Source organism: Centropristis striata, chromosome 18 (genome assembly GCF_030273125.1).
Source record: "Centropristis striata isolate RG_2023a ecotype Rhode Island chromosome 18, C.striata_1.0, whole genome shotgun sequence".
NCBI lineage: Eukaryota > Metazoa > Chordata > Actinopteri > Perciformes > Serranidae > Centropristis > Centropristis striata.
In genome coordinates, this window is record NC_081534.1 from 10,888,785 (window position 1) to 11,027,508 (window position 138,724).

At 39.9% G+C, this 138,724-nt stretch overlaps 4 protein-coding genes across 5 annotated transcripts; 1 reads left to right on the plus strand and 3 right to left on the minus strand.

Moving 5' to 3' along the window:
- Positions 1-396: 396 nt before the first annotated feature.
- On the plus strand, positions 397-110,076 carry disp1 (dispatched homolog 1 (Drosophila)). 2 transcript variants are annotated; one of them, XM_059355786.1, is made up of 12 exons: positions 397-544; positions 3,431-3,502; positions 30,751-30,828; positions 73,187-73,907; positions 94,598-94,627; positions 96,238-96,361; positions 96,899-97,026; positions 100,459-100,553; positions 102,001-102,098; positions 102,693-104,282; positions 105,331-105,594; positions 107,113-110,076. In XM_059355786.1, exons 4-12 carry the CDS (start codon positions 73,228-73,230, stop codon positions 108,937-108,939), a joined length of 4,836 nt encoding a protein of 1,611 aa, XP_059211769.1. In that variant the 5' UTR covers positions 397-544; positions 3,431-3,502; positions 30,751-30,828; positions 73,187-73,227; the 3' UTR covers positions 108,940-110,076. The 2 variants fall into 2 exon arrangements, with proteins under 2 accessions (XP_059211769.1, XP_059211770.1); XM_059355787.1 differs by lacking the exons at positions 397-544; positions 3,431-3,502; positions 30,751-30,828 and adding an exon at positions 64,428-64,714.
- Positions 110,077-116,863: 6,787 nt separating this feature from the next.
- Positions 116,864-125,570, minus strand: LOC131990599 (toll-like receptor 5). Its single transcript, XM_059355670.1, has 5 exons — positions 125,506-125,570; positions 124,037-124,096; positions 120,837-123,108; positions 120,386-120,474; positions 116,864-118,616 (listed from the first exon to the last, which is right to left on the minus strand). The coding sequence occupies exons 2-5, from the start codon at positions 124,082-124,084 to the stop codon at positions 118,365-118,367; spliced, it is 2,661 nt and encodes an 886-aa protein (XP_059211653.1). The 5' UTR covers positions 124,085-124,096; positions 125,506-125,570; the 3' UTR covers positions 116,864-118,364.
- A 3,117-nt stretch (positions 125,571-128,687) lies between these two features.
- On the minus strand, positions 128,688-130,777 carry thbd (thrombomodulin). Its single transcript, XM_059356560.1, has one exon. It carries the CDS (start codon positions 130,631-130,633, stop codon positions 128,999-129,001), a length of 1,635 nt encoding a protein of 544 aa, XP_059212543.1. The 5' UTR covers positions 130,634-130,777; the 3' UTR covers positions 128,688-128,998.
- Positions 130,778-131,329: 552 nt separating this feature from the next.
- Positions 131,330-134,676, minus strand: LOC131991050 (thrombomodulin-like). Its single transcript, XM_059356337.1, has one exon. It carries the CDS (start codon positions 134,621-134,623, stop codon positions 133,160-133,162), a length of 1,464 nt encoding a protein of 487 aa, XP_059212320.1. The 5' UTR covers positions 134,624-134,676; the 3' UTR covers positions 131,330-133,159.
- Between the last annotated feature and the right edge of the window lie 4,048 nt (positions 134,677-138,724).

A 138,724-nucleotide genomic window follows, 5' to 3' on the forward strand; every position in this document is an offset into this window, starting at 1 on the left:
TAGTCTTTTGGCAAATAGCCTACACAATTAACTGCAAAAAGTGACATTTAGAGGTTTTCTTTAAATCGACATTACTGTCAAAATGGAAAACTGTTTCAGTTGTTTCTCTCTCTTCAATAAACTTTGAGTTTTTTATGATTTATTTCACTGCAATGCATTTCCACACCTATGAACAAATGTATTCCTTTGCCCTTATGTTTACTGATTTATATAGACTACAGAAGGATAGGATACTAATTTAATTACCAAACCCTACTTGAATAATAATACATTACCGTTACACAGACTTCGAGGAGGTAAGAGGCTAGGGCACATTGTTTCCTCCTAGTGCCCTTCGAAGTTCCCTACATTTCCAGAAACCTCCCAGTGGCTTTGGAGTGCAAACAAGAGCTCAGTGCGCAGCTGCCCACCCAACATGGTTTGATGCTTGGATAGTGGATTCATCAGCATCCGGCAAAAACTAAAGTAGAACACCAGGAATACTTTTCTTATCGCCTTTTAGTGCTCAGTGTGTGCTTTGCTCTCACACCCAGTGGGTGCCCATGTGAGTATGCATCTTGGCTGTGAAAGAAACCACAGAGAAACCGCTGTTAGCCAGCTGTTTTGGTCAGCGAGGTTAGCTGGCAGCGGCTAGTAGCGTCAGTCAGCTAACATGAACTTCAGCTAGCTAGCTTTGAGAGAGGAAACGTCAGCTTTGCATTGGTTTGGTGGTAAAATTAAGATAAATAACAAGAGTTTGTATTACTCTGTCATGGTGAAACAACATGTTTGAATATGAACGTGAAGCCTTGGTGTTGTAGGTTAGTGCTAGCTTGGCTCATAGGCTCCACTGTGATTGGACATAACGTTTATAATGATAACGTCATCTTAATTGACACGAGCAGGTTCTAGCCTAAAACTAGCTAACGTTAAAAACTGAAAAGCAACTATTTTAATTGAGTAGTATACTAATCTGAGCGTCTGTTTAGTTTAGCTGTTGATACGTTAAATGGTTTAGATAAAAAGTGTAACATTTAATGTACATTTATGTGTCATTTGCGCAATATTACTTCGCTAAAACATGTATAAAACAGCATATTATTGCAACCGTATCAGAGATGTTCTACTTTCCAGACGGAAATGTCGAAACTACTATTGTGCAAAACATTCCTGTGCCCTGCTCTCCTGCTGTGTTTTGGTTGTATTGTTGCAGAAAACGTTAGCTCACTTAGCTGACTGGAAATAGAGGTTGGTCTAGCTCGCTGTTTTTGATGAGTAGTTGCTCAACTCATTTATTTGAACAGCTGCTTGAGTTTGAAGGGGATGAAGTTCAATACCAGTGTTACTCAACCCTGTAAATCGTCAAACTGTTAATATAATCGCCTAAGTCATTTTTTGTCAATTATTTTTTTTTGCCTAAATCATCTCCTCATCCTCAAATCATCTCCTCATCTCCCCACCTATGGTAAAATCGCCTACATCCTCAGTTGATCAGATCATGTGATTTTACCCCTTTAAGATCATCACTTCTTTGACAATTTGCCACATTCATAGGTATCAGATAAGAACCCAGCAAAGAAGAGCTAGAGGGAGATTGTTTAGTAATCAGTTTAGTTTATCAGTGTTTTATTGTTGACAATAATATTGGTAACACATTACTCTAAGGTGTCTACATAAGAGTGACATGAGCGTGTCATAAACATGACATGGGATGTGTCATGAACATTAATGACACTTTGAAGTAAAATTAATGCTCATGATACTTGTCATGTCATGTTTCTGACAGGCTTGTGTGACTCTTATGTAGACACCTTCAAAATAAAGTGTTACCATATCTTGCTTAAGTCACAAAGGCATGTTCAAAAAATTGCCAAGTCATTTATTTCTCTTAAGTTACATAATTTACACACAGTGTTATTACTATGCCAATAGCCATTCTTTGTAACTTCCTTTTTGAGTGAAATGATCAATCATATGTTACACTTTTGGTGAAGTTTTTTGTGTTTCCTGCAAAACTTGAAAATATGAGTTAGGCGATTATTTTAACAGGGTGACGAAATGGAATTATCTGTTAGATTTGATTAGATTATCAAACACCTTCGCTGCTCCATCTATAACAGCGTAATTAAACCGATATTATTTAAATCAGCTTTCTTATTTTCGGGAAAATATCTGCATTGATTTATTATTTTTCATTCTTGGTTTGGTGTAGTCACATCCCTAAAAGCAGTCTTTGAATATTAACAGATCTAGCTGTGATCTAAACAGTAAGCTCTTTAAATATGACCTTTGTCAAGTGGAAAATAACTATTTACTCTAACATTGTAATGAAATAATATATCAAATAAATCCCTGTCTTATTCGAATATTTAGTTTGAATAAGACAGGGGTGATTTACTTATTAAAATAGTAAGAAGATGTTTAATACTCAGGCTGAATGATTTTGAAAAATATCTTATTGCTATTATTTTGACTGATATTGCAGTAAATATGTGACTCATGATATTGGATGAATTTTTTTTCCATTGTTAATCTCATTTTTATTGAAAAATATGATCATTTTAAAAATGATCATGCGTGATTTGTGAGGATCTGTACCACAGATATATTTTTCCAATTTTGAAGAATATGGTCTATACATCTCTCCAGCATCACAATACATTCAGAAGAAAACATATTTTGCAAATATTCCACATCCTGGAAATTGGATATTGCACTAGTCCATATTGTGATTTTGATAAAAGTTCAGTTTTCTTTGCAGCCCTTTTCGATCGTGCATGCATATGGACTGGCTCCTAAGCTCTGCGTCACTAGTTTGTTGTGAGTGTTTCTCTCACGAGAATTAGCAGAGTAATCCTCTTCTCACAGCTTCTCAACATCATATGAACGTGACCAGCAGCTCCTGAGCTGCATAACTGTTTAGAAACATGAGTGGAAAATTAAGGGCAAAGAGCACTGGGTTAGTAGGTTGGACTGATGGAATTTTTTTGGCTTCAGCACAGCATTAGTGCTGAAACTTTAGGAGTGTGACTGCAGCTTTCTTCTGCCTCGTCTTAACCACAACGACAACCATAATTAATTACATAATTACATAATGATAGCTTTTATTTGCTGTATAGAGAGATACAGAAGTGGTCAGATGTTTGTTTTTGTAAACCAACATCAGTATTTCTCTCATGTTTGGACTTTGCCAGATGGTATTACCGTACTATACAGAATATCAGTATATGCATTGGGCAGGAAATAGCTGATTTTACATTAACCAGACAGTAAGATAAGTATGAAAGTGAAGAAGAATTAGTCAGCCCATGTGTTGGTGCCTTGTTCCTAAAACAAATGTGATAAATGTCCGTTTCTATTGATCTACAGTTTCATGGGAGAGATATAGCATCTGCTGGGAAATTTTGCTCTGTGTTTTTCAGTGATTTGTAATTGTTTTTTCTCATATCAGAGTTTCTCGGAGGCTGCCAGGTGAGGTCAACGCACTTCTGTCAGAAACAAGGAAACACAAACACAGAGCTCAGTAAGTATCTGGAACATGTTCAACACCATCTTTCAAACCTGCACCCTAATCTTAAAATGCTGTACACACACACACACACACACACACACACACACACACACACACACACACACACACACACACTATTTTCTTTCATTTCTTTTCAAAATGACATCATTAGAATAACAAACATTAGCAAACTGCTGAATGCATTACTCAGTCTAGGCACAAGTAAATTACAGCCATATACTTTAATTTACTTAAATTATACAGTTGATTTTTATTTATTATTTTTTAGAAATTTGTAGTGACAAATGTTTACCCTTAAAACCGGCCAGTCTTTCTTCTTTGTGATCCTCTTGTATTGCCATGTATGATTCAGAAAAGGCCACTAGAGGGCAGTCTTACACTTACTGTTCACCAACATCAGCCCAGTAGTCACACTGATCGGAGGCCTCACTCTTGATGTGATGTTGGATGCACAGAAAAAGTGTGTGGACTTATAATTGCTTTCATCAACACGTGTTAGCCACCATCTTAAAATGTAGACAAATCTGCTTTGGAAATTCATTTACTTTCTAAGTTGTGTGCGAGAGCCATTTAAACTACATATATATTTTGTGTTTAACAAACTGTATTACTGTAATAATAATCTCCATGCTGTTTCAAGGAAATGGAAATCTCTGTATTATGGATCTGTTGCTTTTTTTATTCTCTGTAAAGGAACTGGTTCTGGTTCCTAGAGCTGTTATCTTCTCAGTTCCTGCAATTTAAACTTTTTCTGCAGTTGAGAACAGAGCCAAGTCTGGCCTACTGATTTCTACTGATAAATGTGGCCCGTTACTACTTTGAGTGTGATATAGTGAACACATTCATTAACTCTTTTCACTTTCCTCTCTCCCTGTCAAACCCCTTCACTGTCTCTGTCTGCTTGTTATATCTATACCCATCCACCCCTCCACCAATCCCTCCATCCTGGTCTCCCAGCCCTTATGAACAACTGGTCTGGACAGCTGGCTTTAACAGCTGCTTGCCATCTCATTTTTGGCCTATCTCCATCTGGGCAGCTTTTTCCATAGCGCTGTCTTTTTGTAAGCCGGCCTTTATGTTTCTAAATCAGTCAGTATGCTATCTTTGTGCCATCCGGCCAAAATTACACTGAAAGCAAAATCCAGAGTTTTATATGGCGTTGATGTTGGAAGCATTTATGATACCATCATTTGCTCATGTGCTCTGGTACCTCCCCCCCTCAAACAATTAACAAAATTCTCAAAATCCATCATCAGTGGGGTTTTTTTTTTCTCCATTTACCACCACTACCTTCTGCTGGTGACACCAGTATCCATCTCTATTTCCTCAGAATGAATCCCATGTGTCGTTTGCGCTGTAATAGTCTGGATCGTCTTTTGTCCATCTGCTGATAATATGCTGTAATCTTTGCCGATTGCAAGCGTTGGCATTTAGTTGAGGGAAATATTCCCTGAGCAATGGCAGTAAAGGAAAGTGAGCTAATGCACTTGGAACATTTTTTATTTATTTTTGTTGGAAAAAGAGGTAATAAATGGAAGATCTGTCTGAAAAGTTGAACCTGTTTGCACCTGCCTACTCTCAGGACCTCAGATAGTGATATTATCAGCCTCACAGATGAAAAATGAAACAGGTGTAATGCCACAGTAAGTCATGTCTTACTATCGTGCAGAAGACAGAGAGATTGGGAGACGGGTGGAAAGATACTGTAAAACGCATGTAGTTCCATTGGCAGAGGTTAAACCTACTGTAACTTTCACTATAAATTGCCACAAACTGGAAAACTGAAATGACCCGCTGATCTGAGTGAGCTTTTGTCCTGATGCTGATGTGCAGTTGTTGGTATTGTAATTTATTCAGCCTGGCTATGAGCTGTATCTGGTGCTTTTTCTCCACGGGGTGGCACGGGTTAATCGGGCCGGGAGTTGGTTGTCACCGGAGACATGACTGCACACTTGCTGTCTATAATTCAAACTGTTGCACTGTGTTCTTTGATGTTGTCGTTGAAGGATGGAGACATTGGTGGACCCCGTGGCACCAGCATGCCTAATCTCTGTCTGTCTTTGTAGAGACTTCAAACTGCTACACAGTACGGATTTGTGTCTTTTGGTGCTGACAGGCCGGCTGGCCCGATCCACTGAAGATTTCTGAGAGAGAGATGTTCTCCCAGCTCTTGGGAGCCAAAGCCTTTCACTATCTGTCCTCACAGGGACATGGATTTAGATTAGCCTGAGATACATTTCTGCTTTCAGTGGGGATGAAATCCAACCTGGGACTCAAATATCAAAGTTTTTCTCTTTCCATGGGACCACTCTGGGAGAAGATCCTTTGGGAATAGATTATCAACATTTTTGGGGTTCAAAGTCCAGATTTAAACTGGTGTTTGTTTGTTGTTGTTCTTTTTTTACCACATGGCAGCAGCAGAAACAAGTTGTGTACACAACACTGACACCTCGTTACTTTCAAGTTTTTATTATAGACTGCATATAAGAAGTGGAATGAGCCACCTTGACATCAACCACTGGTTTGTGGAGTACTGTTTTAAAGTCTAGAATTAAGTATTTTGGCTGTCACCATTTTGGTTTTTGGAGCAAGAAGAGAACATATTTGGATGAGAAAGTGGTGCTAAGTAATCGGCTAGCTAGCTTGGTTAGCACAATGACACACAGTGAAAGGGTCAAAGATGGAAACAAAGACAGCACTCAAACTGGACAATACTTTTTTATACAGTCTATGGTTTACATGCGTTTACATGCGTTTACATGCACAGTTTAAATGTGCTATGGTTAAAATTATATTTTGGCATCTAATCATACTTCTGTCCTTGTCCCAGTTTACATGCAACTGAGAAAATTGAATAACTGACAGGAACGTGTCCTCCTCCTCAACACTAGGTGGCGATATACGTCAATTTAGCAGGTTAATAGGGCCTCCTTTCCAGTTGACTATCACGTCATAATAAGTGGAGAAAGGGAGGAAACCATCATTTTCGAACAGGAACAACAAGATGGATGGTGATGTCTTACATGCTGGCAAAAATCGATCTTCAATCGCATTATCTGGATGTCTTAATCAGAGTTGGAGAACTTGGACATTAGACAGACTAACACGTTAACATGCACTTCAGTTGTCCAGTTATAGTTGGATTAAGGTAATATTTGTTTTTTTCAAATGACATGTAAACGTACTGACTGTGGCAGCCACAACTTAGCAGCCCGTTGCTGCATTGCCTGCTTTGGTATGAATGCAGCCTCAAGTATACCCCGCTTTATCATCTATTTTACTCTAAATGGAACCATAATTATCAAAATGAACATTGTGCTGTGTTCAAGATGACTTGAAACTAACAATTGAGACCAGAAACCCACTAGGAAAATGTTGACAGAAGTAATGAGTCAAGTGAGAAGTAGGGTCATTTTCTCATAGACTTATACACAATCTGATACAAGTTGTCCCCTGCTGGCCACGAAAAAGTCTGCTGGTGTAAGGCTTCACTTTATAGGCCCCAAGTTGTTTGATATGGCAGTAGGGATGCACCAATCTATTGATCGCACATCGGTTTCGGCCGATATCCGCCCTGTTAATGCCATTGGCCTATCGGCAAATAACATGGCATTCGCCGATTGCGGTAGCCGATGTTTATCTGTTTGTTCGTGTCATTTTTGAGCCGGCAAAATGTTGTGTCGACTTGCAGTCTGACTCCTATAGCCGTGGAGAAGAAGCCTCATTATCTGGGACTCTGGCATGACATAAGGGGGCTACGGGTTCGCGCACAGGCTTGTGCATGTGTAGTTTGTTTTGAAAGACAAGTAAAACAGTTTGTAAGAAATGCTCCTGTGACATTTCAAGAGGAGGTAAGACAACCAGGAATCTTATGGATTTTAGGATTTTATTTTTGAAAGTTGGCATTTTAAACATCTTATCGGTATCGGCAATCAGTCCATCGGCAATTGGTGCATCCCTATATGGCAGACTTATTAGTAAACAGTTGTTAGTAGATTTGTGTTTCTAGCCAGGTGGCTCTTTTAGCTCTGTTTTTGGTTTCTTCCAACTCCTGAGGAAATCTAGCTTTTTAGCTGCTTAATGTTCCACTTTGTTCATGATGTAGTCTCTAACTGTGTCTGTCTGCTGTTTTTAGTTTTTGTTCTGGAGCTTTTGATTATATCTGGAATCCTTTCTGCCTCAGCCTCATCTACAATTCAGTAAAGGATGCATAGTGACTTCGAACCAAAACGCTTGCAAAATTAATTCTGAAATCTCATTCAACTTTTTAAGTTGCATACAGTATAAAGCTTGTGAACCTGCACCTTTGGACTTTGGACTGTATTTAATCATAGTTGTAGATATTCACTGAACTACATTTTTAAAAGTGATTTCTTTGTTAAAAATGCAAGCTGTAAATGATTTGGATTATGATACAATACAGGTAGTTTAATGACCAGTAAACTGAAACGTAATTTAAAGAGAAATAAGACATCATAACTCAAAATGTTATGGTACTGAAATTCAAATTTGGCCAAGCTCGTCCCGTTTTGAATGAAATCCTCCAGTCATAACTGAAGGATAAACAAGCAGAATTCAGACGAAGATGCCAACAGTGAATAAAATAGGAAGGGTGTTGCAAGGCACATTTTAAAAATAGCATTACATTGTGTGCTCTTTTATGTCACATTTCTCAAACACAGGAGGTGGAGAGGACAGATAAAAGAATGACTAAGAAAAAAAACATGCTATATAAGAGAGTTTCATGTTGACTGTAAACTGAAAATAGATTTTTTTTAGCCAAGTGTCTGAATCACCAGATGACTTTCTCAGGTTGTTTTGACTCCTGACTGCTGATGCTAGATTTATCTACCAACTTCCCCAATTACACACACACACACACTTTTTATTAGAGGAAATGTAAAGCAAATACAGCATGTAGGCTTCAACTGACAAACTTTTTAATCTCATAGATTATAGATTATTTCACTATGACCATAAAGAGCCAAGGGGTTTCTATAGTCCGTTCCGTCTTTTCCTTTATATATATATATATATATATATATATATATATATATATATATATAATTCACTGTAATTTAACATTCAAGACAGACCATTAAGCAATTGAATAATACTGTAAAAAATCTATAATGTGCCACGGTTAATATTTTAGTACAAATATTAACCGTGGTGCATTATAGTAAAATGTATGTATTTACTTTTTTTTTTAATGGAAACATATATATATATAGAATTATTTTTAAAATAGTGCATCTGAATTCTCACGATACTTTGTGTTTAGAGCTAATTAGCAAATATTGGCAAGCAAACAATGTGAAATTAAATGAACTGGTGAACATGGTAGACATTGTATCTGCTTATCATCAGCATGTTCTCTGATGTTCACATTCATTCAAGTCTCACCAAGCTGCCAGGCTGTAGACTCTTGTCTTGAATTCTTTTGGTAGTCGTTCTTCCTGTCCCTTCAGAGATTGTAAATCAGTTATGATGCCACCCAGGTATGAAAAGGAAAATATAGGCAAATACTTATTTTTCAAGTCAGATCCTTCTAATAACTCCTTGATTACACTTCCTTTGATTTTAGCTACTTAAGTCTAACTTGGTGTCTTTGGCATGTTGATGATCCCACCAGGCAAACTTGAGCCTCAGCAGACGGAGGCATTGATCCTATCATGGCATACCATCCGTCACATCAACTCCTATCTCAGTGTCTTTATGGACATCGTAATTGAAAGCAGGCTGCCTGATAGGCCCTTTTCCTTTTGCTTCCCGGGCTTTAGATTAAAGACATCGATAGTGCCTGGTGCTCCTCAAAAAGCATATGTGAAATATTACAGGCTTTGGCCACTACACTCTACATGCTTTCAGCTATTTGACCTGGAGAGGGCCCTGTGTGGGAAGAAGTGCTCCAAGAAACAACCCCTGTCTCTGTCTGTTGCATCACGCGGGCCCAGAGCCTCACCATCTCACTGCCTGCACCACAGCTGTCACTGTTTGTATATTTGATATAGTGACGGATGCCGAAAAGGAACAGGTGTTGCGTATTAGTGCCACTATTTTACCCCCCCCCCTTTGAAAAGAAGGAGACTGTGGTCAATAGAGTTGTCAGAGTGTATCATTGTAATATATGGCAATCTGACTTTTAAACTAAGCTTTGCTACATAGCATTACCCTCACAGTTGTCCTGAGGAAAAGGAAGAGGCACAGAAAGGGAAAATGAATTAATGCGGTTCAGGTGGACTGACCCCAAAGACAGATCAGAAACATGGGAATGTCTTTGAACACCGACCTTTTTCCGTCCTGCCGTCTTTTCTCAGAAAATTCTATTGGTCTGTATTGAATTTGGAATATCAACCACAGATGGAAACTTTCATATTTGGCTTTGACATTTATGTCAATTTTTTTTTTGTCAGAAATTATATTATTCCACAACCCTATCTTATAATTGTTTTTTTTAAATGATCCTTGCACTGATTTTCTTTCTTTTTTCTTTTCTTTTTTCTTTTTACAAAGCAATGGTTAGCCAGGTTGTTGTCGCAGCAGTAAAATTCCACTTATTTGAACTGCACATAAACCTTAACTGCCCAAACCGCAGTCCTACCTTGTGCATGACCTGACTTTTTGAGCGGACTTGTGCTTTCCTAACCTACTGCCAGTAGCTTAAACAAACAGATATTTTGTCATGGCCTATCACTCACACATCAGGCTGTATTTTCTGGTTAGTATTTTATACCTTGTCCTTCTGGTTGGACACATTTCTAATCCTTTGCCATGCCTCGGCCTGCAGAACAACATTTGGCTTCCTTCACCTCATCAGTCTAGGTTTGTGTGTGTGAGACAGAGAGCGAGGGTGTAAGCGAGTAAGTTGCTTCACTGAATCTTTCCTCGGTTGTTTAGCTCTTCAGACAAATCCCCACAGACAGGGACTTGGTTCCCCCCACAGAGAGCAGCCTCATTAGGATTTGTTGCACAAACTGGAGAATTCTGACTGGCTGAGGGAGCAACAAGGCATTCCCTCCTAGGGCCACATGTTCCTTGCTGTGGCCTGACCCTGGAGCTCTGGGCCTTGTCGAATCATATTTGGCTCATATGGCTCCCAGTCAGGGGCTCAGTTACCCCTGAATCAACCTTATTCTTCGTCGCTGAGGCCTGTATGCAAAACGGACCTCAAGGTTTTAATAAATGGACAGCTTGTTGGGGAAACATAGAGGGCTGATGTTGCCATCACGAGGTTAGAGCTTAGTGAATATCACACCCTGTACTGTTACTCTTAGGGGGCATTCACACCTGAGCTGTTTCTCAGATAGTCCTTTTGGTTTTTGCTGGTGTGAATGCTCAACCGAACTCTGGTCCGCTAAAAAATGGGGGTCTCGGTTTGCTTCAGTGCACCAGAGTTCAGTTCTCTGCAGGTGAGAACACAGTCCGAACCAAAGGAAGGAAGGGAGTCAAAACAGAGGGCATTCTGGGTTGAATTTGGGATGAAATTTGAGATTCAACATCAGGCAGGGTAGTAGCAGGCTTGAAAAATGTCTTGTGGACAGACGTGGTGTAATGATGAAGTAAGGCCCTTATCGGAATATGGTCAAACAATCACATAACACAGTTGCTTATGGCTACACACAAAAACAAAGTCTTCAAATGATTTAGCTAACTGTAAGCTCTTTCCCTCACATATTCTGTCCAACAGACGAAGGACATTTGTTTACAATGCTTGGTGTGCTTGATAAGGCAGCTTGGAAGCAAACCAAACCAAATTAAAAATGTCCACCAGACTTTATATGTGAAAGTGACCTTGGGCTGCTAATTTAATGATCAAGGCTCAGAGAGCAAACTCTACTCAAGTGCACTATGCATTGTGTGCAGAGTCAAGTGGCACACTAAGTAATTTGGCTGTGACACACTGTGCACCTGGGATGCACATCGAAACAGGGAGACATTACAGGGTTCAACGTTAATGTTTCACATACCTGATTAGCCAAGTGATTGTGATTGTGTTAATCGGCTTTGTCAACACTTTCATCCAGACTGAAATTGTTTTTGTCCTGATGAAGGTTTTCATTCATCCTGTGAAATATCCCGACATCTATGTGAAAAAACTAGATCTTTTCTCAAACATTAATGGCTCCCAGGTGATGAATCCTGATGACATCAGTGATCCTTTGACTTTTGACGACCATCCGATTTGGTGACCTTAGAATTGCATCCCTGCTTTTTGCAGATGATGTGGTTCTTTTGGCTTCATCAGACCGGGACCTCGAGCACTCATTGGGGCCGTTTGCAGCTGAGTGCGAAGTGGTTGAGATGAGAGTCAGCTCCTCCAAGTCTGAGGCCATGGTCTGCTGGAAAACGGTGGATTGCCCCCTCTGGGTGGGGAGAGAGGTACTGCCTCAAGCGAAGGAGTTCAAGTATCTCGGGGTCTTGTTCACGAGTGAGGGTAGAACGGAGCGTGAGATGGACAGGCGGTTTGGTGTCAGCAGTGATGCAGGTGTTGTACCGGGCCGCCGTGGTGAAGAAGGAGCTGAGCCAGAAGGCAAAGCTCTCGATTTACCGCTCCATCTATGTTCCAACCCTCACCTATGGTCATGAGCTTTGGGTAGTGACCGAAAGAACAAGATTGCGGATACAAGCGGCTGAAATGAGCTTCCTCCGTTGGGTGGCTGGGCTCAGCCTTAGAGATAGGGTGAAGAGCTCAGACATCCGGAGGGAGCTCGGAGTAGAGCCGCTGCGCCCACGTCGAAAGGAGCCAGCTGAGGTGGTTTGGGCATCTGATAAGGATGCCTCTCGGGTGCCTCCCGTTAGGGGTGTTCCGTGCACGTCCAACTGGTAGGAGGCCCCGGGGAAGACCCAGAACACGGTGGAGGGATTATATCTCACGCCCGGCCTGGGAACGCCTCGGGGTCCCCCAGGAGGAGCTGGATGTTGTGGCTGGAGAGAGGGACGTCCTGCTGCCCCCGTGACCCGGCCCCGGAGAATCAGAGGAAAATGAATGGATGGATAGATGGATGGACCATGAGGTTGACATGTCTCATCAACTATCAGATCAGTTGCTATGTAATTTGGTATACATTCATGTTGCCCTAAGGATGAATTATAATTAACTTTGGTGATTTTTCTTTTTTACTTTTTATCTAGCACCATCAAAATGTATACTAATGGCATTCACAACTGCTTATCCTGGCTCTATTTTTGTAAGTGTTGTGCACTTGCTCCAGCTGCAACTTATTGTCATTGGTCCAAATTGATGCTGAAACTGTCCTTCAACTACATAAAAGGTAACTTACCATAGCAATGTTAGCTGCTTGGCAGTGTAGACCTTTCTCAGGGATTTTACACGTCATGATGTTCCATTGTAAAATGGAGACAAAAGCTATTCAATTACTCAGACAAGCCACCCAATTTTCTTAATAGAGGGTGTTGTGTTTACCGCTTCCTCTCTCAGCCATCTCAGCTTGATGTAATATCATTGTCATTCATGTTTGGCATTGACAGTCAGGCATCTGATTAAAAGGGGTGGATAGTTAATGAACTGGCAGAGTGTAGTTCCTCTGGCCAGTGTAGATTGTCTGTGTCACCTTCACCTTGGATTAGCAAATGGACAAAAACAATAAGGTGACGGGGGCAGTTACCATAAACAACAATATCATGAAAAAAAACAACTACTGAGAAATACTGACAGGATATAGTAGAGGTGTGTTCTCTCTGTCAGCTCATTAGTGTTGAATGGTTGCAAAGGTCGCCCCCGTAGGAAGCAGTGTGAGCCAACGTTGAGTAATGCTGGACATATGGAATATGTAACTCGCCACTGAGTCTCGGGGGCTCTCAACACCTAGCCTCTAATTTCCAGCAGACGACTTCTTCTTTATCATTCAAAAAACAATCAAGTTAACAAACATTTAACGAGACATGTTTAACCGATCTTATTACCTTCTTTTGTCTCTTTTGATTTTATTCGAGAAGGAACTCATTTCCTGATGGATTTTATACAGTTTTACATCACAGGAAAACAATGGACAAAAAAAAGACAACATGCAAATCAATAACCTTGAAACTCCAGTTGGCGGTTCAGAAAGAGCCGAGAGGAAATAAAAGGAGAAAGAGAGCAAAAGTAACGACATGTTTTTACTTGTTGCATTGAGAATTGAGTTGACTGAGGCAAACAAAGTTGGATTCATATCTTGTCAGTCAGAGTATGACTATAGCCATGGACTTGTATGGTTCTTAGCAAAGGGTATAGCTTTTGGAATGTATTAACAACCCACCAGCTAATTTCTGGTCAGCCTTGACTGTCCCTGGTAAGATTGCCCACACTGACAACAAATGGTTTCCACAAAATGACACTTTGACAATCCTTGGAAAAGTCCTGAAATTACTTGAAAATCTCCACTTCTGCTTGAGAAAGTGGGCTCTACGGCAGGTCAAGGGAATCCCCGATCATGTCATTTTGATCAGGAATGTTGGTTGGATTTATTTATCTTCACTCATTTGTGTTGAGTTTTTTTTTCTCCTGAATTAGTGGCCCAAGGAGCAAATTGCACAGTTGGGGTGCACTAGGTATGGTGACTAATTTCTTCTTATTCTGGGGCAAGAAAAATGCCCAGCATATGTGGTTCCAAGAGTTGGAAGATTGATTAAAAATATCAGTGGGTGTTGAAGGGGATGGCATTTAGGCTTGGGTGGTTAAATTAATTTAATTTAATTTTCTGTTATGATTTTGGCTTTATTCTGCTGTTTTCCATTTTACAATGATGCTCTTGTTTTGTCTTGTGAAATAAACACAGTAAACCTCTTTACTTCACAGCAGTGTGCTTTTCCCCCTCCTGTTAGCGCAATTGTTCTATCGTTTTTTTTTGTTTTTTGTTTTTTTTTACCATGTTTACAGTTAATAATGCATAATCTATTTATGAGTGGTGATCCACAGCTGCAGTTTAACCATTTTGTTTGCCAGAAACCGTATATTGGTATATTGTCAACACAGCCTCTGAGGACTCAGATAGGTTGCGCGAGCATACCTAATAAAATGGTGGTGTGCTCTTTATCTGCTTCAAGGCTGGGCGTGTTGTGGTTCAGAGATGGTCTTCTACGTACCTTGGTTGTAACCAGTGCTTATTTGACTTATTGTTGAACCACTCTGGCCATTCTCCTCTGACCTCTGGCATCAAGGCTCACTGGATATTTTCTCTTTTCCAGACCATTCTCTGTAAACTCTATAGGTGGTTGTGTGTGAAAATCCCAGTAGATCAGCAGTTTGCGAAGTACTCAGATCAGCCCCTTAGATATCAGTTTCTCCCCTTAAATCAGTTACTTAAATCCCCTTTCTTCTGAATTTCAGCAGCTTGTCTTCACCATGTCTACACTGCATTGAGTTGCTGCCATGTGATTGGCTGATATAGATAGATATTTGCGTACAGACAGTTTGGTACTAAATGGCAAACGTCAACATACATGTGTCTCGGCGATTTATAAAGGAAAATGTGAAATCTTACTTTTCATATTATATAAAATACATGAGATTAATTTTTTTACTTGGTAAAGTTGTGAAAATGGCAGAAAACACAGCTGCTGCTCACACCGCGCACCATTGACCTTTTTCTAAGCTGATGGACAGGATAAGTCCAAATTCCCTCAATATTTTACACCAAATTAGACCACACTGCTTAATCATTAGTGACACGCCCCTAACTGTGCCAGTCTGCTTGCTTAATAGATGCAGTTCACCTCATGGCAGGTCATCAAGATAGTAAACTGGTGCATGTGAAGGAAAGAAAAAGTGTGTGTGACTAATCTTTATATCATACTGTGGTACCACCCATATTGGCAAATGCTGAAGGAAAGAAATGTGTAAAATCAGGAATTTAAAAGATCAGACAGTCCCCTGTGCCCTTTCAATTTGTTGGGGTAGATGCAGTATGACAAAGTGTTTTGGAGAACTGCAGAACTGACATTTTTATTCTGGTGAAGTCTTTCTGTACTGAAAACGTCACGTCCTGACTGACCTTCTCTATGAAACTTTTGTTATTGCTCAATCTCCTCAAACAATGTCTGCATTATTTGACTGAACCCTTTACTCTGAGTCCCTTAATTCAGTTTTCTAACACTGCAGAGACCCATAATACCTGAGAATGTGCCCTGCGACAGAGCTAAGAGCGAGGCAGCGTGGATGGAAAACTGGACCTTAATGATCACAGATGGAGAACTGGCTTATCCAAACCCCTACAGAGCAAAACTTTTTCCTCCTCTGGCTTCTTTCATTGCTGCCAGATCTTTGGTATACTCAACAAGTGGTTTGCCATGAGACTTTGCTTTACCTCATGCTTCCTATGCTACTTCTCCAGGAACAATGATTTTCAGAGGGGCACCTAGCAGCTATGGACATTTTATTATGCAAAGCATCAAGTTACTGTATCTTACTATTCTTCAGTGTGTAAACCTGGAGTGTAAATCAGAGTTTTCGCTGCGGGCGAGATCGAACAAATGGTGTACTTCGAGCCAGGGGAACAGGGTTCATGTCCCGCATGAAAACAAAAGTAAATTACTTATTATGTAACTTATCTTTTTTATGCAACTTACGTAACTTCCGTGGCTCACGGTTGGTGAATAATGTTTTTTTTAAACTTAACTTACATTTTCTACGTAACTTCCTTACGGTTCGTGAATCACGTTTTTAAAAAAAATGTAAATTACGTTTATTACGTGGCTCACATCACCCTTGTAACTACTTCACTTCTGGCATAGTACATTTCTCTACTGTTTTAAACTGTCTTTTTACCTTAGCAGGAAGTTTTTTGCCCTAAACCTAGGTCAGTGGTTTTGTAGCCTAAATTCTTAGAAACTGCAGCCTTTTTTACAACCATGAACCGTATGTCTATGTGTGTGCTGTTTTTAAAATGATCCACGGCACTGTGAAAACATAACCTCCTTCGCAGAAATGAGGTGGAAACCTAGTATATGGCTGGAATGTGTTTCGTCAGTGTAAAATTGTTACAGGCTTTATCAGTAATACTTCTCTATAATACAAATGCCTGGATATTCAGTTTTCATCTGTAGTGGTTCCAGTAGTAATTGTTCTTGCAGTGTACTGAAGGAGCAAATCACATGACGTGGGAAGCTGAGGCTACATCTATCTATCTATCAATCTACTATCTATCAAAGTGAAATAATTGAGGACTGCTTTAATTAAACAAATTTAACAATATTATGATATAATTTTATCATGTATTGCCCACAGCGGAAGGTATTTTCCTTGTTTAGAGAAGTAAAGTTCTGGCATGGAAGCAAAGCAATGTACTGCTGTGGACGCTATTTAGATGGCTAGCTTAGATCCGAGACACAAACAAACTAACAGAATGAGTTTAAGTGTATGCTATATCAAAATAAATAGCTTCTCTTCTTTACCTTGCAGTACTTTTTACAGCAGTACAATGAAGCTATTATCTTTAGTTTTTTAGCCACCAGACTCCATTGATAATAACAGCAGTTTTGTTGCTGGTTTAATGTTACCGCCCCCATGTTGGTAGTTTGTTTGTTTTATTATGTGTTTTGTGGATCTGAACTAACTATGTGTCTGCAGCAGTACATTCAGTGTTGTGATTTGTAAACGAAATGGTTGAAGTCAGCGACAAGTTCTCCAACATAAACGGAAGAATAGGTCGTGTGTCAGTACCACAAATTCTGTCGCATTCTAAAAATAGCACACTGTCAATGGTTGTAAGACTGCAGTTTCTGTGGTTTTATGTTGTAAAACCACTGACCTTAGGTTTAGGGCAAAAAACTTCTTCACAGATGGTTTAAACATTAAATAAATGTACGTAAATGCCGGAAATGAAGTAATTACAAGGTTCACGTGACTGACGCAATTTACGTAAAAAACATTAGTTTTGTTTCAAAACGTCATTTAGAACGTGTTGAAAATGGTTTTCTTTTGTTTCAAAACCCCATTCTCCTGGGTAAAAGTCCACTGCTCTACCACCCTAACCTCCACCTGAATGCAAGAATCCGCCCTTTTAAACTTTGCTTGGCTGTCCATTGCTACTATTTCAGCAATATGGCGGCGATGGCATTACAATTCATCAATTTTTTTTAACTTAAATGCATCAATCTTGTGCACTTTGAGAGCTAAACACAAACAGCAAACCCAACACAACATTTTTCACAGTCGGGAGATAGAACATATTTATGCCCCCCGGAGAATTCGTTTTTTTTACAACAAGCACCGGACACTCTAGTATGCCGGTTAATTCACGATCAGCGGAGGACACTTTGTGTACAGTTAGCATTCCCGTTTGTTTATGATCATCGGTTGACGATGTGCATAATAAGCCATGCTGGTTTGTTTGTGATCAGCGGCAGATGTTGTGCACAGTTAACGACAGCAGCCACAGCTGCGACTCCCATGTTTAATCCGTAGCGTATTAGATATCACGGTTGAAACCGTTGCTAAGCGATTACATGATCGAAAACTATACCTCACCTCCAGAGTCTCGTAAATCCCTCTGGGGCCTTTTTTTTAAAATGAAGACATGCCGAGTGAGTGGCCATTTGAGAGGGCGTGGCCTGAAGCTTTCCAGCGGCCACTTTTTAGCCTAATGGAAACAAGACAATTGAGGCCAGATCTTGACTAGATACATTTTGCCCTTATGTGGTAATTACCTCATGGAACCTATATGTGGTTAATGTACAGTTTAGGTAAAACCTTTCCTATTGACTGGAGTTGAGCTTTGTTTGGTGGTCATTGTATTGTGAAGCATCACTATATGCTATATACCTATCATCCACACAAAACAGACGTCTCAAGAGAAATTGCCCAGATTTAGTCCTTCCTCTGACACGTATATCTTTGTCTCACTCTGCCTTTCTCTTCTTCTACTATATTCTCCTGAAAGGCGTCCAGGAGTCTGAAACCTTAATTCAATAAGAGATAAATTGGAAGAATGTGCAAATGTAAGGCATATTTTGGGCTCACTGGCCAGAGAGACATTTTGAAAGTGCATTTCCTACTCCCCTTTTCAACTTAACTGCCCTCCTTCATTTTCTCTCTCTGTGCTGTAAATTGTCCCAGGGTTCCATCTGCTTTCTTGCCGTAGAACAGTTAAGAGACTGTTCATTAGACTGACACAAACCAGAGAGAGTTTTTTAAGGGTGGGAAGGTGCTCCCAGGGAGGGGCGAAGGAAGGGAGGGAGAAAGAGAGCAATCTTGGCCTCAGCCCAAGCCACTGACCCTGGAGGGCCTGTTGTTTGGGTCACAATACAGAGGTGGATGGATAAGTACAGATGGAGTGATGGAGGAGGGCTGAGGCAGAGGGTCAGCCTAATCCATTTCTCTATTGTTTCACTTGATGAAGACCTTTCTGAAGCTTGAGCCCGTCCATAAATTGTACTGAAAGGCTAACTGTCGAGCTGCTGCCAAGCAGAGCGATTTAACATGCCTCCCTCCCTCTTTGTCTCTTCATCCCTCTCTGCCTCATTCGTTCTTGTCCCTCCTTTTTCTCCGTATCCTCTACATCACTCTGTGCCCTGTCGTGAGCCTCGGAGATCGGCAGCCATTGTTTTTGCAGAATTTCAGTAGTGGTTTAAGGATTAAACTGTGTTTAATTTTGTTAACATTGAGTTTCATGTCTGTTTTTGTTTTACGCTTTTTTTAGCCAACTTGTGGAGAACCAGATATTTTTCTTTCTCAGCCAGCGAGTTTCCCTTCTTCCATGTGGATTAAAATTGACAAAAACCATGTTCACTGCACTGCACGCCAGTTTGATAAAGTTATACAGACACACCTGCACGCAAACAATCCCATATGGCGCATATATGCACACACACACACACACACACACACAAATATGGATGTACACACACACATACACACCCGTCCATGTCAAAGTTTCTGAACTACAGCAACATTTGGCTTGCATTTACTTGGCAGCGTCCTTTGGAGCGGGGGAAGGAGTAGATTGAATAGGAGCAGTACTTCAAAGCTCTCTGTTTTTAGTACAGTGTTTCACTAATGCTCATGTTGTTGTGTGTGGCTGGTGGACGCAGCAGCTCTGTGAACAGTGCAGGGCTGTGACCCTGGCCAGTCTCAGGCTCGGGGCTGTGGGAGCTGAGGGTTCTGGCAGAGCTGCCTGCCTGCCTTCTGTGTTCGGGTATATTTACTAATGGCACTCGCTGGGGTATTGGCAACTCCTCAATCCCCACTATGGTCTCTGTGGTCCGCGCTGTATGATTGTGTTTGGTGGAGGCAGAATGTACGGAGCTGCTTTTAACACGGGCCTGAACTCTGAGCACAACTGAGTAATTCAAGCCCTCTTTACTTTTACTTCTTTTCTTACAATTCCATTTTCCAAAATTCTGCTACTTGAATCCCTTATTAAAAAGTAGAGCCTGACAGGTATATCGTTTGACTGATGTTGGACTATCAAAGGCCTGTTGGTATCGGTGTATATGCTGTCTGAAATGTGTTGTTATGAAAACTTTTTTTACACAATATATAATGCAGAAAAATGCTGCTTGGCATGTTGTCTAATCTTTAATCTTTTAGTCAGTCGATAGGCAATTGTCTGAAACTGAACACTAGTCATGTTCATTGAGCTATATTTATTTTATTTCTATTTCTTTATTTTTCAGTTATCATTTATAGAATTGCTGATGATGTAATACAATATTCGTATAATATATAATAATGTATAACAATGTTAAATAAATATATATTTTTAAGTACTTTATTTCTGAAAATGTTCCTTTTTTCCAACATCAAAAACAAACATACAAACATAGAACAGTACAAAGAAGAAGAAAAAAATAATAACAATTTAAAAGCCCTCTTTCAATTTTTCATTGAAAGAGGGCATGTACAAATCAGTCTACACAGCAACTATAATGTCAGTGTTAAATAGTATTGAATAAAGTTTTATATAGCTCTCTGGGTACATTTACAGAGTGGTGAAAAATCACTGCACAATCCACAGTGAAAAAGGTCTTTCATTTTTATTCAAGATCAAAAAAATTACTGTATTGGCCAAGTCGGTCGGGCTCTTTTAAAAGGTAGGAGTGCAACTGACTGTTATTTTCATCAATTATCAATGTGCCAAATATGTTCTCAATTTGTTTGGGTTTCAACAGTTACAATTGGCAGGTTGTTTTCTTGACCTTTGGGTGCCATTAGGTTGCAGGTGCATATACAAAATAAGCACAGCACACAGCAAAACAACCACTCCAATATAAATATAAAAAAAAACATTTGTTGCATTAGTGATCTCCTGTAGAGACAGCATCACACCAACTCTGTTAACAAATGATCGACTTTAACTCTGTGGATTTCTTCCACCAAGAAGCATTTAAATCATGTTTAAGTGTTGGTAACTTTTGCTTTGTTTACTAATTATATGCTAATTAACACTTTGGAGATGAATGACCAATCAGTTTATTATTCAATCAATTAATGACCAACAAATTTGTCATCAACTTTATTCATCACCAGTCTCAAAAAGATCTTCAGTTCAGATTTGTAGAAAACAACAATCTAACACATTGAGAAGGCACAACCAGTTGATGTTTTTGCATTTTGCTTTAAAAAAAAAAGTAAATAATGAACAAAATGGCTTCAAATTATTTTTCCTGTGTCAGTAAATAAAAATAATTGACATATTGTATATGATCTATTTTAAAGTTTTATCTATCATTGTCAAACCTCCTAGACACAGTTTGATTACAGTTATTTGTAGTTGCCTATATCATCTGCAATTGTGCTTTTTTATTTCCAAAATGTAGAAAAACAATTAATAAAATCACACTTATCGCACTGGTTCATTTTTTTCACCTACCTATCTGCATCTAAATCTAATGTTTCTAACTACTCTAGCAGGCATGCTGCCAAATTCAAGAGACAAAATAATTACTAAGTACTTAGCTATTTCTTCTGTTTATTTTGCTTTTAAAATTGTTTTTGGGCCTGTCTTGACAAAAAGCAAAAAATAAATAAATTTCTCAGTCCTGTTTTTATTGCCAGGAAGCTACAGTTGAAATTATTATGCTATGTTGCTTGTATAATCAACACAGATTGTCTTTACTTTTTTTCAGTCATTGCAACTTTTGGTACATCTCATTTCCCAGAGATCATTTATGCCAAACAAACTACTTTTACTGGAAACAGAACTTTTAATTTCCTGTGTGCTAAAGTTTTCACCCACCAGACATAAAAGTTTTATATAATTAAATATCAAACCGCTTCAGTTAAATGGGAGAAGGTTGGATTTAATGTTTGGTGGTGTCAACTTGATTTAGAGAGAAGAAACACAGACGTTTTAAAGAAACCTCCCCACAAATAATCACTCTCCTGCATATGAAAAGGGCTTTGTGTGTTTGTTAACTTAGGACCAGTTAGTTGTTTCCTGTCGTATTAAGAAACCAAGTCCTATTAGGACACGGGGCTTGAAGCCAGATAGCTCCGTCTCTGAGAGCATGAGAGCCCTTACATGTACAGATGAATGCACATGACTTGGCAAGTCTGACGTCACCCTGTAGGACTCTACGCTTGATCGTCCCTGGCTGCCAGCGCAGACCTGAGCCCTCTCACAGGATGTCCTCAGCTGTCAAGGCCAAGTCGAGAGGATTTCACTGTGGAGTGTTTGACTACAGATGTGTGTGTGTGTGTGTGTGTGTGTGTGTGTGAATGGATGCATGATTGTGTAGCTGTCCTTGTGTTCCTCTCCTGGCACTTTGTGAATATGAACACACAGTTTTTGTTCATTCAGTTATGTGTTTAAGGTTTTTTGTAGTACTGCTCCCTGTTTATTGTTCTTTCTCTTGACTCCACATTAACACTTCTATTTCTCTATAGTACTCCAAACAACCCTAAAATAATATCCTGGTATTTTAGGGTATTTTTGCAGAAACAATAATTTTGACAATATGACACAGTACCAAAAAAAAAATAGAAAATATGATTTTTTTTTAAATTCTATATACATAAATCTAAAGTGTAGTGTAAAGTGCAAATCTAAATATTTGGCAAATACAAAAAATTTACTCTTGACTCTTCAGTGAAAAATGGAAGTATTAGAAAATAATAAATATGATACTGCAAATGTCAGTGGTGGAATGTAACTAAGTACATTTACTCAAGTACTGTGCTTAAGTACATTTTTTAGGTATGTCTACTTGACTTTAACTTTTTATTTCTACTTCACTACATTTTAAAGGCATATATTGTAATTATTACTCCACTACATTTAGCATCCAGCTTAAGTTATTTTTAACATCAAGATTTAACATAAATATTTTTATAAATTAAACCACATAAATGTATATCAAGTTTTTATAATTAGTGGTTACCTTGACGACAGTAAAATGCTGCTTACATAAATGCATGAAAAATAATTCTCCAACATTATATATAGAATATATAAAACAATCTACGTGGGTCATTCTGCATAACAAGTACTTCTACTTTACTTAAAGTACATTTTGTTGCTGTTACTTTTGTACTTTAACTTCAGTAGGTTTTGAATGCAGTGATTTGACATCTATGTCAAGAAGTAGGAATGTTGCCACTATCGGGAAATACTTTTCCTTTTATCATATAAAAAATATACCCGTATTACCAGGAACAATATGCTACTCCTAGCTCTCACAGTGCTAATTCTACCATAAAAAAACCCAAGGAATTGAATTATTCCTGCTGTTTGTGGCACTTTTAAGTATACTATTAATACATACCGACTGGCCACTTTATGTAAAAGGTCTAGAGGTAGTAATATTATGTTATTGATGTTGGAGTGTAATCCTAGTGACAGATTGTATGTAGAAATACCGTTTGCTATCTTACGAGTCAAAGTGTGCAGTTGGGTCTGGTCTACGTCAGCTGTCAACAATACTCTGGCAGGTTGGACCAGAGCTCTGCCATCTTTTCTGTTCCCGAAAGCACAGTGCTTTATAGACCTCTGGAGATTCTGTACTACAGTCAGGCCTGCTGCTTCATTTGATCGACTTATTTGTGATTTATGGAGGTTTTTGTCTCTGGGGTCGGTCACATTTTCATTCAATGGCCGACTGTGGTTCGGGTTAATGTTGTGATTACCACGGCATAAGATTGCCAAAAAGATGATACCACGTATTTAAAAACAATGCATCTCTGAGACAATTAATTGTATTCAAAGTATAAAAAAACAGGTATACAATGGGGAAGAAAATCAACTGTTTACATGATCTATCAGCTGTTTCTGCTGTTGTCCTCTTCTTGGGTAATATATTCATTTCTTTTTTTCCTGGACTAACATGAAAAATGATCCATCCTTGCTGACATGAAATTACTCAATTTAACCAAGTTCCTGAAGACTTGGCCCCACATTTCAATTCAAGTTGGGTTCAATGGCCAAGACGACATTGGTTTTTAACTTCTGCTTCTTCTACCCTGTTTCCTTTCAGATTACTGGCCTGAATCACTTATATTGGCAACTTCTGAAGAAACTACAATGCATAGTTTATTCGCTCCAAGCCAGTTGATGGAAATAGGCCTTAATGCTCTTAATTCTTTTCTGTTTTGCAACATTTTTCTCTTTTTGCTCTGGCATCTTAATAGTTATAATGTACTGTACTTTGTGTTACTGTAATTTTCTTACCAGTATTATGGGCAGTCCGTGGCCTAGAGGTTAGGAATCGGGCTTGTAATTGGAGAGTCGCTGGATCGAATCCCGGTACTGACAGGTCTAGGACTGAAGTCCTTGAGCAAGGCACCTAACCCCCCTGCAGAGCTCCCCGGACGCAGTAATGTGCGCCCTGCATGGTTTGTTCACTCGACCTAACTCCGGTATGCTAGGGATTGGATTCTTCAGTGACATCATTTTGAATCTGATTTACATCTTACTCCCTCTCTCCCATCTGTCACTTTCTGGAAATGCTGTCCAGTGGGATAAGCTTTGAGAACATGATAAATGGGGCGTATTGTGAGCATATTTAGATACTGGAGCAAAAGCAGACTCCACAAAGTATACAGATTTCACATTCACTATATGAAAACATTGGCTTAGCTCCGATATGCACATCTGTGTCTTGTTTTGGTGTGAAGTCTTCCAAGAATACTGAAGCATATAATGGACTTACTATTAGTTGAAGTTACCTTAATTGCTTAATAACAGGTAGTTATTTCTCCTGATTCACATGAATTCTTCAAATAATGGCGTATAATTGCAAACCTGTTGTCACGCTCACTCTTCCTTCTCATACACTTCCATCACATCCTTCCTCCTTCCTTCCACTCTTATTAGAGAAACAGAACTAGCTTTGTTTTTCTAATAATCACTTGGGTCTAAATCACATTTCCAAGCTCGGAGGTCACAACAACTTCTCCTTTGGGGTTTGATTTAAGTGGCACTTAGGCCCGCTACTGTAGCTAATCACAAGGATTTATAGAGTGCATCACCAAGGGGCCGGAGAACCAAGGAATGTTTGCTGGCACCCTGCTGCAGGTGTTACAAACCTCTTTTCTTTCGTCCCGTCTTTCTTTCCCCTCGTCTATTATAGCTGCTGATGGAAGGCAGCTGGAAGACCTTGCTTGTTCTCCACTTGTTGGGTTAAAAGGGGTTTCTGTTGCTGGAACATAATGCTGGCAGCACCCTCCTCCTCCTCCTGTTGCCGGTCACTCCCCAGTCCGGAAAGTCCTCCACGTAAAGCTTTCATAATTACATTGATCTTGAGGGGGCCTTTTACGACCTGCTGACGCATTCAATCACATTTCAGCATGGGCCTTGTTAAGGGATCCTGTGTTTTGCATATTCCAAGTTCATGTCCAAGGGTTAGCACTTTTCGTGTTTCTGGTAATTGGGAGTTTTCACATGGTCCTGAAGGAGAGGGGTAAAGGATGGAGGATGGAGGAAACAAATAAGAGAGGGAAGGAGCAGCGTGGATGGACTGAGAGGGGGTTGTTGCTCAATTGAGAGACTGTCAGAATCTCCAGAGGCATGTACTACAAGTTCCAGATGTTGTAGCCCTTCAACATACACCCAACCCCATCACACTCACATCTACAATACATAACCTCAGAGATGGATTACATTGTGTCGAAGGCATTACGGCACTCTTGGATAGCACTTGTGCTCGCACCAGTGCTAAATACAGGAAGTCATTATTAGGCTCTGCCTTATCCAAGGAAGCATATCTGTTCCCTCGCACCCCTCCCTCCTCCCACCCTCTTTGAATTTCCACCCGATCACGTCTTTGGTCTGGTTTGAGTGAATGCAACAGCGGGCCAGAGCTAATGAGCTTGCTGTGATCTAAGAGCAATGCCATCTATAGGCATTCACCCTGGGCTGTGCCACATGCCAAATGCTTTAACCTGGAAATAGGAGGGAGTGATGAGGACCTTAAAGGGGCCTTATTTGGAGGATCTGAATCTGGCTGGTTTTGGCCTTAAAAAGCATCTCAAGGAAGTTGAGGTAGTTTGCAAGGCAACAATACCAATCCTGAGAGAAATGGTACCAAGACAGAAGATGAGGTGAAATGAAAGTCAGAGGTTGTTCACAGTCTTAACTCTCACTCAACTTCCCCACTCCTCTTCCCCATCCTCCTCTTCACTAACCTTTGGCATGAGAGGTCAGCATTGTGTTCCAGCAGGATGACCTTTGGTAATGAGAAGGCAGGTTAGTGGGCGACCTGGAAGCGCTTTGTCCGCCTCTCCTGGGAACACAAACAGTGACGGTCCTAAGGCACACAGGAACAGCTGCAAGGCTGCCGTCTTGTGTGCTCCAGCCCGCTCTGACGCCCATTTGTCATTTCATTGGAATAACTGAAATATAAACAAAAGACAAATCTCCATGACTGATTCTTATCAGGTGTCCCAACTTTACAGATGCCATGTGATCTCTGAGAAAATGCTTCTGTCTGAAATTATATTTTGATGAAGAGCTTTAGAGTTAACTTTGCAAATAGTTTTCATGTTAATAATTAATTTATTGATGACGCATGTCTTTGTGACTAAGCCCTCAAGCCTGTGTTCTTTTTGTTTGATCGATAAAGCCAACTTACTGCTTAGTTTCCAAAGAACCAGCTCTTTTGTGATCTCTGAAACTCTGCTTCTACCAACTCCTCCTTCTCCGGGTAAGCTGTTTGAGTAACACTGTAGTGAATGATCCACCCACAAAAGAATGAGGTGACAGGTGTGTATGTGGGTGGATGTGTACTTGCCTGCGCATGTGGCTATTCATCCGTGTTTTTTACCCCTAACACTTTATCAAAGTATTCCAAAAGCCTGTAAAGGTAAGTTCAGTCAGGCGGTTTTGCAGTTTGTAATGAGATTAAAACTGAGGGTTGACTTGATTCTAAAGTTCATTCATCCCTTTTAACCCCAACTACCTCATCCTGTGATCCTGTAATTTGTTTAGTCCACATTACCAGGGCCTGTTTTAGCCTCGCTGTTGCCTTTTGCGACTCCCTCTCTCCATACGCCACTGCTTTCATCGCTGGAGATCTCCCATGTTGATATCCCTATGTCATCTGATACAGGCTTCTTTTTTTGGTTGGCTTTTAAAACCTGACAGGTCCTGTATGAGCTCCTGTGTGACTTTCAGGAGCAATTTACATATCTGGCATTAAATCCAACAGCTGGAAAAAGACAAGTGAAGAGAAGAGCGGGTAGACGTCTCTTGGCTGGCATCCATGAGGTACAAAGATTGCTAATCTTCTTGCAAAGCCCATTCCATTTCAATGACTTTGGATCATTTGAGAAAAAGAGCACCCTTCAATGCTCTTTAAACTACACACAGCATTTTTAGTAGCATGTAAATTCATGACATATTATTGACCCGCCAGTGGAAAATATCAGGGAGGACCAAAGAGAAAAGGAGAATGAGCACAAATGGCAAAGTGCCACAATAATTCTTGGCATTGATCCCCTATTGAACAAGCAAAGTTTTCTCAAGGCTGCTTGAGTTTGAGTTGATCCCATCGCAGAGAGAGCGTGCTCAGGCTTTTCACGCTTTTCATTTTCTACTTGAAAGCGGCGCAGTTATGAGGCTACTTTGATCCCTTACAATTAGGAGAGACTTCCATTTGTGAGACAGTAAGCCCTTTGGAATCCTATAGGCAGTTACAGAAAATAATAAAAGAGCAGGGATTAGGGCATGCTCAAAGATAGTTGGTGTCTTCACATGAATTTATCGTCTTGGAAGCCAGTGATTGGCTGCTGCTCATTATTCAGACAAAACAAACAAGTGATGAGTGATGGGCTTTCATCCATGTTGAGTCTTCTGAGGTCATTGGAAAATATAGCTTCATAACTGACTGAAAGTGTTTCCTTGTATGAATGCCTCATGCCATTACATGTTTGCCACTTGTTATGAATAAACGGCTAGGATTTAGTTTGTATATGTGATTGACAACATCGCCCTCAACATAGAAGGAGTGTATAACATGTCTGCAGGACACTGCTGACCTGGAGCCAGAGGCACAGGAATAAACCAGACTTCACTGCTGTCTTGTCTGTCTGGAGATGGCTCTCAGTCTGAGGAAATGAGTCTACGATACACCGGCATTGCTCAAATTCCTCCGCTTGTGTCATCACTGCTAAAGCAAATAGCGGCTTAGGGAAAAGGATTCTGCCACTGAATCAACAGATTGTTTGTGTCTTCACAGGCTCAAAGGGAACATTTTCACATTTTGTGGAAAGGTAGGAATTTGGGGAGTAGTTCCTTCTAGCCTAATGGTATTATTGTGACTTGAGATTTTTGTCAGCCCCTTTCCTGGAATAGTGCTGTTATATGCTCCTATGCATATGCTGCTATTTTCAAAGTTTAGTTTCTCTGCCTTGATGCTTAAGGGAGAACTATGGGACTTGAATACCCAGAATTTGATTGACTTTTTTGGAAATGAGAGCAGACTATGACTCGAGCCATTGGATTAATTGGTGCACGTATGCTAGGCTGGGGTTTACCAGTGACCTGGGGTAGATGGGAATTGTCTGCGAGATGGTTGTATGCGAATTAATTAGGATTAATCTGGGTCTTCCTGGGACTAAATCGGCATGGAGGCCTGGGCCTTTCCACTCCAACACACTGCTGTCACATGTTTTAGGCAACACTGAAGAAGTTGGGGGATAATGTCAAAAGAAATAATCCATATTAGCACCTGTATACTGTATTTTTCTGAACCACATAAGAAACTTTAATTTTTGTAATTGTCATTAAAGGCTGACTTCATCTGCATTCTTTTCCTGGCTTTTTCAATCGAAATCAAAATGCTAACTCAGCCTTAGCAAAATGCAATGACCCAGGTTCCTTTGCACACTAGCAATAGCTGAGTTACCATTAGCTGTGCTAAGTTTGGAAATCATGGCACTGAATAAACTGCTGTGGACACAGCAGTAGCTGTGATGTGAAAATCACACAATTACACGAACAACGAATGAGGTGGCATAAACATTTGACCAACAGCTCTTGTGTTCTGCAAAGTAAATTGCCAGTTTTGAGCAATTGAGTCTGGTGACTTTGAAGAAAGCATAGGTAATTCCTATGTTCCAACAAGATCTCCAACGACAGAATCAATGTTTGTGTAGTAAAGGAAGTAGTTACAAGCGTGACGTTAGCCATGGAAGTTATGTATAAAATGTAATTTACTTTTGTTTTCACACAGGACACCAACCCTGTACTCCTGGGTGAATGTCCGCCATTGTTAGTCCCACAATGCCTCCATCTGTTAGTTTGTGTGTGTTTGTTTCAGTCTCTACTTCCTCAAACAAGCAATGTATGATGCACAATAGCTATAGATGATGATATTTGTAGCAATGTCATCGCCCTGAAATTTATCTTGGGTCACATGGGAAAAAAGGTTTTTAGGATTTTGACCGTAAAACATAAATACTTCAACCAAATTGGAATTTAACAAATAAGGAACACTGCTGGGCAGCTATAGAATTATGTAAAAGTCTCAAAAGTATTGAACACACACAAACAACTTTAAGACAGAGATGTTTGCCTTATCTATTAGGCAAGGATTATCTTCATAGTAAATTTCAATAGGCAGAAACATTTTCAAAATTGGATCTTGAATATATTGTTTTTTTTTCTTTACCTTTTATTTCCTTGTAATAAGGTGAATAAGGGCATATTCTGGTTAAAAGCCATTTTAGTACATTACATTCTTAGTTGTTATATGCCAACAGGCAAACATTTGAGGAGTTTTTCCTCCCAATAGCATGTGTAATTTTTTTTTTTTTCTAGTTTGAATACTTCAGATGTCTACACTTCCCACTGTTTCAGAAAAGGAGGCTGGGGAGGAACTTTGAGCCATTATGTTGGGTGAAATAGGTCCCTCTGACCTGAGGTCGTTACTCTAAATTGGCTAAAAGTCCCTCGTCTCCTCATCTGTCCATATTTAAACTCCGTCTGTGGCTACCACTCTCTTCATCTTCTCCCTATCGACGCACACCTTGGTAATTGGTGATGTGGACCATATGTTGGGGTTTGAATGGCCTTCTGTTCTGCAGAGCCGTTTGACATACTCAAGGACATCATAACCTTGTTATTAGGGTTCCTGTACCTTCCTGGACTGGCGTCACAAGCATAGGGGTATTGTCGTCTAGTTTTTTTACCTTTTATCAGCCGTCTCCTCTTCTTCTCACCTGTCAAATCATCACCTATAGCCCCTCTTGCAAGTGCAAAATACTGTGAGTGTTGTTCTGTCACTGGGCATAATCTTCACCATTAAGTGACCTCCTCAGACCTTATTAACAGACTGAAGGGATCTGGCAGCAGTATGACCTTTCAGCTGGAGGGTCAGTGTGTTTAAATAGAAGGGTAGAGGAAAAATACTTCCAGGTTTAGTACATATGTGTGTGTGTTTGTGTCTGGTATTTTACTGTTGTTGTTGTTTTGTATGTGTGGATTGCAGCCACTAGACTCTGCAGTCCCTAGAAGCTGCTTGTGAACAAATCCGGAGTCTTTCTCCTCTCTTCTCTGCCAATTAAAACAATTTCTTTTAAACCACTTGTCTTGCAGGCTAGTCTCTGTAGCTGGAAAGTTTTGAATTGCTTGATTCCAAAGGATTTCCATGGAAAATTAGCAATATTTTTCTTCCCATTTAAAGTACAAATGCACCCATTGTAGAAGTCTTACTTTCTACATCCTTGCTGCTGTGCTGCTGATCTTTTATTCCAGTGGAATGGTTTTTTCGAAGCCCATTTGTGGTCCTAATTCTGATTCTTATGTATTCTAAAATAAAGACCAGTGAGAGATGAATATTGTTTTTACGTGTCTTTACAGATTAACCTGTTTCTGTGAGGAGTTTGGGAGTCTGAACGCATGAATAGATGCAGAGGATGGTCCTTTGTCTTCCTAAAGGTAAGACGTGACATCTTGTCTAGCCCTTTATTACACATCATTCTTTATTCTGTGTTGGCGTAATCTACATCATGCAAATAATGAGGGTTAACACTTTCTAACTAATTAATTTCTGTTCTTTCTTTATATGTTCTGAAAAATATGCCTTATTTTCCTCACAAGGGGACATTACAAAACAGTGTTAGATTCTATCAGAAATTGGATCAAGATAGTAATCAGTCTTGACACTCTTTTCAAGACCATTAGACAAAGGAGAAATTCTGAAGGACTAGCTGTCAGTTTGAGCTGTGCTATGTTGCTTTATGAGTGCAGTTAAGGGAGTTGTAAAATATAAATGTCCCATAGGAATTTATCAAAGAAGAGAATGTGGCAACTGTGAACGCACCCATTGGAAAAACAATTTGACATGGGTCAAACCGTAGAATTACAACTTCTGGATCCATCACGTGAGGCCATTAGGTCCAAAAAGACATTTTCTTATAGAGTTAAATTGGGAGTGGATGCACCTTTTTGAGCAACCAACCCAACCCCCATGAAATTACCTGTTTTAACTGTCAGAATTTGAACCATTCGGACTGCTAACAGTTGGAAAGTCTTGAAGAGCCACATGATTGAATTTTGTATCCCCATTCAAGCAACAGATGGCTAAACTGGAAGGTAGCTGGCTTGGTCACTGAAAGTCTCTGGTACACATGCTTTATGGTCCCCATATAGTTGGCCGAGTCATTGAAGATCTGGGTCATTTTATACACGAGTATCAAACTGTTTTGGCTTTATGCACCTCTCAGCAACTTTCATCGGCTTAATGGAGCCCCGTCTCCATTGCTCTATCCAGTTCTTGTTATGCATTATTGGTTTGGACACCTCAAGTGAACGAGTGGAGCTGTGAAGGTCACACAGACTACCAGCCTGGTTGGGCCTAGCAAAGTTACTAGCTAATGCTATCGATAGCTTGGTTAGCAAGGGGCATCTGTTGTTCTCATTCATTCATTTTGAAGTAATAAATGGGATAATCCAGCAAATAGAGGCTTAAAACAATATATAGTTACTGAAATAACAGTTTACGCCTTAGGGTGTCTTTTAGTAACATTGAACGCAGGTCGCCGAGGTTGTCACTTGTCAATCACAAGGTAACCACACCCTGAAGCATGCACCTTCTTTATCATCTATTTTACTCTAAATTGGGACCATAATGTACAAAACGAACATCATGCTGTATTGATGAAGACTTGAAACTAGTAATTGAGACTATAAACTCTAAAGAATTTTTTTACTGAGGTAATAAATCAAGTGAGAAGGCAGGTCATTTTCTCATAAACTTCTATACAATCTCCCCCTACTGGCTGTTAAAAAGAATGGGGGTTTACGTCACTTCTGTATTTGCTTCACTCTTGGGATGCAGAGGTTGCGGCTTGGTGCACTTTCCTCAACATATTTGAAGATTAAGATCAATATTAAGATTGAGATTTAAGATTAATTACTTTATTAATTAATCCCACAATGATTCAGCCTCTGCATTTAACCCATCATTTTTCACACACAAGTGAACACACCATACAAGGAGCAGTGGGCAGCGCATTTCTGTGTAGGGGGGTTAGATGCCTTGCTCAAGGGCACTTCAGTCCATGACTGGTCAGTCTTGGGATTCTAACCGGTGACTCTCCAGTTACAAGGAATGTGACAGAAAGCATTCACCTGAACTGCTTTTTGTGACCCATTCTTGGACATTAGCATTAGATAACACACAAAAGGGGTTACCCAAGAAAGCATTTATCACAAAGCCAACATATAATCTCCCCTCCCCTTGGCTCAGTACTGTACAGACTAATTTAAGGAACGGAAGTCAGTATCCCTTAATCAGTGTTCCTTGATCACAAGCAGCCTAATAAAGACAACATGCAAGAGAGTTAGGAAGGGAGCAGTAAAGCAATCGTTTCTGGTCCTCTTCCTATCCCCCAGTGCCTTTGTCTGGCAAGTTGAGACAAGCATCCGGTAAAAGGTGAGGATGTTTGCTCTTCACCTCGCTACAACTGGGTCAGTGAGCAAGGTAAAGGTGTTTACCTACGGCTCACAGCTCACAGTGCCCTCCCAGACCTTGAACATGGATTCATATTCCAGGAAGAAGTAGCTTGTATCAGTAAACACACATACAAATGGTGATGTGTTTTGAATGTTTCAGTGCCATTCTGCCCATTCAGATGTGTGAATGAAGGGTTATTTTGCTCTCAAAACATGCTTGTTGGATGATTTGTGGTTATGGCTGTGATTTGTTGAGTTGAGTTGATGTTGTATGACTGTTCACAAATTATCCCCAACATCAACAGTTCAGGGTGAACTGTGTCCCTTTACCTCTTCCAACACATGACTTCAAGTTGAAGTATAAATCCAAACTCAGGCAGCAGTGCAGCCTTGCATGCACAGGTAATCACCAGCACACACACATTCTTCTCTCACTAACCCAATCGCTCTAGACTTGGTTTCTCTGACACACACAAAGACACATTTCTCTCTCACACTCACTCAATCTGTCTTTCTGCTTCGCTCTGACCTGACCTGCTGAAAGGCTTTCAGGGCCATGTCAGTCAGCCAACAACTCTCTCTGTTCAGAGGCTCAGCAGGTTCAAGTTGGACGCCAGTCTGTCCTCCCTCCTCATTCCTGCACATTGGCTTCCTTGTCATGTTAAGATGTGGGGAACACATTTGGGTGTGTGTGTGCAGCTATGCATACAGATAGATGTATTCATTGTATGGGAATTAGGGCCCAACAATTATGGGATTTTTGAGATTGATACTGATTTTAGAGGGGAATAATTTACTGATTACTAGTAGAGAGGAAAGAAAATCACATGTTTTTGTAGCCCGACCTGTAAGTTAGAATGCCGTGATGGACTATTGGCCTATTAGCCTATGGGATTTTTGCATTGGATTTTGGCTTCATTGCATAAAATAAGCTCTGTGGCAGGATATTCTTCGCAAACACATTCTTCACAAGAACACCTCTTTTATTATGTTTGAAGTGTTAATGCATCTGACAGAAGTAAAAAGCTAACGTTATTGTCCAGCGCTCTACTGGACACACTATGTGATGACAGCATTTCTAAATCGCCTCAAGTATGGCTGGGTGATATGAAGAAGATCAAATATCACTCACTTCTTGACCAAATACCACAAGATTAATACTGCAACAACATTGTTGAGTTGGCTATTGGTTCTTTTTTTTTTTACAATATTTACACAATGAGGTTTTTGATTAATAATCCACAGAATTGTGGATATTATGACTAAGAGGTGAAAGGCAAAGTGAATATCTAGTTTAATATCCGCCCTGTTCTGTCAAAAAAGTTCATATAGGTCGCATGTACAGGCAGCGAAAAACGAGCTATGTCTTCGTATTTCACCGTCTGCTGTAATGCGCCCACCGCCATCTTGCTTACATAGTATTGATTGACAGCCAAGTGAAGTTTAAAAGGGCGGATTCCCGCGGTCAGTAGGAGGCTAAGGGGAGTAAACTATAAAAGTAAACCATTTTAACTGAAGTTACGTTTTACCTAATTTCCGGCATTTACATACATTTATTTACTGTTCAAACTGTCTTTTATTTCGCCTTACCAGACATACATCCATTTCATTTATGAGTTAAACCTAAGATCAGTGGTTTTACGATATAAATGAAACAGCAGACCGTACAACGCTGCGTTGTAGGCGTTGTGATATGTCCATATGTGCCCTGAAACACGAGCAGTGATACGTGCCGTAATTTGTGGTACTGACACACGACCTCTTCTGCCGTTTCTGTTGGAGAACTTGTTGTCATATCAGGATATCAATTTATATCCACATATTGCCCAGCCCTAACCTTACCATCATTTTCGAATATGTGTCACCAGTAGATACGGATATATCTATGAAAGACCAACATTGGCTGATAATATTGGCCGACTAATATATCGGTCTATAACCATATGTTTATGGTTTGGTTCCTGTTTGTGCACGTTGTCATGCGTGCGTACATGCACATGTGTAAAGACTTGACTGCAAAATGTGTGCGTGCCTGGATTGATTTATTATTGTGTGTGTGATCAGTGTGTGTGTGTGTGTGTGTGTGTGTGTGTACGTACGTGTACGTAATCATGGGTGAATTTGGAGAAGAGCTAGAAAGGAGCAGCTGTGGCTGCTTTGTAACATTGGACAATCTGTTGTTGATTCTGCTGGACTGGAGGCTTCGGTGGTGTCCAGCCCAGCTTCTCCTGCCTGCAGCTGCTTGGACTCTCCCTTTAATAGATTTCACAGCCTTTGAAAAGCCTTTTAGAGCCCTAGAGGAAGTAAACACTGACCTTAGTCCAGGGCTCACTGTTTAAGCCAGGTCATAAATGTGGAAATCTGCAAACAATAATGGTTAATTATTTAATTTTTCAGTGATGTGGTGCTCACGGCTCAGCAGGTTTTGGCTGTGTTTCGTCTCTCAGTACATTTTAATTCAACTTTCCCTCTGCATGTGTTCTCTCTTTTTAGTGTCATCATTTCCTAAAGGAAATTGTGGTCATAATCCAGTCGACCAAAATTACAGTGAATGACATAGTGGCGGTTGCATGAGGGAAGTAATTTTGAGGAAGTTGGTAAAAGAGCTAAAAATAAATATGATTAACAAATTATACTGATTTTAGTCAGCATTGGTGGAATTATTAACTTCCCTCATTGCAATGCAATGTAACAGGCTCCTCAAGGGTCACAGCAACTCCTCCAGTGAGCTTATTGGACCTTGCAGTATATTAAACATCCACTGGGTCGAAGTGCATTATCCAAGTTGCAGGAATCACAATATTTGTTAAAGCTATTCTGAATTTTATTATTGTGGTGCTGCAGAGATGTCCCAGTTTCTTATCAGATTCTACGGACTTACGAAAAAATCTTTGGTTGTTACAGATTCTTGTAAATAATCATGCCATGAACATTTTAGTGAGAATAATGATACAAAAAGATCATTCTCAACAATATCGTTAGTCAAGAATGCCCAAATAAAGGTCTAAAGAGGCTAGAGCAACAGACTCCAAACTAGGTACTTCTGCAGGAAGTGAAGGCTGAATGAATTATTATATTTAGTAGCATCAGTAGTGGATATAAAAAAACACACAAAAAAGAGATTGACCCCTGGAGTGCCCAGGTAGCTCACCTCATGCACTCCAGGTACTCCTGAATTCTTACTCCAGAAGCTTGGACTCCATTTCAGACTGGTCTCCCCTCAAAAACGTCAATATAAGGCGTTTGTACGTGCAGCACGACTCACATTTACGTTTTAGACTGTCCTCCACTGCCGTCTTGTGGACTTAGTAGTCATGATTGACTTCCCTTGTTTACGTAACTTCCATAACTTCCATGGCTCATGGTTTGTGAATCACATTCTTTTACACAACTTGCGTTTTTTACGTAACTGCATTTATGTACATTTATTTACAGTTTAAACTGTCTTTTATAATTCCTTACAAGGACGCTTTTTGCCCTAAACCTAGGTCAGTGGTTTTGTAGCCTAAATTCACCGAAGCTGCAGCCTTTTTATGACCGCCAACCGTACGTGTATTTATGATGATGTGTGTGCTATTTTTTAGAACGATCCACGGTACCGTGAGCCGTGAAAATGCTCATATGTGTCGTTATGGGTGGTATTGACAAACGGTCTATTCTGTCGTTTAGGTTGGAGATCTTGTTGCTCAATTCCAACCCAGGGCCCACTGCTGCATATCTTACCTAAGAACAAATCCCAAATAAGAAAACACTGGTGATAATTGAAATCTTTGTGAAAACTGTATGTTGCTTTTAAAAAGAAATGTATTCTTAAGCACATTTGGTGAATGGTGGTGTGAGCCAGCCGGCCTCCACTATAGTATACAGTGTGAAAAACTCCAGACATTTCCAGATATCATTGTAACTTGAATCACCACACCACGTCACTTTTCCGGTGAGCATCACCAAACCGCTCTGGATTCCTTCAGACGATGGACTGAGTAAATATTCACAGTACATACCAAATGACTGACGAAAAAGACAAAAGAAGGTGGCCAGAAGAAAGTAAAAAGCAATTCTGCTGGATTTCGTGATTGAACCTCATGTGTAGCTGGCTGACTCAAACAAGTCTGCCAGTAACCAGCAACTGATCCTCCCTCCCTGCTCCACCAGCAGCTGTGTTGACTGTCTTGTGCATGGGAACCCTTGATTACTAGGCTGACTGTACATTTAGGCCGTGCCTGGCAGCCAGCTCATTGTGCCTCCCTACACACACACACACACACACACACACACACACAGCCTTTTTAACTTTGATCGTGTAGAGTTGTAAATGACTGCCGCTCCATCATCCAAGGCCTCAGGTTATCCACCAGGCTTTATTAGCCTAATGAATGGTTCGGGGATGTTTATCTATACTACAGTACGTCTGTCTGAAGACGCCTCTGGCAGCCGTTTCGTGTCGAAAAACCTCATGTTGGCAGACAATTGCATGTTTTTTGCTTCATTAAAAGCGTCAGCTGCGATGGCTCGGGATGATGTCTTCATTAAAGTTTATGATTTGTTGATTTTAATAATCTGTTGTGTGTGTTTCTTGATGTGATTGGGAGGCGTTAGGAAAACACCGCTCCCCGATATAACAAGACACAGGTGTAGTGAAATGACATCAGTGCACAGGCTCAGTTGGAGGCGCCTCTCGAGCCAAAATATGATTTTACTTCTACGTCCACAGCTTGATTTATGATAAACCTTGCTTGGTGTAATGAAACCACATATCAATATCAAGGGACAGTAGTATTAATGAAAAACTGCTAATGTTGAAACATTTTGAAATATACAATATGAAAAGAGTCTTGCTTAATGATCAACATCAGATGCTTTTAAAAAACTCAGATTTGGTTTTCCATTATTTTGAACGGGCTGAAAGCAAATTATTACATTTAGACAGTCAATCGATGGCCAATACATTTGATTTAGCCGATGTAGATCGCTAGAATGTTTATGTATATAATTCTGCCTGATCAGGGTTCAAGGCCTCATATGTGACATAAATAATGAACCTGTAAAAGCACAGTTTGCTGCTCAGTAGTTGCGTTCAAGGGCTTACAGCGATGATAATGATAAAACGTTAAACAGTTAACCACAGAAAATATTTTTACCGGTTACACACTATATGTTGAGTTAAATTAAATGAATAAGCTTACACAGAAGACTAACTGACTCTAGTTAGCCGTCTTACATAAAAAAAAGAAGCAAAACAGGCTCGTATTGTGTGTCTGCCCAAGTGAAAAGGGAAAATTTCAACCACTGGCTCTGTGCCATGGCAGTGTGGGCAGTAGCCTGTCTTTCAAAATGAACAATTAAAATGATGTAAACGCCCTTATGTGAGTTCTACGCTTCTACTGTTGACCTGCTATCTCCCCTTAAACATCCCCTGTCCCCCACCACTACCCCTTTTAAAAAGGCAACAGAATGGTAAGTGGTTAATGGGGAGTTATCGGTTAACGGTTGTCGGGCTATCGTAGACTGACCAACACTCTTACACTATTACGAGAATGCTTAAAAATGTCCTGCATGTTATAGCCTATAATATAAAAAGAGACCATATAATCCATATGGTTTGACTCTAAAGACGTCAGACGAAAATTATACTTTTGCTCAAAGACACTGCTGTGCAACCTCGCAGGCACAATGTTCCCAGCCCTGTGTAAAAAAAATCAATCTGAATTGTAAATACCATTCAGTGTGAAATACTTGGTTTCTGTAAATACTGTTCAAAAAGTTGAAAGAGTTGAAACAATAGCCGTGTTTCCATTAAAGTCAAATCGAATTTTGAAGCAAAATTTTGAAATGTCGCAGGAAAGAAAACGTGAATTAGGGACATTTGGTCAGAAGGTGACAGTTTAATGTATTGCTGTAGGCTAATCCCTCATTAAACAGTAGAAGAAGAGAATGAGCAAGATAGAGAAAATGATAAAAAATAAAAATAGGTTGCTAATCGGACAACTTTAGCCACCCATGAGAGAAAATATGTCTTCAAGAATTAGATTCAATTGGACAACTTATAATTGTTCTTCCATGTCAGCGCTTCCATCTCTCATACATCCACAGTATGTTTTTACCAGTCTCATGTATAATTCAGCCAATAGTCAGAGAAAGGTTTGCTTTGAATTCTCAGACTCTGTTCATTTCCAAGGCTTTTCCCGACAGGAAACAGATCTTATAACCAGGGAACAGGAGAGGAAATGATAAATGAAGTAAAGTCACAGATGCACGGCCTCAGATCAATGCAAATCTGAGCTCTGTTTGTTGTTGTAGGTGCTGAGGTTTTGTTAAAGATCATCTGGATCACAGTAGTAGGAAGCCAGACCTATGCATGACCCACTGTATACGTGTGAGTGTGTACATGAAAGATTATTTTTTCAGTAACGGATATCTAAACATGTTCTCCTGTGATTAAAGTGCTCTTCTTCTCCGTGCTGACTTTTAATAGGGAACTTTAATGGAGTTTCTTCCTCTGTTGGGAACAGTGAGACGCATGGGGGGTTGGGATGTTTGACCCTAAAGCTCTGACTACTCAGGATTTACTCATGTTCTTTCTCACTGGATTTCCCACAGACCTCTACCGGCAGCAATTCTTTTTTTTTATTTCTTAAAGAAGTGTAACTAAACAAATATTGTTGCTTTGACATAGACAATTTAAATTTGGCTGCCCCTGGAAAGCCCTGTTTTGTTCTGCCTCAGAAAAATGACTATTGGGTTTCTTTTGTGGAGAAGTGGGTAAGTGGGGAGATGAAGCCTGGAGGGACATGTGTATTCATAACACCAGTGCCTCTATCTTTAAGTCAGCATTGTCTGGTGTTGTGGATCCTCTTTGCTGTATTGTCTTGTGAGTTCCGCTGGTGGTCTGTCATGTAAACAGCTCTCAAAGGGGAACCTTTTCCACTCTCCTTTTCAAAAGCGCTCTCTTTTTTTCTGTTTTTTGTGGTTGTCTTCGTGACTGTCTGCCTGTCTCTTTTCCCATCCCCTCTTTCTGATTCTCCATCTCTCTAACACACGCACACACACACACACACGCACGCACACACACACACACACACACACACACACACACACACACACACACACACACACACACATTCTTGTACTTCTATCTTTGTGAGGACCCTCATTGGAATGGTGAATTCCCTTGCAAGGTTATACTAGTTTTGCATTTTTATTAGTTTTAGTTTTAATTTTTACTAGTTTTAGTTTTTTTGAAATGGGGTATTTGTTGGCTGGGAGATTAAAAGAGGTCACAGTAAATTTTGCCTTTATTTCCTTTGTCTGATCCATCTTCATTGTGTATGAAAAAAGACAAAAAAGAAGGACATTTTCACTATAATTTTAGTTGGTTTTAGTTAGTTTTGTAACCACACAATACAGTTTCAGTTAGTTAATTAATTATCTTTTTTTAAACATAAAACTTAAATGTAACCTTAACCCTTAAAACAAAGTCTGAAATCTCCAAAAAGCCTTTAAAGAAGTGAGGACCGGCCGATATGTCCTCACTTTGCAAAAATGTCCTCACTGTGTTGGTTAAAAACGTGTTCCGGTCCTCACTATGTAGGAAGTGCAATTTACACACACACACACACACACACACAAATACAAATGGCCAACTCTAACCATTACTGGCATCGTGTCTGTCCCAGTGCAGAGCCTGATAGTGTATTGGGGTTTAGGATGCCAGTGGGGAAGGAAGGACCCTGCTGGCTTGTCAGCGTCTCTGACCCCTCTGTCACAATGGGTCCCTCTCCCCTCCCACTCATTTCCCTGCCAAGCTGGGAAGAGTAAATATTTATCATCCCCCACAACAATGGCCAGCTTGGAGGAGAAAGAGACTTCTTCATGCAAGCCCTGTAGACAAGGCTGGTGTCGGTCGGGGCCTACATTTGGGTTGCAGGAAGATTAAGATGAAGCCGAATTGTGGCACAACATTCCCTGATTTAGTGGTCATATTACTTCACCAGAACGGCCCTGTGTTCAAGTTTGTTTACACATAAAACCGCAATTCGAACCTGAGTCCTGAAAAACGACTAGAAAAAAAAAGATTTTATTGGTATTTCAACTCATTTTAGCGATGCTGCTGGTGTGGCTGTAGGCATGGCAGTGTTGGTTGGATTGTCATAACGTTTCATTTAATCATTTGTTGGTCTTTGAAGCTAAATTGGATAACTTAGATAATCCCCTGACTTTAATTCCTCTAGCACCACCATGAGGTTGACACTTGTGGGTTTGAGAACGGTGGCAAATGGGATACACACACACATACTTTCATGCACTAACTTGCCTGCCAATCACCACAATCATTTTTCAATTTGATGGGACGTGTGACTGCCCCACTGCTGCAGCAGCTTCATCCCATACTTTCAATGATGTTGTGTGCAGTGTATTTGAGGGGTGGTGGTGGCATTCAAGCAACTTAATGGTCAGTTTAAGGCTACTGGTATTTGTAATGGTATTGTAATTTGGTATTTGGTATTGTCCCAGCCCAAACCTTGTATAATTCAACAAACTCATTATTGCTAAGTTACAGTAGCTCCTGTATGTAACACTAAGTTAAAGTCATTGTAATATCAATGCCCTATTTAAAAAACAATAGCAGACAAACAGTGAAATTCGATCAGCGGTTGAAAGGATTAGTATTACTGACTGTTTCTTTTTCCTGCCCTTGAGACATGTCTGTTTCTTTCATCCCCTCCTGTCCTCTGCTGAGTAAGATTAGTGTCTATTCAACCACATACATCACAATTAATAGGCACGTGTTGAGGAGAGGGCCTGGCTGTAGCTGTATGGAAACAGAAGATGCTGAAGAGCGTCTTTGTTCCTTGCGTCACTTGCCACCACATTCGAGTGCCATTAACAGCCCCAAGGCCTGGCGACTGGTGCAGTGGCTGGCAGAAAGATGGATCCTACATTGTTGTACAGTACATGTGAACAAAAAGATTGAGACAAATTTTGAGAGAGACAAAAGAAGGACCAGGACTTGGTATTCACTGCATGCAGACACAGTAAGACTTACAATAGAAAGCAGATTGTATCTCGATACACTTTTCTACACAGCATTGTTGCTGACCCGGAATATATTCAGCACAGAATGTCATGTAATATGTTATCAAGACGAGGAAACACCTGTTTAAATGACTGAGGCAAAGCATATTACAAGCAGGTGCTTCCACACATGTTCAGTTTGAGGGATAATTGGGCAGTTAAACATTCCTTATGGTCATGTGTAGAAATGTTGGATAGGCTCAATCGCTAATTATTTTGGCTGTTGTGACACACAGAAGACTTTGCGTAACCATCTGATGCTACAGTTAGAACAAAGACTAAGGTTATGTGCTCCATGATCATAAACACATATTCCTTTTTCTTAGCTAATGAGAATACACAGCCGGTGACAGCAAATCAAATCAAGGACACCAGCTTGTTGGCACGCTCTCGCTCTCTCTCTCTCTCTCCCTCCCTCTCTCTTTAGGCCTGTTAATTGGCCCAATGAGATGAGTTTTGGCTGAGATCCATAATGACATACTAATATGTCAGATATGGTGTGAAATGGCAGGGGGTGAATAGTTGGCAGGGATGAGGGCTGGTGCCTGCCAGAAAATTTTATTATTACAGGACACTTTTATTCTGTGGTTTTAACTCTCTTTGTTGGCAACACCTTATTGAATGTTTTGTATGTTTTTATATTTCCTTGTGAGCACATTTCAGGCATAGGTGGAATGATTCCGGTACATGCAAAGTTATACAATCATGGAAACCTCTAACTGTAAAAGTCGAGGTTACTTTCACATCAACAGGAGTTGTGAGTACTCTCGTCTTGGCAGTAAGAGATGATAGTAAAACAGAAAACTGGCTGCGTATACGAGGGAATACCTTTCTCATTCTTTTTTTTTGCTACGCTGATGAACCAGCTCATTAATGAAATTTTGAGCTTTAAAAGAGGTAATGATAAGCACAGTTAACACATTTACCCTGCAACGCTGAGCCTAAGTTCTTTTGATTTGTTTGGCATGAAAAGTTAATGTAGCATGTGGAATTGAAACAATAACATAGAAAATGCCACATTGGAAAATAAAAGTTAGAGCCCCAACATATTTTTTATTTTGATATTGAATTGGCGTGATTCCAAAGGCTGTTAAACAGCTCTGGGTGCAGACATTCACTGGAATGGAGGTGCAATGAACATAAACATTCAGCAGTAAAGGGTGCAAACCTCTCCAGTTGCCTGGCAATCAGCTTTGCTAAATGTATGCCCAATTTGTGTTTTTGGTGGTTGATGTTGGACAATGATGACATGACTAAGGGTCTCCTGCCATCTGTGCTAACGTTCTCTGGTCAGATGGTGGTTTTAAATGTAAATATCAGAGGAAACACAGACGGAAAAAGGTAGAGAAGACGGGCACCAGCTAGGATCCCAATCACAAGGGCAAGCAAAACATCTCTGCGGCTGTGGCTCAGTTGGTAGAGTCGGTTGGCCCCCAACCTGAATACTGAACCCCAAATTGCTCCCAATGCTGTGTTCCTCGGTGTGTGAATGAATTCCCAATGGTGGCAGGTGGGACCGTGCAAGGTAGCCTCTGCCACCAGTATGAATGTGTGTGTGAAAGGGTGAATGAGCGCAGTCTGTAGTGTAAAGCGCTTTGAGTGGTCGCACAGCGACTAGAAAAGCGCTATATAAGTGCAGGTCCATTTACCATTTACCATTTACAATTTCAGTTTCCAGCCCTACATCCATCTCTTTATGGCTGGTAGGAGTTAAACCCTGAATGAAACCTGGTCACATGGATCTTCTCTGCTGGGCGTCCTACCGACACCAGTGAACAAGTGTCTGATCGTAGGCAGTAGGACTCGGCACTCGCATCAGTTTCCAAACTGTGGTGTCCTTGTTTTACTGTGGCTTGGGAGGATCCTGAAGCCCTGTTGACCTGTCCTTTTTGTGTGCTGATCTGACAGAGCAGAGGACTCTGACAAGACTCCGTTCTGATGGCGAACCATACTACACAATACACAAATTGAAGGTTGACCTACAGGTTCTGACCAGGTGTTTTCTTTATTGAATCAGTACATGATAAATCAGGCCAAAACATATGAGAAGCACTCTTCCCTATTGACTGTAATTTAGCATGAATGGAAAACTGCAATTACCATATGTAAAATGTTGTTGGCGCATTGTGCATGAAATTGAAGCTGTGCAATGTGGAAAACATCAAGAACAACAGTGTTGGCAGATGGTTGAGCATTAAAAGATCACACTGAGAGGACATATTTATTTTCAAGGCTTCTGGCATTGATTCATCTTGGTGTCACTGTCGGGGTATTTGTCTACCTAATGTGGAAATAATTTAAAAAACAGGTAACCCAGAAGTATGCTACCAGAGCCCTTTATCAGACAGATGCACATTTTAGATGGGAAAAAATAGTGAATTTCTGAGTTAACTTTCTTAAGCAAAGAACTTAATTAAAGAATATGTAATGTTATTAGACATTACTATATACATTATATCAACCAGTTCTAGCAATGAACATTGAGACAAATATAGAATTCATTAAATAAAAAAAACTAAAAACTAAATTGACATTAGTTTACGTCCAGTATTAGTCAAGGTAAATAGCTATATTACACCATTTCTTAACCACGTAGTTACCAATCAAGTGTAGTTTTTAATTTCAGTGCATATCAGAAAACTGATATAAACTGATATGCTTTTGGACGGCCAATATACAGTTATGGAAAAAATGATTAGACCACCCTTGTTTTCTTCAATTTCTTGTTCATTTTAATGCCTGGTACAACTAAAAGTACATTTATTGGACAAATATAACGATAACCAAAATAGCTCATGAGAGTTAAATGCAAGAGCTGATATCTAGCCATTATCCATGGGTTTCTTGATAATAACCAAAATCATTATCAAGAAAATCAAATAAAAAAAAAAAAGATTTAAAAAAATTAGCTCTTAAATTAAACTCTTATGAGCTATTTTTTGTTGTTATCATTATATTTATCCAAACAAATGTACCTTTAGTTGTACCAGGCATTAAAATGAACAATAAATTGAAGAAAACAAGGGTGGTCCAACCATTTTTTCCATGACTGCGGACCAATAATAGAGAGCAAACAAAATTGCGTATTTTTGTAGGCCAGCCTGGAAGTATCATCTCCATGAGGTCTATTGAGAATTCTCCTATGGGATTTTTGCTTTGGATTTTGGATCATTGCAGAAAATAAACTCTGTGGCAAACACACTTTTCTGATGCTTACACATTTTGTTCAGCAGGATAATCTTCACTAATAAACACCACTTGTGTTATGTTTGAGGCGTTGATGCAGCTGACAAAAGTTAAAAGCTAACCTTATGCTATAGCTATACCATGGTCACATGACTTGAGCATCACAGCCGTTAGCTTCAGTCTCTGACAAGCTAACCAGCCGTTTTGACAAGCTATCGAATCTGTAGCCTAATAAAGTGTTTATTGACATAATTTACAATCTACAAGAGTTTGCAATAGCACTGATAAACATGACGAGACGCTACAAGCTCCTAACCAAAAAACCCATTCAAATCCTCATTGAGTTTGAGAGGTTAGACCCCATGGCACTAAAATGCTAACTTACCTCTGGATAAAGAACTCATTCCTGCGGCGCCCTATATCAGTCAACAAATATATTGGTTGGGCTTTAAATCCCCCACAAATAGTCAGGTGATGTTGTTATTCAATTGCAGTGTTGCTGAGTGCTTTTTTTTTGACTGGTGGCCGGTCCACACTGGCAACGGATCCCAACGCAGGACTTGTTTTTGCTTGCTCGCTTGCCATATTGCCATAGTGTGAAAACACACCAATTTCAATTACAGTTCTACACAGCCGACTTAAGACTTGGAGGATCAGCACCAATCCCAAAGCTACAGACATCCTTGGTGTACCCCTGTTCCTCCCATTATAATTCCTGATGGGGGAGGCCCATTGACCCAAGCATGATGTAATTCCATAAGCCTGTCACTAATAATTTCCCCCTCATTTTTAATGACTCTGTGATGAATGCCAGACCAAAACTGGGCCCCCGTCATTTTCAGGGTGTGGAGTTTTTTTTCCTCCTCGTCTGCTTTTATAGCAATTTTACACTGTTTATAAATATTTATGCACATATACAGACAGCTAATAAAGTCAGCATTGGTGAAGGGAAACTGGACAACTTTCCACTTATTTTCATTTTTTGAGCATTACTGTTCCTTTCTGCCGCCCCACTCCCTGCTGCCAAAAAGCTGTACCCACGATTTGAGTCATAATAATAACAAGTTGTTTTCTCACCAAAGAAAGAAAAGAAAAATTGCAAACAGACTCTTGGTCCAAATAAGTATGCGTGTACATGCATACCCTCATGTGTCAGACAGACTGGGTTGAGGGATGTCACACATCTGCACATGCCCGCACGTTTTCACAGCCTCACCCATGCACGCTGTGTCACACACACCTGTACACACACAGACACCTGTAGGCCCTTTTTCCCCTCGTGGTACTGTATCGGTTTTCTGTTTGATGTAGAGTTTGTTTTTGGTTGTCGAGGCTCACTGGCTGCGGAGGAGTCAGATGTTGTGAGAAGTAGACGGGCTGTCAGGAGGAGAAAGGGGCACCGTTATTGTCTCAGGGTGTTTATTTTTTTGAAGATGGCATCTTTGATCAAAAATATTCATACAGTAGGTTTTAGGAATGAGAAAACACTCTCATACACACATTTTCTGCACTCCATCTGCAGTATTATATCCAACAGTGTGTGTGTGTGTGTGTGTGTGTGTGTGTGTGTGTGTGAGAGAGAGAAACAGGAGTACTTATATGGGATTATTTCTATGGGTCCATTTGTCAAAGTGCACATTTATCATTAAGCCCACTGGTGTCAGACCTGCTGCTTTCCCACCACGTCTCTATTACGCTCTGCTGGTACTCACTTTGACACTCAACACCTGACCTGACACACACAGTCAGTCATACACACACACACGCACTTCTGCACAGAAAAAACATGCACACACATTTGTGCACAATGTCTTTCAAATATGTTGAATGAAAAAGATGAATGATTTCAAAGAAATGTATCTGAGTGAGAGACAGGTCTCAGTCCTGCCCTGAAAGTCAAGATGAATTCTCTACATTCTGGTTTTAAGCATTTTCTGTTTTTTCCATTCTTCTTTCTCATGCTTGACTTTGGGCTGCTCCAGCCTACTCTAATTGCATTGCAGGCTTGTTTTGTATTCTGTCCCTGCAGTGTATTTCACTAATGAGACTAGATTCCACCGTGCTTATTTTTGCCATTCCACATTGTGCTTAAATGATCATGAACCAGAACCATGAACTCTGAAAGCATCCTTCAGCTGCTCCTCAACCAGACACGCAGGGCTCAATCTGTCTCGACAGCGAGCATCTGCTCTGCGAAAGTGTCTTTGAACACGATGTCCCTGCAGAACTGTAAAAACTTAATGTCTCTCACCTGCCTGTGAACATATTCAGCTGTATTTGTGTATCTTATAACTTACTATCCTCTGATGTTCAGTTTTAGGGGCATTACTCATCTGCATTATTTGGAAAATCTGAGGAAAAAAAACCTGGTGCTAATTTCACCCCTCTTAGCCCATTTAGAAGGCAATTATGTTCCAAACACGAAACATATTGAATTGAATTTCTACTCTAAATTACTGGCAATCAATAAAAACTAATTGTAATTGAGTTAAAAATTAATAATATTTTAACAAAAACAGTTTTAAGTTTAGTTAGCTTAGTTTATTCATTTTTTATGAGTGGCTAACTCAAAATAAAACATTATGTATATGCAATATTGTTAACAAAAATGAAAAAAAAAAAAAAAGTTTTTTCCCAAAAACAGTATGCTCAAAGTGTCCTGAGTTGTATATTCTGTGTACATAATGTATAGAATGCATTATAAACTGATTCTATCATTAAAAAAAATCAAATCCAAACAGTCGAAATACATCAAAACAACATTTCACTATTAATTTCTCCCCAGTGACAGTCCCTTCAAATGGATAGATCTTTGATGTATAAGTAATATAACATCACATAGTTCAAACATAAATTATGTATTATACTTTGGATGAAAGCGCTATATAAGTGCACCCCATATGTATTTTAAAAATATGATTAATACATTAAAATATTCCTAAATCCTCCTTATCGATAAATTGGTTAAGGTTCAATTAATTATAAAAATAATTGACAGATAGAATGAAAATAATCACAAGTTGCAGCCCTCGTAATGAATCCAATCTGTAGCACGGTTCATGTTGGGGGTTTCCCCCACTGTTTCAGATGAGGAGAGAGATAACTTAAGACAGAGGCAGAGGGAGAGCTGAGGAGACGAGGCAGTGAGAGAGATGTGAGATGAACATTATGTTAGACTGTCAAGTGACTGTGTTTGTGGAGAGGAGAGCAGCTGCAGAGGCCCTGCTTCCCGTCTCGCTGGCGCACACTTCCCCGCAGGGAGCGGGAAGTCTAAGTGCCCTGAGCTCCGCTCTAACGGCCCCCAAAACCCTAGACAACCCTCCCTCATACACACATGCATACATACCCTATGTTACATGCATACATGCCTCGTAGACTCTAGGGCACTGTTACTTGGTTGATTTCTGCCGGACTTCCTCTTTCCTTTAGTATTTCTGTCCCACAGTATCATTTGAGTTCAATTCAGCAGCCTATATTGGCATAGACACGATTACATTAGCATCCAGTGTTAGAGCCAGGGCTCTTAAAGCCTCCCGCACTCTGCCCTGGTTCTTTTGTTCTAGACAACTGAATCAGTTTAACATTTTTTGAAAGAATAATAACCAAATGCAATGAGCAGTGCTGGACTCTGCTGTGTCTGTGCCGGGATCACCAGTCAGAGTGCCAACAAATTTCTCAATTTACAGTTATCTTCTAGGTGTGGGACCCAACCCGACAGCAGGTTGGACTTTTTCGCGTTTGGTCAATTTAGGATGGTGACACAGTAGCCAACCCATACCGGTCACCTTGTCATTTCAAATCTATGGTGTTTTGTTTGTATATGTATCTTTCTTACTGAAATAGCTGCACCCTGACCTAGTTCTAATCGGTTTTCAGGAAAGTTTCAATAAGAGGGCACGATGGGGTCTCTTAACCAACAGCCAAATAGAAGAAGTGAGCCTTGCTCAGGATGGGGGCAGGAGGTGCCCCCTTGACCTGCAGTTCAATAGGGGAACTATACTGTAAATGTTCTTTGAGCATTCTTCTGCAAATTTACTGAAGTTTTCATAACAAAAAACAGTTTAAACACTTCAGTAACAGTTAAGCTAAGCTAAGCTAAATATCCCTATCGTTCAACAGGAAGAACAGGCTAAAGTGGAACAAGTTGATTCTGTGTTAATTTTATCGATCTATCTAACATGTACATAGAGCAGCTAGTTGGAGCCAGAAAGCCTTTTCGTCAGTCTCATTCTCCTCCTTCCTTTCCAGCCCTGTACCCCCCCCCCCAAACCCCCAAAGGCCCTCCAAGAGCCCACTTGTCCTTCAGTGAGATGACACAGGATGAAGTCACTCCATTTGCCTTGGCATCGGCGTCTTTGTTTCAGGCACTGTGGTGATGTGCCAAGGGCTATGTTCTCACAGCAGAGCGTTCTGCCCATTGCTCTTTGAGAGGGACAAGGCCATAAAAAACTAAAGTATCCTCTGTGTAGCACAACAAATTGCAGTGTAGGACAGAGCGTGCCAAACCCCAGCAGAGCAGGAAACTTTTTTTGTGTCCATCATCTACTGGGGCTAGTACATTACACTATTCATCTACATTGCTAATTTGCAATCCAGCCACATTTAAACAGAGTAGGTAATAGTTGGCAACTGATAGCAGATTACTTCAAATGAAACAACTGTCCAGCATTTGATTGGTGGTGGTTGGAGGATTTTATTCTGATTCTTGTTGCATTTGTTGAACCAGTTTCAAGTTGTCAGCTGAAAAAAAACCCAATTGGTTGTTAATGCTGTAAAATGGTTAAGTATAGCCGACCAAACCACTTCCTTAAGGTTATGCACCAAAACGAGGTTGGGAAAAACACAAGATAAGACATTTTTAATCCTGCAGTGAGGACATTTTGTAAAAAGATTGCTACCACAGGGCACCTCCATGTTTTCGTCTCGCCGTTGACTCTTTCAAAGTGTGTTCTCTCTTCATCAAAGTTTACTGTAACATTTTGATGGCTTAAAAGTGTCTTGTTCAGAGTTCCTTTCGACTAAAAATACTGTTAGGGGTCAGCTGTTAATTTTGATTAACGGATGCCCCTTGCTAACCCAGCCAGCTTACTAGCATTAACGCTAGCAGATCACATATCATCTTTTTGGATCCCGATCTGTTCTGGGCATCTGCTGGTTGCAAAAAAACAAGACAGTAATGGGAAAAAATTAATATTGTGATGGCTTCAAACCAAGATGATGATGGCGAAAAAAAACAAGAGGACGATGGTCTGAAACCAAGATGACAAAAGCCAAAATATCAAACTCAAGGCTACATGCAGTGACTACATGCACTATTTTGATTCAGTCTGCAACCAATCAGATTGCTTGATTTGAGCTATTCCTTGTACATATTAGAACTTCACTGAATGTCAGAGATTTAGATCTGAGGCATTTCTTTTTTTTTGTTGTTGCTGAAAGTTGTTAAAAGCTAAAGCTTAATGCATTAAATATGGTATCCCAACCTTCACTTCTGATAAGCATGTTTAGATTTGGAGTCAGATTCAATAAAACGCGGTTTACCAGGAACACTAGGTAGATGGCTTGGTTTATCTTTGTACCTTAATCTCAAGGGTCGGAGTGCAGACAGTTCATGATATTTTGCTAAGCATTCCCTGAGCTAACATTCAACATATATTGCATGCTGGTGATTTTCAAATGTTTGTTTTAATAAAAGCTGGAACCAGGCTCTGAAGCTCTCAGTGGCCCTGACATTGTTAGAGAAATTCTTTGGAAACAATATAATATAGAGCAAACAAAAACAGATCTTTTTCCATGGTTTGGGAATTGACATTTCGAGACAAACTTGTCGAACAGTGTGAGCTCTTGTAGTGACACTTTTCAGAAGTGTAGTAATAACTCTAAATGATATCCCGCAGGTCCTTCAGTCATTTGTGGTGCTGGCAGCTGGGGTGAATAAGATACCAACAGCAACAACACAGACAGTCAGTATTATGAATATGTTTTGTGGTGACCCTGTGTGATATTCTTGTGGTCAGACACAAATAATACTTTGTACTGTTTGAAAAGCACTGCAGTGGATAAGATCTGAAGACTTGATGGAAAACAGTCCCACACAAAACGGCGGAATAGAGCGTGTGATGAACATCCTGTGAAGAGAAGTTTAGCTCGTATATTAAGCTCATCTGTCCGCGATAAGGTTGGCAATTGTGTAGATCCTTGGAAAGCGGCAATGATGACTGAGATGAAGTGCTTTGAAGTGGCCTGGAAGTCAAGGAGAAGGTTCTACGCTGGCCTCGTCTGCATTCCAGCTGCTGACTGTGGTGACACTTCAGCGACACTTCAGCTTTCATATTTCTTTGTGTCTGGAGTTCTTATTTGGAGAAAGAAAGGGACAGAGTTTTGTCTCTCCCTCCCTGATCCCTTCCCTCTCAACATGACACCTTTTCCATCCTTCTTTCTCACAGTTTGTTCCCCTAAACTCTCCTTCCTTTCGTCCTTCTGCACATCCCCAGCTCTGTCTCAGTAGTTCTGACTGCCAAAAGGTTTATGACAGCAGGATGTGATCTCACACCTCCTCCAACATTTTCAACCACACACAAAAATTTCATGTTTTTTTTCTTTCCCTTTTTCTTCTCTGAGGCCATCTCGTCCCCCACCCTCAGGGGCCCCCGGAGGCCCCCGGAGAAATTTGACACACAGATGCGATCTTTCAGGTTTTATCACAGTTTTCCTTCAGAGCCATGTTAGCCCCTTTCTGCTGTGGATTCGTACTGTCAGACATTATATTCTCCAGGCCTTTGTTTGCTGCCTTAAAATATGACTTAACTCAAGTGCTCTAAACATTTCTAAACAACACTTGTTTTGATATTTTTCAATGTTTTCCGCCTGTCGTGTTCAGCTGAGTAATGATGTGGGTTCGATTTTAAAGTTTGGGGAGACAGAATAAGTCAGGGGCTCTTCAATCTGACAAAAAGGAAAAAAATGAGTGCTGAAGCATATGGTCGATTAATAGAAAAGTGATAATCAATTTGATAATTAGTTAATAATTTTAGTCAATTATCGAGTAGAAGTGGCAAACATTCTTTAGTTCCAGCTCCTCAGATTTAAGGATCTGCATTTTTTTCTCAACATGCTACTGAAATATTAAGATATCCTAAAGCACTCACAATCGGCCCAGTCTTCCCGCCTCAGCGTCCAGTTCACACCAGTCTGCAAGTGAATAACGCATGTGCAAAATCACCACTCAGTAGCAGCTCAGTAGCAGCTCAGAAAAGTACCTACCTGAGGCAGGTACTTTCTGAGCCAATACCTGAGCCGCTAACCAGTGAAGTTGGGCGGATCTTGGGCAGATCTTGGGCTGATCCTCTCTCCCAAGTCACACCCATAGCAGCTCACTAGAGAGAGAAGTACCTAATGGAAATGTGCCTATGGAGTGTATAAAATATGAACGTAGCCTCAGTGATGTCACCTATAGGTTTCTGAAGAGCCGGTGGCTGTCCCCATCTGGGTGGTTTCTGACTCCTAACTTCTGGCAAATCCAAAAAGGTCGAGCGTGGGTGAGATGAGGCGGGCTTATTGCAGTGGCTATCCACCTGTGAGGTCAGCCACCTGTCACTCAATGTGCCCGACTATAAATTAAACAAGAGAGTTATATAAAATTGAATCCGCCTCATAGTTGTCATGAACAAGATAATTAGCTATAGAGAACAAAACTGTTTTCGTACCAACCTGTAAACATGCTTATTTTTGCTGTAAAGTTGAACATTTTAACATAAGTGGAGTAAAGATTGACTCCCTTTTGGAGCCAACCTCAAGTGGCCATTCGATGAATTGTAGTTTGTGTCACCTCCGTATTATCTTTACTTCTTCAGCCCTAGAGGTTGCAATTTGAAGTTTCATAGATCAAACAATTAAGCAGACTATCACAAAAAAGCATCAGTGTTTCGCCCACCCCCATTAGGCCCCCCAAACATATTTTTTTTAATGAAAAAAATTATGCAGCAGCAGCGTGAGTCAAAAAACGTCTTTTCCTCAGACTTAAAAACATCAAATTACTAAAATGCAATTTCATAACAGTGTCGGTAGCCTACTGGTTACCAACAGGCTTGGTAGTGAACAACACACACAGATTCAGTGTTTTAAAGTTTCCAACCTCAGAAAAAGAAAAAAAAGCTACATTGCTCTTCAACTGGTCATATGGTTACTAAGGAGACGGTTTGGCCTTGTGTGCTCTGATTAATCTGACACACTATGTGTTATCAGTTTTGTTTAAATGAAAACTCCACTCCTGACTTTGGCGCCTGGTCTTCACCAATGTTTTGAAAGAAGGAAATAACAGGAGGAGCAGGCGAACTAGCTTTACATGTGACATATTTCCTTTCATACAAGTGCTGAATGGTTCTTGTGGATTTGGTTAAAGTAGCTGATAAATGTTTGAAAAACGAGTCTAACTGTTAAATATCCAGAGAAGCTATGAAGTTTTAACTTTGAGCATGGACTTTAGTGTGGTGATAAAATAATATATATTGTGTTAAAACTCTCTCTTCTCTGCCGTCATATTGTTTCCAAAATGTATGTCATTGTTAGCATGTATCCAAAAACACTTTTCACTTAAAGACAGTATTCCCTTGCATCCTTGCATGCACTGGCAAAAAGAAAAAGATTTTATCACAGGGAATTCACATGCATTAACATAAAGAAACAACAACAAAAAAGACACAATTACACAAAAATACACCGGCTGCCTTCCCAGAGGTTGGGCGACACACAAAGTGTTTGTTGAGTAGGCGCAGGGGGGGGATGTTGGCTTTGTGTATGTTTGTGCAGTTCCTCAAAGGCTGTTCCCATCCTTATGAGCAAACGCTAACTTTGGTCCCCTCAAAGAGGAACTCTCTCTTCCATTAATTCTCACACACAAACATCTGTCCACCAAATTCCTCCTAAACAGCCTTTTGTGTGAGTTGTCTCTCTCTTCTCTGCATGTCTGTCCATCTGCCTCTTATCCTTCCTTCTGACTTTCCCTCTTTCCGTTCTGCATAGCTTCCCCGTCGCCACGATTGTGTCCGAGATCAAACCAGGACTGTTCAAACAAATTAAGATCTCTGCTCTCCCTCTCTGCAGACACTCCTCGTTTGCTGGACTCTTCTCTTGCTGCCTCCTCTCTTCTACTAGATAAGAGCCCTGCGTTTGCATACCGCCACTCTCCCTTCTTTACTTTCTCCTATTTTGGTCCATCCCTCCCCACCCCTCTCTCTCTGAAAGACAACAGAAAGTAGAGTTCTGATTGAACTATGTCTTTTCCCAGACTAGGAAGTTGCTCAGGCACTTGAAAATGGAAGAAGGGGAGTCGGAGAGGAGGGGGGAAGAGAGACAGGGGTGATCTTTTTTGAAGAATGACAAAAGCTGCTGCAAAGCCCCTAACACCATGTGAAATCCTAAGGAAAAACAGCATAATTACAAGGCTGAGCCTAGTTTTGTGCCAAAAGTGTGCATATTTTAATGTGATAAAGCAACAGCAGTGAAACAACAGGCCTCTGTTTCTAATTTTTAAACATTGTCTTGTTCCTTTGCCAAATAATCGCAGCTGGCCAGTATTGATTCGAAAACCTGATGGTAGAATTTAATCTTTGGCGCATGCTTTAAAAAAAAAAAAGTCTGATTCCAAAGGCAAACTTTATAGAGAATCTGTTTTCATCTATCTTAAAATCAAATCATATATACTTTGTGAGAGGTGGTGTTTCCCTTTAAAAACTAACATTTTGACTTTGGCCAAAGGGGATAATTTTAAATAGAAAGTTCATATAAAGACTATGGAAATGATGGCAGCAAGGGCACCCCAGTGCCCAGATGATGAATCAATAACTTTAGCTCTCCTCTGACATTTTTCCAGCTCCGTGAAGTTCACATTTGTGATCTGAAGTTAAATTTCTAGACAATTATTGGATAGATTACCATGACCTTTGGTACTCACATTCATGTCCACTTCTAGATAATTGCAATAACAATATCATCTGGTTAGAGTTTTAGTTTGTCTAGCATTTTTTGTCTTGTCATTTTTTTCAACAACACCCAGCACTCAGACCCAACAACACCCATGTCAGACCGCTACATCCACACATTTAAGTGGATACATTTGGCTGTGCCACTTTAAGGTGTGGCCAGGCCAGTTTGCCCAGATCTGAATGAAGTGATTTTCCATTCTTTTACCAATGACATTGATCTGATTTTTAGTGCTCCGAAAAAACCAGAGAGTAGCACAGGGAAATTCATTTGTGAATTCTTCTATTGTAGGCTAGAAATATGGAGACATAAGCCCCTTTCATAGTGCGGTCCCGCAAATGTCCCACTATATTGCTGGAAAGATCTGTGCCGGCTTCACCTTAGGGCATTCATAATGATCCCGCGAAGGGGTGATATTTGTGCCCTTTCATAGTGCAGTCTGGCGTCGCGGAACAAGGTTGGAGGACAGTGGGAGGAAACAACAGTGACGTGCGACCGAGCAGCAGCAGTTCTGTGCAGTAGCACATTGCTAATGGGCTACACTGTTAGCTCTGTAGCAGTACAGTGTGTATGTGCACTCATGTGACATGAAACGGCACTATGAAAGGGGCTAGCAGAGGTATGTTCTGAAATTATGGCCGATATTATCCCCTGAATAGAAGTGAATGGGTCCACCATGTTGTGGTGGTTGAGCAGAGACATGCTGTATCCAGATGACCTATCTGTCTGTTTCTTATCATTTCCTTTCATACACAACAAAGATAAAAGAAAACGACAGACACAGGAGTGAGGAAAAAACGCATTTGGCTCGAACTATAAGAGACTGGCAGAGTGGTTTAGCTGCACTTCTGGTCAACATTCTTTACCGAGGTGTTGACTGGCAGCTCGAGGGTGTGAATGACATCACATGCACATGCTTGATTCACAATGGTCGGCAGGTGCAATATCCAAAGGCGAGGATACTTGTTGATTTGTGGATGATGAAAAGAGTTTAGTGTGCTATGATTCGAAAATCATTTGAGAGCATAAACCAATGCTGAGCCAAAATTCTCTCCCTGACATCTCAACATAATTTTACACAGCCCAGAACTGACACAAATGAAAGAAACAAATAAAAATATTTCAGAATACAGTTAAAATATCTTCTGCCTTTGGTGTGGAGCCCTTTTAATCAGAACCATTCTGCTACACTGACAGAAAAAAACTCACTTTCCCTCTTTAGCAAAAATATTGTGATCAAATCTAACCCAAAAGACTTACAGTTGTACAAGTGACAAGCTAAATGAAATGAAATACACTGAAAATGTATCCAGCAGTGACAAATAGGGATGGGTACCTTTCACATTTGAACCGATACAGTACCGATACTCAGTACCTGGGAATCGATACCGGTACTCAACGGTACCAATTTTCGGTACTTTTGCGATTGTTTATGTGGTAATAAATGTTAATTTGTTTAATAATAAAATCTAATTTTTTCAATTCAACATATTTATTTCTCAAAATATAAACTTTAAAAAATATATCCAAACAATATAAAATCCAGGATGAGCAGTGCTTTATTGTTGAGCGAACGTGCATTTTGTAACATGAAGGTTGCAGTGTTATCAAAGAATGCAGAGGAGCTCTCAGGTGGCAAGTGCACGGGGGAGAAAAAAAAAAGGTTGCAAGTGCACGTGTGATTTGTTGTGATGACGTCGTAGCTGTGCTGCGCAGCACCGGTCAGAGAGTATTGTGGTTGGGAAAAAACAAAGTTGAGTCGGGCTGCTCTGTGCACATATCGAGGATGACGCAGGAGTCCGAGGGATTTAATTTTAGCGAGGCAGTTTGGAGTAAAGTGGCAGGTAATATTCCTGAGTTGAAGAGCGGAGTATTAGCGGAGGACCGGAGATGCAGCAGCTAGTTGCTAGCTGCTAATGACTGGTCTACAGACGAACGGAGAGAGCAAACGGAGTAAGGAAGGTCCAACCTGGAGGCAGACGAAGGCCAAGCCCGGGTAGAGACATTGGAGAGATAGCAGCTGGCGGCTAGCAGGACTAGAGCCGGGCTGTTCGTCCCTGCGCCGGGTTGGAAGAGAGCAGCAGCTAGTGGCTAGTGGCCGCGGTGAGCAGACAGGACCAGACGAGGAGGTAAATAAATAAAAAAAAATAGTGCGATCGTCAGCACGCTTGTTAATCAAAGACGTTAAATGAAAACAGGGTGAAATCAATGATCAGTTTAAAGTTAACGCCGTTAAGGTACCGAAACATGGTACCGTTTGATTTTACATGAATCGGTACTCGGTAGTACCAACGGAATTCGGTCGGTACCTATAAAAGTACCGAATTCGGTACCCATCCCTAGTGACAAAGGACTGTAAATAATTGTGTAAGTCAGTACTCAAGTGGTTTTATTTCCTATTATTAAAGGGGTTGCAAGATAAAGTGGAGGGATCATGAGACAGTCTAAAGGATGTGTTAAACCCCTTTTCAACCAAGGCAGTTCCAGTTCCTAATCTTGAATTGAAACCATTGAAATATAGTATTCTGTCACTCCAAACAGGACAGTTAAATAAAAGTGGATGATGCAATACAGCTAATAAGCTACTGTACCTTCCTCCATTCTGGACTCTACTTTGTCAAGACACGTTGCAATTGTCAACATTACATTTTTGCACAGAAAATTGCGAATCCACTGATGACCAGTTGCACCAGCGTGTGGCTGAGAGCAGTGGCATGTCCAGGCAGTGAAATCTGATTTGCCTACCCCAGGTGCCACCCCAATATCTTAAGCTATGATTGGCTATCTAACCCACTTTAATTTGATTTTGTTGGTACTGTACTTTAAATGGTAAATTCCTAAACATGGGGGGAAAAATTGATACAGCAATAGGGCTCGGCGATATATCGATATAAAAAATATATCGATATAGTTCAAATTTTTATTTCTTTTTTTTAATATATAAATGCTGCCCTTACTAGGGTTTGTCATATAAAAGATTGGCCTTTTTTATTTCATAGGCTTTTTTTATTTAGAAATAAAAGTTTTATTTAAATTTGCACTTTATTGAGCTTTGATTTAAAAAAAAAAAAAAAAGGTACTTCTGTTGTTATACATTATTTATGTTCACTTAAATAAACAATTTCAATAAAACTGCTTGTGAGATGTGGCTTTGACTTTGACTGAACATTTGCTCTCACTTTGCAAAAAATATTGGGATATATATCGTATATCGATATTCAGTGTGAATATATCGGGATATGACTTTTGGTCCATATCGCCCAGCCCTACAGCATAATATTTTAATATTTGGCGTGGCAATATTATATCGATTCATGGCCGCCAAGTATCCATATAAAGCGTTTAGTTAGCGTTAGTATTTTTGCCATTTTTTTTTTTTTTTCGTAGGCCGTATTGGGCTCACTTTTGAGAATATACTGGAAACAATATATAGGAATCTATATTCATCATGGGCATTAAATGGTAATATACTGTATTGCAATACTCACCATATCGCAAAATGCTTAAAATTGCAAAATAATATTGCATTGTGACTCAAGTAATTGGATAAAATCGTATCATCGGGACTCTTGTGATTCCCACTTCTATAATTCATGTTATTCTGATGTGTGTGCACACGCAGATACTTCATGCCATGGCTGCATAAGTCAGTGCCCCTCATGGGCCAACCCAATTAGACACACCACTATCTGAGGTTTCCAACATAGTCTCTAACTGCAGAGATAACATTAAAATGAATAGATTTTTGCTGCCAAATTTGAAATGACCAGTCCTTAAAGCTGTTGTTTTGGTGCTGCTTTTCAGGCTTTGCTTCAAGGACATGCAGCATTGCCCTTGTCATGCATTAGAACATAAATTAACATAGTGAGCTTTATGTCTGCTGAAACTCGCCTATACATTGTGACAAAAGAGCCCAAACCAGCCACATGTCTTATTTAATGTCAAGTCTAAACCTAAAGACCATTATAGGCAAGCAATCTCCACTGTTTCATTGTATATCTTTATGCCTTTAATCGTATCATACAGTGCATACACATACACACAAAGCGACACATAGGCCCCTTTACTTGGAAACATTACAAAGAAAAAAACAACAAACTAGAACATATGCACATGTGTGAGACATATGGCTCCTCAAGAGTGCTAAATCAAGCTTTCCTTAAGTGTTTTCCATATAATACATTGTTTTTTCCTCAGATTTACAGTGTACAGCAGAGTGGCAGAAATGAAATCAAACCTGAGGCCTCCTGTTCCTACATTTGAATGCAGGTTAACTTAGACATTAGCTCTTATTGGGGTTTCAGCCATTCTGCAGCTCCCTTGGGTCCTTGTGGGTAGACGTCAGGGGGCTCAGTGCTAATCGGGTGGGAGATGTCCGTCCTCACCGCCAAGGTGTCGAAGGGATAAGGTTTCCTTGGTTTCCGCATCTCAGACCTACAGAAGCCAGGGAGCAATGTGAGCAGTGCTGCCTGAGAGCGCCTGTATACTTCCTTTCTCAGTCTCTTATTCATTATGTTTAACATAGTTACACCTCTTTCTTTTTTTCTCTTAGTTCACTTATCAACATACACTCTTGATTCCACCTTTTTATGTCCTCTTTCAGGTCTCACTTTTTCTTTTATCCTCTTTCCCTCTCTTTCTTGTTAGCCAGACATTATCACATGCAGGGGTAGCTGCAATGCTCTGAGGGCGTCTAGGATTACCTGCTGCCTTCCTGCGTGTATGTCGAAGCACATTACAATCCAGCATCTGAACACTCTGCTATTAGATAACTGTTAATGTGCTTTCAAATCACACAACGAGTTGGATCATGTTTAAACTTACACGACGAAGCCCTTTGTGGAAAGAGTTTTTTTCCCCTACTCTGTTTTCTCCTTTTTTTTTTTTGCAGCTGTTTGAGGTTTTATGCCCTCCTCTCTGTGTTGGGCATGGAGAGAAAACAACAATTTGCTGTTTGGGTTGCATGTCTGTTCTGTGTGCCACATTTTCTTCAGTGAGCAAATCCACAATGAAAGGCAAGGCGAGTTATTCTAACCCCCAAATTTGGAATTAGCCTTGGAAAAATGATTCAAAACAAAGATTGAAGACACATTAAACATTATTTTTGATGTGCTATGCCAAAGCCTTAAATGGTTCAGAAACATCTTGTCCTCCTCTGTCCTTCACTCCCTCCCTCTTTAACGGTCACCCCTCTTCTTCTTTTTTTTTGTTGTCCGCTAAACCTGTCACTTTGATGAGTTGTGTGCAATCATCCCATGGGCCGTGGGGCTTTCACCAGGGCCTCCGTCCTTCCTGGTACAGTGCGGCCTTTGATGTGGTTCCTTCTTTAGCTATACACGGGTAGGCCTTTGCTCTGGCTAGCTGAACCCAAACTCAGCTGCTCTAATGCATTTTAACACCACATATCAACTTAATGTTGATCTTGGTGGTGGTAAGCAGCTGGACAGTGGTGCTCGTGCTGAAATGCCTGTGTTGTTGCTGCAGTGGAAGGCATTGTTGTCCTGAGGTGACCGGCAGCATGACCACCATCAGTGGGCTGATGATGGGCTGCAGCATCCATGGGGAGCTGGCCTTGAGCCTCAGCAGCATGTTATGAAGAATGTCTGGGTCCTGAAAACAACAGTATTGAGATGTTTCTTACACTGGGTTTTCACAGGCAGCTTTTTTCAAATGCAACTCCGCTGTTACAGACAAGTACAGCAGACTCCAAGCAGAATTGTGTCACTGTGGCACAGAAGTTATGCCCTTTTTGCCATCATAAAGAATAATTGCCAACTTGTTAATAAGTACTATAATGATTTCATACGTTAGCATGAACTACTGTTCACGTTCACTTAATAAATATGTAATGTTTTGCCGAAAAAGCAGAGTAACTGGTTAACTTAGCTAGCTAATGTTAGCTTTGAAAAGCTAAAAAGTTGCTACAAACAAGCTAACATTAGCCACCAATATGGCTTTGATATTAAATTGCTGCCACAGCATGATATCTGTTTGGGAGAATATACTGGAGGCACATTCACAAGTCTCCCATTGGCAGCTCAAGTTTTGGAGAGCATAAGCACACTTTTGCCGCTCACAGTGGACTTTGCTCATACTGTTGATTTGAACCATTTTGCTCTGCTGCTATTGAAGCTGCCTGTGAAAACCCATTGTTCAAGGCTAAAACTAAAAAAACGAAAACTGGACAATGGTATTGATATTAACCCAGAATCATAATAACACCAAGTGCGATAAATGCCAAAATGATTCCTGATTAGTGTGAAAGAAAATCACAAATAACAGTGTAACAGACAAAATGAGAAGTAAACCTATTGTTTTGTCGGACAAAAGAAAAGCACAACACAACACAATGAACTCCACACAACTTATTAGTGCCAGGTTATTATTATTAGAGACAACTACAAAGCACTAAATGGCTTAGGCTTTGACTGGCCCCGGGGCCAGCTGTGAAAGAGCGCCTCACTACTGCAGATGATTACAGCTTGCTATATGAACTGTGTCCTAATCCTGGTGGACAGCTGAAATTAAAGCCAGGTACGGCCTTCTGCCTTCCCAGCATTCCCTGTGATAAACCTCCTCTCCTGCTGAGAAGAATCAGTTGTTTGTGAGGAAATACATCTCTAGAAGAGTCCCCAGTCTGTAAAGATGAGGTATTTTTTTGGCAAATCAGGGACCACTGATGAAACTAAAAGATTACAATGGCATACACTTATGAATTTGAATGTGATTTTGAGTTGTGCCCAGCATAAGTTTACAATTTGTGAGAGACAAACGTGGTCCTAAATTAAATCAGGCATTGTATTGTGCATATTTATTGGCTGTGCAGACATTGTACACGCCATGTAGACTCTGCTACATAAATATCTTTTATAATCCTTTCATCTGCAGTTGCTTTGCTCTAAACTATGCAGTTTATGATCTGATGAGCAACAAAAACAACAAGACATAAAAGAAACAATAATCTGACCACGTTTATCACAAGAATCACATGCCCTGGAGGCAACTTTCACTTAATAAATATGTTCTTTGTCCTTCAGACCCCCAAAAGCATCAAACAACACAGAAACCGGTTAATAATTTAAATCAACGCCTCCATTTATGTGCCTGCTTTGTCAGTAGGTTGAACTAATTCTTGATGAAATGTCACAAGGCAGTTTTATAATCTTAAATGAAAATATTACGTTGAGGATGTATTGACTTGGACAGTCCCCCCCCCCCCCCCCCCCTCTGAGGTTTGAATGAAACCACAGTTTTCCGGGGCTTTTGTTGTCTTGGGTGTGGAGATAGAGAGGAAAGACAGCATTTTAAAGTAGTTATTAAACTAAACCTAGAAGAGCCGCCAAAACATCTGAACAGTAATCTATAATTTAAGTATACTGATGTGTTAGAATTGGGTGTGGCCCTATTAAGGAATTATGTGGTAGAATTTGAGATAATTAAAGGCTGTTTACTTTCTCTGGAAGTGGTTGTTGAAAGCCAACCTTTGTAGTTTTATTTATGATATTTACTTTATATAATTAATGTTCTACCTTTTTCTATTCACTATTGTAATTTATATTCTAGTTTTTGATATCTGTCTCTTCAATAAAGTCATCTTGAGACTAACTAGAGTATCCCATACTATCCCATCCGCTGTTTCATTAAAGACAATGCTTTTTGCAGTTATGATGTTGAATCAAAAGACCATTTTAAATTTTTTTAATTTCAAGATTTTGTTTGTTTTGACCTTCCTGTTGTTGCCATTATTTCCAGTAAGTTGTCAATGAAAGCTAGGCTCGTAGCATATTTGTAAAGTGGCCTTCATACTTTCCACTGTGTCCACAATATTTTGATCACAAATCTATATGACATACATTCCATCATCAGTCCATTTCCTGAAGGGTCAGTGGTGACCATCCACTTACAACCCAACACATTTGTGGGCATTTGTATGACTGGTAACGATGCATTTCCCCTGCACGTAATGAATTTGAACTTCTGTTCACCCATTTGTTCAGCTTGGTCTATGTCACCAGGTAGCCCAGCATGCTAGTTGTTTCCATTGCACAATAAGATACATGAATATAGGTAGTGACCATCGCTTGCTGAGGCGGTATGTGGGCAGTGCAGGATGACACACACGTCTTAATTGTTGGTTGAGGTTTTGAGTCAGCTAGTCAAAGTTCGCCACAGTATATATCTACATTCAAGATGCAAATTTGCGTTGCCACCGGAAGCGAATACAACTACAAAAATGGCAGAAAGTTTTGAAAGTTTCTAAGACAGATTACGTGTCATCTACGATAAAGCGCCTTTCGCCTTTTACGGCAACAATTAACATCAGTTAGTATAGTGGTCACCCACTAATTGTCGACATGTCGAAGTATCCTTGGGTGAGATACTGAACCCCAAATTGCTCTCAATGCTGGTTCATCAGTGTATCAATGAATTCCTGATGGCCTTTTATGTGGAGCTTCCTCAAGAGAAATCCTCCAGTAACATCGTTGTACATAGCAGGTACGTGAACGCTAAATGTTCACAACGCAGCTTGTTGTCTATGCTTATTCGTAGTTTACGTAATTTTGAGTGCTAATACCGAATGCAAAATGTAAACTCTAGACTCATAAGGTTATTTAGGCAACAGTACAGGTGGAATTTGTTCAATTAACTAATATATCAAAAATGCAATTTAATAGCTTTGCACATTAATATTGTGAATAGTGAATTAATGGTTTACTTCTGTGAATGTTTCCTTAATGTAGTTACCATAATCAAGGTTCATACACTTTTTGAGTGGTCAAATTCAAGCACTTTTCAAGGACTTTCAAGGTCCATTTTCAAGCTTTTCCAGGACCTTACAACGGTTGTAAGTTGCATGTTTTAGATGAGTACTCACATGCTAAAAGGGGTAGTTTCACTCAACCATACGGACAGCGAAGGTTTTACACTTTTAACAACCAAAAGTACAGTTTGCTAATCTGAATATTCGATTTTTATTATTTTTTTCATTGAACATGTGGTTATCTATAGTCAGATTGCACGAGAAATACAGTAAGAATTTCAAGCATTTTCAAGCACTTTTCAAACCTTGAAAATACAATATTAAAATTTAAGCATTTTCAAGGATTTCAAGCAGCCGTATGAACCATGCATAATGCTCTTTAATGGTTTCCAGGTCAGTATTTTGTTTTCTTTTGGTATAGCTTTTTTTTCTCTCGCGTCAAGCAGCTATTTACCTTTTATAAAACCCTGCGGTAACGCGCATGAGTGGTAACATTACCTTGGCGCGTGCCGTCGGTGTGGCAGTGAGCGGGTTAAAGCAGACAGTGAGAGCGTCCTATCAGTGGTCTACGGTGCAGTCCCAGCCCACCGCCTCCTGCCTCCGTCCCTCCGGAGAGAGCAGGGAGCCGGGGTTCGTGTGTGTGTGGCTGTTTGTCATTCTGGCAGGACACACTCCCATAAGAAACAGCCCGCTCTGCCCGAGACGTGTTGTTGCCTTTTCGGGTTGTATTGTTTGTTTAACGGCGCTGGCGGATATTGAGACTGAAACAGAAGGATTCTTTTTTTTCTCTTGGTGGTAACGAAGCGCCGCGTGCTGCAGTTCACACCGGCGATAACAAACGCAAAGCACCGGGAGACACAAAACACGGTAGGATACTATGAATACTCGCTGCTCTTCAGGCGCTTTTTCTCTGCTGCCACATTTGTACATTTTCTCCGGACCTCGGTGACCTTTTTAGACGAGGAAGTCGGTGAGCTGCTATCGCAGAGTGCGCTAATGTGTTTAGAAGTAGTGAGCTAATCAAGACTTGGTAGTTGAGTGCAGTTTGGGTCCATGCGTCTCCCTAGTTAAGCGTCAGTGTGTCTATCCAAGTGGTTTGGCTGGAAGCGGGGTAGACGGATGTCAAAATTACTTAATCTGTTTTTCCCCTCAGCGTTTTCTGGATAGAGCTGATGGGGAGGCTACTACACTGGTAACATATATTAACTATTGTTTCAACTCTAAATCAGTAGATGAGTAAAACTGATTTACAATGAATACTTTTAAAAAAAACATGATTGGCATGATTGACACTAATATGACTTACTTTAATTTGATGTAGGCTAGTTATCGTGATGTGCAGGTCTTAAATTATTTAGATTTATGTCAGCCATTAAAAACAAGCTAAACTAAATTCAAATGGTTTTACCACAATAAATTAATTCACTGTTTATTTTCAATGATTTGCCTACATTCAGAATGACACTATTGTAAACATTGGGTGAAGAGTGTGTTTGATTTACCCTTGCTGGGAAAAAATACTTTCTACATTAACTGTGTTTAAAGCAGATCAAACACCTGTTGATATCTATTTTAACACGATTAAATACAAATAATTAATTTCCCTAATCCTTACTTCCCTAATGTAGTTAAAGGAATGATAAAAAAGCAGGTTGACCTGATGCGTTCGGCTAATTTACCACAATTCTCACCGCTGTAGCCTTGAGCCAGCACCTTCAAATTGGAATGTTTAACAACCCAGCTGTGAAGAAGAACCCAGAGGGGGTCAAATATGTCCAAAATCTCTCCTGACAACCAGAAACATGTCAAAGAGTATTTGTCCTAAAGCCTTGTCTAGCATGTGAGCAGGGACACTCAGCCTGTCGTTGTAAATGTTATTATTAATAGAATTAATGTGGTTATTAACTGTCTCTTGACTGATTCCTGGTAATTACTGCCTATTAGCTTTAATTAAAGGGATGCAGGATGCCTTGCCTTGTGCTGCGGAGCCGCCTGTCGCCCAAGGTCTCTCTATCTCTCACACCCCATAATCATAAACTTCACATGAAAGACAGATGAAGAAGCGCTTCGTCATCACCTGCGTTTTTTCCAAACCACTTGCCCTGGGAATCATTACATATGTTGGTTTTTGGTCGACTCTCTTGGTTATTTCAAGGTTAGAGGCACTAAATAATTCTTCTAACCGAGGACTTGTGGGGTTCGAGGGGGGCAACTGTAGCCATCCTTATTGACACAAGTAATACTTTAAAGCTGCAGGTTTTATGGTGAAAATGAGGGGGAAATGACACTTCATCACATTTGGAAGTCTAGACAGAGTTTGACCTGTTGGCTTAAGTGGGAGTGATTGTTTAGGATTCAAGGAGGGATACAAATATGAACTGATACTAACAACTGATAATTACCTGCTTCTCATGGCTGATACCAATATAGAAGATAACCTACAAATAAAAAAATTTATTTTAAAAAGAAGTTAATCACCTGTAGTTCAAGACACATGAAGGGGGAAAGGCTAAGATGCAGTGAGCAAAGATGATTTATTAAAACACAATAATAATAATAATAATATAATAATAATAATAGTAATTCCCCATGATCTGCCTATGTTATTATGGATTAAGGCTGGAAAATATGGATATTTTATATAAATTGTGATGTAAAAGCAGTTTTGTCTTTTCATAGTTTTAAAGGCTGCATTTCAGTTTACTCACGTCATTTTCTAAACTTACCAGACTGCTGCCTTTACCCACCTCATCATCACATCCACATTCAGGGTTTTCCCCAATCATTATGCGGTTCAGGTGCAGCACCCAAGTCGTTTTGAATACCACAGAAGCTGAATTAATCTAAATGCTCTCAGTGTTGGAGCATCAAAACTAACCAGATTACTTTTACTAGATCTAATGGTTATTCTTGGTTCCCAGTGAACTTCTTACCAAGTTGTTGTTTTAGCTTTGTAGGTGTTGTTTATTTATTATTTGTCTGTGCTGCAGCTAACTTTTTGTACACAGATGTGGTAATAATAATGGTCCAAAATGATGTGAAATCACATTTTTTTTATTGAAAAAAAATTCCAAACCTCTCACCATATATAAATATTTTACAGACCTATTAAAAACACTGACGTCACTGATTGTTTATCAATAACCAATATGGTGGCCAATATAGTCATTTTTTGAGCTGGAATGAAAGTAGACCTATTATGTAGCTTGTGCACAGATTTTTTCACCACACTGTAAAGGCACCCAAAGAGCTACATTCGCAAACAAGAAAAAAAATGTTATTATATAATATTTAACATCGTTATACATTATTGTAAATTATACAAACAATGTATTTTGTTGACAATTCTATAAATGATAACCAAAAAAATAAATAAATAGGAATAAAATAAATAATGTTCAGTTTAACAATTGCTGACTGTTTCAAAACAAAAGTTAAAAATGTTGATTTAGAAATGGCGTTTGCTATTCACTTTTTAACAGTATTTGTGTGTAGTAAAAAAAAAAAAGTTACACCGATACAGACATGCCTTTGATGGGCCATTATCGGCCAATAATATCAGTCAACCAATATATCTATCGGACTCTTACTTTTCTGTGACCCAAAGACGAAGGCTGTACAAGTTTTTTGTTTAAGTAAATCCTTTTTGCTGTGGTAAATTCAAAATGCTAATGAAATAAATCTTCTGCTTTAACTCCTGTTCCTAAAAGTTTTTCTTAGAGGTAATTACAGAGTGATTAAAGTCCAGCAATCCAGATGTAATACATTTTAGACAAATCGTAGGATGAGGTAAAGAAATGCAAGTAGGAGGAAATCCTTATTCCACTACTTAATACTCTGCTCCTTTATCCCTTACTTGGTTGCTCGCATTACCTTCGTCTTTTCTGTTTCAGTTAATCACAACCAGGCTGCACTTCTGCAATGCTAATGTGCTTTAATTCAGTTATTCCGCCGTCTCTTTGATCAAGAACGCCAGCTGAAATTTTGCACATAAATAGATAGACCGACAGAAGCATTTTTGAGTCTTAGTTCCAGTGGTTCACGGTGCAGCTTGGTCCAGCTGTCAGCTTTTATTTTGAAGTGAGACACAAGACCCTGCTTGTGTCTGCACAGTCTGCCCAAGATGTCTCACCTGCCTGTCAACGCTCTGCATTGGCACACACACAGAGCTGACGCTAGAATTCCTTTTGACACAAACAGCAGAAAGCACACTTGGTTGCACATTTCTTGGTTACACATTTCTACTATAGTGTAGCAAATGTTATTCTCTTTATTCTTCTTTTTCGTACTTGATCCATTAGGGCTTGGTGTTTCCATCCAGGCTCTTTATGTCATGACAGACTCTTGACAGCTGTGGGAGTCAGACTAATGACTTCATCTGGGTTTCCCTCACTACTCTGCTATTCTGAGCTCTTTGGGCTCCAGAGTTATTCTTCCTCTCCTCCCCTTTTCTCAACCCCCCGTCCTCCCAGCCACCCCTGACCCGACGGGGCTGTCATGCTCATGTTTCAGCGCTCACTCATGTTGAGGTGTCACAGAGCGCATTGGTCACATACGCCGCGTGTCTTTCGCTCAGTGTTGGGTGGGAAAAACAGGCTAGTGTGATGTATCGCTTGGCACTCAAATGCAAGCACATCCATTTTGCTGCAAGATGTTTTTCTGGGCTGCATGTGTAGAGGTGTCTTGATAGGGTGAAGGTAAAGCTCAAGGTGCGTAATTTAGAATTTTGGATAATTCAGCTTAAATGTAAGAAAACTATTGAACTTTATTTCATTTTTTGCAGTTTTAAGTAAGAGATGTGATATAAAAGTTATTTTGAAGTGGCTTTAGTGACAAAGGATTTGAGTGGGCATTGCAATGGTACAAAGCAATCATATTTTACGGAGTATGGATGCATTATTAAAGCACTAAAGTAATCAGTTTAGGTCTGCAGCATCTGAAAGATTTTCAACGTCATCAGCCTCCAGTTTAGTGTTTATCTCCTGATGGCATCACAGATAGCAGAGGCTCTGTCTTCATGCATCAAGAAGGAGTTATTCACAATACTCTGCGTGCTGACGCAAACTCAAGTATGTGACATTTAAAAGTTTTACACAGTGAAAACAGAAATGCACAAGTATTGTTGCATATTGAGAATATCAGATACAAGCTGTCGCAGCTGTGATCAACAGATCCTCTGCGGTAAATGAAATTTAGACTAGGAGATTGTAATAAAAAATATTCACAAAAAAAACCCACAATTCTGTTCTCAGATTTAACACTTTAAAGTTTCATTTTAAAAAAAGTTGATGTTATCAGTTATTTTGTCCAAATACTTTAGTTAATTTTAGTTAACCTGAACACAAATTTACTGCATAGCATCTATTTGTCACTTTTAAAACTTTTCCTTCTTACAAGACGAGAAGCTAATGCCAGAAGTTGAGAATTCATTGAAACAAAATTAGGACTTTTGTGTCATTTGGGGCAATTAAAAATATATGACATATATATTAAAAAAAAAAAAAAATGAACATGAAAATAAAATAAAACAAAAAATAATGAATATCATACAGTCTAATTTAGATTGTGGATTTTTATATGTATACATATATTAGATATATGTTCTATATTTGTAGTTTTATTATGTGTTTTTATTCTGTAATTTCAGTGCTGACACTGAAAATTCCACTACTACTGAAGTTCATCTTCTCACTCAGCCTTGTTTTGGTGGCATCTCTGCAATTCTTGGGCTTGTGTCAGTGTTTGCACACTCTTATATAGATCATAGGTGGTGTTGCCTTTGCTCATAAATAATTATAGTCAGGTGGGTATTATCATTCAGCATACCTGGGTAAGACCACATTTGGATGGTTATGAACATTTGTTGCATCTGGAGGTGACTTCTCTTATTTTTTTCTCTTTATGGAAAATTTCTGGTTCAACCCCAAAATGCCTTAGGCCTGCATTCTATCAAAAATTCCAGCAGAAGTCGCCAACGTTGGTTGCAAAAGAACTCCGGTCCTATCTATCTCAATACAAAATGAGACAACTTCAAATTATGGTCCTATTTGGAAGAAAATAGATGATAAAGCAGCGTATGACTTAGGGTGTGGCTAACTTTGATTGACAGGATGCTAACAAGGCAAGCCGTCATCAAATGCATTGAAGCAAAACAAAACAATGTGTATCCAGGGCCAAGTCTACATATAAACAGCCCTAAACTTGTTTGTCGTGTTTTCGTCTCAGATCTTTGATGCTTTGACCAATGGTCAAGCCTTTCCTTGAATGTTTATTTGAACAATTTGGACATTCAAAAATGTCCTGTTCAGCGTTCGGTTGTACTAAAAGACACTCCAAGGAGTTGGTTGTTAAATTATTCAGTTATTTTTAGATACATCCGTCCTCGCTCCTCCCCAGTCCAAATATGGTCACTCCCAGTTTCAAAAAACAAAGATGGCGACGTCACGGTGACCATGTCCATTATTAATGTACAGTCTATGGTTTCTGTCCACCTTGGGGCCTGCATTCTACCCGTGAAACACAACTGAACTGCATTTGAAGCGTGTCAAGCATATCAAGGCACAAAGCTGGAGACACCCCCCCCACCCCTGCTAAAATAGCCCACAGAATCACATTTTCACATCGCGGTCTCCTGTGAGTATTTTGTAATTCAAGCCGAAGCACATATAGGGGCTGAAACTGTAGCATAACCTAAACCTTCTGTTTTTTCTCACTCTGTTGGAACCATTTTTTTGCCTCCCAGTGAAGGAGTGTCTAATGCTTTGTAATCTATACAAACACTGAAGATTTATGCCGGGTCGTATTCATGCTCCTTAAATCATATTGATCTCAAATGGGCCCTATTTGATGTAACTGTTGTGACTCCAATGAGAAGATAGAACATAAGTTTAGTTTGCCAAATATTTCAATGGTGATTCAGTAAATCATCAAAGAACTCCTCCCCATCTAACTCTATAGAGAGTCTGTTTTGTTTTTCTTTGTTTTGCAAGACAACCGTGACCTTTTTTCATCTTGTGGTATCAGCAGGGATTTTTATTTCCACTTTAATCATTCACCTGAGCACTTATTTGTTAAGCATTTGAACTAACAGAACATACAGTGAAATAGGTGACAAAGTTGGATAAAAAGCTGATGAAAAAAGGTTCATACATATTTAATCTGCACCTGGCGGCTGCTGAATGTCACTGATCTCTGTTAAGCTTCGTTGTTTCAGTGCATATTTTGCAATCTCCAGAACAGGCTTTTTATTACACATGTATCACTTTAGTGCCAAATTGGACCTTGCACATAATATAATAAACAGTAATTTAGTTGTTGACAAATCATATTTGAGAATGTTACTTTTGAGAAGTGGAAAGGCTACTTTTTGTATAAATGTTTTTGCATCTATAATGTAATTAGTGTTTCCTCAGTTTGCAAAACAACTTTCATTTTATTTTTTGCTGACTGTATGTTTGTACTGGAACACAGTTTTCAGCCCTCTCATTTTCCTCCTACAGTCTCTGTCCTTCTCTTCCTTTACTTGGCGCCACTCTTCTGAATGGAAACAGCTCTCCCGCTCCGTTTCTGAGGACTTGTTTGTGATTTTTATGAGATTGTCCAGCCTTAAAGAACAGAGATCCCTGTTGTCATAGATTGAATCTCAGTTGTTTATTTGACATTGATACTAAATGAACAGATCACACGAGCACAGCGTCTTACCAGCATTTGAACCTGGGTGTAGTCCAGTCATCCTCTCTCAGAGCCCTGTCCAACTGTGGGAATATGATCAGTGGTCAGTTCAAGAGCGTTCACTTACTTCATCTCTTTCTGGCTCTGCTTTTTCTACTACCATCATGTGTCTCTACTGGAGACAGCCATGGCCAGAGACATAATGTTTTTGCATATTCTATATGTCTGTCCCATTGTTGTGAAAGTGATATCTCAGGAATGTCTTGAGGAAATTCCTCAAAATATCTGCAAAAATGTCCTCTTGGACTAGAAGGATGAACTTATTACATTTAAGTGGGTCACCGTGACCTCTTTCTTGACTCAAGGAAAGTTTTACAAATATAAAACATCCATATATCAATAATTCATAATACAAATAGTCATAATTTCCCTTTTCATAAATTTGAGGTATCCTGCCAACAATTTTACTGTTGGGGAACGTGCTGCAATACCGTGATTGGCTACTGGAAAAAAATTGTCTGAATGCTGAGCGGCACCGACATACCCAGTTCTAATATACATCCATGGATAAAATGGTGTTGAAGTGATGACATTTTATTCCCAAAAGTTTAATGGTCAATGTGTTCTGCCAAAAGACTTCTCTGACTATTATCAAATGCTACAACTTAGGAACAGAAGGTCAGATTGTGACCATATTTCACATTTTCACATTACTGAATTGATGACACTAATCTTTTCATGGTGTCCACTTTATATGGTGACTGTATAGATTTTCTTGGTTGAAGATGTACATGAAGTGTTGGAATGTATAACTGCATCAACATCAATATTTGAGTGATACTGAGTTTACTAATTATAGAATAACATGCTGGAGGTCAAAGGTAACTGTGACCTCACAAATCATGTTTTGGCTTCTTTTGTTATGGCTGGGTCTTTAACGTTCAGTGATGGATTATTTCTTGCCCAAAAACATTGTTTCCTGGAATCTCTGCTGGTCGCCTGGCAAACATTTCTACATTTATTTACATGGTATCTTTTTCTGTAAGGATTAAACAACAAGAAGAGTTATTTTTTGTCACCTTTGGACAGAGCAGGGCAAGCTTCATATTGACAGGGTATTGACAGTGAAAGTGCCTAAGCATATTGTCTGAAATGTTGAACTGTGATGACTAACCATTAATGTTATAGAAGTTAAAAATGGAAATGCATAAAATTAAAAATGTCCATTACTGATTGAATCTGAAGTCAGAAATGATGAATATTAACAACCTCACAGCTCACATATCGTCATTGGAAAAAAATATTAGCCCACCATTGTTTTCTTCAATTTCTTGTTCATTTTCATTCCTGGTACAACTAAAGGTACAGTTGTTTGGACAAATATAATGATAACAACAAAAATAGCTCATAAGAGTTTAATTTAATTTCCATGGTTTTCTTGATAATGATTTTGGTAATTATCAAGAAAACCATGGAAAATGGCTAGATATCGGCTCTTAAAATAAACTTGTATGGGTTATTTTTGTTGTTATCATTATATATTTGTCCAAACAAATGTACCTTTAGTTGTACCACGGGTTGAAATGAAAAATATTTTTTTCTTTAAACTTCTGTTTTACAGAGCCTAAAACTCCCTCTCTTTTTCTCTGTTTCCCTCTTCTCCCTCAGAGGAGTGACAGTGTCCTTGCCAGGCCCGCTGGGAGAGGACCATGGCCCTGAGCGATGCAAGTGGCGACCCTCTGGCTCTCAGCAACGGAGGCCACCATCCTCTCAGTGCCAACGGAAATGCCCCCTCACACACCAGCACACCAGTCAGCAACGGCCAGGACCCACTGACAGCTGCCTCAAGTGGTGACTGCCTTCCAACAGATGGAGAAGAAGATGTTATAGTACAAGATGCGCCATCTAAAGTTCAACAGAGATCGCATGTGGTCCAGAGAACAAACAGACCGAGCCAAAACGGTGGTGTGGTCAAACAGAATGGCTCCCTGAGGAACCTTCCCCCGTCCTCCCCCACCTCTTCCTCCCCCGCTGTCATAGACTCCCAGCGGCTGGCCAAACGCCACCTTTCCTCCACCCTCTCCCCGTCCTCTTCCTCCCCTTCTCTGCAACCCCCACCACTCTGCTGCCAGCACTGTCACTTCCACTCCACCCTGTGCTGCCCCTGCGGACAGCCGGAGTGCCCGCTCTTTCAGAACCCAGGCACAGGCCCAGGGCTCGGCGCCATTCCCCACCCCGGGACAACTTCATCCTGCCCTTGCTGCCTCTCTGCCTGCACATACTCACATCCCCACTCCCATCCTCCTCACCCATCCTCCCCTCTCTGTCTCCAACACCACCATCACCAGCGCTGGCAGGAGCACCTCCAGAACCAGACACCTGGAATCAGGTACAGGGGAGGAAGGGTTTTGTGATGTTGATATTATTTTCCAAGTAGATTAGATCTCAGTTTATTCAGTTCATTACTCGGTATCTGTTTGCCAATCGTCTGAGTTTGTTTTAGTAGCAGTAAGTTAGTTAGCCACAGTGGCTAACAATAGAGGCTAACTGCCAATGGCAAAAGTAATTCGCCTTCAATTTAACAAATATTGCTTTGTTTTTTTTATGTAAAGAGATTGGTTGCATGAGGTATTTATCCATAGTCAGTGTGTTACCTACTAGAGAAACCATGCCAGCATGGAAGCTAAACAATGTACTGCTGTGGATGGCAGCAGCCACAAAATGTATTTTAGCAACCTTGAATAGGCCTACCTAATAAATCATTATCAGTGTATGTTATATTTAGAATATCTCTTCAAAGCCACCAGACGTCATTGAAAAAAACACTCATTTTATCTCACAGAACTCAGAAGTTGCTGGTCAAATAATGCCATAATCACTAAGTTTCTTGGTGTTATTGTGTGACTTTGGAATTTTATAAAGGTTAGGAACCAACAAAACTAACAACCAAATGGAAGCAGTGCAAGACCAGCAGCTCGCATGTTCTGCGAGGTAATATTTTGGTTTTGCCAAAGGAGTCTGGTGGCATTAAATAAAACACAGCTTGATATATATTGGCTTAGGTTTCCCATAGAAAAGGGCTGTCTGATGACAAGGTAAAGCAGTGAAAAATTTCTAAATATAGGGTACACTTACACAGATATTGATTTGTTTTCTTTAGGTGGCTAAGATACGTTTTGCAACCATGTAGCAACAGAGTCAATAAAGTAGCTAAATATACTAGTGCACTTTATCTGAGGCCACTAATGGAGGCCCCAGACATCAGCCTTAATAAATACCAATTTTTGGTGTTGTGTATAAATACCTTGCCAGTGTTTCCACTGTGGTGGTATTGGTAAGCCTCTTTGCATTTGTAGTTGTGCATCCTAGAGCTATCCAGTAGTTAAAGTAGTGAAAAGTAGTTAGAATTTTTTTTTATTTGAGGCCACTTCTTCAGTGACACATTAGATTTAGGGTGTCCCACTAACGTGCCATTTCAATTTTGTGTTAAAATAAGCTTTTAAGCTAGTTAGCTCAGCTGAAAGAAGTGATCAAACAGAAATGCAGCACGGTAACCGGAAGTTCGTCCCACTGTTTACTTCTGCATTCTAAAAGAAGGTGAATAATCTGAGAAACCATTAGTGTCTGGTAGGACATTTTTTGTCTGAGTATGTGGTTTCAACAAGTTTGTTTTTTGTTTCTTAACTTCTGACATACTTGTTCCAGTTCCAGAAAGTGTATATTTGTCTGCACCATGCATACAAATCATTTGCTCAACTGTGTTTGCTTGCATGTGTGTGGATGATTGTGCATTCACTGACCCCAAACTTATCCCCAGTTTGGGCAACAGAGGGTCTCTCACAGGCCCCCATAACTCCCTCCCTGTGCCCCCATGCCTAATAACATGTCACATCCATGTTTAGGGATCATGTTAGGCCTGGAATGCAGCAGGAGGTGGTTACGGCTGTTAGGAACCATGGGCAATATTTTGGAAAATGCAGAAAGGTTATTTTACAAACAGTTTTCTCCAAATAGAGGCCTGTCATGATGTGTCGCCAATGATGGTTTCAAGGGTTACACCACCATGTTAGAAAAATGACAACAAATCAAAGTTTGCCACTGTAACTGACTGAGTGAAAAGGAGCCTTTTGCCCCGTGACATACAGTGGCTCAGCTTTAGGCCTGTAGTTGACGTCTTTGAGAGAGGATGCTGGTGTTTAAAAGTTGGTCTGTGGTAATATTGGTGCTTATTTGTGAACTGCTTTTCGGTAGTGTTTTTTACAGTTTATTACGGCTTGTGTTTCCAGACCCTCCTGGCTGTTGGGATACAAACAGCCAAATCAAAGTTTATCCACAACATGAGACAGGAATTTGCATCTTGGAAAAAAAAAGAAACCTGCATGCAAGCGCACTCATGGCGGCCATGCCCTCTCCAGTCGAAGCAGAATGTTAGCATTGAACTCATTTGTTGGCAAACTGCTTTTCTCTTTCCTCAAGTGATCCATATTTAGTGAGTCGGTTCTTTTGCTTTTACTCCAAAACCGCAGGCCTTCCACCGCATTTGAAACTGGAACCATTTAATGCCTTGCATAATCATTTGCATAATCCTATATTTACCATCACCACAGAGAAGGGCATGCAGGAGGCGAAAACTTTAGAGAAGTAATTATTTACTCATGTCAGCTCTTTTATAGTAGCAGCTCGTTGTGGCCAATCTGATTAGCATGAGATTTTATTTCTTCTTACTTCTCAACATGGAATTTTCCTTACTCAAATGACGCTCTCCCCTCATAATTTTCATTAGAAAGAGGGTCGTTGTGGGTGGCGTTGAAAGCTGAGGTTTGTGCAGCCACAGTGGGAACGCACACCAAACCCGATGTGCACAAATTAATCCCTGGGTGGGCAGAAAGAGGCAAAACAGGATTGTGTTGCAGGCATTTAGATGCATTCACCGGCATCTGTGGTTATTTCTCCTCCCTGCTCTCCGCTACTTTCATTTTTTTTCTCAGTTTTTCTCTCACTCTATTAACACTCTTTCCTCGTCTCCCTCTTTCTCTCTGTCCCTCCCTCCTCCGTCTCTTGTTCCACATCAGAATGGAGAGCAGATGTGGCGTGGGACATTCGCGTCTCTTATGTTGAACCACTCTCTTATTTACCAAACAGGTCCCTCTTGTTCAGCGATGACAGGTTTGAATTACAGGTCCTGGGTTTGCTCCAAGACTGCATCCCCAACTCCCCCCTTTCCTGTACTGTGTGTGTGTGTGTGTGTGTGTGTGTGTGTGTGTGTGTGTGTGTGTGTGTGTGTGTGTGTGTGTGTGTGTGTGTGTGTGTGTGTGTGTGTGTGTGTGTGTGTGTGTGTGTGTGTGTGTGTGTGTGTGTGTGTGTGTGTGTGTGTGTGTGTGTGTGTGTGTGTGTGTGTGTGTGTGTGTGTGTGTGTGTGTGAGAGAGTGTGTGAGATTAGACGTAGGAAACGATATACCTGTCTCAGTTGTATAGTTTTGCTCTGAACCCAGACGTTAACAAAACCTTCAGACATCGGCTCCCTTTTTATTTCACTGCTCCACCCGGTACTGCTGGGGTTTAGTGGTAGTTAAATATAACATACACACACTCACACATGGACATAAACCAAGATACTATATTCCTAATACCCTCGATAATTGGAGGGTAAGGAGTCAGACAAGATGGTGTCAGATATCAGTTTGATCTGCCTCAGGGCTGTGATCTGCCGGATTAGCCGCGGGATTACATCTGTGATCACAGCACACTTACATCTCACACACTCACACACTGATTAGTCGTAACTTTAGCTCTTTGGGGAGACCTTTTTATGTGTGTTTCACAACGGGGGATTTTTTATGCCCCTGTTCTCGGCTTCACAAAACATTAATCCATTTACCAAGATTAGCTCATACTTTGTTTCCTAATGTTTCTATTTTAAGAACGATCAAAAACCTTTGGGTCTTATCCACGTATGAAATGAACCAAATGTTTGGAGAGAGCAAGGAACAACTCACCAGTTTCAACCGTCCATCGTTTAGCCTTTTTCACTCTGGATCTGTTAAAGGTATTAAGACCATGTCTGTGTCTCAGCAGTACGAATTTCCCTCACAGCCATTTTATGTGTATTATTTAAGATCGGATGGAAACAGTGTGTCCTTGGGATGTCAGCTGTATGGCCCGGCTCAGCTCAGTGTGGGCCAGCATGTTTAAGGGCTTCAGGTGAAAGCCTTTAAGCCAGCACAGGGGAAATGCTGGTTCCCATTTGGTGTTTTTTTGATAAGTTGCACCAATGCATGTGTGAGGTTAGATAATGTGTCTTTCTGTTTTACAGTTAACCCTCTGGACTCCAAGCAGAAGCAGTTTCAGGGTTGTTTTTTGATCCTGTCACATTTTACTCACTGTGGTCTCGATTATTACTGCCATTTATAAATCCTGTGCCTCTACAGAATCAACATGATCATGGGTAGAAGTAGGGAAAAATAAAAAAAAATGTCTGTGCAGTATAACACAGATATAATGCTTTAGATCATAAAAAGCATAGGTTATCTTTAGAAAGTGTTAGGGGGGGAAAGAATGGGTGCTTCACATGTTGAATTATTTTCATTTTTTACAGCCTCTACCTATTCTAGCTGTGCCATTAAAACAACCTGCAGTTCTGTCTGTTATTGACTAAATTTTACTGTTGGTCCCAGCAGAGTGAATTATGGCTTTCCAGTTGCATTGAGGAACACAGAAATTATTATTTTTACAGGATCTGGTTAATGCAGACAGTTTATTTTTTACCAAAAAAAACTACAACCAGAAAAATGGGACATGTAGAATAATGTTAGTGTGTTATCTGAGACTAGGGTGGGGCCGTTTAGGGGGGTTTAGGGGGGCATGCTCCCCAGGAGAATATTGTGTACATTTTACAGTTAAATGCATGAATCTTGTTCACTTTGCATACTGTATAACATTAATTTACTTTAGACTTTAGGGGGTCGGGGGAATTGACTGACTGACTGGGGCTGAAAGACACTGTGGCAACACAATGCAAAATATCTTAATATCATGATTAGTGTAGAAATACTTTAAGTTTTTATAAAAATGTAATGTTGGCAGGGTCAAGTTAGACTATGACTGGAAGGATTTGACTATGGCAGGCCGCCACAGTCTAGGTAATTAATGGAAAGCACTATTACTTTATTGAAATATCACAATTTTAAGCTTATTTTTGGTTACTTTTTCTGATGGGAGCGTCGGCCATGGACTGTAGGTAAGTGAGGAATCCACCGATATTGCTTGTTTTTACAGTTTCTGTCGACAATGAATGATTACTTTAACTTTAAACCTGCCGGTGAGTTTTGAGGTTCAGAGGGTTAACAAAAGCAAATTTTGTATGAACTGCGTGTTCAACGCTTTGGCTTTTTGGAGGAAAACCAATCACTTCTTGAGCAAAAACCAGAGCATGCAAGCTAAAAGTGTAAATCTGGAGTTAAGTATGCACACTCAGACCACAGCTATAGTTTTAAGGCTTCTCTTCTGGGCTTTGAGTGCACACTTCTAGCTGCAGCTCAGAACGAGAACTGTGTCAGGAGAGAGTAAGCGTAACACAGATTATGTTTAGCTCCGGGCCCCTGAGGTCCAGCTAACCTGCTTCTACCTGCACCGGTGACCCTGCAACAGCCACCAAAAAGCTCACTGACACTCAACCATCCGGGGTCACATCGAGTATTTAACCTCCCCCCGCTCACACTCTGCTCTTCTGGAGCTAAATGTTTCTACCCTCTACACAATGCCTCTCCCTACAGCTCTTGTTGTTTATAGCAACCACAAGTTTGGTTTAGATTCATGCCTTGTCAGATAACAAGAATTCCTGTCTCTCACTCCCTCTGACGCTGTCTCAGGAAAGGTCAGCTTTTATTATCTTGAGCAAGTTTGAATGTTGTAGTATTTGTAGGCGCCAGGTGGTTTTGTTGCTATGACACAAGGGAAAAACTATATGAAAACATGACAACTCCAAAGCGCGGAGCAGTTCATCATGTAGCAACATTTTATCTGCTGGATGTGTCCGAACATTTTGCGTGGACCATGTATTTCTACACAGTGTTGACCTTTTTTCTTTAACAGTTTTTTGCCATGTTTGCTAAATTATCAAAGTTCAGACTTTTGTTTGTCTTTTATTGTTTCTTTTTGCGTGTTGTCTTTTCTTTTGTCTCCCTCTATCTCTTACACTCAGTCAGACAGCTGCAAGCCTCAACCAGCAAGAGTTTGTCTGAAAATGATCTCTGTGCTCTCTATTTCAGGGTGTCAGCTTGACAAAGCTTTGCACATTTTTAGGAATAACTGTTTGGGAGGCCTTTGGACCGGGCAGGTTGGCTAAGTTCTCTGTCTCTGTCTGAACCAAGGATTGCCTGTTGATGCTTCTTGATGATCTGTGTTACTTCTCTTCACAACATTTCTGCTGTAGACCTCAGGCCTGTGTATTGGCATTACTGGAAATTAATTGTAATTTTTTTTGGGGGGCAATCTAGATTCCCCAAAAGTTGGGATGTTGTCTAAAACATAAATAAAACAGGATGTTATCATTTTCTAATTCTTTCAACATATTCAATTCAAACTGTGCAAAGAGTATATCATTAATGTTTAAACTTTAACTTTTTTTTTTTTTTGTAAAAAAAAAAAAACACTCGGGCGAATTCACGAAAGGATAGCGTGGCTTTTGCGGTTTTCAAACCGTGTCATTTTCAAAGCATCACCAAAGGCTAAATTGCAACCCTAACTTCCTGCATATTGCACCTCGGTGCACAGGTTCTGTGTGTACTTCTTAAAAATGAGGTAACATGCAAACATTTGGTGCAAAATCGTCCCCTTTCTATGCAAATGAGCTTCATTGCAAAAAAAAAGTCGAATTCACGAACACCAGCGCTAATAAACACACACAGTTGGAATTAAATTATTAGTATTAGTTATTACTGAGCTGGCGGTAAATTAAGCACATTTATAAGTATGAATATTTATATTCATACTTATAAATCATCAATCTGAAAATAAAGGAGTTTGAATCGACCTTATAAGGTCGATTCAAACTCCTTTATTTTCAGATTCAGTGATAGGACGCTCCTCTCAGCTCCCCTGTGTTTCATTTTTAATAATGCATAACTACATACAAAAATAAGGTTAATAAATTAATAGATTTCTGGCTCAGGCCAACTCTCCTGATGTCCATAGCTGAGGCGCTCACATACGCTCACTGTGTGAAAATGGACAGTGTATGTGTGTGTTATATTTTGGATTTGTAGAAGAACACAGAACATTAAATAACAGTTCCTGAGTGATCGTCTGGTCTGAGATTTAGAAGATCAATGGGGACCTGCTGTTGCGCCTTGTGTGTAAATATGCACTGTCTCTCTGAAGACGCGCTTATCTTTTCGGTTAAAAGAGCCGAGGCCAGTTTATAAATAAAAAGAAACCAGCACAAGCTCAGCCCGAGTACGCGTCAGACTGGGAGTTATTATGGGCTTCACGCCTCACAATCCACTTTAACCTCTAGAGCATTTATACTTTGCCTCTGAGATAATTGCAATTATGTAAAAAGGAGGCAAATTGCGCCCAGCTTCAAAACTTGTTTGCACTGTGATATAATTGGAGCAATATCTTTAGTGAATCAGGGCAGATGGCGGTTTCAAGTGATGTGCAATTCATGGTGCTATCAGCAGCTGCAATCCATTTTTTGTGAATTTGCCCCTCAGAATTTTTGAATCACGGTTAACTTTTTTAGGTTTAACTTTTATGCAATCGTAACAGCAGTATCTGCATTAGAATGTATTACAGTTCCTGTAACATCCAACATCATAGCACTCATTTAATTGCTCAAAGTGCGGCCCACGGGCCAATGGTGGCCCCCAGAAACAATATATGTGGGATTCGACCATGACATGAAATGCATGCATTATATTTCACCCTACACACACTTTATAGTAATTTTTAAAGATGACTTTAAGAATAAAAAACTTTATGGAAAGCCACACATACAAACTAAAATGATCTTTTTAAGATCATCACTCTACTCCATCACACCTGTAATGAGGAGCACATTAAGTGCGAGTGTGAAGCTGGTAACCTTTTTCCTCCTGATCTCAAGTAAGACACATACATTTCTAATTCAAAGCCCCTCAGAGAGTGAAAGTTTGAAAGAGAAATTTTCCCGTGTTGAGGAACAATTCATCAGAATACTTAGACACTAACACTTTATGCATTTAGAGCAAATTATGAGTGCAGCAGCAGAATAAGCTATAAAATGCCTCGCCATTTGAAGGAAAGCACAAGAAAAAGAAATAAGAGGAGGGCAGTTATTACTCTGTTGATAAAAAATAAATATTCAATTGTAGGAAAAAGATATGGGTGGGGGTCGGGGGTTGGGAGTAGCTCTGCTGGTTGTAAAACGTTGATGACATGTGACCCTGCGGGCAACTTTACCTTCAAAGTTAATTTGCAATGAGAGACACTCATAATCTGGGTCTTTAAAAAGCATGCATGCTTCCCTTTGTCTTTTGTTTGTAGCTTTTTGATACACAGAAACATTCAGTTAAAAGTTACATGTGGTCAACTGAATTGAGAAGATTGCATGTAAAAGAAAGATTGGTTAATATGTACTCTGTATATTTTGTTGCTCCAGGGGCTTGTGTGACGGCTCTGTGATTTATGAGGGAGATTTACTGACATCCTGCATGTCTAATCCTCTCTGTACTGTAGGAGAACACTTGAGATATGTGGTGAGCTCAGGGTAAATGTGTGATGTATGCTGACACACAAAACCAATACATACATGCAGGACTCTGCTGGTGTTTTTAGGGAAAGTATGGTAGGTTGTCTGTGTGTTGTTTTAAAAGGGACTTGGAGAAGCATGTGGTTACAGATTAATACTCTGTTTAGTATTTTTTTTTTTACTGGGTTGGGCGAAGGACAGCTCAGTTTACATTATGACTTCTGTTGGACCATGTAACAAGACTGTGGTCTGTGGCACCATGGTAAAAAAGTCATTATGAGAACAAACTAAACTGATTTTATATACAGTATAATAATAGTAGGCTCATGTATTCTGTTTATAAAACAACCCACTCATTAAAACATGACTCCATAGTGCTACTAGTGGTCAAAAACTGCACCTCATGGTAACTTTAAAAATGTTTCAGGGCATTATTTTGTTTTGGTTCTGTGACATTTGACTCACTGTGGCCTCTTTTTTTCACTGCAATATATAAATCCTGCACCTCTATGTATCTCCATATGCTATACATATTGAAGTCATAGTTACATTTTTACAACCTCTACATAAACCACTCTTCCTCTCTGCTTTGTGTAAACAGCCAGACTGTTAATGAATATTTATTATGTATCTGTTGGTCTCATCCGAGTCAATCACAGCTTTCCATTTGTGCTGAGGAGCACAGAATTTAAATTTGTTTTTTTCAAAACATTACATCTCAATCAGGGTACAGGGACATGCTCCCCTGGATGAATGTTTTATGCATTTAAAAAGTAAAATGCATCATAAGAGCAAATCCTCCCACACACAGAGTATGTCCCAGACCGGCAAAGTTAAATTCCCGGGCGGACACTGTGGCCTCCATCCAAGGTAACGGGAAACACTGGATTAGTTAAAGAAGATGAGAAGTTTTTCTTTTGTATCAAGCAGGAAAAAGTTGTAGCAGGACAAGTTAATTTGCCATTTACTTGACATTTCACATCCTGCACTATGACTATTGCATATGTGCAAGTTGTGTTGATGCTAGAATTTTATATATATATATATATATATATATATATATATATATTCTCCAAGCCCCCCTTAATAGACTTAAGTAAGGAGAAATCAATGACAAAATAAATACAAATTTTAAAAACCCTTAAATAAATAAAAAAATATAAATGGAAATTATTTATTTTATTATCAGGGATAATCCCAGCTAATTTATATTTTGATGTTGTTGGGTGAATAAAGTTTTGTAGAAATAAATGTATAAATAAATATTGATATATAGAAATTAATAAATAAATAAGATATTTATACATAAATAAATACATGTGGAAATGTTAACATAAATATAGAAATACCTCAATAAATAATAAAATAAATATAAAAATATAGAATTTCCATTGATTTTTTAAAATTTATTAATTTATACATTTATCTATTTATTTTTCGTCATTTTTGTCCATAGAGTGACATGGTGAAGCAGATGAGACGGTGTGACAGTTCTCAGGATTTTAGCACACTTTTTGTCTTTCAGGCTGTCCCTCTTCATATATCCCTCTTCTCCTGTTGTTCTCCTTCCTCCCAGCTTAAAGAGCTCTCCGCCCTCTGCTTTCTCCTTCTTCACCTCTCTCTGTTACCCTGTTTTCTTTCTTTCTCGCAGCCAATTTAGTTTCTCTCTGTACCCCCCTCAGTCTTACAGTATAGTTCCTGAGTATGAAGCAAAGCCCATAAAGATAGCCATCCCAGATCAAAGGCCCATGCTGTCCCATAAAGCAGGATCAAAGCCTGATGTGAGCACGACATTGTCATAACTTCTCTTAAGCTGGCTGAGCAGCGAGCCAGACCTCAGCTGGATAAAGATGGCTTGCTGCTGGTGGCTGGTTGAGATTATCATAGCACTTTGAAAGGGATAAACTACTACATGTGTTCAGACTGTGGCAGGATATATTTGGATTTTCTCTGATTCATTTAGGGTCTACTTTAAAACTAGCCAAATAAATGTTTGTACTGAGTTGTTCTTAGCTGTAATAAGTAGGTATCAACAATAATAGTAATTTGTTGATTTCTAACACAAGCATTTTCAGGCTGCATACAAAAAAATAAAATGGTGGACTTGCTGCAGGGAGCTGGTAGAAACCAAACCAATCACAGAACCACAGTCTTTAAGTTGATGCCCTAAATAACATTGTAATTCTAAAAAAAATGAGCTTATGTCTCCTCTGCCTTTAAGAGAGGCGAGGCGAGGTAGATTTGTCCAAAACAGGAGCTGTTTGTCATTGCGGCTGCAGCATGCTTACATTTAAAAAAAAAAAAAAAAAAAAAAAGTGGACTAGTGCGAACAAGCCTTTACTCTCCTTCCAAATGAAATGACCAAAAACATCGTCACTAGACTAAAATAACCTGACCAGCGTGGCCACATGTAAATCAATTAGTGAGTACAGCAGCAGTACAGTCACTCAGTGAATTAGCGGCTCTCTAAATGCCGGTGTGGGAATCCCCAGATGTTTTTAGGTGTGTTTGAGGTTGTAAAATAGATTATATGTTTGTTTATTTAGCCTGTTATGAATACATACAGTATGAACGGTGCCAATGGAAAACAATAATATATCATATACTTGGTAATTGCACTCATAGATAAGATTCTTAAAACAGAAAAGAGTACCTAAACATTTTAAGACTGTAATTAAACAAATAGTGACTGAAATTAGATCAAATTTAAGTAAGAAATAATTATCTCTTTTTTTTTTTTTTTTTTGTGCTACGATATTTGACAATACGATTTTATCCCTCTCAAATTAGATTAAAATGCTATAATAAGCCCATTTAACACAATCATTCACAATCAAGCTTCTTTACATTCACATTCATGTTTGTTTGAAACTAACAGAACCAGGCAACACCCCTGTTTGAGATAAACAGCAAGTTTCTTATGAACCACTTTTTTCTCCGTTCTGTTTCCTATCCTGGACTTTTTGAACCTTTACTTGGAATTTTCCAGACACCTCGACCCCCAGCACTCTCCCTTCCTATCACACACACACACACGTACACAGTGTCTCTCTGAGGGAGCAGGGAGGACAGATTTTGACTCAGCCATCATCATTAAGACTCCTAGCCTCAGGGCCTCAACATGAACCAGGTCTCCTAAAATCATCTTGGTCTAAATAGCATCCAATATCATCCTTGTTTCATTATTTGAGATACACTTTATCTTCCTTTAAAGAAGGATTGATAAATGAGGCCGGAATAACTGTCAGCTGCAGGGTGTCTTCATATCACCCAACAAACCTGAGATGTCGCAGCGTTGCTCCAAAACCAAAGGAATCAGTGAAAAAGAATATACCTGATAAAGCTTAGCCTGATGAGAGGAAAAAAAAGACAATGACAAAGAAAAAGAAAGAGAACCAGTTGATCATGCAGCTATCATGTCCTCAAACGAACCTTACAGTCAGAGTGAAGCCATGTTGGCAGTATCATAGTCTCTAGATCAATGGAGGAATTCGCAATAAGCCAGATATCATGGAATTGCAGTCCATAAGCATTACCATATGTTTGTTATTTAAGGTACTTTTTATTGCTGTACAGTGAAGGGCTCACCTTTTTGCCCCTGGAAATGAGAATTAAAAGGATCCTCAATTTCTACTTGGTTCATTGTCTTGTTCTCCAACAACATGATCAGTAGCTTCATTGGGACTAATGCATAAACTATATATTTGCCGTTTATTCTTCGCAAAGATCAAAATGTGAGATTGCTCTGGACTGCACGTAAGCTTTTTTGCAAAAATGCTGACGTGTGTTTTGTGTTGTGAAAAGTTGATGAAAAATCTATTTACGTCAGAAAAACACAGGAGGAAACTGTTCTAGAGTTATTTATTCCTTTATACCCCTTTTTGACCAATGCAGTTTGCAGGCGGTTCGGAGCTGGTGGCTTATTTTGTGTTGCAAAGAACTGGCTGTCAGCAAGACTGGTTCCAGAGTGGCACCAACTCTTTGCTGGTCTTGAACCATGAACAGCTTATGTCAGGGGCAGGGGGCGGGGTTATCGTGACCAACAGAACCAACTAAAACATGTGTCATTTATTTTATTTTATTTGTTTTACTGCAGTGTAATCGTTACAGGCTAGTGTTGAAAAATTTCAAATTTGATTTACTTGTGTTAAGTTTTTAATGTAGCGAGCCTCTGGGACACAACTGCACTTGGTTAACACAATCCTTTTTGTTAAGATCGTTAAGTGACTTTTTTTCATAGGGTGCTTTTGCTTTAAGGAAAACACACTCTAGGAGAAACTTTCTAGTTTCAGTATCCTTGTTTGATCACGATTCCTGCTCCGTGGCCATTGTCTTTCCATCTGTCGGAGATCTTTTTTAGCATCGGTTTTAACAGATGCCTGTGGAAGGAAGTTGAAGTATCTTTGGTGCAGCAGCAGGTGAAAATCATTGGTTCCACCTCGGGAGGTCTGTCGAAAACTGTTGCTGCTCTCACTGGCCACACATACCCACTCAAAGTTGGCTTGCTTACAGTAGCACTCAACCGTGCAGTGTAAGGTTGGCAGGTTAAGAAGGATTTCTGGATTCAGATTTTTCTGGCCAGGCACATTCATTCATCTGAAACAGAGATTCCTGCTGGCACTCCTCACCAGTTATAGACTATATTTTGCCTTGTAGTAGAAAGTTATACGGCAGAGGAGCCTTAATAGTTATTTTCTTGCCATGGACCATTTAAAAAGAATCTTATGTGAAGATCACACCCTTGCATGTGCTTTGCTCGAAAGATTGTGAGCTTAGAGCCGTAAAGATGAGGCGAGGAGCAGCCATAATAAAGACGTCACACTGACTGACAGCTTGTAACTATTGGCTATAGTGCTGAAATCCAGTATGCCTGGAATTTGTGTGCGCCCATATTTCACCTCCAAGAATTTAGGGGAATGGCAGGTGCAGCCAGAAAAGGCCATGCTCACCCGTGGATACACACACATGCGCATGAAAAACTGCTGCTTCAGAATATAGATAGACGTAAGGCTGAAACAATTAGTTAATATAATGATTGGGCAATTGACAGAAAATTGTTCTTTTTTTTCCTCTCAAAACCTGCAGAGCCATCGTCGGCATGAGAAGGAAAGCATGTCAATAAAGTTATTTATTTATATATATATGACCCTTATACACTGTGTTTTCTCTTAATGACAGTTTATTTAGAATGTTTTGTTCATTTAAAATGTCTTGTTCAGCATTTGGTTGGACTAATAGCCACTCCAAGGAGTCACTGTTCACATTTTGTTTTTGTTTTTTGCTAAAATGAACATCCCAGTTAATGCTCCAGTTAATGCTAACATGAATTAGCAGCAACATTGCTCAGTCAGGTTGCCGGTGTAGAGAGGCTGTAGTCAGTCTTGTCATATCCCTCTCGCTCCTCCACAGTCCCAGTTTTCAGAAACAGGATGTCGACACAAGATGGCGACGAGTGCAACGCTGAACTTGATGCCTCAGAAGGGGAGTTCACAAACCAATGGGTGATGTCATGGTCACTATGTCCATTATTTATACAGTCTATGCTTAAAACTAGTGATTAAGTCCATTTATTTGTTTGGAAAGTGTTTACTGAGGTAGTAAATCAAGTGGAAATAGAGTCATATTTTCATAGACCTGCCCCTCAGTTAATATGAAAACATAAAATAAAAGCACATGTTTTGTTTCAATGTTTGAAGTAACATGTAACATACAGACATGGCTAAAAAATATACCCCATATTCATACGTGATGACATATGCATTGGTTAACTATGATAGTAAATGCATGACAGAAGTTCCTCTACATGGCAGTTACTACACTTAAGTTGCCATAAAATGTCCCATGTCTCTGGCTCTGTGGTGATAATGAGAGGAGAGTGTCCCCGGGTGACCTCCATTTAAACTTTGTGTTTAAACAGCACAGGCCTGTTGCAGTGTTTATTGGAGGCCTGTTAAAAACGTGATGCCCTGTGAATAACACTGTGTTATTGCTGAAAGCTAATGTTCCTTAGAACATCTCGTTGTCCTGTAACTTATTATCAACATTTATCTCTTACATTTATTGACCTTCACATTCGGTTTCCCATGAGTAATCCGATTCAAGGATTTATTTTGTTACTTCTCGTCTGACACTATTTGGAGGTCAGAGAATTGTATTGAAGAAAATATTGAAAAAGTTTAAGTACACAAATTGTCCACTTTATAACTTTCTTTGACTCTGTTGTTGGGTGTTTCTCTTGTATGTGTTTAGCGGCCACAGGAATGAGTCCTTAAACCCAGAAGTAAGTTAGCATTTTAGTGCCATGTGGTCTAACCTCTCAAACTCAATGAGGATTTTGAATGGGTTTTTGGTTAGAAGCCTGAAATAAGGTCTGTGGTTATAACACAAGCTGAAGAGATGTTCGCGTTTTGTTGTACGACACAAAATACGTTAATAAATACCCCCACTTTAGAATTTTGGAGTCTTTACGTGTACTTAAAAAGGTGGTTGCTAACAAGATGAGACTAAATGAGACTACAGTGGTTGTGGGGGACATTAAATGTCATTACGCTGGACTCGGTTGGGAACTCACTCACTAGTCCACTCCACAGCCCCTAGTCATGTTTGTCAGTGCTCTGCAAACTCTTGTAGATTGTAAATTAGTGTGATTTTATTACCTGATTACAGAAACGCTGTTATGAACTCGACGCCCATTTTGAGTTCATATTCAGTCATTAGAATTGTTTATTGCGCTGTCTGTACTTCACTAACAGGTCACACTGATGTAGTTTTATCCTCTACCCACTTGGGACCTCTTTAATATTTGTGGTCATATTAATGTCATCCTGCCATATACTCAGGCACCCTTTGGAGGATTGTTAATATACCGTTCAGTATGCTGCTTGAGACATAAGAGTCTTTGTAAAAATATACACACACAAGCCAACTTATCAGGCACAGTGCAGCGTCTTTCTGCCTAACTACTCTCATGATGTCATTTGAGTGAGAGCGCTGGTAGTTTGGACCTATTTCATGGCTAGGTCGAGCCTCTAATTGTGTGCAGCGTTCCAGTGAGGCACTAATCAGGGCGAGGAGGGCCCGGCAGCCTGATGGTTGACACTAATTGCTCTTGCTCCGACTTGAAGGCCTTGTTCATGAAGCATTTACCCGCCCGTCTGTTGACAGTTAACCCCCCCCACCCCCCTCCCCGCCTCTGAACCCTCACCCTGAACCCCGCCGGCACACATACACAATCCGGTACAATAACAGACACAGTCTGCATTGGCAAATTTGGTCACATTTACTCACAACACACACATATCCACCTTTTCCTATATTTTAAGAAATACAAAAAAATGTAAAAAGAGCAGTAAGAAAGATGGATATATTCTGTACACAAATTATGCATCTGAGCAACAAATAATATACTATAGTATATACACATACAGTCTGTTGCCAATACACACATACATCACAGTGCACTGACACCACTAACACCATGAAAATCTCCAATCTAAATGTCAGCATAGAGTGTCAGTACCACCCATAACGACACATATGAGCGTTTCGCAGCTCAAACTTTGTGATTGCTAAAAATAGCACACACGTCATTATATATCCGTGTACAGTTTGCGGTTGTAAATAAGGCTGCAGTTTCTTTGAATTAAAGCTACAAAACCACTGACTTATATTTAGGGTAGAAAAGCTTCCTGGTTAGGCGGTATCAAAGACAGTTTAAATGTTAAATAAATGTACATAAATGATGGAAGTGAAGTATGAGGGGGACATGAGCCACGTAAGTTACGTAAAAAGTTTTTTGTTTCACACGGGAAACAAACGCCATTCTCCTGGGTGAAAGTCCGCCGTTTGTGTGGCTGTGAAAAGAGTGAAAAGCTCTGGTTCTGGAGAGAATTTCCTGTTTCCTTTATTTTCATTAGAATTTTCAGAAAATCCTTATATAAAGCGCTTTAAGTCTGGAACCAAGCCAACCAGCTATCAGATGAACTTTTCATTTGTATCAAAAAATAAAAAAGATTGGGAAAATGGTACCAGCCTGTCCACATTAAGCCAGTCTAAAGGAGCATATACCATTGTGACAGTCGACATTGGATTTTTAAGGCATCATGGCTAATAATCAAAATCTGGATTCAGAATATGAATATTACACTTCTGGAACAGTTTAGGCTTTTTGTGGTTAAATAAATGATACAACTCCTTCATACTCAAGCCAAGTTCCTGTGTCTTGCTGCCACCAGCTGATTAGAGTGAAGGGGGTAGGAACCTCAGTCTAGGCTCTCTAAAGGTTGATTGACCTTTATGATGGACTATTCACATTTTCACTTAGAACTTTGTTGTCCAGTCACCTGGAGCACTTTTATTTTGAGATTTGTTTTAGTGAGAGTAACAGAAGTTTAACTTTGTGTAGTTTAAAAAAAACAACCTAATGTTAATAGTCAATGTTTTATTATGAGCAAACAATTGGGTTTAAAGTTTAAAAGAAATGCTTTTGTGTGCTTTCAATTACAGTTCTTAGAAAGAAAATCTGAATCAGCAGGTCAGACTTTAAACGATTGGAAATCGGAATCAGCCAAGAACATTTGTGCATCTACCCAAAATAGCTTTCTTGCTACGCCCTACAGCGCCTGAAAGCCTGTCCACTCACAACTTATCGACATTGTTATTAGGGTGCTGCTTCTAAGAACCTTTTAGCTTTTGGAAAATGACAATCATGCACAAGTGTGACACGGTGGATACTTTTGACAATAGGCTGCCCAAAATTGTCTACCATTTCTATGATTGATCATGGCTTGCCCCTCTGTAGGCAGCAGGTTGTAGCCATTCAGAAGTTATTAACACTTTTAACACACATTTGGTTATTCTGAATAACTACATCTCTCACAGTAAAATGTCACCACATTTCTTTCGCAAATTTCGACTTTCATCCAAGCAGACACGCGTATACACAGCTTACACACACACACACACACACACACACACACACACACACACACACACACACACACATTCAGTCCCCAACTGCCTCTCTGTTTCTCCCCTCTGTCAGCACGGTGCTGAGTGAGCGGCTGGCGGTCTGTGTTTACCTTATTAATTAGCCCAGTGATCCTGAAACACTCTCCCTCTGGTAAATAGAATAACACTGAAAGGTTAGCCAGGGCCAGGGGAGAGGGAAGGAAAATAAGAGAGGCAGCAGAAGCCAGGGAGAGAAAGAGAGAAAAAAGAGAGAAAGTTTGGTTCAGAGAGTGAGAGAGTGTTGGAATTTCAGGTTTGTTTTAGAGGCGTCATGAGCAGAAGTGATCAGAGAGTTGGGGAGGAAACCCGACGCAGTGGGTTGTCATCCTGCTGAATTTAGAGCCTCTGTGATCATCAGTCAACACGGCTTCTCTCTGCTACTAACCGCCAACCACCCCTCTCTGGTTTTTTAACCTTTTTTATTTAGTTCCATGTGCAGAAGGCCTTATGGTGGTGTATCCTCTTTGTTTCTTTATTTGTTTTATGGACTGAAAAACAGGGACTGAAATTGTTTTCAGCTCACCAGATCCTGAATTGATCTCGTAAACTCACTATGAAAAGTTCACCTGAGTTTCATGAGAATTCGCTAAATTGTTGCTTTTGACTTGAGGGAATCTTGATCTATTCATCCTTGTCGTTTAAGATTCTGGGGCCAAATGGCCAGCTCAGGTATTCTCCGCATCTTTCCAATTGGCTGCAATAGATTCAGATTGGAGCGATGCAGACCAAAATTCAAAACAGACCAGTAGACAAATAGATATGCCTGAAAGCACTTCATGAATCCATTCCAACAATTTCAAATAACTCGTCTTCTCCGTTTCGAGCCATATCTGTGTCCTTAGGTCTGCAGTTCAAGGCCATACATGGAGAGCCAAGAGACAGAGCACAGTGAAAAGAATTACATTAGCAATACAGAATTTTCCCTTGGCCACTGGTTCAAAGAAGGGCAGGGAAATGTGGTTTTCATTAGGCATTGTTGGTTCAAACCAGGTTAAAGGTCACTTTGTGAGTTGACGGGAAAGTCCACCCTATGGAAAAAGTCAGTAATATTATTATAAACAAGACTAATTTAATATATGACAGCATTAACAAGTCTCCTAGAATACAAAAACATATAATCTCAGTTTTTAGCAACTAACATTTCCATGTATATCACATGCATAACAAGTTATTTGTTGTTTGTGTGTCTGTATGTATTTGTATTTTGAGACTGCACTCTAAACCTATACCACTTTACATCTGGCTGTCATATTAATGTGTCCAGTGAAACTTTTGGAGGGATTTACAGCCTTCCAACAACCCACCCCCCGGGGAGTAGAATTCCTCACCAACAGCTCCACTTCATTTGTGCCTCCCATTACTGCTAATTATAACATTCCGCAGATTTTACTTTGATGGCAAAAATACGACAACAACCTCTCGGGCCCTCTGGTCAGATTGCCTAAATCTCAGCTCTAATGTCCAGCTGCAGCTGAGACCAACCTCAGAACCTTCAGGGGCAGCTGAATCTGCAATGAACTGAAAAATGTATTTGAAATCTTTTTAGCTTTTAATCAGGGCTGTGAAAGCCTACCATTTATTTGTTTGTGACAAAGGTCTTCTGGCAGAGACTGTCTATTCCAAAGACGGGGTCAAGAGTAGTTATTAAAGCCATCACAGTAAAGTGAGGACAGCAGTTGGTGGATTAGTTGGTTCTAATTCTCATCAGTTGGATAATCACTGGTGTTTTATAAAGCCATGTGTCGACCAAATAATTTTTTCCCAACTGGAAACGCCCAGTTGCAAGCACTAGAATGCTAGAGCTGATGGTCGTTGTGGCAGGAAGTATTAATTGCTGTTCAGCACTGTGTGTCTTTGTGGTATTTTGTGGTACTCCCCCACTGTGATTGAGCAGCAGATTAAAAAGTGACTGTGACGAGCATTTTACACTAGATATTAGATCGTACCAACCGAACATAGTTCGTGGAAGGCAGGACCCGTCCCTTCTCTGCCTCTGATTGTCTTAATCTTTTTTTTATGTCTCTGCAACATGAAGAAACACTTAACATGCAGCACCCAGTGCAGATTAGACGCCCAGTGCTTCTTTGAATTGCTGCCAGATTTTAGTTTAGTGTAAATGTTAAGTGATTTAGTTAGTTAGATTAAGTTAATCTAGAGATAATATACACTAGATGACTTAAATGGCAACCTTGGTAAATAATACATTTTTTTTTTTAGAATAATTGTGGGATTTTTGTATGAGTGTATCTGCATTTAAAATAATGAGTGAAAAAAAGTGGAAAAAAATTACCTTTTACTGCAAAGATACACTGGTTGGTTTACATGAAACCATTGGATTTTCATCAGACCAAAATGTTTGGTCACCAACTCCCCCTTTGAACGAATTAGCATATTTAGCTTTTCCAGATTTGAGGACATCACAGTATGTACTGGCTCTTTGTCACTCTCCTTCGTCTGTATTCTCTCCACATACACTAGTTCTTCTATCCCTCTGATCCCTTAAGCCCATATCATTTATCTCCTGCAGCCCTGCTGTGATCAGGTGGCCGTATCTGATTCTCCCCCTTCCTCTTCTTCCCTCCTCTTCCCCTCCACCCGGGGCGTTTGCTGCTCCCGGCATACCGGACGCTTCCCCGCCGCTCCCAGGAGGAGTTGACGAGAAGTCCAGATAGATCCTGAGCAGCTGAAGGCTTCATATGCCTCTGAGTGGGTGTTGGTCTCACCCCCGCAGTATCAGGAGGCCACATTATAGGATGCAGAACATAGGAAAATAAAGTTTCAGTATCTTGGTGTGTATTTGATAAGAGCTGCTGTGGCCTAGTGTGCCCTTTATTGATTGATAAGACTAGATTGAAGAGGTTTCTGTGGAGTTGTGCATTTTTCTTGTGGCTTTATGGGTTTAGGTTCAGATCCCCTTTAGATTTGGTTGGGCTTCTATCAGAAACCCTTCAGAATCAGTTTAACCCAGTCAGGAATTTCCATGTCTGTGTCAATCTGTTGCAAAACTCCTTGTGTATGTCCTGAGTTGTCTGTGTGTGGCACATGTATATTAGAAACACAAGTACTGTGCGCTTGCCTGTCACATCTGAAAGGGGTTTGGAAAAGCAGCAAAGCATATTATGATAAGTTCACTGGAAAGTGGTTTTGACAGCCATGTCAGATTTAATGTTTTCAGCGGTCCACTACCCAAGGTGTGCTCTGCTGCTGGAAAAAGAAAAGACAGGATTATGAAGAAAAGATGTCCACTGTTGCGCAAAAGTCTGTTCAAATCTGTTTTTTATCGGCTGTTGCTTTGACTTCAAAATGTAAGCCTGATTTATCTCCCTCTTTTTGTTTTTCAGCCCTGCAAGGCCTTTTCGATTCCCGAAAAGGTGAGTCCTGCCAAAAACTGTTTCTCCTGTGTTGATGTTCTGGATTGCAAAGCTCTCTCCCCCTCCTCCTCCCTTTATTTGTGTCATCCATCCATCACTGCTCCCGTGGAGCCGTCATTCCTCAGTAGTGAGTCATGAGAGTTATCGATGGGAGTTGTGCGTCTCTCTCTCTGTACCTGGCCTCTGTTATCCAGCGGCTTGGATGTCCTCATCGCTCCGTTATTCTGCAGTAAACTGCTGTCTCAAACCTAATCCAGGACACTGTTCAATAGGGGATTGCAGTTTTTTCAGGGCTTATAGAAAGGTTCAAAAGTAAAAGCAAAAGTGTTATGGGTTTCACATAGGGATGGAGACTCAGTATACGGAGCAAAACCTGACACAGCTACTTATGCCAAGATGGAGGAAACATTATTTAATATTTTACATTCCATTTGCCTTCAAATATAAAAATTCTGGACAAGTTTATCTTTTTCCCAATAATTCCAATGACTCATGAGCCAGATGGTGATAATATGCCATCAGGCTCAATCAATCAATTCTATCTATTTGACTTGAGTATATAAATACTCTTCAAGTCCTCTCACTGTACAAAAATGAAATATCCCAGATCTGCCTGGGTGTGCTCAGTGGTTATCTGGGTTGGAGTAGTGGTAAAACAACTCCTGCTGGTCACAAACACTCACCTGACTTAATTAGTAGTCAAGCAAACCTGTCAATAATGATTTCATACCCCCTTTTATAGCATCATATATTGTAATTAATTAAAACGACACTTGTATATATAAAAAGGACCAAACATCAGTGTGATAAGAGCTTGCTTAAACGACAGAAACCAACTTAAATAAATCAATCGAAGTACACAATAAAGGAGTTTTTCTCAAATTTTTCGTCCCTTTCGCTAACATTGATGGGGTGGGATTTATGTGTATACTGCAACCCACCACCAGGGGGCCATCAAGATGTTTTGGCTTCAAGCTGGAAGTTGTCAGGCCCTCCATCTTCATATACAGTCTATGGACTCACTGAGTAGGAGGGAATCTGCAAAGTCAAAGCATAGTCATTTTACTTAATTTTACTTCGTTTCCCATGAGTATTTTAGCAATCCCACCGTCATAGAAAACCTGGAAAGGTCATGGAATTTCGAAATATCATTTCCAGGTCTGGAAAATTCATGAAATTAGTTAAATGCATGAACGTTTTGAAAAAGTCATGCCATTTTTTGTGTATAGTGAAATTACTGAAAAGATTTCTATGCATTATAACATACCTACAAATGTATTTTCTGTAGCTGCTCATGTAAATAAATGTAAATTAGTTCTAATATGTGTCAATGTATGACATTTACAACATAGGTATCTTCATATTCTCCCTGTGTTCTGTCACATTACATCTCACTCTCTTTTTGAGTTGAAAATGCATTAGAATAAAAGAAGAATAAATGTATCTGATGCTTGAAGTAAATGTCAAGATTTTCATTTTCATTACTGCATCTGCTCAGTAAGAGAAAATGTATTGTGGGTCCTTAAAAAGTTATGAAGTAACAAGTCGTCACAGGTCCTGTATATGTCACGACTGTGGTCACTAACTTAAACCATACGTCTTGTTTCCAGCTATGCTGAGCTGATAGCTGATTGGCCAGTGGTGGTGCTGGGGGTGTGCACTGTTCTCATTGTGGTGTGCGCCCTGGTGGGCATCCTGGTGCCGGACCTGCCTGATTTCTCTGACCCACTGCTGGTGAGTACAGTGCCATAATACTTTCCTCTCTGGATGGTCCTCTGTAACACAAAGCTTCAGAATAAGCAGCCTCGCCCAGGTCAAAATGGCCTCAGACCAGATGCTGTTAAACAATATTAAGTGTACTGCGAGTGTAATGCGAACACAAATCAAAGTTTATGCGGCAGAGATTTTCCGCTCGACATATAAACAGTAGCAGCACTTTGACAGTATTTTGTTTTAAACAGCAGTATCACTTCTCTTTGGTTTGCTTGAATACGGAGTAGGTGTGGTTATGTTTATGTGTTAGAAGTAATGTTGACAACCCAGCTCACTTTCAAAGCGATCCAGTTGCAGAACAAGCAGACATAGCTGGAAGTGATATTTAGAAATGTCTTCGACTATGAGAAAGCAAGAACTACTGTATGATGACTAGAATGGTCAGTGTGCATTATTTATACCAAAAGGTTTTAATGTTGTATCACCTCTGTGAGGACATTAACATGCTTCCTTTATCAAAAATGTTTTCACTTATCATTGCTTCTCTTCTTCCCAAAGGGTTTTGAGCCACGGGGAACAGCCATTGGGCAGCGACTGGTCACATGGAACAACATGGTGAAGAACACAGGCTATAAAGCCACACTGGCCAACTACCCCTTTAAATACGCTGATGAGCAGGCCAAAAAGTAACTTCACACACATCTCTTACACAAAAAATACACATGCTAGTCACTTCTCAGTGCTACTAAAAAGACAGGAAACACTGCATTTGTTTCCTCAGTAGGGCTGCACCGATCTGATATTAATATTGGATATCAGGCCAATACCAACTCAAACAGCTGGATCGGATATGTTTATAATGGGGTCAATTTATTCAGTTTGATTCTAGGTTTTTTGTTTATCCGCGCACTGCTTCAGTAGCAAGCTGATTGACTGTATTAGCGAAGGGACAACAGCAAAATGTCAGAGATATTGAGGCATTTGACATAACAGCAACAAGTTCTACGGGTACTTGTAATGCTCGTAAAGATAGTGTTCCGCAAAATATAACGCAACAAACTCAAATCAGAATCCAGAAGAATTTTTGATGAGTTTAGTCGGTATTAATGATTAACATGTGGCAACATTAAACCAAAGGCGTCACAGTTACGGCAGCCGTTGCAACAGAGACAATTTGTAGCTGAAAGTCAAACATCAGATGAGCTATTCTGTCCTTTTAAACGTAAAAGGGTAAAACTGCGCCAAAGATGCATTCAATTGATCTCTCCAGATGACACGCTCACCTGTTAACACCAGTCGAAGAAAAGGGATTTTGTGTATTTCTAATTGTAAGCTGCTATATTTTATAGTAGAATTTAAGAATGTAATTTTAATTTAATTCCCTATTTGCTCTAAATGCTTAGATTTACATTTTTGATTTCATTTTATGCAGTTGTTTTTGTTTTTTAATGACATCTTAATTTCATGTTTTGAATAACTTGTTGCTGCATTTAAAAGGTTTACAATTGAATAGTAATTCCTGTTAAATTTGAGGATTTTTCTTCACCATGTTGCTGGATTTATTATTTTAATTTCTAACAAATCAGTACATTTCTATGAATTTGTTTTTTAATTTTAGTTTTACAATGTTAAGAAGTAAAGTCAAACCTAATGTTGATTTACAAAAAGAAGAATGGTCCTAGTCATTTCCACACAGTGAGGCATCAAGCTTACTAATTAAACACTGGTATCAGATTGGTACTCAGCATTAAGCTTTGTGGCTAAAAACACCTGTGTGACAGCTGCCCAGGGATTGGATGTGCTCATTATGGCTCAATAAACACAGATACTAGCCGCGATGCTTAGTCTTTGAGATCGGATTGAGACTATAGAGAACCAGTCTTATATTAAGTAGTTAATATGAGCCCCACCTTGATGACAGTAAAATGCAATGATTTGACGTCACTACATCGGGAAGTAGGATGTGATGTGGCACACCTTTAGTTCACAGGAATTAGTTTATGTAAAAAAAAACCTGTCCATTGCAGCTAAAAATCATCAGCACTCCAAACAAAAGCAAAAAAATGTTACATATGGCTGCTGAAATGCAGCCCACTATTATATTTCTGAGGGGTTGAGGGGGAAGTGGGGGTTGCAGCATGAGGGTAGTGATCGGGGGGGCAGAGGAGTTGAAGGACACTGCTGACAGACATGCTGAATAGTCTGAATCCCCTCTTGAAAGAAGGGGGGCAAAGTAGAGATCTGTCCGTCCTCAAGGTCATCCACTGTGTTCTGTCAGTGGGAGGCTGTCCACTAATCAAGAGCAGGTCTTTGCATGCTCTTGTCTCTTTATCTGGTGTCTGTTTCTTGCTCTGCTTACATTAGTTTAATTTTTCCCATATTTACCAATATAAACAGAACCAGTCTTAATATTTTGCCTGTATTTGCCTTAGTTTAGCCTGAATTTAAGCATCTCCTAAACTACCAATTAATCACAAATTTAGTCTTTAATTTGTTGGTTTGTCTTCTCCCATTGACAGTTGTCTCTGATTGATTCATTGACATTTAGGTTCGGTCAAACCCCTCTGAATGGGATTTTGTATCCTGTATCAATAGCCATGTTTCCTTTGAAGTCTAATTGAAAGTTGGAAAAGTCACATTAAAGAAAATGGGAATTAGGGACGTTTCCATCAACTGGTTTCGATTGAATACACAAAGCTGCATAAACGTAGTTTGGTCAGAAGATGTCAGTGTGATGTATTGCTGTAGGCTAATCTGTCAGTAAACAGCAGAATAATTGTGCAGCAGGGAATAAATAATAAAAAAGAGGTTCTATTCTATCTACAACTTCTATTTGTCATGTCAGAGTTGAAACAGCTGATCAGTCATGTGACTTAAATGTTTGCTACGTCAGAAGTCTTTCCCTCTCCCGTTTTGCACATTAGCTTTTCTTTAAAAGACAAAAAAAAACACTTGAAGCGAGCATAAAAACTTTAATGCTCATTTCGGAAAGTTTTTCAAATTTTGGTGTTTCCATCAAGCTTTTTTCATGTGAATCTTCAAAATGTGCATCGAAATTCATTGCTGGAAACACGGCTAATGTGGGTCAGAAAAATTGCAGCTCCTCTCTGCTGATTAGAAAATGGATCCTTTCAGCTCCGTCCTGTATCTTCCTCTCTGTCTCCTGCTGTGTCTGTGGCTGTCTTTGTCTTCCTCTCTGTCTTGCTCCACGTGTCTGTCTGCAGATGTAATTGTGTACTTATATGCGTACGGTGCGCGCAGGAAGGGCCTCTGCTGCTGTCAGCAAGCCTCCCTGCCTCATCCCGTCTGTCTGTCAACCCCTCAGTCTCTCTGACAGCCACCTGATTACTCTTCCTGTTTCTAGCAGAGGATGTGGCTCCTAAAAAAAGAAAAACACATAGACACTGAAGGAAGTCCTCTCATAATCCGAACCATAATCCTTGTTTGCTCACTGGCACATAGACACTACACTATTCAGAAAACACCGCTGCAGCGTCATTGTTGGGAAAGATCACATTAACACACAATACAAACGTACACGCCAAAAACCTGTCAGCACGTCACCCCCTCTGGTGCTCTGTCCAATCAGAGCCACGATTATAGTTATTATCATAATGACACCAGTATCCTAGCACTGCACTGAGTCATTCGTCTGATTTTGGGGGGGGGACAGCTATTACTGCTGCTTATTTCCTTACTAAACATCAGATGCCTCCTTCATTTTGTATCACGCTGTCTTCTCAGCCTTGGACACAACAACATCTCTGTCCACTGTTATTAACATCATGCAAACAGACTGTCTTCCTTTGTTCCATCTCAGATTGAACTAATCAGCCCCTCTCCAGGAGTACAGGATTTTCCCTTAAAAAAAGATTATCCGTGTCAATTTTTTCCAACTAAAACTCAAGGAACAGAATAAACACATTATTAAACTGCCCAATGCTTTTATAGTCAACTCATTAAAGACTCTTTAAGAAGCAGAATCAGACTCTTTATAAACAACGGCTGCTCCATGATACGAATCTACCAGCTAACTGAAGACTGTGGTTATTGTTTCAAGCATTAAATGAAATGTTATGTTTTAAAGTTTAAAATCTATTGTTGTTATTGTTCTGCAGTCACCAGGAGCCCAGGTGGCCCGAGGACCACTTCGATAGAGACAAACGGCAAGCAGAGTGGGACTTCAGTAAAGAGTTCTTCTGTGATGTGCCAGGTAAGATTTTGAATACACGAATGATGCCAGTGAAGCAGTAGAAGAGTTATACTTTACATGCATGTGGTGTTATGCCCGTGTCATACTGCAACAGAGACTGACTGAAGCACTAAAGCCCACTTTTTGTACTTATAACATATGGAAGCAAGCCTCATTACCACTTTGAATTACATTTTTTAATATACTTTTTATTGACATATAGCATCAGACACAATCTCTTACATTAACTTCATTAGCTTTTTTTTTCTTTTTCTTTTTTCAAGATAGGCCCTTGTCTAAAGTGCCATATTTTAAAATTCATGACCGAAACAAATAAAGGAACCATGAAAAGTATAAAACATAAAACGTGGGAAGGGATCTTTTCAACATTACCTTATCATACAGTCATGGAACAGTGTATTAGACCATTGTTTTCTTCAATGTCTTGTTCATTTTAATGCCTGGTACAACTAATAGTACATTTGTTTGGACAAATATAATGATAACAACAAAAAATAGCTCATACAAGTTTATTTTAAGAGCTGATATCTAGACATTTTCCATGGTTTTCTTGATAATATCCAAAATCATTATCAAGAGAACCATGGAAAATGTCTATTAACTATTAATTAACTTGTATGAGCTATTTTTGTTGTTATCAATATATTTGTCCAGAAAAAATGTAAAATGTACCTTTAGTTGTACCAGGCATTAAAATAAATGAACACGAAATTGAAGAAAACAAGGGTGGTCTAAAAAAAATTTCCTTGACTGTAGGTATGCAAAAATAAAGTCTGGCCTATGGGGTGTTACATAGATAACCTGTCTTTCTCAGCGTGACAAGAATGATATATATATTTATTTTATTGTATTTATTTATTTATTTCTCCCATGTGCCCTCTAGTCTGTTTTACATGCCCAGGTTGCAGCTGAAAGAGTAAGACTAAAATTCTCTGGTCAGATCTAAACGTGTACCATGGGGCATTGGTATTATTTATATTTCTTTAATTGCCACAAAGTTTTTCAAGCATCAAGCTTTCAAATTTTTCCATCTTTTAGCCTAAATGTTCTTCAGTCCAGCACCTTTGTCTGGATGTGCGTACCTTTTGCAGTGATATTATAAGCCTATTGAGTCATTCACACAGTCAGAGATATTAAGTCCTTCCTGCATTCAGCATCTTTTACTTTAACTGGATTATTTGTTTAACTTCTTTATATTTGAGTTATATTATAGTTTGCTTGTCTGTGTTTGCAGGTGGTGTTATGAATGTATTTTGTGAATAAGATTTAGACTTCTACTGTGTATGCCCAAAAATGCCTAAAATGTACTGTTTACCTGAGCTCATGGTGTAGCTGCATATCTTTTGCATATGATTAGTAAGATCTTGAGATGGTAGAATTGTCTCTAACTTATATTAATTCAGTGATGATTTTTCCATTTGAGTAATAAACCTGTTTTCTTGTGCAGGGGACAGTTACGCTAGACTGGTGTTCACATCAGCTGAGGGGAAAAACCTGTGGAGTATTCAGGCCATCAAATCCATGTGCAACCTGGACAACACAAGGGTGCGTATATAGAACAGCACAACCTTCAAGACTGGTAATGATATAGTTGCTGCCTTTATTAATCTCCATCCTGGAAATTTAGAAACTAGCTTTCCAGTCATGTAAACACTTGGACAATGATTAAAATAAGCAGAAATCCTGCAGATAATCTATGTTTTCTTGGGTAATTGTAATTCAATTTTAGTTCCACACCTAAATAAATCTAGGTGTGTATTTTGTTTGACAGCCAGCAGGTGGTAGGATTACCTGTGCAGTATTACACTTTAAAGAGAGTTTAGCTGGAGGCCAGATGAGCTTATTGTAGAGTCAGCAGTGATCGCTGTGGCTGTCACTTGTAATGAACCTGAGACACTTCATCATGAACCCTGCATTGTTAAAAAGGAGTATGTGAGGAGGAGTAACAAGTCACTGCTAGGCCTGTAAATGATAGGAGTCTCTGTGCTGTCCTGTATTGTCAGGAAACATTCCTGGAAAATATCCTGGAAAGTTTTCTTAAGAAGAATGGAAACCCTGCTCATTTTGTCAGAATCTTTTGGGCTCAAAGGTTTTTTTTGCTCTATTTGTGTATTTATTTGTTTTTCTGTCTGTTTGCAGGTGCGTTCCCATCGTGACTACTGGAGTCTTTGTCAGCGCACCAATGACGCCTCCTGTTGTCCCAGTTGGACGCTGGGTAACTACATTGCCGTCCTCACCAACAGGTCGTCCTGCCAGAAGATCACAGAGCGTGATGTATCACACACACTCAAGATCCTGCGATCCTGTGCCAAATACTACCACAACGGCACACTGGGACCCGACTGCTGGGACATGGCCCTGCGGAGGAAAGACCAGCTAAAGTGTGCCAGTGTGCCCCGGAAGTGCACCAAGTACAACGCCGTCTACCAAATCCTTCACTTCCTGGTGGACAAAGACTTCCTCAGTCCCAAAAGCCTGGAGTATCCTCCACCTGTGCTCAAATACAGCATGCTCTTCTCCCCCACAGAGAAAGGAGAGTCTATGATGAACATTTACTTGGACAATTTTGAGAACTGGAACTCGTCGGACGGCATCACCACAGTCTCAGGGATCGAGTTTGGCATCAAACACGACCTCTTTCAGGACTACCTCCTCACGGACACGGTGTACCCCGCCATAGCCATAGTGATCGTCCTGCTGGTCATGTGTGTGTACACGCGCTCAGTTTTCATCACTCTAATGACAATAATAGCCATCATCAGCTCACTGATTGTGTCTTACTTTCTTTACCGAATGGTTTTCAACTTTGAGTTCTTCCCCTTCATGAACCTCACGGCCCTTATCATCCTGGTGGGCATCGGTGCAGATGACGCCTTCGTGCTTTGTGATGTGTGGAACTACACCAAGTTTGACAAGCCACATGCTGAGCTGGCAGAGACGGTCGGTGTGACCCTACAACACGCCTCCCTGTCTATGTTTGTCACTAGCTTCACCACTGCTGCAGCTTTTTATGCCAACTACGTCAGCAACATCACTGCCATACGCTGTTTCGGTGTCTACGCGGGCACTGCCATATTGGTGAACTATATTCTCATGGTGACATGGCTTCCAGCTGTGGTGGTGCTGCACGAGCGCTACCTGCCGAACATGTTCCCCTGCGCCAAGCCTACGCACCAGCAAAGCGGTTACTGTACCCGCATGTTCTGGGCAGGTCTCTGTCAGAAGGCCAACAAATGCCTGTTTACCGTCTCGGAGGCGTCTAGGATCTTCTTTGAGAAGGTGCTGCCCTGCATTGTCATCAAACTGCGCTACCTCTGGCTTTTCTGGTTCCTCGCCATCACGGTGGGCGGGGCCTATGTGGTTTGTGTCAACCCAAAGATGAAGCTCCCGTCTCTGGAGCTGGCAGAGTTTCAAGTGTTCCGATCCTCACACCCATTCGAGCGATACGATGCAGAGTACAAGAAACTCTTCATGTTCGAGAGGGTTCATCATGGCGAGGACCTCCATATGCCCATCACCATCATCTGGGGCGTGATGCCTGTGGACAACGGGGACCCCTTGAACCCCAAAAACAAGGGAAAGCTGATGCTGGACAGCAGCTTCAACATTGCCAGTCCAGCATCTCAGCTGTGGATCCTTAACTTCTGCCAGAAGCTGAGAAATCAGAGCTTTGTGTTTCAGTCAGAGGAGCAGGACTTCACCAGCTGCTTCATCGAGACATTCAAACAGGTCAGTACTGCATGTACCAAGTATACACATGTACTATGGTATTAGTAGTCAGAGAAAGAATTTCTTAATGTACCCTGTAGTTTAACATCTTTAGGGAGGATAGCTTGAAGTTGTGTAAACCATCTGAAAGATGGAACCTGAAGATTAATTTGAGATGCAGGTCTTAAATGTCATAAATATGTAATGCACACGTTTGAGTCAAATTTTATTTAGTGTCTAGGGGATTAGAACATTTTGATATAAACATATTAAGGCCATGCACAATTTTTAAGTTGACACCATTTGTTACACAGGTTTTGTCCTAAATTTGACCTTTTTTATTTACTAGAGAATTGTTAATCAAAAATCCCTACATTACATCAGGCCCTACACCATTTCAATACACCAGCACTTGAGGAACAGCATAGAGAAAAAAACTTTATTGTTAATACCTAAAAAAAAAAAAAAGCCATACATCCTCTGAATGCCCTACGTCTTCAGAGGATGTGTATTTCCTGAAGGTCACAGCAGCTCATTTTACCATGAGGTCAAGTTTCAAGAAATGCTCTAACATCATCACCATTTTATACAGTCTATGATTAACACACATGAATCTAATTATGCTGATTTTTTCAGTCATACCCAATTTATGCAATTTCAAGACTGTTTTGGCACCCCAGGACACACAAATGTTCAAATACAGTCTGCAAAAAAACACATTTTTACAGCATGAGAAACCCTGTGTGGGTTTTGCCTTCCATTGCAAGGTATTGGCATAAAGTCAGCATGTCTGTAAAATAGAGACTTGTGGGTTCCAATAGAACCCATTTTCATTCAGATATCTTAAGGGCAAAAATCAAGGGGAAAAATGGTCAGTTTTTCCCTCGCCAACATTTAGCCTCCTGTTGAAAAGATATCATGACATGGTTGGTTTCTTAGACATTGTTGTTTCAATGTTTTCAATGTAACGTTAACGCTGAGCTTCTTAAAGAGCAAAAGTCACATCTCAAAGGGTTGATGTCTGAATCTTCAAGTGTAACTGATTAAAATCAACTTTTAACATTAACAGTGGATGGAGAACCAGGACTGTGAGGAGGCTTCTGTCTACCCCTGCTGCAGTCAGTCCACCTTCCCCTACAAACAGGAAGTATTTGAGTTGTGCATCAAGAGAGCCATCATGGAACTGGACAGGAGTACTAACTACCATCTAGACAGCAAGACCCCTGGACCTCGATTCGACATCAACGACACCATCAGAGCCATAGTGTTGGAGTTCCAGAGTACCTACCTCTTCACACTGGCCTATGAGAAGATGTTCCAGTTCTACCGCGAGGTTGTACTAACTTATTGTTTATTTAGTGTCCCTTTTATAAGGGTTTTCTTGGCTCAAAGCCAGAGATGTTACCATCATGATCTTCTGCAAGCACTCAGTGCTTTCAACTGGCTTGAGCAAACACTTATCACAAGCAAAATATTCTCTGTATCTGTGCAGTCATGATCTGAGATGGAGGTACATACATATGTCTGTTTTAGCCTACTTTATTTCTTAAATTTTAATGTGTAACCAGACACACTGGTTTGTAGTTGCTGTATAGGATGTTGTTCAGTCACACATCTGGAGGCGCATGGAGCAGCATTTACAAACCTGCTTATGAAAGAACCTGCTTGTGACAGAAAACTAGTCGGGCAGAATTTTTTTTGCAGCTTTTTTCTACTTCTTTGGCAGTTTGCAGCACATTTTCCAGTGCACTGTGGGAATTATGGCACAGTTCCACCAGACCAGCATCATACCACAATTGCAGTTGCAAATGACAGAACTCTAGCAAATGCAACGATTGTTGGGGAAAAAAGTGTTAACCATTAAGCACTAGGGCTATATTGGTTTTTTTTTCTGCGACATAAAAAAGTACAGGAATTTTTGCCAGATGCCTTAAAAGGAATTATTGTGCAGGTTTTTTAAACTTTAATACTATACAATTAGCTTCAAGGCAACAAACACAAAGCAGTTGAGGGCTGTGACTTTTGCTCTGAAGTGATTATGAAGGGAAATTAGTTTAATATACCCGGTTGTCTCACATGACTCTTCTACCAATGCAGACTAAAGTCAATGATTCAACAATAATGCATGTTGCTTTAACTAAAATAAATTTCTCCACGGCTATACCACGCTCATCTTCAGGTTTGATGACTAGCAGGGCTTGGGCTGTTTGATAAATAAATCAGGAATAATTGTGATTGGTGCATCGCTGTGCATGCAGAGCCAACATGTCACTAGCACAAAGAACCTTTAAATCCGAGTGAATTGTGTTCTATCAGACAGACTTCTCTTCTAGATTAGTGCTTTGTTTCCAACTGTCCTCTGGTTTCTTTAGGCTAACTCGGTTAGCTTTACCGTTAGCCTGGTTCATAGCAGGTAACAAGCTTTTATATTGCAGTGAAGAATAGTGGGGAGACGTTGTGATAACTTTACATTAAACGGGGCGTTATACTGCATAGGCTTCACTGTGTCTGCTGCAGCTGCAGGTTACACTACTTTTCTACACACACAGGAGAGTCTCACTTCCTGTTACAACACCAGATGTCAAATACACCACAAGGGCACTTGACTTAAAGGGAAAAGGTCAACTGGTAACATAGTGATGGAAATAAGAACTGTGCAAATTTTACTGTTGTATCAGGCAAAAAAAAATTATTGTAGCATTGCATCACTTCCTGCAATGTTAGCACATCGCAACATCAATACTGAAATTATACCATGCAGCCCCTAGAAGATTCTTCACAGAATAAAAAAAAATCCTGTTTATGTGCAAGATAAGACTAGTTTAGTGTAATGGTTGTGTTTCTGTTATAGGTGGATGCCTGGATCGCTGAGGAGTTACGGAACGCTCCAGCCGGCCTCAGCCACGGCTGGTTCATCAGCAACCTGGAGTTCTACGACCTCCAGGACAGTCTGTCTGACGGCACTCTGGTTGCCATGGCGCTGTCAGTGGCTGTGGCTTTCAGCGTCATGCTGCTGACCACCTGGAACGTCATCATCAGTCTGTACGCCATCCTGTCGATTGCCGGGACCATCTTTGTCACAGTCGGTTCCTTGGTGCTTCTGGGCTGGGAATTGAATGTCTTGGAGTCTGTTACCATTTCTGTCGCAGTGGGGCTCTCTGTGGACTTTGCCGTCCACTACGGCGTGGCCTACCGGCTTGCCCCTGAGCCTGACCGTGAGGGAAAGGTGATTTTCTCCCTCAGCCGCATGGGCTCTGCTATCGCTATGGCGGCTCTGACCACCTTTGTTGCCGGGGCCATGATGATGCCCTCGACCGTATTAGCCTACACCCAACTGGGCACATTCATGATGCTGATCATGTGCATTAGCTGGGCCTTTGCTACCTTCTTCTTTCAGTGCATGTGTCGCTGCTTGGGACCTCAGGGGACCTGTGGACAGATCCCCCTGCCCAAAAAGCTGCAGTGTCAGGTGTTCTCTGAGGTCACATCCACGAGCCCCTCACCTCAAGGGAAAGGCTCCGGTCTGGGGAAGTACCAGTTGGACAGCAGGGGTGGGGAGGTGGAGCATTATGAGCTGGAGCCCCTAGCCTCCAGTCAGAAGAGTGAAGATAAACCCAGAGAGGAGCAGGAGGCGTGTGCTCAGCTTTACAATGGAATCCCTCCTCATCATCACACTGCCTCTTATTCACACATCCATTACAAGAGCAGCACTGAAACTGGCAGAACTGGCCCAGAGAATGGCCTCGTACCTGCACTGAGCACACCATCCAGTTGCCAGTACTCTCAAAACACTAACTGCACATGTGGGGACCTTTCTCCTCCTCACCACCTGTCTCAGCAGTGGACCCCCCACTCCTGCGCTCAGCCCCCCCAGGACTCTCCTTCCTGCCCCCCCACTCCTCAACTCATCCCGCTCTCAGGAAACACCCCGAGCAAACAAAATGCAGCCCTATTACCTACAGCCCTGGACCCGGTCTACACACACATGGAGTGCCGTATGCACTATGTCCACTGCCCCCCTGCTCATTTCCACCACTGCTCCCAGGGGAGAGTGGTGTCCCCAAGGCATGGACCTGCCCACAGCTGCCATCTCAGGAAGTATTGTGTTCACACTGCAAGCCTGCAGGCTGCTTCAGCCCGAGAGCCGAGATCCACAACCCCAGCTCTGAACCAGGACACAGGACCCGCTCCTGGTTTACAGCCTGTGGGACAAAAGGATGACCATATACATGAAACAAGCCCTGATAATAGCCATAATGTCAGCACCCCAGCCCCAACACAAGCTCAGACTCAAAGCCCCTCCGCCTCACTGGACTCGCCACACACAACCAGTCATGACAGACAGAAGGGAAGGGACAGTGATCATTGTTGTGGTGATAATCACCTGTCCACCACAATCACAGACAAAGCAACACAAATGGATGCTTGTTGTAAAATCCCTGGCAACCAGGATAAGCTCAAAAGTATTCCCGTAACACGGGAGGAAAGTGTCAAAAAGTGCAAACAGAACTCCAAAAGACAGCGGGCGTCCTCCGCCTCTCCAAAGAGACTCTACTGTTTCAACAGGACGTTGAAAGTGAAGTGCAATTCAGCTTCAGAGTTTAACGTGCCAAAAACTGAAACCAGCGTGCCTCCTATTGCAATAAACACCAATCCTTCTTCTGAAAGCTTATGTTGATGATACATTTTTAATAAAAAGTTAATCCAGATCAAATGGCAAATGTCCAAAAATATACATTGTCTCGGTGCAATCAAACCATTGACTGTATATAAAGATGGACAGCCTGACATAAGTGAAGCCTGAACTGATGTGTTGATGAAGCCTTATTTTTTAAATGTTCTTAGCCCACTAGATGGCGCTCATGTTTTAAAGAAAAAACTCAAGCAACTATAATGAAGTGTTTGTTGAAGAAGAGAGTTAATGTAGTGGGCTCAGAAAATAAAGAAAGTGGTCCTTGTGGCTTCGTTGGCACATCACAAGCCAAAACATCTCGACCGCCCCTGGTGGCTGGCTGCAGTAAGGGTCTTGAACTCCACCCCCTACATGATACAGCTGGAACATGAGCCAAACAAAAATGTAACTAAAAAGTTTAATTTCTTATTTGATGCTATAAAATGGTATAGTGTTCTGATTGGGTGGGGCGGGTGTTTGGGCGGAAACTTGCTACCGCTACTACGCAGACTCTGGCTCCAAATGACTACACAAGCCCAAGATGGCAGTGACCATATCCGGTAGATTTTGGCTTCACTTTTGTACAATGGTCGGAAGTGGAGACGTGTTGTCCATTCTTTATACAGTCTATGAATCAAATAAGGTTTGTGATGTTTTTGCTGACCAAGTGCCTCAGTGTGTTTCATAAAACAGCACGGACCCACTAAATATAATCTGTTTACATGTTTGTTTTTGTACTCACCAGGTTTTCACGTGCCATATTATGTATTTGAATTTACAGTGAAACACGCACTGTTGTTAAAGCTATATCATTATGGGAAATTAATGGTCTTTTCAAAAAAGGCACCTCCATGAAATTTTGCTAACTACAGTGTAACATATACTCATTCAGCAGCCATTTGCACCGACATGGTATGGTATAGTATATATTGTGATATTGTGTGTAATTATCAATATATGTTGTCAAATACGATCACCATCCATAACGAAAATGTGCCATATTTTTCAAGCTGATAAAAAGTCATTGCCTGACACTTTTTGTATTTGTGGGAGCTAGTGTAAAATTCAGTGTGCTCTTGTGTTCAAGTCGGCACACGCCTCAGATAAAACATGTACTGTATGATTAAAATGTCTTTTTTATCACTTTTGTCTGTCTGAGTCCTATTGTATGCTCTTCATATCATAGATACACACACTCAGACCATAAATAAGTTGAGGCTCTGTTCAAAGAAGAGGGTATATCTTTAATCATAATAATGTACACCTGTTTCATTGTGTCATAACTGCTGGCGCCTTCAGTGCTATCAGTTCCATCTGGCCTGAGGTCATCGACTGCATTTGAACTGGGCTGGGCTGCCTGCTCTTTATGCTCATCATGACTTGATTTACAGAATAACACTATTTTTATTACAGGTTTTGATACAGATCTCATCTTCTCAAATCTACACGTCCACCTACAGCCCTTCTACGCAAAACCTTAAATTCAGATATTGGTGTAGATACAACCTTAATCATCATTTTAGGGTTCGGGTTAATAGATAAAACAACTAAAAAAAAAAAAAAGTAAAAAAACAACTTTATGTTGTGCGCTGCATTACATGCATTACATCAACTGGCAGAAGTGCTCCAAACTTAGGCCTGCTGAGGCAGACTGCTTTAATTACAGGGAGACAACACTCTGGCACAAAGCAAGCACCAGCAGTGGTTTTGCTTGTCTAACAAATATATCTTTTGACTGAGTTACTCTCTTGTAATATTTCCAGGACAACATTGGAGCAAAATCTGCTGACTGTTCTGCCTGTTTTCTTTGAAACGGGGCCTGTTAAAGCCTGTGGTTTGTATACAAGACTCCTCCAAACTATTGGGAGAATATTAAAGGCGAACAGAGACTTTTCACATAATGTTAGCTATATTCAAAATGTTTACAATAACACTGGATTCAATGACTATGTCCATGAGAAAGGAGTCTTGTAGGAATGAGCCTACATGGAATTACCACAATCAAAAATAGTGGATATTGTAACTGACTGGTTGTCACCCTCTTGGTTGGTTTTGTGCAACCATTACATGCACAGAACAGATTGGGAGCGAAGATTAAGCTATGCATTAGCTAACTAGTGCTTGCTAGCTATCTTGAGCAATTGTTATTCAAAATGAACAGCTGACTCCTTAGAGTTTTTAAGTGACCAAAAAGGTTTCGGATGAAAACACACTGTTCACTGTGGTAGCAACATGTCTACATAAGGTAGCCCTATCCTGAAGCATACCCTGCTCAATCAACTACTTTTCATTAAATGGGATTATAAATTATTAGATTAACATCATGCTGTATTGAAGACTTGAAACAAGTGATTGAGACCATAAATTAATTAGGAAAATGTTTACTGAGGTAATAAATCAAATTAATAATAAGGTCGTTTGGGCCGCTTGATCGTCTAACGCTCAAGTTCCACTCTGCTATATAGAGTTTTATAGCATCTTTCAGCTTGTTTTGATTTTCAGGCTTTGCTGTTTTGGTTCCATTTCATCCCTGTCTTGCCAAAATTTTGGACTGGAGTAAACTGTTTTCTGCTAAAGAGCTCTAATAAACAGACTGACAGTACCCTGTATGCACAGTACCAAAAGGAAACCTAAAGCTAAAGTGAATATTGGACTTGCATCACTCATCTTTCATCGCATGGTCAGAAACATGACTCTTAACAAAAACAAGCATCTGCTGGAGTGTGTATAGATAATTGTATGCTAACAAGTTGATAGCTTGTTTCTGCTGCCCCCAACCAGCCAAAAATAAGTCATTACAAGTTTGGTTCATGTTTACCACCCCTCAACCGTTAACCTCCACTGGTGCAGTTGGAAATGAAGTAATTTGCTCAATAGTGACTCTACAGAAGTTGCTAATGCTAATTTCCTTCCCTGCTTTTGACAAACAGAGCTTAAGGACCTGGCTAATAGAGATACATTTTTTAAGCAGGAGGAAGTCAAGAAGTCAAGTCTTATTTGTCTGTATACTCAAACAGGTGACAGATGTAGACATAATATCACATCTTTTTCATCCCTCCTTCTTTCTATGACCCCTCCAATCTCCCTCTCTCCATCTTTCTATGTGCTTTTTAATCCAAACCATGTGCAGAAAACACCTGCTTTCTCAGAGGTCAGCTGGGAAAAGAAGCAGTCATCCTCTCCAAACGTCCTTCTGCTCCCTGTCGGCCTGCAGTGTGGAATGTAGAGGCTGATCTGCTCTCAGTAAATGAACGGTAAGTTCCACAGTTGGTTAGAGGGCTGGATTTCACGTGGAAGCACCAAATAAACCTAGTCATCTCTTTTGGCTTGACAATAGTCTTCTTAGTCAATAGTCCACACTATGAATCTGAATCCAGTGGAGCAATTCGGTGCTGGACTCAAGCTGTCTTAGGGTCAGGGGTGAAAAAAATTAAAAGGATACTAGCTGCAAGTAGTGGGGCAACAGCACACAGAGAGTTTCCCTGCATGTATAGGTCCTCCAACAGTTTTGTCCATTTTAAGGGCATCTATTATTACTGCATGTTTTCATAACCAGAACGGGATCCTTCATCGTAACTTTGACTTCTTTCTCCACTAGAAGGGTAGCCTTTATAGCACTGCATCTAGTTTTCTCCCCTGGAAGGCAGTCTATATAGCAGAACAGAGGACGCACAGCCAACACTGGAAGGCCATCCTGCATCACATTTGCATGTGTTCTTGCACATTGGCCCATCCAACAGAGAACTTTTTTTGTCTTTCTTTCACACGTGGCCACCGAGGGGTTCTTCACTCTCAAAGTGCCGCTTTGACATCTCAAATTCAGTGATTTATTATTTTACGGCCCTCACATTCTGGTTGCAGAGGGGCGTTTGTGGAAATATGATTAACTTATCTCAAGGCATTCGTTTCAATGTAAAATGCTACTTTCCACCACAGCCTTGGATCGTAAAAGCAGCTGGAAAATGAACAGATGATGCTCAAATGCTGCTCTAGAAAACATTTAATTCAGGCAGGCTGCTGGTGTCAGAGAGAAGGGAGGAAAAGTACCGCTATGCTTTTGCTGGTTCTTTCCTCTCATCCCTGTCACGCCTTTTAACCCCAGAACAAACTTCCACAAACAAACAAGCCCTATAAAACACATTACATAAGTAAACCACCCACACTTGGCTTGCTTGATGCTCCTGTGTTGAAGGAAAGATCCTATTTTGGCTCATAGAGATCAGTTTGTGTTCCCCTCGGCTTCAGATCCCCCATGGCTGCTTAATTCTCCTCCTCCTCTCAATCACTGCAGTGAGGATGAGTCCACTTCCCTCAGAGGATCCCTCCTCCCGGCTTGCGTGAGCATCCCCGTAATCATATTTGCTTAAACAGAGGTCAAATATTAGCTATAGCCATGGGGCAGGGTTTATTACATTTCCCTGTGAGGGAGAATCTCAGAAGCATGTGTGTCTGTTCTAAGTATATTCTGCAGGCCTGAAATAACTGTGAAGAGGCCGCAGAGCTGGAGAGCTTGTTTACAAGGTAAACATTTGCTTCCACTTTTCAAATTAGATTTTGGTAAGCTGCTGGACTGGTCCAGATTAATGGAAGTGAAATTGTTTTTTCTTCCTTTCTCATTTGTCAGTGGAGCAGCAGATTTCCTTTTCCTTGATTTTTTTAGGGTTCGAACTTGAATAAAGGTAGTAAAATATATCAAGACAAGTCAAACACAGAACTGATAGAGACAGTGAGTAGTATACTTAAAGGGACAGTGTACCTAAAATCAAAAATACATATTTTTCTGTTATTTGTCAATCTAGATTTTTTTTTGGTCCCTCCATGAAACTGTTTACAACAAGGACATTGCTGTTGAGTTTTTCATAACTATCTTGATTAATAAATAACAGGTAAGAGTTAAAAAGTGTTGTTGTTGTTGTTGTTGTTGTTTTTAAATTCTATTGTTTTAACACTTTTTTCATAGGCTTTTTTAGACTGCAAATAAGTTAATTAAAATAAATCCCTTTAAATGTAACTCTTAAATTTACCTTTCATCTGGCCCTAGAAAAGTGTGTTATACTACGAGAGGCTGTACCCTTAAATTTTACACTATCTGGCAACCAGTTCTAGATCAGATAGAAAAGATGGATGTTTTAGACATGTCATAACTACAGACACATTTTATTATTATTCATCTTACACCCTTTTTAAATTTGAAAATTGTATTATTATTATTATTATTATTTATATTTTTATAATTGTTTATCATACTGACCATTGAATGTGTGTTTCAGTATACTGTACATTTTAATTTTAATGGTTTAATAGGCTAGAGATACTTGTGGGATGGGAATTTTTTAAATGTCTCTAATTGTATTTAAAACAATATTTTGCATATTCTAAAAAACTGATACAGAAACTTTGAACAAAAAATAAAATTATTATATATATATATATTTCACTTGCTGTTTCATTTTTTAGCTGCACAAAATTGGAAATTCGTAAAGCTTGTATGACATGAGCGTGACCGTGCATGTCAGACACAGCAATGGTCCAGGTTGTGTGTGTGTGTGTGTGTGTGTGTGTGTGTGTGTGTGTGTGTGTGTGTGTTTACTGTGACATAACACAAGTCTAGAAATAGAAGCATTAGTGCCTAATTTACCTGAAAACACCTGTCGCTAATCACACTGAGCACCAGTCTATTCATCTACCTTCCTAAATGTCATTAACATTTTAACTACCACCAACATTGAAAACATGGTGAGGAAAACTCATGTTTAAATGTATGCCAAGATCAAACATAGGATGCCTAGAGAAATAACATGAGCCTTGAAATATAATAAAATCTGATGGAAAATAAAAAGATTTCCCATTTTTTAAATCATTGAAGTTTAAAGAAAAGACTAAAGATTAATATTTCTTTTTATGCTCCATTTTCTCGACTATCTAAAGGTATTATTTAGTGATTAAACAGTAATGTTTTTCGATCATGTGACATATTTAACTGCCTTTTGTGTCTTCATATTTATTAACCCTTAAACATTTGGAATAATACACTAAAAGGCACATAATGCTTTCTGCCCCTTCATATAGCAAATACTGTATACTATTTATCTTCAAATGATACCCGCCACATTTTGGGGTACTAACAGCATTTTCAAGGCCAACACTGCTAAAAATCCCACATAATGTAAACAACTGAGCAGGTCAGACAGATGTTAATGTTGCACTGTGTTCAGATTAATGGACTGTCCACAGTGTATAAGCAGCAGGAGCCTGCAGACGGGCTGTAATGTTCAGAACAGCTGGCTCATAAAGACTGGGAGGATGCAGGCGGCCGGGGCCAACAGGACGGAAGCTTTCCCCTGCCCAGTAGCTTCCTGTTTTTAGACACACAGCTCAAATGAAAGGAAACCTGTGGACCCCAGATTCAATATCATCTTACAGTCCAATAAACCCAAGTGCTTAGAGAGACGGTGTCATTTACAGTTGCTGTTATAATGAAATAATATCATTAAAAGGTTATCGAATGTGACACACCCAGGGAAATTATAAACAGTCTTGATGCAGTGATCACTGACTTACTAATTAACACTGGGTCTTCACTGATCACTCTACACTGACATAAGGAGCCAGTAAAGACAGCAAACACCATCTAGTGGTGAAAGTGGTAAATTAAAATCTGAAGGGCTTACAATTTTCCTTGATCCGGACCCGAACAGTCCCCCCATGTTCTTCTTTTCATTATTAGGGCACTAATGGTTTATCATATTCAAAAACTCATCAAACTCAGAATATACGTCAATCTCCAGTGAAATGTACGTATTCTAGTGTTCACCGTAATGGGCATGGCAAAATGACTCAGTAGCGCCCACTAGAAAATTTCAAAAGAGCCTCACAATATAGGACATTTTCATGTAGAGACACAAAATTTGGTGCATACGTCTATCATGGGAAGACACACTAAAAAGTCACAAAGACCCATACCCAAAAATGAAAAGGAGGCGGCCATCTTGAATTGAAGATTCCGTTTTCTGCTGTTTTTCGCCATTTCCACGTCACATACTTTAACAAACTCCTACAGATTTTTAATTATTTATTTTTTGCGATCGACTTCAGCCTTGGTCAGTACCGTCATAAGGCCTTTGGGATCAAAAGTTATTAAAAGCTTTACTGATTGTCACACAATGTGGCCGTGGTATGGTGGCAAAATATGGCGTTTCGCCATAAAACACGAGATTGTTATTGCTTTGCCATACTTTGTCCAAACTTCTCATGCTTCATAAGAGTCCAGTCCTGAACACAACTGCATAACATTATTTCATAAAGCCCCGCCCCTGATGTCTTATCCATGCCCCCTTTTCGTTACTAATGAACCATTTATCGTAGAGACTTGTTTGTGGTGTCAGTGTACTCAGCAGAGAGTATGCATATGAATATTCATAAATTCATAATTATAATTGCTGGTCACACACATTGTTTATGCAAACCCATGCCTATAATGCATTAAAAACATAATTCTGATGTGTTTTAGAGTTAGGATTACCCTTACCCCAACTCTATAATCACTATATAATGCGTTATAACAGTGATTATGAATTATTTTTTAATATTTTATTGTATTACAACTATGAAATTTATAAAACATGCAATGATCCTTGAAGACACTGAATAACCAGCAATTGCAAAGTATTATATTTGATCTTATAACTCATTATAAAATGCTTTATCGTGTGTTGTGTATTTGGTTCTAAATCATTATAAGTATTTATGATTACTTTTAACTATAATGATACGGTGCTTTAGCACAAGTTTGTTAATGCCTGAAGGGTGTAGCACCACTCTAGCAGTAAGGACCAGTTGGAAGATAAACTTTTATTTTCAAAAGGCTTCTTCATTGAATTAAAAATAAGAAAAAATGCTTTACATAAAAAAGATACATACATGAAAATTCTGCAATGAAATGCTCCAATACACTCTTAACACATTGACAAGCCAAAATGACCAATCATTGTTTCAACACACATTTCTATCAATGTACTTTATGCTCAGATCTGCCATGATTTATTCTAAATGTCAAACCTGTGCTTTGCTTTATCCTGGTGATTTGCCAATTAAGCCTCATGAACCATTTTCTGTATTTTCTGAGCTCACTAGATGGAGCTCTCTGTTTGAACCTTTTTCTTTAAACCAAGAGTGCCATCTAGTGGTCTCAGAAAATATAGAAAATGGTTCATTAGTCTTCATGAGCACAGAATTTCTTTATCCTGCAAGGTATTCAGGTGAACAAAGCTGTATTTGCACCAAAAATTCATATTGATAAGAAAATTTGACTTATTAGACAGTTGATTAATTGACAGGAATTATTCATTCCTGTAACATAATAACATTAACAAAAAATAATATCTGTAACTGTACATATCATTGGGTCATGGATGTCTGTAAATGCAGACAATGGCAGAAGAAAAGCTATTATGAATTGATTTAAAGGGGACATATTATGAAACAGTCACTTTTTCGGTGCTTGTGCACATGCTGTACATTTGGGCATCTGGAGAGTCTACCAAGTTATGAAGTAACTTTTTGTGGCCTGCCTACATCAGAAAACATGGGATTCAACAAGCCATTCAGATTGGCTTCTCTTTATATGTCACATGTAGGCTAAATGGAATTTACCTCATATAAAAGTAATGTTAATTGCTGTTAATAATTTCATTAGAAGTGTTTGTTTATTGTTTTTTTTATTTTGTAGTTTGTGTGTTTGTCTTTCTACTTTGCCTTGGATGTTTTACATACATACCTAGTTACATACATACATACATACTAATTAATGAATTAAATTATTGTAATGTAATGATTACATGTGTCTTGGAAGAGTAGTTGCTTCCTTTGTTGTGGCTAATGGAGATCCAGATAAACAAATAAATGTACCACCACCCATCTGAGTATCTCCACCCACGGCTTGAGAAGAGCTTTTGTAAAAGTTCACCAAATGTATCTTGTAAGCCAATCAGAGCAGACTGGGCTTTTTCAGGAGGGGGGGTTAAAGAGACAGGTGCTAAAACAGAGCGTTTCAGAAGAGGGTGGATACAGGTATTTTCAGACGGACAGTATGAGAAAAAATAATGTGTTTTTTGTAAACATCAAAGCAGGTAAAAATTTTCACGTACAATCCCAAAATATAAGTATGAACCTGAAAATGAGCATAATATGTCCCCTTTAATATCAAAAAGGCAAAACTGTTCAGGACCAGACAGGTTCTGCATCTGGTTCTTTAGGACTCAAATATGAAAGATTTTTTGAGAAGTCTTTGCCGTTACTTCATACGAAGGTTGGTTATTCCCATTTTCTTTTTCAGAAAGTCATTTTTTTAAGAGCGAATATCCTCCTCATCCCGCTTACTGAAGACACCTCAGCAGGGTGGATGTTGGTATCAACAGGTTATCATAACACAGTCAGAATTCACACGGTAGGTGCTCGAGGTTCTCGAGCTGTATATCATCTTCATTCTGAGGTTGGATGTCAGACACTTCCGGCTCAGTTTTGTCCTCAGCAAACTTTTTCACTTTTGTGTCTTTGAGTATCTGTGAGACGAGGCGCTCATAAAACCACTCCAGGTCCTGAGGGTCCTCTGGCCAGGTTAGGTACTCTCTCCTCTTGACGAAAGCTCTGACTGCGTTGCACTTCATCAGCTGATAGTGAGCCACCTTGAGTTGTTTCGTATTAAAATGAAGATAAAGGTTAATAGAGATGGTCAAGAACTTACATTTCTATTTTAAAAAAAATCTTGTATTTGGTTAAAAAAAAATACATATATCAAATTGCACAGCACCAGTTTTCTGCCTTATGTTAATTTAAATCTGCCATCTATCTGCCATCTACTGGTGGAAAGTAGGTACTGAAGTTTCCATCACCTCTGCTCTGGTGCTACTTTCTCTTCAGAGAGTCATTGATCAGACACCAAAGAGAAGCCAGTAGCAGACCTAAAAGTTATGGTATCTGAGAAATGGATTTACGTTTTGTTTCCCCTTTTAGCGATTATGAATATATTTAACAATAGATTGCATGACTACTCATACGTCAAAGTTTTCACTTGTGGTAGTGAGCCCACAGAGCATTACCACCAGAGCCATAGGGGTTGCCAAAGGGTCTTCTACAAATGAGTTGTTAAGTGCTAGTACTTTTTCTTTAAAGTTTTCCATTTCTTACTTTGCATCTTAATTCATAATCTCCCTAAATCAGTTTTATTTAAAGGGTCCACACACTCTAAAGGTAACAACCTAGACCTGCCACTCTCATCTGGTTTCCATCTCAAGTATTCTAATTTGGTTGATATGGCCAACGTTATAATTGTTGTTTTTTAAAGTTTTTAAAACTCTTTATTCCAAGTCCCTACCATATAAAAACAGTGTGATTCTCAATGCTTGCTATCTGCTGCTTTTCTTTTAACATCTGGTGATTTCACTACATCTCATCTAAATTCAGATGAACTGTTAAACTGATTAAACAATCAGTGCCCATCTATCTCTGACCAATCTGCACCGTTTAAGACTAAGAAACAAAAATCAAATAAACTCTGACCAGACTTGAGCCCTTGCAGAAAATATCAACAATCATAGGTTGTTAGTTCCTACCCTCAAATACAACCCAACAGCATTTGCAAAAGTGGTTGCCCTTAACAGTGGCAGGAGATCAACACATCCTCACATAACAGTTGGACTTTTAAACAAACTATTAACATTGTGAAACGGTCACAGTTGTTGTACTTTGTTATGGCAAAAAAGTAAAATAAATGCACTAAACTGCCATAATGTGTGTTAAACGGGTAATATCACTGAACAATGTGAACTAAACAACCAACATAACAAGATCACTTCCATCCCAGAAGGCATGACGCAAGGGTGTCAAGTTAACATGTTTCACTTCTGTTTTCACACAGGGCATGAACCACAGTCTCCTGGGTTTAAGTCTGACCAACCAACTCAAAGTGGACCTTATCATTTTGAGGAAGGACAGTCACCTCTTAAGTGCATTACCAGGAATGACAATTTAAGCGACCAGCCTGTGAACTTAGTGTAGTATTTAGCAGCTTAGCTAAGAGCCAGATATTTACCTCAACCAACACCAGAACTAAAAGGATAATGAAAACTGGATTTTAATTTTTCAGCTGACCAGAAAAAACACACCAAGTGAATGCTAATATTGCTCTTTATATTCCTAATGTGCAAACAGGCAATTATTTTGTTAACTGCTAGTTTCCCCTGCCACCAAGTGGCCAAAACATTAGTTATTGCATGTTTTTAGTAATATATATATATATATATATATATATATATATATATATATATATATATATATATATATATATATATATATATATACATATATATATCAACAGCTAAAAATCCTACGTGTCTGAATGTAACTTTCGCCAACCCCTAGACAACAGCTGAAAATGAAGTAACCTTGTCCATACCTTCCCTACCACCAACATGATCAGGACGTTCGTCAGCTCCTCCAGCATCCGGCCCTGGGCCAAAGTGAACGCCTCTAAGCACCAACCGTCTGGAAAGAAGCGCAACCCAGTTAGTGTCTTCCAGCTATTAAAGTTCTTACTGCTGTAAAAGGCTTGTTTAGAGGAATAGTTAGATATTTTGAGAAATGTGCTTATTCCTGTTGGGGATGAGAGTTAAATGACAAAACAACTTTCTGCTGGACGCAGCAGACAATTAGCTTAGCTTAGCATAAAGACTGAAGACAGGAAAACAGCCAGTCTGGCTATGTCCAAAGGTAACATTTACTTTCTCAGCCTCTTATCTAACACTCAGTAAGAAGATAATTAGTGTTTCTTTGGTGAAATGTCTTTTAAGGCCAAAAACTAGGCAGACGTATGTAACATTTTCAACTGTTAACCAGAGAAACTGTACCTTTAAGGAACTCCTTGGAGACGATGCACACAGTTTTCCTGCTACCCCAGATGGCATCTCTGATGTTGGAGAGGTGATCCTCACCTGGCAGGAAGTCTCTGGCCTCGAAACAACAGCGGAAGATGTTCTCCTCTGAGAACTGGTCATCCAGCTTTTTCAACAAAGCAGTCTCTACCCACCTGTAATCATTGCAGCTGTAGCAGAAGAAGGCATCGTACTGCACTCTGTCCACAGGGGGTGGCGGTTTGGGGCCCTCGACAACCCTGCTGATGATCTTTTTGTAAATGATGAATATGTATCCTCGGAGATGGGCGTAAGTAATCCCGCTGAGGGTGACAGTGATGATGAGGAGAGCAGAGAAGATGAATAGAACAAACTTAAGATCTTGCACTGCCATTTCATCATCTTCCTCACATGGTTCTATTATTGAGAAGTAGTCCAGCAGAGGAAGATTTTGTAGAGCAGCTGGGAACTCACATCTGTACTCCTTCATTTGGTCCGGTAAGGTCACATTCAGCCAGTTCAGGAAGCTCTCCAGAGTGCAATAGCAGTGGAACCGGTTTGCAGCCAGGCTGAGGACACTGAGAGTCCGAAAAGTCTCAGGGTCCGGGGAGGCCAAAAAGTTGTTTGAGAGGTCAAGTCTCTTCAAGCTGACAGGAAAGATATCTGGCTCCAGATAGGTCAAGGCATTATATGAAAGGTCGATCTCTATGATCGAGCTTAGGCCCCTAAAAATTGCTTGTGGGAGAGCCGCAAGTGAGTTGAAGCTTATATTTAGACCAAGCAGATTGTCCAGGCGATCAAACAGGTCGAGGCACTCCCCCTGCGCCCAAATTGTATTCAGGGAACTGTCATGAAGATCCAGCACTAGCAAACTACTATTATAAGGTATTATAATGCTCTGACTTGGTTTGCACCACTTAATAAAGTTGCCACCATAAAAAAGATTCTGGAGACGACTGAACTGAATTAAAATGTCATAAATATCCCCCAACTGTTTTAATCTGTTTTCTGAAATGTCAACATGGTAACTGTTCTTGCCAAATTCACTGATACTGTATAGATGTTCCAATTTATTGTCAGACAAAAGAAGAAAATCTAAGTTTGGTAATGGCGCAGGAAAACCCAGATTTCGCAGTGAATTTCCCGTCAGATATAACGCTCGTAAATTGGGAAGACCACTGAATGCTTTGTCTCCCAATACGCCAATATGGTTGTAAGACAAATCCAATACTCGTAGGTCAGTCAGATTGGTAAAAGTGTAAGAATTTATTCCTCCAAGGAGGTTAAAGGACAGGTTTAGCATTCGTAAATGTCCTTGAAGACCATCAAAAGCATTATTGGTAATCTGATTGATTTTGTTTAAGGACAAATCAATAATTTTTGCATCTCTTAGAGGACTTAAAAAAGCCTTTTTCAAAGCAAACATGTTGCTTTTCAACAGCTCTAAATGCCTAACCGAACTGTTAATGAGGCCTCCGAATGTGCTTTCATCTGGATCGGGAAAGTTGTCATGTGAAAAGCCTTTACCTTGGAATCCAGAGAATATAAGATGGTTAATCTGAGTACCTGCTATTGCTTTAAAAAATTGCTTTGCTTTGGGGGCGTTGAACCCATTATTGGATAAGTCAAGGACAACAAAAGCCATCCCTCTAAAAGGGTTCCCACAGCTTTCCCAGTCAAGATGTCCACCATACCTGAAGTGATTAGACTGCAAGCTCAGGTTGAAGTTTTTCCCCCGGAAACCAATGAGATCTTCTTCACATAATTTTTCAATCTTGTTCAATTTGAGATTTAGCTCTGTGAACTTTGTAAGTCTTGAAAAAAACCGTCCTGGTCGGAGTCTCACTATGTCATTACCAAGGAGATCAAGTTTCTCTAAGGACCAGAGTGGCTGCAGATAGCTTTCTGATAGGATGGAGTCTGCCAAATTGCATTTATCCAAGAAGAGTTGTTTTAAATTGTACAGTCCTGCAAATGCTCTTGGTTCCATCTGAAGGTATTCATTGGAGCCTAGGACCAACCTTGTCAATTTTCTCTGCCTGAGGAAAGCATTGTTCCTTATGATGAGCTGCCCCTTCTGGTTTCCAAGATCTAATTCTTGCAGCTGGTCATACTCTCTGAGTGAGCTGCTTTTGATCTCACTGATATTGTTTGTCTGTAGATAGAGGTGTGTGATGTTGGAAGGCAGAGCAGGAACCCAGCTGAGGTACCGTGAGCCGCAGTCAGCCACACGTTGGTATAAAGTGCATGATGAGTAGCTCGTGGGTACCTGCGGGTAGAAATCATTCAGTGGAATTGCACATATATTTTTATTTGGCTTAGAGTTATATAAGAAGATTGCTACCAATCTCAAATCTATATGGTAAATATGGAGCTGGAACCAGCAAAAGCTTATCTTAGCATAAAGACTAAAATTAGGGGGAAATTGTATAATTTAAGTGTTTGTTAAATCCATACAAAACATGGTTTATGGTGATCTTTTGAAGTGCTGGTTGCCAGGTTTTGTTACTGTTGGCACATAGACTATAAATACAATGGACATAGTCACCATGACATCACCCACTGGTCCGTGAAATCTTGTTCTGAAGTCTTGACTTTAGCAGTCATATTGTTTATTTTTTAGCGCCATATTGTTTATTTTTTACATTTTACACTGCTCCGACAGTACACTGTGGCAGCAACCTATAATGATAAGGTAGCGCCGCCCTAAGCATATGCCACTTTATCAATAAATGGGATCAAATTTTTCAAGATTATTGAGGTAATAAATAAAGGGAGAAGAAGTGCATTTTTCCTGTTGACGTACATGCAATTTGATTTCTTTTTGCAACCGGTAAACTGCCCCCAGCTGACCATTAGATAGGATACAGGGTTAAGGCACTTACACATTAGCTTCTCTTTCAGAACCAGAGGTTGTTGTTTTGCCAAACAAAGCGAGGCAAGCCGTTTCTCCTGTTTGATATCTTTGTGCTAAGCTAGCTAACCCACCCTGAGAAGTAGCTTCATATTACCATACAGATGAGTGTGGTACAAATCTTCTCATCTGATTCTAGGCGAGAACATGAAAAGGCATTTTTAAAAATTTGAATTAGCTCATTTACCATTTCCTGGTACTGTCTTCTAATGGTTCCATTAGAAAAAAAACAAAACAAAAAAGTGCAACCATTCCAATTTTAGCTCCAATGTTATTCACATACCTGTAGGTATAACCCAAGGAAAACCAACTGAAGAGCGAGTGTCCACATACTGTCCTTGCCCTAACAAGAAGTCCGAAGAGAAAGTAAAACATTAGCAAAGCTTAAAGGATGTGATGTTGTTGCATTGGCTCATTGATACATATATTAATAAGGTATGGAAACTGGTAAGTAGGTGTCTCTGTCACATTGTTTGCTTTGGCAGGTTAATGGTTCACTAGTGCAGCTTCAGTGTCACTGTTCAGTACACAACCATGTATGCCTGATGGGAGCTCCTATACTAAAAGTGGATTTGAATAGTTGACATGTTTGCCTTGAGCTAACAACTTGATTGGGTCATATTGAATTGATTATTACTGCTGATATTTGATAAGCATTGGTAAGGGTTTGAGGTTTTGATTCACAAGTCATAAGATTTACTTCACCTTCTTGCAGGCTTGGGTACCGTCATTTTGAAATGTAGCAACTGAATGTGGCAATTTTTGTAAGTACTTATGTAATCCATGGAGATATGGCAATATGGAGAAAAATAAAATGTCAGGATTTCTGATCAAATACTCTCTATCTATATCGATTTTAAAGGATTGACTATTGGTGCTTTTACATAATATTTACATGATTACATTTTTGACACATAACCATCAGTATTGTGAATATGATGTCAAGTCAAATAACAGCTAAAACAGTACAGAAGTTCAGAAAATAACAAATAATAACAAAAATAATTTGAATGTAGTATTCATTAATGTTTTGAATATTTACTGTGCAAGTGCATTTTATTGTGCATTTCCACAGTGAAAGTCCTGTAAGTTTGTGAGAAGATACCTGGGGTCCTCTAGAATGTAGCTGAAGTGGAAATAGTGACTGGAAACAGACAGTTTAATTTTAATTCATTTTTAATGTAATATTTTACTGTACAGTAAATATCTAAAGGCGTTTCATTGAAAAAAATCCACAGTCAACAGTTCTGTGAATATCATGCAATTAATCTTATTTCCATATCTGGTATGTGGGCCTGGTTGTGTAACACTTTATTCTGAAAACTGAGAACCGCACGTCAACACAACAAATACATTTTCGGCGCGACGCAGTTTAATTGTTTCACGTGGTGTGTTGATGTAACGTTAATACTTAATCTCCTCTCTGCGGGTAAGAGTTTTATACTGAAAAAAAAAAGTGAGAAAGAATGACAGTAAAGTGTTTATCGTTCATGTCAGCTCGCTCAGTCTGAGCAGATTCAATGAATTTACCGTAAATATCACAATACGGGCGCCCTACATTATATAGGGACGACTGGCTTGACTACGGAAAAGCGAATGACGGCTCACTTGACCGCAGTGAATTCTGGCATTTTCAAAAACACAACAACAATGTTTTACCGACTCTCAAAAAACGTGTCTAGTCACACATGCTCCTGACCGCAGAAATGAAATAATTTGTAGTTTACCGTGATAGTGAAGTGAAAATCCTACCTGTGCTTGTGTTGTCTAACTCTCCTTCCTACAGACCTGCCCGACCTCACTGCTGCTGACTGCTGAGATTAACTGTTCGCTTGACTAAACAGGAAAATTTCGCAATTTCCTAAATGACCAAATACCTTCTTCCTTTCTCAAAACACATCTTTCCTCAATATATCCCCCGCCCAGCTGTTGAACAGTTTCTTCCTTTTACCTCTGCAACAACACCAGAGACCCCCCCCCCTTCAGTGTGCCACATCAACGTTAAATTAAATTATGACACTACATCAAATTAAGATCTCCAACGGATCTGTTATTTTACTTATCTTATTTATTACATTCATATAGACCACTATGGGTCCCAACACCCAACTAGGTCTGGCCAGGTTTCTCGATTTTAAGGGGGAAAAATCGCGTTCGATTTTATTTTATTTTTGGCATTTTTTATGCTTTATTGATAGTGATAGAGTGAAAGGGGGTGATAGAGGGGAAGACATGCGGTAAAGGGAGCTCAGGCCGGATTCAGGCGGCTCCACCGCAGCGAGGACTGTAGCCTCTATACATGGGGCGCCTGTGTAACCCACTACGCTACGGGCCACCCCAGTCCATCTACTTTTGAAGGTGCTTAAAGGTTATGAAAACATTATATCAGAGTTGAAATCATTAACGGTACCAACCTAACAAAAAGTTGTACCATTTTTACCTGCTGTGGTTACAATTTAAATGCACAGTTCCCATCTCAACTGCTTTAAATTATTTAAATTCCCTTATTTACAAAATGTTGCAATAGTAGCTAATGTCAAAAAGGGAGAATTACGTGTAACCAACAGAAATCTAAGCACTACACAGGAATGCTGACATCCTCATCTGAAAGGTCATTTGGCATGCAGATGAGAGGGCACCTCAACATTTTCAAAAAACTCTCTTGCACAGTTTTTGCTAGTAGCCATTGGTTGAGCCACCACGTGCCCATCGTGGCACCCATGCCTAAGGTTGCTGAACCCTGAATATACCTAATGCACAGCCACCTGACCAGTGGTGGAAAAAAATATTAGGTTCCTTTACTTCAGTAAAAGTACTAATACCACACTGTGAAATGACTCTACTACAAGTAAAAGTCCTGCATTCAAAACTTACTGAAGTAAAAGTACAAAAGTATCAACATCAAAATGTACTTAAAAGTATCAAAAGTATATTACATTCCTTTTATTATATATTCCAAATATATTATTGGATTATTATTATTACTGATGCATTATGTAAGCAGCATTTAATTTTAGCTGCTTAATATACTGTTATGAGGTTTAATTTTTTTTTTTTCAAAAGTCGCATTACTTTAAATTGATCTCGTTTTCATTTTAAATCTCGATCTGAAAAGTAACTAAAGCTGTCAGCTTTCAGTGGAGTAACATTTGTTTGTAAAATGCAATGGAGTAGAAGTATAAAGTTATATAAAATGGAAATACTCAATTAAGGTACAAGTGCTTCAAAACTGTACTTTAGTACAGTACTTAAGTAAATGTCTATGTCTTCCTTCTTTTCCTAGTCCTCTGGGGCCCTGGACCTCTATTGATGGCACACCAAAGAGTAAACCTAAATTTGATTTATTGTGTTCAAGCTCTGATTTCTAATTGTGTTTTTCACACTTTAATTTTGGACGCAGGTGATTGATAATTTGATAATTTTGATAGTTGATTGCAGACTACACTTACTACCACAGACAGTAGTTGGAGTACTGGAATTCTGGAACTCGACCATAACCTACCAAATATCTCCCCTTCTGTTTCCGAGTTATGATGTTGAAGGTTGGTTTAAAAAAGTGTTTTTGTGAAACATTATGTTGTCACAGTGAAGTTGACCTTTGACCTTTGGATATAACATGAATGTTCTCTGTTTTGTTTGGGCAGATTTGATGAAACTCTGTGAAAGGGTCTAGTTTGAGCCATGAAAAACTAATTTGTAATATAATAATAAAAATGTGCTACCTGCTACATGACAATGGAGACACACAGGCAGGACACTGTCAGGAATGTATTTTTGGAAATATAAGACCAAGACAAATGAGCTCAGTATGACCATTTCGAAGTATTCTAAAAGTAAAGAATTACATTTTGCCACATTTATTTAGTAATCTGTGGAGTAAGACTTAAAAGTAACCCTCCCAACACTGCATACAGGCCTTTAGTTTTCAGGGATGTGTCTGATGCAGATAACTAAGTGTAATTATTTGCAAAAAGTGTGTTCTGAAATTTCCCACTGTAAAGCAGACAATGTGCTCAATAGGTATGATACATAATTTAGTGGTTTGGATAATTATGTCACATTTATTACTTATTGTGTCTTGGCAATTGAAAAAGTTTAATGGGGTTCGTTATCATAGGAAACATTAATTCTTTATTGGTCAACTGTAATTCACATATTTGTCCACATGGTGGGGCAGTCAACCTGTGTCTGAGCTATGGGGTTACTTTGTCTTCATTAAGCAATCAAACAGAAAAGATTTGAGAGCAAATCTTTCCAAACTGCAATTAAAAAATGTTTTATTTAAAGTTAAACCCATTTCTGATTTAAAAAAATCATTATTACAGACTAAATGCTTTCGTTTGCAAATCCAAAATTTTGCTTGTTGTTGAGCTGAATCTCGGCAGAACCTACACTTACAGATGTAAACAAGAGATGAAGTTTTAGGAGATAGAGGAGCAGGACAGATGTTACCAAGCTGTTGCTCTGATTGAGTCTGACTGAACAGAGACGTGTCTTACATCTTATAAATGTAGGGCCCACCCAGGGTCACCCAAAAGGGGGTAAACAGCTGCTGGATTGGGCCCATGGAGGCTAGCAATAATCATGTTCATCCTAAATATAAGCAATGATAACCACATTTCTTTTGGAACAAAACATGTACCACTATTTATTAATACAACAAAACAAACACTGTGTTCAGTTGAGAGCATGTGTACTCCTTGATATGAGTAAAGGCCCATTTACTGCAAAGAAACCTGTTGGATTTGCAAACAACTAAAAAAAAAAATCTGCAGTAATACATTTCAAACACACTTTTTTTGCTTGCAATAAAACTTTTTATTTTATTTTAGTGTTGATAGTTTTGGTCTCAAATCTACTTTCTGATTGCATAAAACAAAGTGGAAAAAACACTGAAGTAGCTAAAAGAGCCTTCAAAAGAAAACACAGACATATTCTTCATTCACATTTTATAATTTAATGATGTTCCAGCACAAACTTTAAAAAAAGAAAAAAGTTCCTTGTCATATTCTATGATATTGGATCTAGTGTATGTGATTTGAATAAAATCAGTCCTCCAAAGCAGTGACTATGAAAAAAACTTGAATATTTGTATAATATGACTGTTGTCAGTTCATAGTGGACTCATCTCTGGCATCACCACAATCATGTCTCTTTAACTGTGTCGCTGTGAAATCATCATTCAAACCCGGTCTAAAATGTCTCTTACATGCTTTGTACATTCACCTGTCATGCTTTGCTGCTTTTAAGCATCACTCGTCCCATGTAAGCTGTGCGCCTCGCCCTCCTGAGCTGTGAGCGCACCGTTGTTCTTTTTCCCTCCGCCGTTGAGGAAGTGATGAGCCAGAAAAACCACTAACAAGATAAAAAACGTAGTGCACACTATAATCCCCACGAGACCCCCCGTGCTCACCGCGGAGGGTTTGCTTGTTGGATCTGGATATGGCACGGTGGATGCTGTGGGGACGCTCAGAGTCGTGCTCTCTCCGGAGCCCTCGAACCCTCCATCTGAATCATCTTCGTTTTTTACGCACTTGTATTGTTCAACTAGTGTATATCCTCGATCGCATGAGCACACATAGCTTCCGAAAGTGTTTTTACAGCCTTGATCACAATAAGAGGAAAAACATTCGTCCATGTCTAAGCACATCACCTGGTCGCCCCTCTCCTCTGCTATATATCCATCAGGACAGTAGCACTGGAACCTGTCATTCGGGTCGCATTCGGCGAGGCATTCTTCCTTCCCGCAGTGAAGTTTGCACTTATTTGGTGACTTGGGGTCCTCTTTATATCCACTATAACAAGAGCACTTGAAGCTACCAGGAGTGTTGGTGCAATTGTGCTCACATGGAGCGGACATGCACTCGTCCACGTCGACGCACAGGTCTCCGGTCATCTTATATCCATCCTTGCAGACGCACTGAAACCCACCGACGTTGTTGACGCACATGAAGTTGTCCCCAGGACACTGCCGCGGGTCCCTGCAGTCGTTGAAGTCAAAACACGACCTGCCGTCCTGCGCCAGCTTGAAGCCGTGGTCACACATGCACGCGTAAGAGCCTCCGTTCTTGTAGCAAGCGTGCGCGCAGCGCAGCGGCCGGCACGGGTCGTCTATGGCCACTTCACAGGTGACTTTATTGGCAGGGTTGACGGTTTGTCCAGGCGGGCAGTAGCAGGATGGCACATGTTTGGGGTCCACCGCGCATTTATACTCACATCCTCCTTCGTTTATCTCGCAGCTCCATGGCGCCTGCAGCCACTGCCTGGAGAAGCACACGTAGTTAGTCTCAGCTGGCATCCGGATAGCGGTGCTCCCAGGCGGCAAAGACAACACGTCCTCCCCCCCAAAACCCATGGGGGTCCTGTAGGTGACAGACTCGCCCTCTGCAACCGCTAGACTTTTGCACGGGTCACTGAAGCTGTACTCACAGAGAAACCCGGCCGCATGTTCGTCGCATGGCTCCTGGATCCAATTAAAGTCGTCATCTTGAGAAACCGAGACGCAGTGATGAGAAGAACAGCTGCTGTCAAAACTCGGCGCCCAGTTGAAGAAGTCACTCTCGCTGTCCCCTGTCACCCACTGGAAGCCTTTCAGCTGGGCTGCAGCGTCTGGACAGCCGCTCTGTCGGCGCAAACCGATCCAGAAGCGACCCGTGAAGTTTCCTAACAAGATATTAAGAATATCATGAGATACAGAGGAACGCACTGTCATTAAGTGGCCGCCTTGGTCTTTACACTGGCTCTGCGCGGCTGTGAAGTCGCTAGAATGTTGGAACACAGTGACACACTTGGTACCGATGCAGTAACCGCTACTCGGCTCTATCCCGCCGGCTCTTCCCACCAGGAACACGAAAACAATGAATTCCGTTACATCCCTCATGTTTGAATCTTGGTTGTGTCCGTTTAAGTTCTTGTACCTTCCAGCAGTCTATACGCTTGTTTGTTTGAGAAAATGTTTTGCTCGCATTTATAACCCCCCAACTCCATGTTAGTGCCCCGGCGGGGGAAGGAAGCGGCTATTAATCAGCCTGCTGCGCTGCTCGCTGTCCCTTCACAAACTTTCTCCTTTGCACGGCGGACCACAACCCCAATTACGCACGCCTTTTACGCCCGTACGCAGCACAGCCGCGCGCACGCAAGGGTCCATCTACCCAACGCCCCCTATTTGCAGTAGCCCCTCCCCCTCCCAACTTCAGTCTCGTGAACAAATGGTTTAGTCTCGTGGTCAGCCTTTCAAATGTGACAGTTTGATCACGTTCACACTTTTCTACACATTTTCACCTTTTCTTTTAGACATTTTCTGAACATGAACTTTATTATATCTCAACAATGAAAATCTCAAGATATAATTTTGATATGATTGAGACAGTGAAATACAATAAAATAATCACATCTAACTGTAAAGATGAATATTTTCCATCACATTTACCCCACTGCCTTATTGTGTAACTCTATGTGTGAATACAAAAGGTTATTTCTTTTTTTACATAGTCAGTGACATGATTATTGTGTTATGAATATTGCTAAAGCACAGTGACTACAACTTCTTACCTAAATGCTCCTTGCATCCATAATATCACAGATCAAGCTAAATCAACTTTTTTGTTTATTACTTTATTTATCATTCAATAATGACATATTCACCGACAAAAGTCAAACACTCAATTCAGTGAAATCTTGCAATAAGCCTGTTATACAGTCATGTAGTGGCTGGGCATATTAGAACAAGAGTGTTTTCATTTATGTAGACCATAGCAGCAGTTTTACATTCATGTTCAGTGGCTCCACAAGCAGTCTGTTATACAGTAAAGTTATGTGTCCCCAAATCAAGACTTATTAAGTCATAATTCAGTGTTCAAGAAGAGCAGAATGGCTTTTGTCCAAAGTATCCACACGGAAATACCAATAGCTGTAAGTTTACGAATAAATATTAATATGCTAATATATCAGTTTCTAGTCATCTGCTTCACAACTACATGTCTGTCTCAAATGTCACAAAATCCAAATGCAAAACCATGTAGCAGACATCAGTCACAGTTGAGTGGTGTCTGCTGACAGTTGACAGTGCAATGTGGCATTAAAAGAAGGTCAAAACGAAGCATACGTGTGAATGTTTGTTGAAGGATAGCCTCTTTTAGGTCTCTGTGGTCACCTGCTGCAGATATAAATGTTTGATTGGGGAAGCTTAAATTTTCCACAACGTTTGCACATGTGCACAGTAGGTCAGAATGTTGTTTAACACAAAGACACAAATAATGTGCATTTTTCCAAAAGATAAAAAAAACCATAAACATTTATCTGAAGTAGTTCACAAATACAGTGTATATTACAGCCAATATGTGGAATGTTACATCACTTTCGATACGTAAAATAAAACATAGTATAAAAAATGACGATGTCTTGACTACAGTAGCCTACAGTTCAGTGTAATTAGACAGCAACAAAATTAAATCAATCAAAAAGGAAGCTCTGTTCTGAAATAATTTTGTCTATAAAGGCACTGAAAGAAACGTTTTATCTTACTGAATCTATAAAACTGTTAAGGGAACTGCTCTATAATTAGGATAAAATATGATCATACCATTTTTTTTAAAAGTACCATTACCATGAGACATTTTTTCCATTTAACAGCATGTTATTATTCTCAATAACATATTGCTAACACTTTCTATGAAGCCAATGTGTACAATGCATATTAATAACATTTAACTTATAGCACAGCATTATTATACTTATAAATTCATAAACATATTCATAATCCTTTACAACAATAATCATTGCACATTATATAGCAGTTTATAATGGCTTCTGGTCACTTACTGATATTGTTTTCGCAAACTAATGTCTATAATGCATTATAAAAATATAACCATGAGGATTATAATACAGTGTGATCCTGTGAGTGACCAGCAGTTATAAAGTATTAGAATATTTTACTTTATGTGTTATCATTGTGCTATGGTGATTGTCATAAAGCATTATGAATATAACAATCATAATATAGTGCTATAAGCAGATTATAATGCATCATAAGTATGTTGTTAATGTATTACAGACATGGGCGTCATAGAAAGCGCTACCTTTGATAGTTATCTGTAACTCCAAATACTGGCCTAATTGTGAGGGGAAACCTTTTTTTTCTATTTCTGGAACAACAAGAGTATAAGCCACATTAACAACAACTCCATATAAAGAAATATTTCTACATTCATAAAAAGCATTAGGCTGTTAGTCCCATATCTGACTTTACAGAGTGTGATTGCAGCTTTATAGATACATTTACAATTTCCTCTGAACACTGCCTATATCTGTGGAAAAAATCCCATAGTGTGTATTTAACAGCTCCGATGAGAGGAAACAGTGCAATGTGGCATTAAAAGAAGGTCAAAACGCGGCATATGTGTGATTAAAGTATCTGTGAGTCATTTTTAAACTGTTTGTCGAAGGATAACCTCTTATAGGTCTCTGTGGTCACCTGCTGCAGATAGAAAATATCTATATCTGGATGTTTGAATTGGGAAAGGTCAAACTTGCCACAACGTTTGCACATGTTTCGGATCATGAAAAACAGCAGCCCCACACACAGCACCATGAACACAGTGATACCTAGGACGCTCCCGGTCTTGATGTAAGAGGGCACTGCGAGTGCTTGGGGAGTGCTGGGTTGTGTCGGGTATGGAGTAGTGGAGCCTGATCCATCTTCAACGTCCATTTGTACACACGAGTACAGGTCGTCTTGCAGCTCGAACCCCTCATTGCAGGAACATCTGAAACTACCGTTTAAATTCTCACACGTTTGATCACAATCGTCGTTGAAGTCACATTCATTTATGTCTGTGCAGAAGGGTTTACTGTCGTTTGCGCGTTCGTCTTTAATGTAGCCATCAGGGCAGAAACACTGATATTTTTTGTCAATCCAGATGCACCTTGCTACACAGTCCCTCCCAGTGCAGATCAGATCACACAGAGTGGGGTCATGAGGTGACACCATGAAGCCCTTCATGCATTCACACTGATAAACCCCATTGATTTTGCCACACATGTGCTCACAATCGAAACAGATTGTTTTGTTCACACACACTCCATCCTCCTTTTCTAAGTCCTCTTGGCATGTGCACTCGAACCCTCCCTGGGTGACCTGACACTCCTCACCCACACCTGTGCACGGGTTCTGGGCGCACGGACCGTCAGTGCAGGTGATGTTGTTTGGGTGGAGTATCTTCCCTGCAGGACAGGTGCAGGTGCCGTTGCCGCAGCCGTGCTCGCAGCCGCCCTTCATCACCTCACATTTCCAGGGAGCTCGCAGCCAATCTCCATAACACAGATGCCTCGACTCCGGATATTCAGCGCCAACCTTTCCCACCACGGCGACGGATCCTCCTGGATACATTTCCGAATCCTCGAACTCGAAATTCCAATCACCCAAATGAAACTCCACCTGCGCTCCTGCCTGTAAGCCGCTACACATTTCCTGATCCACGAAAACATGTTGGCACATGAATCCGTCCAGGATGCCGCGACACGGCTCCCACATCACCGTGAAATTCCGCTCCCTCGACACGGATATGGAGGAGCACTTTTGAGGACCTACCGCAGCTTCCTCCGGTGACCTGTCGGTGCTGCGCAGCAACAACCAGTATTTACCGCTGAGCGAACTGTTAAATAGCTTCTCTACGTGTTCCAAGCTGAACTCTAATAACTGTCCACCCGAGTCTTTGCAGCTTTTCTGTGCTCCTGGAAAGTCCTGCGGCTCCTGGTAAAGCACAAAGCAGTGACTCCCGATGCAGTGTGCGCGCTCAGACAGGACTGTTTCCTCCAGCCCGCAGAGGGAAATAACAGCAATAAGCAGTGTGTGTGTTGTAGGAGTCATGATGTCGATGTTAGGAAACCTGCCGGTTGTGTTCGACGACCTGAAGCTCGTATATCGACTGAGAGCTGCTCATGGTCTCCATTTATAAAAGCCCACACTGTTTTTTTTTCGTCAGACCAGGCGAGGAAGGAAGTTCCGTTCAAGCCAATAGTTTAAGCCCCGCTCTGATTGCTCAACCCCCGCGCTGTCCAGACGCCTTATCTCAAAGAGACGCGCGCGCGCACACACACACACACACACACACACGGGCGCGCGAGTTCATTGACTTTTAATAAGAGGCGGATGAAGTAGATCCCATAATCCTCTCCCATGAGTTGATCTTCCCTTTCTCCATTTAGATGATATTCCCTGTTAAAGCCCCATGGGAAGAGAGAGCTCTGCCAAAAACTCCATTCTCACAAATATATAATTAATCTTCAATATTGTTGCAATTAATTATCCGTCAAAACATATAAAGTGGATGGTAGAAGTAGTTAAATCAGTTTGGATGTTACATTGAAAACAGGGAGGAGTTTGAGAGTGGTTAAATAATTATAGTTATTAAAGTAACTTTCCTTTTCATTTTTAGCTAAAAGGTGACAATTTTTACATAAAGTTATACAGTACTTAATAATATTTTTAGGGAGTGGCACATATTAAAAACATTGATGTCTTCACTTCTGAGGTAAATGTTGCATTCATCATGTATTGCTTATAGTTTTTACTTTACAAATATAGATTACAATACATGCTATTAAATTTATGATACTAATGTTGTCATATTTGAAGCTAGTCCTAGTAATCGCTTCTACAATATGCATTTGTTTGATATGGTAGGAACCAGACTAGATACCAGAGACTACCAATATGTTCTTCAATAAATCAGCATATACAGGTCGCCCATAAAGTTGGAATAAAATATGTTTTTCCTCTTTTGATGAAATGATTGTGACAACGTGATTTATTCTTGACAGATAAATTGTATATCTTCCAAAAGTTCAATCTCTTCCAAGCATATCACAATGAAAATTAAACCACAATTAACAGAGGATTGTGTCTGAAAACAAAATTATCCCAACTTTATGGGCAGCCATGTATAAAGAAACATTTGTCCAAATTCTCTAAAAACAAATTCAAACTTTAAGCTGCACCAGTGTTTTTATTTTAATTTTATTTTACAAAAGTACTTCAAATGACTATGAAATATGTCATCTATGATGAAATATGACCCATAGAGAAAAGACATGTCTCTACAAGCTCGACAGAACATGTTTCATCCTGTTGTTTGGTTTGGCAGCGAGCAACTCTTTTGGTTTATTCTTGACGATCTCATGAAATGTGTTTCCAGCAACTTTTTTTTTTTTTTTTTTTGCAAAAAAGCTCTGATGAAAAAATAAAAAAAACTCTGGTTAAACAGTTTTAGTTCGGACAAGTTTATGCAACAAAATTGCTTGCTTAAGGTTAGGGAAAAAAGGACATGGTTAGGTGTTCAAGACGATCATTAAAATAACTTAATAAATGTGGAAATGTTGATCAAAATGTGATAAAGACGTGACAGCTACACACAGGCTCCATATGGAAGTCAAGTTAATCACTATTTAATAATGTTGACTTTGGGTTTTATGAGGGACACAAACACCGATCTCCTCTTACATGTAATCAATCAATATTATAATCCATCATTATGTCCATTACACAGTTTGACCCCCAAAACTGAAAAACATCTGTATTTTATAATCATTCTCACTTTACATGTTTCAAATACACACAGCCCCACTTAAATGATAATTCCCTTCTCTTAATTAAAAAAATGTCCGAATATAAATAGGACGGCTGTTGTTCACTACACAAAAGAGTATTTCTAATGATTATAAATACACAATGTCTGTAAATTTCATGATTAGTAGATTCATGATATCCAGCTTTATTTATTATTTGAATAGCTCTTTTCTAAAGTTTCATTTTAAGATCTAGACTTATTTCCTATGTATTTCCCCAGATTTCAGCACAGTCTGACATAAACAGCATTACAAATGAACAGTAATAAATGAAGGCAGCTCTTATTGAACAAATCCCTTGTTTCATAAAGAATGACAATAGATTTAGATTATTTGCTTTAAATACATTTACATTTAGTCATGTAGCAGACGCTTTTATCCAAAGCGACTTACAGGGAAAAGGGGGGGGGGGGGGTATTTTATATGTGGCTTCCAACAAAGTTTATGATCGATAATCACTTAATGCCATAAACTCTTTTAATTTCAACATTTAATTTATGTCACAGTTGGCCCTGATACCACCAAACACAATATTTTCATTTAATGCTAACTTATTAACGTCAAACCATCTTTTTTTTACATGATCAACTCCTTTTTTACTGTTTTTAAGAATTATTTCATCTCCCCTGAACAAGATAAATTAGTATTGTCTGCAAACATTACAAACTGTACAGTGCCGCTAACTACAAACCTAAATATGAGTTATTTTAAGTTGCTGTACAAACAGACGATGGGTTTTTTGGTGAGGTCAATCCCCAATTAACACATCCTTAAAGAACATTTTGTGCACATTGCCTCACTTGCCGTTTCCTTTCACCAGTTATAGTACAGTTTGAAATGTAGAAATGTCACTGACACTGACTCATCGATTCAAATTTCCTTAAGGTACATTAAGAAGAAAAGACAACATTGTCTGACTTATGGTAAATCTAAATCAATCATCATTCTCAAAATAATCATCATCTTTCTTGAGATTGGCGTGGCTGGTAGAAGAGGAAGAGAGCTACCTTCCACTTTCCTCAGGGGGTTTAGTGACTGGACTGGAAGAGGAAGTAAGAACAAGGGGGCTGGACACACTTCCTACAGCCACAGGGTGCAGAAACAAAAACGGACAAGAAATGCATTATGTCAACCAGCATTCTTATTCCTTTTGCTGCTTATTTTTAAGGTGGAGTTTTGGCTGAGTAGACTTCAAGGAATGTGATCCCATCAATGATTTCCACCCGAAGTGACACAGAGTGACTCAGTGGATGTAATTAGAGATGAACCATATGTTTAGGTGCAGTAGAGTATAGAAACAGTATGTACATATGTTGACGATATGTTGTAACCAAATTTGTACTCAGAGACCTGAAAACTGACTTATTACTGTCATTACAGACATTTATGACATAGTGAAGAACTACCCATAATTCACAGCAGCGTGAGGCTCAATGCTATTTCAGTGCCTCCTTATTTCCCCTAGTGAAGGGGTGTGGTGGGATGGAATGGGGTGGACGGGATGTGACCCACGTACTCTTTGTTCTTGCTGCTGTAGAAACAAAAATAATCAGTTCACTGTTTTTTAATTATTTGAGGAGTGAACATTACATTTTAAGATTCCGATCTTTGCTAGACCACGTAGCAGCGGGCGCCATGGATATAATCAAATGCAGTGACACACACTTTTGTGTTGTCATAGCACTACGCCTGCTTGGTGACAAAAAACAGGCCAGTCGGTCTCTGTAAATATTTTCTCATATAACTATCTTCATGCCCACATTGAGTTTACCCAGGACAGTGTTCAAGATGTGCCTTTGTTTCTCTTGAATCAAAACCAGCTTTTACCAACCATCACTTTTATTGTGTTTTCACAGTAAAAACCATGTGATGCAGTTACTTTGATAAAATTTGGTGTCAGTGCCACTTATAACATCCTTAGGCTTGTTTTTTATTCAGTATTTGTGACATTGATCCAAATTTCTGTTTAAACTTGTTAAAACAGCTTCACCTTGTGACCGGTGAAGGCCTTGCTAGTTTCCTGTTGCCTGCACGCCCAATGTTAAGGTAAAAAAAAGCAGGCACAGGCAGTGGAATGCTGCAGAGTATATAGAAAAGTAATATGCAATCACCCGCATATTAGTGCTTGGCACTGGCATACACTCTTATACACTTATACACAAGGAGATATATTATTGTATTAAATGTAATCAAAACAAACATTTGTGCTGCATTTTTATATCCTTTCCAGAACTAGATAAGAATAAGATAATCAGCAGTTTGTGTACAAAAAGTCTGTTCCTTATTAAATTACCTGTACTTTGACCTGTGCATTCGTGCCATTGACCAACAGCAACTGGTCTTC

Bases quoted from the DNA above. Each gene is read 5' to 3' on its own strand.
- LOC131991050 (XM_059356337.1), bottom strand. From the start codon at position 134,623: ATGACTCCTACAACACACACACTGCTTATTGCTGTTATTTCCCTCTGC.
- thbd (XM_059356560.1), bottom strand. From the start codon at position 130,633: ATGAGGGATGTAACGGAATTCATTGTTTTCGTGTTCCTGGTGGGAAGA.
- disp1 (XM_059355786.1), top strand. From the start codon at position 73,228: ATGGCCCTGAGCGATGCAAGTGGCGACCCTCTGGCTCTCAGCAACGGA. The intron at 102,099-102,692 runs GTGCGTATATAG...GTCTGTTTGCAG, and splicing joins GCAACCTGGACAACACAAGG to GTGCGTTCCCATCGTGACTA. The intron at 105,595-107,112 runs GTTGTACTAACT...TTTCTGTTATAG, and splicing joins TGTTCCAGTTCTACCGCGAG to GTGGATGCCTGGATCGCTGA.
- LOC131990599 (XM_059355670.1), bottom strand. From the start codon at position 124,084: ATGTGGACACTCGCTCTTCAGTTGGTTTTCCTTGGGTTATACCTACAG. The intron at 120,475-120,836 runs GTACAGTTTCTC...GCTTCTTTCCAG, and splicing joins CTCCAAGGAGTTCCTTAAAG to ACGGTTGGTGCTTAGAGGCG. The intron at 118,617-120,385 runs GTATGGACAAGG...AAACAACTCAAG, and splicing joins TCATGTTGGTGGTAGGGAAG to GTGGCTCACTATCAGCTGAT.